General features: G+C 44.5%; 2 protein-coding genes across 2 annotated transcripts in view; one reads left to right on the top strand and one right to left on the bottom strand.

Annotated features, from left to right (window-relative positions):
• Positions 1-23,327: 23,327 nt before the first annotated feature.
• cacnb2b (calcium channel, voltage-dependent, beta 2b) lies at positions 23,328-100,484 on the bottom strand. Its single transcript, XM_082973016.1, has 11 exons — positions 100,467-100,484; positions 94,139-94,201; positions 93,063-93,185; positions 92,615-92,803; positions 65,847-65,927; positions 52,763-52,821; positions 52,539-52,648; positions 51,084-51,092; positions 47,419-47,570; positions 36,213-36,308; positions 23,328-23,564 (listed from the first exon to the last, which is right to left on the bottom strand). Exons 1-11 carry the CDS (start codon positions 100,482-100,484, stop codon positions 23,328-23,330), a joined length of 1,137 nt encoding a protein of 378 aa, XP_082829142.1.
• A 27,989-nt stretch (positions 100,485-128,473) lies between these two features.
• emilin2a (elastin microfibril interfacer 2a) overlaps positions 128,474-144,179 on the top strand; it is a 72,560-nt gene continuing 56,854 nt past the window's right edge. Inside the window, exons 1-2 of the mRNA XM_045714353.2 lie at positions 128,474-128,801; positions 129,819-129,944. Of these exons, the coding sequence (XP_045570309.2) occupies positions 128,647-128,801; positions 129,819-129,944 (281 nt within the window). The 5' untranslated portion in view covers positions 128,474-128,646. The remainder of the gene's footprint in view (positions 128,802-129,818; positions 129,945-144,179) is intronic.

The raw sequence follows: 144,179 nt of genomic DNA on the forward strand, positions 1-144,179 counted from the left end.
GTCCCAGACATGCTGGAACCCTGACCTATTCACCTGACGTGCTACCTGTCCCAGACCTGCTGTTTTCAACTCTCTAGAGACAGCAGGAGCGATAGAGATACTCTCAATGATCGGCTATGAAAAGCCAACTGACATTTACTCCTGAGGTGCTGACTTGTTGCACCCTCTATAACCACTGCGATTATTATTATTTGACCCTGCTGCTCATTTATGAACATTTGAACATCTAGGCCATGTTCTGTTATAATCTCCACCCGGCACAGCCAGAAGAGGACTGGCCACCCCTCATAGCCTGGTTCCTCTCTAGGTTTCTTCCTAGGTTCCTGCCTTTCTAGGGAGTTTTTCCTAGCCACCGTGCTTCTACACCTGCATTGCTTGTTGTTTGGGGTTTTAGGCTGGGTTTTTGTACAGCACTTTGAGATATCAGCTGATGTAAGAAGGGCTATATAAATACATTTGATATGATTTGCTTTGAAAGTTGATAAACTCGTTTTGCTCTCTGAGCGCACACTTGATGCTCTGACTGATGATTTATTTACCTCTGGATAACATGAAAACAGCCTAACCAGCTCTGCTGGCAACAACTTCATTACGCTTTTTTGCAGATGTTTACTGACACCGGCCATATTCAATGGGTATATTCAATGGGTAAACAATGAACCTAGCTAGGTAAACAACGTGTAAGATCACACACGTCACATAACGAGCCAGCCAGCTAGTTAAGGGAAACTGACCTGACCTCAACCCCCTTGAGGCATAATCCAAAGATCTCCACCCGCTTCCCCTAACACATTCCACAGCCATCTGTCTCCTACAGATACCATTAACTTCTGATGTAAAAACCAGTCTCTTTCACTCTTTTATATCAAATCAAATCAAATTTATTTGTCCCATACACATTAGCAGGTGTTAATGCAAGTGTAGCGAAATGCTTGTGCTTCTAGTTTTCGACCGTGCAGTAATATCTAACAAGTAATATAACCTAACAATTCCACAACAACTACCTTATTATACACACAAGTGTAAAGGAATGAATAAGAATATGTACATAAAAATATATCAATGAGTGATGGCCGAACGGCATAGGCAAGATGTAATAGATGGTATGGAGTACAGTATATACATATGAGATGAGTATTGTATGAAAACATATAAAGTAGCATTGTTTAAAGTGGCTAGTGATACATCTAATTACATCAAGATGGCAAGATGCAGTAGATGGTATAGCATACAGTATATACATATGAGATGAATAATGTAGGTTATGTAAACATTATCTAATATAAATAATATAAAGTGGCAAGTGATAAATTGATTACATCAATTTTCCCATTATTAAAGTGGCTTGAGTTGAGTCAGTATGTTGGCAGCAGCCACTCAATGTTAGTGATGGCTAACACACCTCTCTATCGCTCCTGCTGTCTCTAGAGAGTTGAAAACAGCAGTCTGATGGCCTTGAGATAGAAGCTGTTTTTCAGTCTCTCGGTCCCAGCTTTGATGCACCTGTACTGACCTCGCCTTCTGGATGATAGCAGGGTGAACAGGCAGTGGCTCGGGAGGTTGCTGTCCTTGATTATCTTGAACTTATAAATCCATTTGAAGATAGAATTCTCCCCCTTCCCTCCATCTAGGAAGTCTATTGTCCATCTACCTGCTAGAACAGCGGGAACGTTTCCCTAGTCAGAGCCATTATAAATGCAATGCCCCTTAGTGTTGCTAGGTGCTACCCAGTGTGGCGGGGGTCAACCCCCTCTCCCTCCTCCCTTCCCCATGGGCTAGGTCTGTCTTCTGTGCGCGGAGCCCATCCCGTGCCCCCTGCTCTCGTGCCTTGAACCTCGCTCGCTTTCAGTGGATACAGCTGGAGAACTGAAATCCCATTGTGCTATCTCAGTGGATACAGCTGGAGAACTGAAATCCCATTGTGCTATCTCAGTGGATACAGCTGGAGAACTGAAATCCCATTGTGCTATCTCAGTGGATACAGCTGGAGAACTGAAATCCCATTGTGCTATCTCAGTGGATACAGCTGGAGAACTGAAATCCCATTGTGCTATCTCAGTAGATACAGCTGCAGAACTGAAATCCCATTGTGCTATCTCAGTGGATACAGCTGGAGAACTGAAATCCCATTGTGCTATCTCAGTGGATACAGCTGGAGAACTGAAATCCCATTGTGCTATCTCAGTGGATACAGAACTGAAATCCCATTGTGCTATCTCAGTGGATACAGCTGGAGAACTGCCAGCCACTCGGGAGCCATGACCAATATGACCAATATATATTGTCCTGCTAATAACAGCGTTAATAATATATCTGTGGGATTATCCAACAGGCTTTTATATCATTCTAAATTAATAATAATAATCGCTTTGTTTTAAATAATAACAATACTTTGGAGATTTCGTTTTTCAAATAATGTAAAATGAGCGAGGAAAAAAGCCAGTCTTGAACATGGGGTGAGACATTGTTACTAATTTGTAAATAAAGGCAGTTTGTTATTTAGAATGATTTATTTCTGTTTTTAGAAGGAGAGAAACCAAACACCAACATTCATCTCATGGGTCTCCCAGTCGAGGCCAGCACAGGTATTGAACCAGCATCTGTAGCAACACTGCAGTGTCTTAGACAGTTGAGCCACTCAGGCGCTGTACAACGCGACCGGTCGGGAGTGGGCTACAGTACTACAGGAAGAGCAAAACTATCCTAACAAAATAAAATAATAAAAACCTTAGTGTAACAACAGGTTTAGTAAGTAATACTGAAGTGCTGCACATTTATCAGTTTCTATTTAGGGTTATGTTGCCCATTCATTGTCAGTTAGAGACACAGTAGGACCCAAAAGCATAATCAGGTCTCTAACTCCCCCTTGTGGTGGTCTGGAGCAATGAAGTGGTGACGCAGGGTACCGTACTAAACCACAAATTAACTCCAAGTCCGGCAGCATAATTGCAACATTTTTAGTGGAGCAACCACTGTATGCTCACTTACACCAACAGATGTACACACAGACATGTTGTTGAGCTGTGTATTTACTGTCACTTTGTGCATCTCTCTTTCAGATCTGCCATGTACTCCACCACTACCTGACAGCCTTACCCAGAAGACACTGGGCCTATCAAGACTGACACAGCAGAGATGGATGGCTGACAAGGAGAAATAAAACATGCACACACACACATTATCCACAATGTAAATACATTGAAATGACTTGTTTATTTAATGTTTGCTCTGTTTTATTTTAGGATTGTAGATATCTACTCCTTCATATCCATTCTCAATATCAACATAATTACCCTAAATATCTATCAAATCAAAGTGTGATTGATAATATTGTAGAAGAATATTGCTTAATGTGTACAGTTTGAGGAAATTCTATGCTTTTTTCTGAGTTGAAAAACATGCCTCCCTCACACACACACACACACACACACACACACACACGCACATTAGACACAATGTAAATACATTGTTTATTTTATGTATGCTCCATTTTATTTGAGGATTGTGCGCATTAAAGTACCTTCACAGTTAAAGCAACAGTTTGGTTTATTGGATATTTCTCTGATTAAAATGAATGGTTAGCAGTTGGCAGACCTGCAAACCTCTGGGAGTGTGTGCTGGTTTTGTCATCTGGAGCTGAAAGAGGGCCCGATCAGCCCTCACATATGTACAGGGTTCCCAGGAGTTGCAGGAAAAGATGTTTGTCTTGCAAAAGTATTTTTTATGTGCCAAGGCCATTCCCTGGCTACCCATCCACATCACTCAGGCCAAACTGATGTTTGTTCACCACAATAAATGAACACTACCGTTCAAAAGTTTGGAGTCACTTAGAAATGTCCTTGTTTTGAAAGAAAAGCACATTTTTTTGTCCATTGAAATAACATCAAATTGATCAGAAATACAGCGTAGACATTGTTAATGTCGTAAATGACTATTGTAGCTGGAAACAGCTGATTTTTAATGGAATATCTACATAGGCGTACAGAGGCCCATTATCAGCAACCATCACTCCTGTGTTCCAACGGCACGTTGTGTTAGCTAATCCAAGTTTATCATTTTAAAAGGCTAATTGATCATTAGAAAACCCTTTTGCAATTATGTTAGCACAGCTGAAAACTGTTGTCCTGATTAAAGAAGCAATAAAACTGGCCTTCTTTAGACTAGTTTAATACATACAGTTGAAGTCGGAAGTTTACATAAACTAGTTTTAATGACTCCAACCTAAGTGTTTCAACCACTCCACAAATTTCTTGTTAACAAACTATAGTTTTGGCAAGTCGGTTAGGACATCTACTTTGTGCATGACACAAGTAATTTTTCCAACAATTGTTTACAGACATATTATTTCACTTATAATTCACTTTATCACAATTCCAGTGGGTCAGAAGTTTACATACACTAAGTTGACTGTGCCTTTAAACAGCTTGGAAATTCCAGAAAATTATGTCATGGCTTTAGAAGCTTCTGATAGGCTAATTGACATCATTTGAGTCAATTGGAGGTGTAGCTGTATTTCAAGGCCTACCTTCAAACTCAATGCCTCTTTGCTTGACATTATGGAAAAAAATCAAAAGAAATCAGCCAAGACCTCAGAAAAAAATGTGTAGACCTCCACAAGTCTGGTTCATCCTTGGGTCAATTTCCAAACACCTGAAGGTACCACGTTCATCTGTACAAACAATAGTACGCAAGTATAAACACCATGGGACCATGCAGCCATCATACCGCTCAGGAAGGAGACGTGTTCTGTCTCCTAGAGATGAACGTTCTTTGGTGCGAAAAGTGCAAGTCAATCCCAGAACAGCAGCAAAGGACCTTGTGAAGATGCTGGAGGAAACAGGTACAAAATTATCTATATCCACAGTAAAACTAGTCCTATATCGACATAACCTGAAAGGCCGCTCAGCAAGGAAGAAGCCAACACTGCCATAAAAAAAGCCAGACTACAGTTTGCAACTGCACATGGGGACAAAGACTGTACTTTTTCGAGAAATGTCCTCTGGTCTGATGAAACAAAAATAGAACTGTTTGGCCATAATGACCATCGTTATGTTTGGAGGGAAAAGGGGAGGCTTGCAAGCCGAAGAACACCATCCCAACCGTGAAGCACGGGGGTGGCAGCATCATGTTGTGGGGGTGCTTTGCTGCAGGAGGGACTGGTACACTTCTCAAAAAATATGGCATCATGAGAGAGGAAAATTACGTGGATATATTGAAGCAACATCTCAAGACATCTGTCAGGAAGTTAAAGCTTGGTTGCAAGTATGTCTTCCAAATGGACAATGATCCCAAGCATACTTCCAAAGTTGTGGCAAAATGGCTTCAGGACAACAAAGTCAAGGTATTGGAGTGGCCATCACAAAGCCCTGACCTCAATCTTATAGAACATTTGTGGGCGGAACTGAAAAAGCGTGTGCGAGCAAGGAGGCCTACAAACCTGACTCAGTTACACCAGCTCTGTCTAAGGAATGGGCCAGAATTCACCCAACTTATTGTGGGAAGCTAGTGGAAGGCTACCCGAAACGTTTGACCCAAGTTAAAAAATTTAAAGGCAATGCTACCATATAGTAATTGAGTGTTTGTAAACTTCTGACCCACTGGGAATGTGATGAAATAAATCATTCTCTCTACTATTATTCTGGCATTTCACATTCTTAAAATAAAGTGGTGATCCTAACTGACCTAAGACAGGGAATTTTTACTAGGATTACATGTCAGGAATTGTGAAAAACTGAGTTTAAATGTATTTGGCTAAGGAGTACGTAAACTTCCAACTTCAACTGTATGTGTGGGTGCCTCTCTCTCCCCCCCTCTCTCTTTCTCCCTCTTCCCCCTCTCTTTCCCTCTCTTACTCTCTCTCTCTCCCTGTGTGTATGTGTCTCTGTATATATGTGTGTGACCTTATATTCCTAAGTCTTGTCTTCTTTTCACAATGTATTGTGATTTCAACTCTCTTACCCTTTGTATGTTTATCTGTGTCCAATAATGTTTCTAGTCCTTGTGCTATTACAGTGTTGGGCTTTTGTCTTGTTGTGTCACTATTATGTTATTGTCATGTGTACCTACCCCTAACTCTAACTCTTCATCACTTTAAGTCCATCCCACTCAACCCCTCACCTTTACCTGAACCCCTCACCCCAAAACCAGTTTCCTGCCACACGGCATAGCAACACAACGGACCAATCAGAATGGCCCGCACCACCTGGGCTACGCCCACCTAGCACTAGGGGAGCAGTACACCTCTCCACTCTTCTCATAACTTCACAGAGGCACAACAGACAACACATCTCTCCACAAATTCAACGAGGACTGTGACGGGGGCAAAGAGCACCACACTACACCTTCTCACATACAGACACACATTTTTACAGTCAGGAACGGTTAAACCCCCAGTAACGACTTTTTGCACTTTTTTGCATTTTTCTTTTCTATCTCCCTGCTACCTGATGAAACCGAGTTAAGGCAGAAATGCGTCGTGGACCCTCTTAGTTCCGTTGTGCAGCTGTAAGGAAGGCAGGATCCGCAATGGACTTCAGGAGGGCCTCTTTTTGGCTACTTTTTTCTTAATTAGAAATGTATTATCTCCTTAATTTGAGTTTTACATAGCTCCACACACAACGGCGAAGGACGAGACGCGGCGGAGCTGGGCCCCCAGCACCTCAACACTCCACGCTGAACAGGTTCCACGAGGGATAACACACAAGATCAACAGCACTACCACTCCATCACATCAATTCAACCGACTCTACACTTCACTCAACAAGCTGTACGACAAGGGGCGGACGTAACGGCAGGACCCCATCGTCATTAGCCACCGTGGGAGCAACAAACGCACATGCTGAGGCGGCAACCCTCCTGTGTCTCAACACCATATCGACCAACACCCTCCCACCTACCCACTCACCAATCTACCAATGAACCCCACCACGTGGACACCCCCAACACCTCAAGAAATCCACTCTACAACCCACCAACAAACCCTACGACCGTTAGGACCTAAACACTCCTCCAACCTTCGGTCCCTTGACACCTGCCAACGGGCCGACTGCGTGCTGAGCCTCCCTAGCAAATCAGGCCCATCCAAATCTTAGCACTAAAGGTTGCAAACTATGTTAAAGAGGTGGCCTTCCAAATATGCCTATGGGACTGGATGGAGGGTCTTCCCCTCTCCAAATCTACCCTTCAACCACATCTTTAAGGCCTTCACGCGACCCTCACCCCCGCTGCTCCGAGGGGCCCAGAGTTGAAGTGCACCTTGGATTCATGCATGGGATAAGACGCTCTATCAAAGAGATGCTGCCCTACGCAAATCCGTACCACCAGACACTCTCACCGAAGAGTATGCAGGGCTTGACTAGCGGCCAATGACACGCATTCGCTCCCGGCAGAGCTACCCTGTAAGCCACTGGCATGCGATTCAGTACCTTGACAGAGTGAGTCGGGAAGTTCAGCCAGGCGAACCGCCAGCACCGGCTGGTGCTGCTTGATGTCTCCGATGGAGTGTTGGTGAAATGGACTCAGCGCCTCGAAACCTGGTTGGGGCCTCGGAACCTGGAAGGGAGACCAGGTGCAGTGTGACGGGGAAGAGGAGCCGTCAGATATACAAAAAAAAAACTGCTTCGTCGGACACTCTGCGGACACCCGGCCCCGTCTCACTCATACTGATCCTACAAGACTTGAACAACATAGCGACAATAACTCACTGGCTAAGAATGACACCCTATGGGGACCCACAATCCTGGAAGGGAGTGGCCTCACTAGTTCTTGCCATCTGAACCACTGAGTACGAAGGACTGACACTTGGGGTGGATGCATGACAACCGTAGAGGAGGTTATACTTCCTGGGTTTTTGTCTGCTCAAACTCTCAAGGCCAACTGACTGACATGCTTGGGATGGACACATGGCAACCGACTGGGAAGCTGGGTTCCTGGAAGGGAGCAGCCCTCTATGGATTTTGCCTGGCCCTAAACCAAGTATGTATCTACAAGGACAATGGACGGAGCTCAAAGAGTGAATGTATGACAACCGTAGAGAAGGTTCACCTTCTGGGTTTTTGTCTGCTCAAACCACCTGAACTCAATGACGGATCATATCGGTATGGACACATGGCAAGCAACTGAGACACTAGACCCGCACAGGGTACGCAACTCAACCATGTTGCCTGATCCTACACCAAGCACGCCGCGACAGCACCAGCTAGATGTGAATACATGGCAATCGCTTTATAGTAAGGATCCTGGAAGGGAATTACTCTTAAACGAATTGACGAACGAAAACATCCAGGACCTAACGACAGACGAACACGGGGTGGACACTTGGCTAATCAGCAGGAGAAGATGGTTCCGAGGGCGAATTTCTCTCTGATGGCCTTTTTTTCACCACCGTCGACACTTAGACACATAGGAGGACTTCCCTAACCTATCCTAACCCTAACCCCACCCTTATCCTAACCTCAACTTTACCCCAACCCTAACCTTATCCCTAACCCCAACCTTAACCCTAACCTTAACCCTAACCTTAACCCCAACCTTAACCCCAATCCTAACCTTAACTCCAACCTTAACCTTAACCCCAACCTTAACCTTAACCCCAACCTTAACCTTAACCCTAACCTTAACCTTAACCCCAACCTTAACCCTAACCTTAACCCCAACCTTAACCCTAACCTTAACCCCAACCTTAACCTTAACCCCAACCTTAACCTTAACCCCAACCTTAACCTTAACCCCAACCTTAACCTTAACCCCAACCTTAACCCCAACCTTATCCCTAACCCCAACCTTATCCCTAACCTTAACACTCTCTGCAGAACTCTGGACCAGGCACTGACTCCTGACCTGGGCGAACAGCCCACACCTATTCTTAACCCTTTCCTGATTCTGGGTCCGTGTCCCTATACCCCCATCCTATCCCTGTCCTCCACCCTCAGACCTTTCCCAGACCCCCTGTTCCTATTCCCCCAACAGACACAGAACCCCAGATTATACCCATCATCAGCACCTTCTCTGACGTAAACAGACTCCTTCAATCCAGACTCAAAGCCGCTTTCACCCAAACACAACGTACATTGCCCCCACTCCAGGAATTTAGACCCATATCAGCTTTCCGCAGAAACCCCAACCTAAGGGATCTCTTCATTTTTGCACAATTTTCCAATAAACCCACTCCTAATCTACCCATTGAACAACAGTATTATAGACAACTTTCACACATTCAAAATCCACATGCACAAACCTCCAGTCCTATCTCACAACTCATGACCATTCAAAGCACCAATATTGTCTACGCCATAACATGCACACTATGCCATAACATTTATATAGGAGAAACCGGTCACACAGTTTTGACAACCCTCAAACAGCACCTCTACACAATTGGAAAAAACATATTACAAACACACCTGGTCCAACATTTTCAAACCCACCCGGTCCAACCTTTTCAAACCCACCCAACCACCTCCCTCCGTATTACCGGTCTGGAGATGAAATCCACCTGGACCACAGGCCAGAGGAAAGCGGCCGAATCCAGGTGGATTTCCAAACTTAATACTTTGGCTCCACTTGGAATGAATATCAAGGAATCAAGGAATGTATTCAAGCTACATTGAATGACATGTTGATGCATGTAATATCCATCATAAAACAATATATAGACATATACTATATAGGCAATGTATCTATAGACCCATTTTTTGTTTACAAACAGACGTCATGTTCAAGTGATGTGTGGCATCCCTGTACCAAAAAGCTCTGTAGCAGGACAGATGACGCTAGACGGGACCTTGACAATATTAACAGTGAGTGAGAGATGACCATGAAATCATGCAAAACTGACTGCTATAGCTATGTTGAACACAGCTATTATTCTTCTGGCTTTATCAAGCTCTAATTGGGATGTTTTACCTTGCCTCGCTGGCTTACTAGCTAGGTAGGCTAATGAATCCTCTGATGACATCTGCGATGTTGTAGATGATTACCATCTGATTACTTGTTTGTTAACTTGACGAGATGCATTTGAAATTGCATGTGATTGTATCCACTGCTAGGTTAACAAAGATTCTTCTGAGTCCAACTGTGCACACAACTTTTCATGACTGTAATAGAGTACATGTCAACAAAACTAAAACAAGTCATAATGGATCCAGTAGTCAACACTATGAACCAAGTGAGAACATTACACAGTAGTTAAATCTATGAACCAAGTGAGAACATGACGCAGTAGTCAAAGCTATGAATCATGTCAGAACATTACACAGTAGTCAAAGCTCTAGAACTGATCCAGTAGTCAAAGCTCTAAAACTGATCCAGTAGTCAAAGCTCTAGAACTGATCCAGTAGTCAAAGCTTGAGAATTGATCCAGTAGTCAAAGCTCTAGAACTGATCCAGTAGTCAAAGCTCTAGAACTGATCCAGTAGTCAAAGCTCTAGAACTGATCCAGTAGTCAAAGTTCTAGAACTGATCCAGTAGTCAAAGCTCTAGAACTGATCCAGTAGTCAAAGCTCTAGAACTGATCCAGTAGTCAAAAGCTAATTACCAAGTCAGAATGCTACAACTCTTCATAATAAAAGTATGAAGTTGAGGAAGACTATATTTTAAATATTTTAATGTTATGTTCTGTGCCTTTTCAGAATGGAGGGCGTATAAAATAGCATTGTCCCTTTATAGTTAAAGAGATAATCATATCAATTAAATTGTGAACAAGATCAGTTCTAAATGAACAGTTTCAGTAGGGTTAAGGTTTAGGGCTGGGGCGGGCAAACTATGGCCCTCGCTCCGGCAGAAAATTATTATTTTGGATTAGAAAACCCCTCCAGGGCCTCCCGAGTGGTGCAGAGATCTAAGGCACTGCATCACAGTGTCACTACAGCCTGGGGTTTATCGCGCTCTAGCATCTCTCTGTGGCGGGCCGGGCACCTGCAGGCTGACTTCGGTCATCAGTTGAACAGTGTTTCCTCCGACACATTGGTGCAGCTGGCTTCCAGGTTAAGCAAGCAGGTGTTAAGAAGCGAGGTTTGGAGGACGCATGACTCGGACTTCACCTCTCCCGAGCACGTTGGGGAGTTGCAGCGATGAGACTAGATCGTAATCACGAAAAAGGGAGCTATAAATTACGAACATATATAAAAACAATCCAGAACACTTGAATGTCGAAAACTAGATTGAAACTATGTAGAAATTATAATGGACCTATATATTTTCAAATAACTGCACTTTTTCTGGCCCACAAATTGATTTTGATGAACAAATTGGTAAAAAAAAAATCTGTGCTGCCCTCCGTTGAATTTCTAAATCCTGATGTGGCCCTCGAGCCAAAAGGTTTGCCCACCCCTGGTTTAGGGTTAGGCAGATGATTAGGTTTTCGGTAATACCAGAGTGATATTGTGTACTGAGAGGTTTCTGTCTTGCTGTTAGTGCATAGCAACAGGAGCAGCATAGTCATTTTGGGGTTGGTGTGGTGATGGTGTTGTGGTCTCTGTGGTGGTTTGGGTGGGTGGGGGCGGTTGGTGTGGTGATGGTGTTGTGGTTTGGGTGGGGGGGGTTGGTGTGGTGATGGTGTTGTGGTTTGGGTGGGGGGGGTGGGGGTGGTGATGGTGGTGTGGTCTCTGTGAGACATTGTCTTGGTCTGTAGTGCTCCTCCTCCCGCTCCTCTTCAACTGGCAGTGATCTTTGTCCAGGATGGGGATATTCTCTTTCCACTGGGGCTGGGTGTGGGGCTCTGTCCTGCAGTTGTGGTGGTAGTTAGGGTGTTTAGGAGGGGGGTTTGTAGGGTGGTGGTGGGTATGTGATGGTCTGAGAGGTGTTTCTTTCTCCTCTCTGCTCTGCGGGCTGGGGGTGCTCGTCAGCCTGGTTGTCATGGGAACCCTTCCTCTTCATCGCAGATGGTTTATTAATTCTCTCTCCATCCTGGGATTAAAAAACATAATAACAATCATACTCATCGTCATCATTATCATCATCATACACGGACAAATGAAAATCATTGTAATGGGCAGTAATTTTTGATATGTGTATATTATAAACGCATTACATACGACTTGTAAGAAGACTACGCACTTAGCCTGTTAAAATGTTTATCTAACTCAATTAAGATAATTAGCAATATGCATGGTTGAGTTACAGTAATAGAACACTATAGTTACAGTAATAGAACACTATAGTTACAGCAATATAACACTATAGTTACAGCAATATAACACTATAGTTACAGTAATATAACACTATAGTTACAGCAATATAACACTATAGTTACAGTAATAGAACACAATAGTTACAGCAATATAACACTATAGTTACAGCAATATAACACTATAGTTACAGCAATATAACACTATAGTTACAGTAATATAACACTATAGTTACAGTAATATAACACTATAGTTACAGTAATAGAACACTATAGTTACAGTAATAGAACACTATAGTTGAGTTACAGTAATAGAACACTAAGGTTGGAGTCATTAAAACTTGTTTTTCAACCACTCCACAAATTCATTGTGAACAAACTATAATTTTGGCAAGTCGGTTAGAACATCTACTTTGTGCATGACACAAGTAATTTTTTCAACAATTGTTTACAGACAGATTATTTCACTTATATTTCACTGTATCACAATTCCAGTGGGTCAGAAGTTTACATACACTAAGTTGACTGTGCCTTTAAACAGCTTGGAAAATTCCAGTGTAACGCCCTGGCCATAGAGAGGGTTTTTTGTTCTCTATTTTTGGTTAGGCCAGGGTGTGACATGGGTGGGCGTTCTAGGTTTCTTTTTCTATGTTGGTGGTTTTCTTTGTTTCGGCCGTGTATGGCTCTCAATCAGGAACAGGTGTAGGTCGTTGTTGCTGATTGAGAGCCATACATAGGCAGCCTGTTTTTCCTTTGGGGTTTGTGGTTGAATAATTTCTGTTTAGTGTTTGCACCTGACAGTACTGTTTGGCTGTCGGTTTCTTGTTTTTTGTCTAACGTGTTCCTTCTTGAATAAATTCATTTAAGATGAACACATCCTCCGCTGCACCAGCGGAGGAAGGAGCAGCACCAAGAGAGGAGCATTATGAACTCCTGGACTTGGGAGGAAATTTTGGACGGGGCAGGACCATGGGCTCAAGCTGGGGAGTATCGCCGCCTGCAGTGGGAGATCGAGGCAGCGAGAGCGGAGAGGCGATGGTATGAGGCAAGAGAGTGCAACAGGCACGAGAGGCAGCCCCAAAAGGGGCATATGGAGAGTGTGGCAGAGCCAGGATGGAATTCTGGGCCAACTCCCCGTGCTTACCGGAAGCAGCGTGGTACTGGTCAGGCACCGTGTTATGCTGTGAAGCGCACGGTGTCTCCAGTGCGCGGTCATAGTCCGGTGCGCTATAGGCCAGCCCCCCGCAAGTGCCATGCGAATGTGGGCATCGAGCCAGGGCGGATTGTCTCCACTGCGCCGTTTCGGTCCAGGCTATCCTGCGCCGGCTCTGCGCACTTTGTCTCCGGGGCGCTGGGAGGGCTCAGTTCGTCCTATGCCTGCGCCCGCCCGTGCCGGGCAAGAGTGGGCATTCAGCCTGGAGTAGGGGTGGCAAGCCTACGCACCAGAACTCCAGTGCTCCCCCACAGCCCGGTCTATCCTGTGCATCCTCCTTGGACCAGGTCTCCAGTGGGTCTCCCCATCCTGGTCTATCCTGTGCCTCCTCCTCGGGCCAGGCCTCCAGTGGGTCTCCCCAGCCTGGTGAATCCTGGGCCAGAGCCGCCAGAGCCGCCAGAGCCGCCAGAGCCGCCCGCCAGCCGGGCGCAGCCTGGGTCACCCGCCAGCCGGGCGCAGCCTGGGTCGCCTGCCAGCCGGGCGCAGCCAGGGTCGCCCACCAGCGGGGCGCAGCCAGGGTCGCCCACCAGCCGGGCGGGCGACCCTATATAGATGTCATCTATAAAATAGCCTCAAACACTCTACTCAGGAAACTGGATGCAGTCTATCACAGTGCCATCCATTTTGTCACCAAAGCACCATACTCTACCCACCATTGTGACCTGTATGCTCTCGTTGGCTGGCCCTCGCTTCATACTCGTCGCCAAACCCACTGGCTACAGGTTATCTACAAGTCTCTGCTAGGTAAAGCCCCGCCTTATCTCAGCTTACTGGTCACCATAGCAGCACCCACTAGTAGCATGCGCTCCAGCAGGTATATCTCACTGGTCACCCCCAAAGCCAATTCCTTCTTTGGTCGTCTTTCTTTCCAGTTCTCTGCTGCCAATGACTGGAACGAACTGCAAAAATTTCTGAAGCTGGAGACTCATATCTCCCTCACTAGCTTTAAGCACCAGCTGTCAGAGCAGCTCACAGATCACTGCACCTGTACATAGCCCATCTTTAAACAGCCCATCTATCTACCTACCTCATCCCCATACTGTATTTATTTATTTATCTTGCTCGTTTGCACCCCAGTATTCCTACTTACACATTCATCTTCTGCACATCTACCATTCCAGTGTTTAATTGCTATATTGTAATTACTTCACCACCATGGCCTATTTATTGCCTTAACTTACTTATCTTACCTCATTTGCACACACTGTATGTAGACTTTTTGTTTTCTTTTGTTCTACTGTATTATTGACTATGTTTTGTTTATTCCATGTGTAACTCTGTGTTGTTGTATGTGTCAAACTGCTTTGCTTTATCTTAGTCAGGTCGCAGTTGTAAATGGGAACTTGTTCTCAACTAGCCTACCTGGTTAAATAAAGGTGAAAAAAAAAAAATATATATATATATATATAAAAAATACCTCTGCTGACCTGCCTACAGTTCCATTTTGTGGTTGTGCAGGAAGCCCTTACTGATTTCATACGGTCAAAACTAAATAAATGTTGTTTTCAAGTTCTCGGAAGATTGTGACAATTTTTACTAACGACATGCCACTGGCTTTGAGTAAAGCCAGAGTGTCTATGTGTACGGATGACTCAACACTATACATGTCAGCTACTACAGCGACTGAAAAGACTGCAACACTTAACAAAGAGCTGTAGTTAGTTTCAGAGTGGGTGGCAAGAATAAGTTAGCCCTAAACATTTCTAAAACTAAAAGCATTGTATTTGGTACAAATCATTCACTAAACCCTAAACCTCAACTAAATCTTGTAATAAATAATGTGGAAATTGAGTAAGTTGAGATGACTAAACTGCTTGGAGTAACCTTGGATTGGAAACTGTCATGGTCAAAACATATTGATGCAGTAGTAGCTAAGATGGGGAAAAGTCTGTCCATAATAAAGCGATGCTCTGCCTTCTTAACAACACTATCAACAAGGCAGGTCCTAGTTTTGTCGCACCTTGACTACTGTTCCGTCGTATGGTCAGGTGCCGCAAAAAAGGACTTAGGAAAATTGCATTTGGCTCAGAACAGGGCAGCACGGCTGACCCTTGGATGTACACAGAGAGCTAATATTAAAAATATGCATGTCAATCTCTCCTGGCTCAAAGTGGAGGAAAACTTGACTTCATCACTACTTGAATTTCTGAGAGGTATTGGACATGTTGAATGCACCGAGCTGTCTATCTAAACTACTGGCACACAGCTCAGACACCCATGCATACCTCACAAAACATGCCACAAGAGGTCGCTTCACAGTCCCCAAGTCCAGAACAGACTATGGGAGGAGCACAGTACTACATAGAGTGAAGACTACATGTAACTCTATTCCACATCAAGTCACTGATGCAGCAGTAGAATCAGATTTAAAAACAGATAAAAAAACACCTTATGGAACAGCGGGGACTGTGAAGCAACTCAATCATAGGCACAGACACATAGTCATGGCCAAAAGTTTTGAGAATGACACAAATATTAATTTTCACAAAGTCTGCTGCCTCAGTTTGTATGATGGCAATTTGCATATACTCCAGAATGTTATGAAGAGTGATCAGATGAATTGCAATTAATTGCAAAGCCCGTCTTTGCCATGCAAATGAACTGAATCCCCCCCAAAAAATTCCACTGCATTTCAGCCCTGCCACAAAAGGACCAGCTGACATCATGTCAGTGATGCTCTCGTTATGACAGGTGTGAGTGTTGACGAGGACAAGGCTGGAGATCACTCTCTCATGCTGATTGAGTTCGAATAACAGACTGGAAGCTTCAAAAGGAGGGATGGTGCTTGGAATCATTGTTCTTCCTCTGTCAACTATGGTTAACTGCAAGGAAACACGTGCCATCATCATTGCTTTGCACAAAAAGGGCTTCACAGGCAAGGATATTGTTGCCAGTAAGATTGCACCTAAATCAACCATTTATCGGATCATCAAGAACTTCAAGGAGAGCGGTTCAATTGTTGTGAAGAAGGCTTCAGAGTGCCCAAGAAAGTCCAGCAAGTGCCAGGACCGTCTCCTAAAGCTGATTCAGCTGCGGGATCGGGGCACCACCAGAACAGAGCTTGCTCAGGAATGGCAGCAGGCAGGTGTGAGTGCATCTGCACACACAGTGATGCGAAGACTTTTGGAGGATGGCCTGGTGTCAAGAAGGGCAGCAAAGAAGCCACTTCTCTCCAGGAAAAACATCAGGGACAGACTGATATTCTGCAAAAGGTACAGGGATTGGACTGCTGAGGACTTGGGTAAAGTCATTTTCTCTGATGAATCCCCTTTCCGATTGTTTGGGGCATCCGGAAAAAAGCTTGTCCGGAGAAGACAAGGTGAGCGCTACCATCAGTCCTGTGTCATTGTCACATCCTGACCATAGTAAGATGTTATTTTCTATGGTAGAGTAGTTCAGGGCGTGACAGGGGGTGTTTTGTGGTTTTCTATGTTTTGTATATCTATGTTTAGGTTCTAGTTTTTCTATTTCTATGTTTTTTGGGGGGATGATCTCCAATTAGAGGCAGCTGGTCCTCGTTGTCTCTAATTGGAGATCATACTTAAGTAGGGTTTTTTTCCACCTGTGTTTGTGGGTAGTTGTCTTCTGTTTAGTTTTCTGTACCTGACAGAACTGTGCGCTTTCGTTTTCTCTTTGTTAATTTTTCTTCAGTGTTCTGACTTGTAATAAATATTCATCATGAGCAATCAACACGCTACGCTTTGGTCCCCTCTCTACGACAGCCGTTACAGTCATGCCAACAGTGAAGCATCCTGAGACCATTCATGTGTGGGGTTGCTTCTCAGCCAATGGAGTTGGCTCACTCATCATTTTTCCTAAGAACACAGCCATGAATAAAGAATGGTACCAACACATCCTCCGAGAGCAACTTCTCCCAACCATCCAGGAACAGTTTGGTGACGAACAATGCCTTTTCCAGCATGATGGAGCACCTTGCCATAAGGCATAAGTGATAACTAAATGGCTCGGGGAACAAAACATAGATATTTTGGGTCCATGGCCAGGAAACTCCCCAGACCTTAATCCCATTGAGAACTTGTGGTCAATCCTCAAGAGGCGGGTGGACAAACAAAAACCCACAAATTCTGACAAACTCCAAGCATTGATTATGCAAGAATGGGCTTCCATCTGTCAGGATGTGGCCCAGAAGATAATTGGCAGCATGCCAGGGCGGATTGCATTACTTTTGGCCACACATAGATAACATACTCACTATACACACACATACACATGGATTTAGTACTGTAGGTATGTGGTAGTGGTGGAGTAGGGGCCTGAGGGCAGACAATGTGTTGTGAAATCTGTGAATGTATTTCAATGTTTTTAAAATTGTATAAACTGCCTTAATTTTGCTGGATCCCAGGAAGAGTAACTGCTGCCTAGGCAGGAACTAATGGGGATCCATAATAAATACAAATACAATTACACATTACATCTTCACTCATCGTCTGCTCCTGCTCCTCCACTCCGGGCGTACGACGTCGCCAGAGTACTAACCACCGGTCCTGGGATTAATCAGTACGCACACCTGTAAATCATTATGACCCACACCTGGACTCCATTACCTTAATCATTTCCTCCCCTTTATATGTCACTCGCCCAGGTTCACTCACCAGTTGGTATTGTTCTTGTGTATCGGCGTTCTGCCTTATGTTAGTGACGTGTTCGTGGTTTTATTGTTTTATTAAAATGTTGCACCTGCTTCTGACTCACCACCCCATCATTACAGTTACATTACATACATTCATTATCATTACCAACTTAAAATATGGAAGCAGCAGGACAACCGGACGATCAATGAACAAGGTGACCTTCTTCGTCAACACTATGATCAGCTGGCTCAACTGGGGATGACCATTGAAGAGGTTCTCCGCAGTCTACAACGTCTCAACAGTGGAGGATATTATAGAGCCAGTCTACCCAACGAGTCAGCACACCAGCCCATTCAGCAACCCGCTCAGGTCAGCGATGCCCATCTATCCCTCCTGGAGAGATATAACTGGACAACATCCAAATGCCGTGGCTTCCTCTTTCAGTGCTCCCTCTATTTCACACATCAGATGGGAGCTCCCACCACCAAGAGGTCTAAGGTGGCCACGGTGATTTCTCTGCTGACTGTGCTGGCATTGGAATGGGCTACAGCCGCCTGGGAGAGAGGAGAGGAGGAGTCTTATTAGGGGTTCATGGCTCTTTTTTAAATGTATTTTTGATCATCCCGCGGATGGCAGAGAGGGAGGTGAGTGTCTGCAGCTCCAGCAGGGGAATCAGACCTTTCGGACAGTAGCAGCTTCCAGTGGATGGAATGAGCCGGCGATCAGCACGTTATTAAGAAGAGGTCTGCGTGAGGAGGTCCAGATGGAACTGGCCTGCCGAGATGACAACCTCACCCTGGATGCACTCATTGCGATGGCCATCCGTCTGGATAACCTCCTCCGGTAGCGTAGGCATCTACATCGCTTCTCTCCCTCCTTTGGCGAGTGTTCGGGATCAGAGCCTGAAGCCATGGAGGTAGGGGTCACACGCCTTCCCACGGCGAAACGTTGCAGATGGATGCAGCTGGGGCTCTGTCTGTACTGTGGCCAAGGAGGGCACAACGCCAGCTGTGTCCGTTACTTCAGAATCCGGGATCCACTAGAGCAGAGGGACGGTCACGTGATGTTACATCTCCTGTACCAGGAGTGAGTATTCCATCTACTGCTCTTCCTGTTAGACTGTTTTTAGTAACCATCACTCTGGCTGACTGTCCCTCATGCCCTGTCTACAGCTTTAGTGGATTCCAGCGCCGTGGGGAACTTTATGAATCAGACCCTTGTCTCCTCTCTCAATAGTACCACCTACCCACTCTCCTCTCCTTTTCCGGTTCAAGGTCTCGACTGTCGGCCTCTAAGATCCGGAACCATCACACACCTCATCCAACCACTCACCCTCACCGTAGAGCCCAATCACCAGGAAAACATCCCCTTCATCACCAGTGCACCAGTTCACAAGATCATCCTGGGCCTACCTTGGCTTCAGCTCCATAACCCTATCATCTCATGGTTGAGGATGAGAATCATTGACTGGTCACTTGAATGCCGGAAGACCTGTTTTCCTGTCCATTGTGGTTCCACGTCGGTTTAGAGTCCTGTGGTTGCCCAACATCCCGGAGGAATATCAGGATCTAAGGGAGGTATTCTCCAAGACCCGCACTACCTGTCTCCCTCCTCATCGCCCCTGGGACTGTGCCATTGACCTGTCTTCTGGTGCTACACCTCCATGCAGACACATCTACCCTCTGTCAGTGGCAGAGGACTACATTCAAGTGGCGCTCCAACAGGGTTTCATCTGCAGGTCCACGTCCCCTGCGTCGGCTGGTTTCTTCTTCGTGGCCAAGAAGGAGGGAGGTTTACACCCTTGTATCGATTACTGTGGACTCAATGACATCCCCACGAAGTATCGGTACCATCGAGCAGCTCCGCGGGGCCCGGTTCTTCACCAAACTGGACCTGCGTGCCTACAATTTAATTTGCATACGGGAGGGCGATGAGTGGAAGACGCCGTTTATCACGATGTCTGGTCACGACGAGTACTTGGTTATTCCCTTTGGTTTAGCCAATGCTCCGTTAGTGTTCATGGCATTTGTCAACGAGGTGTTCAGGGACATGCTCGGATGTCAAGTGATTGTGTACATCGATGACATCCTGATCTTCTCGACCAACCTGGAGGATCACATCGCTCACGTTTGAGTACTCCTGGAATACCTCTTGGATAACCACCTGTTCATCAAGACGGAGAAGTGCCAATTCCATCAGAGGGCTGTCTCCTTCTTGGGCTACCAAATCAGCCCACAGGGAGTGAGGATGGAGGACAAGAAGGTAGATACGGTAAGGTCATGGCCAGTCCCAACCACCATCAAAGGGGTTACAATGGTTTTTGGGGTTTGCCAACTTTTACCGCCTCTTCATCAGGAACTTCAGTGCCGTCGCCACCCCTCTCACCTCCCTCCTCAAGGGTGGGCCTCGTAGGTTGGTTTCATCTCCTCAAGGGGCGTTTCACCTCTGCCCCCCTGATAAAACACCCAGATCCCACGCTACCTTTTGCGGTTGAGGTAGGTGCATTGGAGGTGGGTGTGGGTGCAGTTTTGTCACAAAGACAGGGGGACCCACTAAAATTGTATCCTTGTGCTCTCTTCTCCAAGAAACTGTCGCCAGCAATGAGGAATTACGACGGAGTCGAGGAGTCACTGTCAGGACCGGCAGGGTGAGTGGGCATGTTTCCTTCCTTGGGCAGAGTACGCCCAGAACTCTCTCTACATCACTCCTCCACTGGGTTGACCCCCTTCCAGTGTGTTGGGTTTCCAGTCGGCCCTGGCCCTGTGAACCCCGGCCCAGACCGCGACTCCTGCAGTAGATGAGTGGTTCCGGCGCGCAGAGGAGGTGTGGAACAATGCGCACTTGACTCCAGCGTGCCGTCCATCAGAAGGAGCAGGCAGACCGTCACCGCAGTGAGACCCCTGTGTTCCATCCTGGGATTGCGTATGGCTCTCTACCAGGAACCTCCCACTCAGCCTGCCCTGCAAGAAACTGAGCCCCCGGTTTGTGGGGCCATTCAAGGTTTTCCGGAGGGTCAATGAGGTGACATACAGGTTACAATTACCCTGTCACTACCATATCTCACCCTCTTCATGTCTCCCTTCTCAGGCCGGTGGTTCCTTGTCCCCTAGCTGATGCTGTCCCCCACAACACACCTCCACCCCCCCTGGACATCGAGGGGGGCCCGGCGTATGCTGTCAGATCCCTACTGGACTCCCGACGTCATGGGGGCCGGGTCCAGTATCTGGTGGACTGAGAGGGGTGTTGGGTTCTGGTGCAGTACATTCTGGACTCCAACATCATCCGTGATTTCCACCTTCGCCGCCCGGACCGACATTACCTTATTTACATAACTATTCAGACCCTTTGCTATGAGACTTGAAATTGAGCTCGGGTACATCCTGTTTCCATTGATCATCCTTGATGTTTCTACAACTTGATTGGAGTCCACCTGTGGTAAATTCAATTGATTGGACATGATTTGGGAAGACACACACCTGTCTATATAAGGTCCCACAGTTGACAGTGCATGTCAGAGCAAAAATCAAGCCATGAGGTCGAAGGAATTGTCCATAGAGCTCTGAGGCAGGATTGTGTCAAGGTACAGACCTGGGGAAGGGTACCAAAAATGTTCTGCAGCATTGAAGATCCCCAAGAACTCAGTGGCATCCATTGTTAAATGGAAGAAGTTTGGAACCACCAAGACTCTTCCTAGAGCTGACTGCCCGGCCAAACTGAGCAATCTGGGGAGAAGGGCTTTGGTCAGGGAGGTGATCAAGAACCCGGTGGTTACTTTGACAGAGCTCCAGAGTTCCTTTGTGGAGATGGGAGAACCTTCCAGAAGGAAAACCATCTCTACAACTCTCCACCAATCAGGCCTTTATGGTAGAGTGCCAGATGGAAGCCTCTCCTCAGTAAAAGCCACATGACAACCCACTTGGAGTTTGCCAAAAGGCACCTAAAGGACTCTCGGACCTTAAGAAACAAGATTCTCTGGCCTATTGAAACCAAGCACCACCTCTACGGTCTAGCAGGGTAGTGGCAGCATCATGCTGTGTGGATGTTTTTCAGTGGCATCGACTGGGAGACTAGTCAGGATGGAGGGAAAGATGAACGGAGCAAAGTACAGAGAGATCTATGATGAAAACCTGCTCCAAAGCGCTCAGGACGGTTCACCTTCAAACGGGACAACGACCCTAAGCACACAGCCAAGATAACGCAGGAGCTCTGGCCCAGCCAGAGCCCGGACTCGAACCTGATCTAAAATCTCTGGAGACACCATAAAAAAAAACTGTGCAGCGATGCTCCCCATCCAACCTAACAGAGCTTGAGAGCATCTGCAGAGAAGAATGGGAGAAACTCCCCAAATACAGGTGTGCCAAGCTTGTAGCATCATACCCAAGCAGACTCGAGGCTGTAATCACTGCCAAAGGTGCTGAGTAAAGGTTCTGAATACTTATGTATAGATGTCATCTATAAAATAGGTTCTGAATACTTATGTAAATGTGACCTTTTATTTTTTTATTTTGAATACATTTGTTTTTGCTTTGTCATTATGGGGTATTGTGTGTAGATTGATGAGGGAAAAAACGATTTAATACATTTTAGAATAAGGCTGTAACATAACAAAATGTGGAAGAAGTCAAGGGGTCTGAATACATTCCAAATGCACTGTATATATGGTGTATATTGTATATGGTGTGTAAATGGTGTGTATATGGTGTACATATGGTGTGTAAATGGTGTGTATATAATGTATACTTTATATGGTGTGTCTATGGTGTATACTGTATTTGGTGTACATATGGTGTATATATGGGGTATATATGGTGTTTATATGTGTGTCTATGGTGTAGACGGTAGATGGTGTCTACGTGGTGACTCACCAGAAAAAGATGTCTCACTTCTGGTATTTCCCACAGGATATTAGTAAAGAAGGAGAAGAAATGACACATGATGAAAATGAAAACAGGAGTTTGAGTACAGCTATGGTGACGTTCTAACTTCTATGACATTATAACTATGGTGACATTATAACTATGGTGACATTATTACTATGGTGCAATTATTACTATGGTGCCATTATTACTATGGTGACATTATTACTATGGTGACATTATTACTATGGTAACATAACTATGGTGACATTATTACTATGGTGCCATTATTACGATGGAACATAACTATGGTGACATTATAATTATGGTGACATTACCATGTTGACATTACTATGTTGACATTATTACGATGGTGACATTATAACTATGGTGCCATTATTACTATGGTGACATTATTACTATGGTGACATAACTATGGTGACATTATAACTACGGTGACATTGCTATGTTGACATTATAACGATGTCGACATTATAACGATGTCGACATTATAATTATGTTCTTCTTACTATGGTGGCGTTCTAACGTGAAGTTGGGTTGTGGTTAGATTTAGGGTTGAGGTTGGTTATGGTTAGATTTAGGGTTACCTTAGGAGCAGGGCTGGTAGCCAGAGTGTTCTCTGCCAGCTTCTCCAGTAAGGGGTTAACAGGTTCTGTTTCTGGGGGGTGGGTGGCCCTCCAGTAGGCCTCTAGGTAGTCAGCTATGTGCTCACAGGCATCACTCAGCTGGTTCTCATCCAATATTACGTCATACATCTCCTGCAGGCCAGACAGGGTGTTAGTGTCATTCAAACTGAATCCATGTCACTGCTGCTGCTTTACCAGTCCCCTTGGATACCAGTTACTTCAAATAACACTATCTGATAATCAAATCAAGCACATCTCTGATTAGGAGCATGATTTAGGCAGGATGGAAAGAAAGAACGTAATCTCAGATAACAAGGACAGATTCAGCATGGAGAGGCATAGACCAGGGTGATACAGACCGATACAGGGGGATACAGACGGATACTGACTGCTAGTATGATACAGGGTGATACAGACTGGTACAGACTGGTACAGGGTGATACAAGGTGATACAGACTGCTACAGACTGCTAGTATGATACAGGGTGATACAGACTGATACAGGGTGATACAGACTGCTACAGACTGATACAGACTGCTACAGACTGCTACAGACCGATACTGACTGCTAGTATGATACAGGGTGATACAGGCTGGTTCAGGGTGATACAGACTGATACAGACTGATACTGACTGCTAGTATGATGCAGGGTGATACAGACTGATACAGACTGATACAGACTGCTAGTATGATACAGGGTGATACAGACTGATACAGACTGATACTGACTGCTAGTATGATACAAGGTGATACAGGGTGATACAGACTGGTACAGGGTGATACAGACTGATACTGACTGCTAGTATGATACAGGGTGATACAGACTGATACTGACTGCTAGTATGATACAGGGTGATACAGACTGATACTGACTGCTAGTATGGTACAGGGTGATACAGACTGACACAGGGTGATACAGACTGATACAGGGTGATACATATTAATATAGACTGACAGACTTATGCAGACTGATACATACTTATACAGACTGATAGAGACTGATAAAGACTGATACATACTGATACAGGGTGATAGAGACTGATACAGGGGGATAAAGGGTGATACAGACCGATATAGGGTGATACAGGGTGATGCAGACTGATACAGACTTATACAGACTGATGGGCCAATACAGGGTGATACAGACTTATACAGACTGATAGACCAATACAGGGTGATACAGACTTATACAGGGTGATACACACTGCTACAGATGGATACAGGGTGCTACAGGCTGATACGAACTGGTACAGATTGATGTAGGTTGATACAGACTGATACAGTATAACTGATTCTAGAACAGAAACATTCCAAAAAGCGGGTTTCAAAAGCTACTGGCATGACACACCTGTAACTGTAACTCTGTTGCAATCACTTTTATAGATAACTTTGACACCTTCTGGAAACAGAAGATGCTCGACAGGAATGATGGAGTCCATCCAAATCATCTTGGCTCCTGGACTCAGTTAATCCCTACAATTGTGTCGCCGAGTTGTCATAATGCTGCAGATAATGTACATTATCACAGGGGTGTTGGCAGACACAATGTAAGTAACTTAATTTATGTCCCTCTAACTGCCCTGAATGCCTCTGTTGATCCTGCAGCTACTTTATGCAGTAATCATGGGCCTGTGAACCAGTTATACTCATAGCATTGAGGCGGTGTGCCCTAGTAGGATGTCAGCTCAAACACAACAAACATGAGCATGTCTACTTCTGCTAAGCTTCCAAGTAAAGAAATTAAAACAAGCAAGCATCCCAGAAAAGTGCTAAAAATAGCCCACATGAACATATGTATCCTAAGAAACATGGTTCATCAAATCAATAACATGCTAGTAACAGATGACATTCATATTCTGACAACCTCTGAAACTCACTTAGATAATACCTTTAATAATACCTCTCCGTGGCCGACATGAGCAAGACATTTAAGTGTGTTAACCCTCGCAAGGATGCCGGCCCAGACGGCATCCCAAGCCGCATCCTCAGAGCATGTGCCGACCAGCTGGCTGGTGTGCTGTCCTCACATGCTTCAAGATGGCCGCCATTGTCCCTGTAACTGAACTAAATGACTATCGCCCCGTAGCACTCACTTCTGTCGTCATGAAGTGCTTTGAGAGACTAGTCAAGGATCATATCACATATCGTCAAGCTCGAGGCTCTGGGTCGGAACCCTGCCCTGTGCAATTGGACTTCCTGACGGGCCGCCCCCAGGTGATGAAAGTAGGAAACAACACCTCCACTTCACTGATTCTCAACACTGGGGCCCCACAAGGGTGCGTGCTCAACCCCTTCCTGCACTCCCTGTTCACCTATGACTGCATGGCAAAGCACGCATCCAACTCAATCATCAAGTTCGCAGATGACACAACAGTAGTAAGCTTGAATACCAACAACAATGAGATAGCCTACAGGGAGGAGGTGAGGGCTCTGTGAGTGTGGTATCAGGAAAATAACCTCTCACTCAACATCAACAAAGCAATGGAGATGATCGTGGACTTCAGGAAACAGCAGAGGGAGCACCCCCCCGATCCAAATCGACAGGACTCCGTGGAGGAGGTGGAAAGTTTTAAGTTCCTCGGCGTACACATCACAGACAAACTGAAATGGTCCACCAACACAGACAGTATGGTGAAGAAGGCGCTCTAGCTATCTACTCCGATTTCAGAGCGGCCCGCTAGCTGTCTAGAGCATACCGGACTGTTAGCTGAAGTTGTCCATCAGTCAATTTTCTTGGGCTACTATACCTATTTTGCCAATTGGCCTGGACACTTTTACTACACAGACCCCTGCTGATCCATCATGACTGGTCTGCCGACGTAACCGCATGAGGGGGCTACAACAACAGACTTCTTCCGTCGCGACGTCCCTCTAAGGCTCTTCTGCTAGCCTGCTAGCCCCAGCCCGCTAGCTGTCTGAATTACCATGTCTCCAGCCCATCCAGCTACTCATTGGACCCTATGATTACTCGGCTACGCATGCCTCTCCCTAATGTCAATATGCCTTGTCCATTGCTGTTTTGGTTAGTGATAATTGTCTTATTTCACTGTAGAGCCTCCAGCCCTGCTCAATATGCCTCAGCTAACCCTCTTGTCCCACCTCCCACACATGCGGTGACCTCACCTGGTTTAATTGATGTCTCTAGAGACAAAACCTCTCTTATTGTCACTCTTATCATCACTCAATACCTAGGTTTACCTCAACTGTATTGACATCCTACCATACCTTTGTCTGTACATTATGCATTGAATCTATTCTACCGCGCCGAGAAACCTGCTCCTTTTACTCTCTGTTCCGAACGTACTAGACGACCAGTTCTTATAGCCCTTAGCCGTACCCTTATCCTACTCCTCCGGTGATGTAGAGGTTAATCCAGGCCCTGCAGTGCCTTGCTCCACTCCCATTCCCCAGGCCCTCTCATTTGTTAACTTCTGTAACCGTAAAAGCCTTGGTTTCATGCATGTTTACATTTTAGTCATTTAGCAGACGCTCTTATCCAGAGCGACTTACAGTAGTGAGTGCATACATTTCATAATTTAATTTTTTTTTCCCCCCATACTGGTCCCCCGTGGGAATCAAACCCAAAACCCTGGCGTTGCAAACACCATGTGCTACCAACTGAGCCACATGGAACTGATGTTAGCATGTTAACATTAGAAGCCTCCCCCCTAAGTTTGTTTTATTCACTGCTTTAGTACACTCTGCTAACCTGGATGTCCTAGCTATGTCTGAATCCTGGTTTAGGAAGACCACCAAAAACCCTGACATTTCCATCCTTAACTATAACATTTTCCGACAAGATAGAACTGTCAAAGGGGGCAGAGTTGCAATCTACTGCAGAGATAGCTTACAGAGTTCTGTCTTACTATCCAGGTCTGTGCCCAAACAATTTGAGCTTCTACTTTTAAAAATCCACCTTTCCATAAACAAGTCTCTCACCGTTGCTGCTTGCTATAGACCACCTTCTGCCCCAGCTGTGCGCTGGACACCATATGTGAATTGATTGCCCCCCATCTATCTTCAGAGCTCGTGCTGTTAGGTGACCTAAACTGGGACATGCTTAACACCTCGGCCATCCTACAATCTAAGCTTGATGCCCTCAATCTCACACAAATTATCAATGAACCTACCAGGTACAACCCCAAATCCGTAAACACAGGCACCCTCATAGATATCATCCTAACCAACCTGCCCTCCAAATACACCTTTGCTGTCTTCAACCAGGATCTCAGAGATCACTGCCTGATTACTTGCGTCCATAATGGGTCTGCGGTCAAACGACCACCCCTCATCACTGTCAAACGCTCCCTAAAACACTTCAGCGAGCAGGCCGTCAGTAGAAGATGTCTGGTTATTCTTTAAAAGTGCTTTCCTCACAATCTTAAATAAGCATGCCGCATTCAAAAAATGTAGAACCAGGAACAGATATAGCCCGTGGTTCACTCCAGACCTGACTGGCCTTGACCAGCACATAAACATCCTGTGGTGTACAGCATTACCATCAAAGAGCCCCCGCGATATGCAACCTTTCAGGGAAGCTAGGAACCAATATACACAGGCAGTTAGGAAAGCAAAGGCTAGCTTTTTCAAACAGAAATGTACATCCTGTAGCACAAACTCCAAAAAGTTCTGGGACACTGTAAAGTCCATGGAGAATAAAAGCACCTCCTCCCAGCTGCCCACTGCACTGAGGATAGGAAACACTGTCACCACCGATAAATCCACAATAATTGAGAATTTCAATAAGCATTTTTCTACGGCTGGCCATACTTTCCACCTGGCCACCACTAACCTGGTCAACAGACCTGCACCCGCCACAGCAACCCAAGCCTCCCCCATTTCTCCTCCACCAAAATCCAGATAGCTGATGTTCTGAAAGATCTGCAAAATCTGGACCCCGACATATCAGCAGGGCTTGACAATCTGGACCCTCTCTTTCTAAAATGATCAGCCGAAATTGTTGCAACCCCTATTATTAGCCTGTTCAACCTCTCTTTCGTATCGTCTGAGATCCCCAAAGATTGGAAAGCTGCCAAAGGGGGAAACACTCTAGACCCAATGCTACAGACCTATATCTATCCTGCCCTGCCTTTCTCCGAGGTAATAGCAGTGGGGCAATAGCGGCGGGACAGTGCATCCGTCTTGACATTCTTGGATCCTGGCCGATATGAGAGGGAGAAGTGAACCGTGTGAACAGCAGGGCCCATCTAGCTTGCCTGGAGTTGAGGCGTTTGGCGGTGCGGAGATACTCCAGGTTTTTGCGGTCGGTCCACACAATGAACGGATGTTCTGCCCCTTCCATCCAGTGCCTCCATTCCGCCAAATTCATCTTCACTGCGAGAAGCTCACAATTCCCAACATCATAGTTTTTCTCCTTGGCATTGAGGCAGTGGGAGAAGAAGGCACAGGGATGAAGCTTCAGGTCCAGGGAAGAACGCTGGGACAGGGCCGCCCCCACTCCTACATCAGAAGCATCAGCCTCCACCACAAACTGACGGGAAGGGTCAGGATGAACCAAGATGGGAGCTGTGGTGAAGCTATGTTTGAGGTCCCGGAACGCCCAGTCAGCAAACAGCTGAGTTACTGAGGGGCTGTGAGGTTACCACCATGGTAGGCTACCTCCCAGACAACCCTCGGAATTGCTCCAGCAAAATGTCCAATGGTCATGGCGTTCAGCCAACGTTTGGACCCCTTCCATAAGTCTAAAAAGCTTGTGTCTACCTTGTGTCTACCTATGGTGGCTCCTTGGGAGGAGATGGCATTGCGCAGCTGGCCCGGGTCTGATGGGTCAGTCATAGTACGAACTGGCTATCACGTTTCAGGTAAGACCCAGATGCAGACAACGTCGAAGTAACAACATTAACCTGTTGGGGCTAGGGGGCAGTATTTGCACGGCCGGATAAAACACGTACCCGATTTAAACTGGTTACTACCATTGCCCAGAAACGAGAATATGCATATAATTAGTAGATTAATTAGTAGATTTGGATAGAAAAACTCTAAAGTTTCTAAAACTGTTTGAATGGTGTCTGTGAGTATAACAGAACTCATATGGCAGGCCAAAACCTGAGAAGATTCCATACAGGAAGTGCCCTGTCTGACAATTTATTGTCCTTCTGTAGCCTCTCTATCGAAAATACAGCATCTGTGCTGTAACGTGACATTTTCTAAGGCTTCCATTGGCTCTCAGAAGGTGCCAGCAAGTGGAATGAGAGGTCTGCAGTCTCTGGGCTAAGTACAGCAGCTCTGTTTGTTACCGGCCTGCCTGGGGACAGTGACACTGGAGATGCGCGGTCACGAGAAGTCTCCATGTTTTTCTTTCAGCCTTTGAATGAATACAACGTCGCCCGGTTGGAGTATTATCTCTATTTTATGAGAAATATTGCATAAAAATAGATTTTAAACAGCATTTTTGTCACTAAATGCGCTCGTGCGTCACCCTTCGGATTGTGACCTGAACGCACGAACAAAACGGAGCTATTTCAATATATTCAATATATATTCAATATATATATTTCAATATAACTTGATTATTTGGAACCAAAACAACATTTGTTGTTGAAGTAGAAGTCCTGGGAGTGCATTCTGACGAAGAACAGCAAAGGTAATCCAATTTTTCTTACAGTAAATCTGAGTTTGGTGAGGGCCAAACTTGGTGGGTGTCAAAATTAGCTAGCCGTGATGGCCGGGCTATGTACTCAGAATATTGCAAAATGTGCTTTCGCCGAAAAGCTATTTTAAAATCTGACACCGCGATTGCATAAAGGAGTTCTGTATCTATATTTCTTAAAATAACTAAGTATTTTGTGAGTAATTTAGTAAATTCACCGGAAGATTTCGTTGGGTATGCTAGTTCTGAACATCACATGCTAATGTAAAAAGCTGGTTTTTGATATAAATATGAACTTGGTTGAACAAAACATGCATGTATTGTATAACCTGTTATGGCTAGGGGGCAGTATTTTCACGGCTGGATAAAAAACGTACCCGATTTAATCTGGTTACTACTCCTGCCCAGTAACTAGAATATGCATATCATTATTGGCTTTGGATAGAAAACACTCCAAAGTTTCTTAAACTGTTTGAATGGTGTCTGTGAGTATAACAGAACTCAAATGGCAGGTCAAAACCTGAGAGATTCCTTTACAGGAAGTGGCCTGTCTGACCATTTCTTGAACTTCTTTGCCATCTCTATCTTTTACAAAGGATCTCTGCTCTAACGTGACACTTCCTACGTCTTCCATGGGCGCTCAGAGCCCGGGAAAAACCTGAATGTCGTCATCCCAGCCCCAGGCTGAAACACATTATCGCCTTTCTCAAGTGGCCGATCAAGGGACTGTGGGCTTAGGCGCGTGCCCTGGCTGCCCCCGTCTTTGTGATTTTTCCTCTGTTTGCCGAAAAGGAGATTCCCGGTCGGAATATTATCGCTTTTTTACGAGATAAATTGCATAAAAATTGATTTTAAACAGCGGTTGACATGCTTCGAAGTACGGTAATGGAATATTTAGAATTTTTTTGTCACGAATTGCGTCATGCGCTCGACCCTTCTTTACCATTTGGATAGTGTCTGGGACGCACGAACAAAACGGCACTATTCGGATATAACGATGGATTATTTTGGACCAAACCAACATTTGTTATTGAAGTAGCAGTCCTTGGAGTGCATTCTGACGAAGACAACAAAAGGTAATCAAACTTTTATAATAGTAAATCTGATATTGGTGAGTGCTAAACTTGCCGGGTGTCTAAATAGCTAGCCCGTGATGGCTGGGCTATGTACTTAGAATATTGCAAAATGTGCTTTCACCAAAAAGCTATTTTAAAATCGGACATATCGAGTGCATAGAGGAGTTCTGTATCTATAATTCTTAAAATAATTGTTATGCTTTTTGTAAACGTTTATCGTGAGTAATTTAGTAAATTGTTAGCAAATTCGCTGGAAGTTTGCGGGGGGTATGCTAGTTCTGAACGTCACATGCTAATGTAAAAAGCTGTTTTTTGATATAAATATGAACTTGATTGAACAAAACATGCATGTATTGTATAACAATGTCCTAGGTGTGTCATCTGATGAAGATCATCAAAGGTTAGTGCTGCATTTAGCTGTCTTCTGGGTTTTTGTGACATTATATGCTAGCTTGAAAAATGGGTGTCTGATTATTTCTGGCTTGGTACTCTGCTGACATAATCTAATGTTTTGCTTTCGCTGTAAAGCCTTTTTGAAATCGGACAGTGTGGTTAGATAAAGGAGAGTCTTGTCTTTAAAATGCTGTGAAATAGTCATATGTTTGAAAAATTTATGTTTTTGTATTTTTGAGGAATTTGTAATTTGCGCCACGCCTATCATTGGATATTGGAGCAGGTGTTCTGCTAGCGGAACGCCTAGATGTAAGAGGATAACATAATGTCCTAGGAGTGTCATCTGATGAAGATCATCAAAGGTTAGTGCTGCATTTAGCTGTGGTTTTGGTTTTTGTGACATATATGCTTGCTTTGAAAATGGCTGTGTGATTATTTTTGGCAGGGTACTCTCCTGACATAATCTAATGTTTTGCTTTCGCTGTAAAGCCTTTTTGAAATCGGACAATGTGGTTAGATTAACGAGAGTCTTGTCTTTAAAATGGTGTAAAATAGTCATATGTTTGAGAAATTGAAGTTATAGCATTCCACTGGCCCTTGCCCAGGGAGGTTAATAGAGAACGGTGTGTTCTTCAGTTCCTTACCCTGTTGTAACAACGTAATCTTCATTTTGTAATGAGTTAGCACTGCTCCGATCGGACGGGGCCTTCCCTCCCCTCTGCCACCGAAAAAATGGTGAGCCCTTTGAGAAACTGTTCATCCGTCATCTTGAGATTACGTTTCATTTACTTTTTCCTCCGTTGAATGATAGTTTTCCTTTATTCCCATTCTAAAAATATTATTCTTCATACGTCTGCACTTTAGATCAAGTAATTCAGCTTTCATTATGACAACTCAGCGACACAATGGTAGGGTTTATCTGAGCTGGGCTTGGATCATTGATAAGTCATTGTCTCAACACAGCCTTGAAGTGCATGGACAGAGTCCAGGAGCTAATATTACTCGGATGGACTCCATCAATTCCTGTAGATCATCTTCTGTTTACAAAAGACTTCAAAGTTATCTATAAAAGTATTTCCAACAAAGCTACAGTAATCTTTTAGCCAGGTGTGTAATGCCAGCAGCCTGCTGGATCTTTCAAACCCGCAGCCAAATGATGGTCCCGGACCTGAAATAATTTTCCCCTTTTTGGAATCTTTCAGTTCTAGAATCAGTTCTTTAATATCCAATTTCAGAAGTTATGAGCTATCCCTCCTAATGTTGTTTGAACCCACGTGGACTACAACAGCATCACAGAATGGTTGGGAGCAGCCTTGTAATGTCCTGCACTCGTGCTCCAGGATAGCACTGAGTTTTTCCACCAAGAACCAGGATGTTTCTTATCATAAAACTGCCGATGACGACAGCCGGTGCAACTGCTGAGGAGGTTTGGCTGTTCTTTTGCAATCCCCTCAAGGACCAAAGGGTGGTGGGGCCCGATGGACCAGAGCCAGCTGCAGTATCCATTGTGGATGATGAACAGGCGGGAGTCTCAGACAGCCTCACGGTCTGATGAGGGTTTGAGCCCTGAGGATAGGAACCCGAATTAGAAGCCACCAGAGAGGAAGACAGAACAGAGGAACTTCCAGATCCAATCTTGAATCAAAAGCCTCCAGAGCCTGTGGATCCAGTGCAGCAAAGTTGTTTCTAGTCTCTGTCCAATCCAGGCTTAACATCTCCAAGGAGATCACTTTTGCCAGAGGACACTGTTTTTGATTTCCATGGCAAGTGACACAGCTCCATGGCTGGTTTATAGGATTAAGAGCAGGAACTTCCACCAAGTCATCCAGGAGCCTTTACATTTTATTTGAATTTGTTTTACTTATCCAGAGAAACTTACAATAGCAAGTGAATACATTTTCATACGTTTCTTTATCATACTGGTCCCCTGTGGGAATCAAACCCACAACTCTGGTATTGCAAGCACCATGCTCTACCAACTGAGCCACACGGGACAAGGATGCCACCAGCATCCCACCAACTCCATTCTCCAGGCAAGGGGGAGACCCCTTCTGGCAGGGATCCCTGCAGAGTACTGGCCAGTCAGCTGTGGAAAGCCGACATGGCGGTGACACTTCTACCAGGCCAGAGCGGCGTCTGGCTACTGGGTTGGAAGAGAAAGAAAAAGTAGGTGGGCAAGGATTCCCCAATAGCTTTTGTAGGATTCCCCAGTAGCTTGTGTAGGATTCCCCAGTAGCTTGTGTAGGATTCCCCAGTAGGTTGTGTAGGATTCCCCAGTAGGTTGTGTAGGATTCCCCAGTAGGTTGTGTAGGATTCCCCAGTAGGTTGTGTAGGATTCCCCAGTAGCTTGGGTGGGATTCCCCAGTAGGTTGGGTGGGATTCCCCAGTAGCTTGCGTAGGGTTCCCCAGTAGGTTGTGTAGGGTTCCCCAGTAGGTTGTGTAGGGTTCCCCAGTAGGTTGTGTAGGATTCCCCAGTAGCTTGGGTGGGATTCCCCAGTAGGTTGGGTGGGATTCCCCAGTGGCTTGCGTAGGGTTCCCCAGTGGGTTGTGTAGGATTCCCCAGTGGGTTGTGTAGGATTCCCCAGTGGGTTGTGTAGGATTCCCCAGTAGCTTGTGTAGGATTCCCCAGTAGCTTGTGGAGGATTCCCCAGTAGCTTGTGGAGGATTCCCCAGTAGCTTGCGTGGGATTCCCCAGTGGGTTGTGTAGGATTCCCCAGTAGCTTGTGTAGGATTCCCCAGTAGCTTGTGTAGGATTCCCCAGTAGCTTGTGTAGGATTCCCCAGTAGCTTGTGTAGGATTGCTACATGTTTGCTAAGAGTAGCCACTTTGCCCCTGTAGTCCTCTGCAAGCAAACAGTTGCTACATTGAAAGTCTGGGCGGTCTACATTATCCCGGAATAAAGCAACAATGTGTATGGCATTGTGTGGGCGAGCGGTTTGCTGATGTCAACGTTGTGAACAGAGTGCCCCATGGTGGCAGTGGGGTTATGGTATGGGCAGGTATAAGCTACGAATAATGAACACAATTGCATTTTTATCGATGTCAATTTGAATGCACAGAGATGCCGTGATGAGATCCTGAGGCCCATTGTCCTGCCATTCATCATCCCCCGCCATCACCTCATGTTTCAGCATGAACGGCGCCATGTCGCAAGGATCTGTACACAATTCCTGGAAGCTGAAAATATCCCAGTTCTTCCATGGCCTGCATACAGCCTGATAAACTCTATGCAAAGGAGATGTGTTGTGCTGCATGAGGCAAATAGTGGTCACACCAGAAACTGACTGGTTTTCTGATCCACGCCCCTACCTTTTTTTAAGGTACAGTATCTGTGACCCACAAATTTCTATTTGTATTCCCAGTCATATGAAATCCATAGATTAGGGCCTAATTAATTTATTTCAATTGACTGATTTCATTATATGAACTGTAACTCAGTAAAATCTTAGAAATTGTTGCATGTTGCATTTATATTTTTGTTCAGTATATATAAAGAGTAAAAAGAAATTGGTCCCAACACTGACCCCTGTAGTCCACATTGTGTAATATCCAGGACATTACACTTAACACCTTTAGAAATCACATCCTGTCTGACAGATCCTTCTCAAACCACTTGCAAGAAGCCTGATCCAGGTCTATTTCAGTCAACCTTTGAATGACAAAGTAATGGTTAAAAGTGTGTCCAGGTTAAAAACCAGACTGCATTGCTTGCTGTTTGGGGTTTTACATTTACATTTTACATTTTAGTCATTTAGCAGACGCTCTTATCCAGAGCGACTTACAGTAGTGAATGCATACATTTCATACTTTTTTTTTTTTCATACTGGCTGGGTTTCTGTATAGCACTTTGTGACATCTGCTGATTTAAAAAGGGCTTTATAAATACATTTGATTTGATTACATTTTGACAACTGGTGCACATTTAAAATGGAATGAGAAGTTAAAAAGTTCTTAGCTGAGAGTTGGCCATGATACATACAGGATCAAAAACCAAATAGCAGATACCATCTGTTATCCCGGTAGAATCAACATACACTCAGGCTGGTTATCAGACTGTCATGGTCATATAGAAAATTCACAAAAAGAACACTGGGCTGGTTAGGGTAAGGTTTGGGTTAGGGTTAAGGTGACTCGCTGTGGGGCACTGGGCTGGTTAGGGTGAGGGTAAGGTTTGGGATAGGGTTAAGGTGACTCACTGTGGGGCACTGGGCTGATTAGGGTGAGGGTAAGGTTTGGGATAGGGTTAAGGTGATTCACTGTGGGGCACTGGGCTGATTAGGGTGAGGGTAAGGTTTGGGATAGGGTTAAGGTGACTCACTGTGGGGCACTGGGCTGATTAGGGTGAGGGTAAGGTTTGGGATAGGGTTAAGGTGATTCACTGTGGGGCACTGGGCTGATTAGGGTGAGGGTAAGGTTTGGGATAGGGTTAAGGTGACTCACTGTGGGGCACTGGGCTGATTAGGGTGAGGGTAAGGTTTGGGATAGGGTTAAGGTGATTCACTGTGGGGCACTGGGCTGATTAGGGTGAGGGTAAGGTTTGGGATAGGGTTATTGTTATTACGGTTAGGTTATGCCTATGGGTATTATGGTTAGGGTTAAGGTTACTCTCAACATGGGATACTGGGACAGTTAGGGGAGGATAAGCTTTGGGTTAGGGTTATTATGGTAGGGTTATGGTTGTTATGATTAGGTTACTCTCACCGTTGGGCACTGGGCCAGCTTGTCTGCAGCCACCATCTGTACGTTGAGATGCTTGGTCTGAGACTTGCCCCTGGTCTTGATCAGCCTTGATAACACCTGGACAACAGAAGACAAGAGGTAGAGAGGAAGAGCAGAAAAGACGGAGGGTGAAAATAACATATACAACCTATCTTTAATGTTTATAAACTTTATTAAGCCAGCTGTATAGAACCTTTACTAACCCAGCTGTATTTGTATTTCTATTCATTATGGATCCCCACACTTCCTGGGGTCCAGCAAAATTAAGGCAGTTTATACAATTTTACAACATTACAATACATTCAGACTGAGTGCCCTCAGGCCCCTACTCCACCACTACCACAGTTGTTCAAACTAACAGCTCAGTGCATTCAAAATGTCCATACCTCTCATAAATACAAGCAGTGATGAAGTCAATCTCTCCTCCACTTTGAGCCAAGAGAGATTGACATGCATATTATTAATATTAGTTCTCTGTGTACATCCAAGGGCCAGCCATGCTGCCCTGTTCTGAGACAATTGCAACTTTCCTAAGTCCTTTTTTGTGGCACCTGACCACACGACTGAACAGTAGTCCAGGTGCGACAAAACTAAGGCCTGTAGGACCTGCCTTGTTGACAGTGCTGTCAAGAAGGTAGAGCAGTGCCTTATCATAGACATACTGTACTTCTCCCCATCTTAGCTACTGTCAATATGTTTTGACCATGACAGTTTACAATCCAGGGTAACTCCAAGCATTTTAGTCACCTCAACTTGCTCAATTTCCACATAATGAACCTGTAGCCATATTTCTTCAACAGAATTTGACATGAGATCCTCTCTAATCTTTACAGGAATGTGGTTCTGAATATAAACAGCAACACCTCCACCATTGGCATTTGTATCTTTTCTATAAATGTTCTAATCTTGTATTGCTACCACTGAATCGTCAAAGGTATTATCTAAGTGAGTTTCAGAGATGCAGTTTGAAGTTGGAAGTTTACATACACCTTAGCCAAATACATTTAAACTCAGTTTTTCACAATTCCTGACATTTAATCCTAGTAAAAATTCTCTGTCTTAGGTCAGTTGTTTTAAGAATGTGAAATGTCAGAATAATAGTAGAGAGAATAATTTAATTTCAGCTTTTATTTCTTTCATCACATTCCCAGTGGGTCATTAGTTTACATACACTCAATTAGTATTTGGTAGCATTGCCTTTAAAATGTTTAACTTGAATCAAACATTTCGGGAGCCTTCCACAAGCTTCCTACAATAAGTTGGGTGAATTTTGTCCCATTCCTCCTGACAGAGCTGGTGTAACTGAGTCAGGTTTTTAGGCCTCCTTGCTTGCACACACTTTTTCAGTTCTGCCAACAAATGTTCTATGGGATTGAGGTCAGGGCTTTGTGACAGCCACTCCAATACCTTAACTTTGTTGTCCTTATGTCACAACTGTCGTCATGGAGAGAAGACCAAGGCGCAGCGGGAATGTGGATACTCATAGTTTTAATTAAAAAAAAGAGTAAAGCATCCACCGGACAAAAAACAATACACACGACAGGAACAGCCTTGCAGGCACACAAAACGCAATGCAAGAACAACTACCCACAACCCCAAAGAAAAACACACACTACTATATAGGACTCCCAATCAAAGGCAACTCAACACACCTGCCTTCAATTGGGAGTCCAATCACCAACACAACACTTAACACACAAAAACCCTACCACGTCCTGACCAAAACAAATACAATTGCTCCCTCTGCTGGTCAGGACGTGACACCTTAAGCCATTTTGCCACAACTTTGGAAGTATGCTTGGGGTCATTGTCCATTTGGAAGACCCATTTGCGACCAAGCTTAAAACCTCTTGGGGCTAGGGGGCAGTATTGAGAATTTTGAAAAAAATATGTGCCGATTTTTAACTGCCTCCTACACCAACTCAGAAGCTAGAATAAGCATATTATTGTTCAGTTTTGGATAGAAAACACTCTGAATTTTCTAAAACTGTTTGAATGGTGTCTGTAAGTATAACAGAACTCATATGGCAGTCAAAACCCTGAGACAAATTCTGACAGGAAGTGGATACCTGATTTGTTGAATTACCTTTAAGCATATGCCATTGAAACACACAGGGGCTTATTAATGTTTGATCACTTCCTATGGCTTCCACTAGATGTCACCAGTCTTTAGAAAGTGTTTTGAGTCTCATACTGTGAGAACTGAACGAACAAGAGCCTTGGAACAGTGGTGGCCGATTAGACTCTGGCACGCGAGTTCATGTTGGGTACTCTCGTTCCAAAACGTTTTAAAAGAGAATGCAAACGTCCGCCTTGAATATTATTCATGTTCTGGTTAAAAAAGGCACTAATAATTTATGCTACACAACGTTTGAACGAACGTAAATATTTTTTTTCCCCTCATTCATGACGAGAAGTCCGGCTGGCATAGATCATGTGCTAACAACACAGAGCTTTTTGGACATAAATTATGAGATTTTTCAAACAAAACTACATTTGTTATGGACCTGGGATTCCTGGAAGTGACATCTGATGAAGAGAATCAAAGGTAATGGATTATTTACATAGTATTTTCGATTTTAGATCTCTCCAACATGGCGGTTAGTCTGTATCGCAAAGCGTATTTTTCTGGGCGCAGTGCTCAGATTATTGCAAAGTGTGATTTCCCAGTAAGGTTATTTTTAAATCTGGCAATCCGGTTGCGTTCAAGAGATGTAAATCTATAATTCTTTGAATGACAATATAATATTTTACCAATGTTTTCGAATAGTAATTATTTAATTTGTTGTGCTGCTTGACTGGCGGTTATTGGAGGGAAACGATTTCCTCAACATCAACGCCATAGTAAAATGCTGTTTTTGGATATAAATATGAACTTGATAGAACAAAAAATGCATGCATTGTCTAACATAATGTCCTAGGAGTGTCATCTGATGGAGATTGTCAAAGGTTAGTGCATCATTTTAGCTGGTTTTCTGCTTTTGGTGACGCCTGTCTTTGAATTGATAAAACATTACACACAGCTATTGTCAATGTACTCTCCTAACATAATCTAACTTTATGCTTTTGCCGTAAAGACTTTTTGAAATCGGACAACGTGGTTAGATTAAGGAGATGGTTATCTTTCAAAGGGTGTAAGATAGTTGTATGTTTGAGAATTTTGAATTATGACATTTAATTGTTTTCAAATTTGGCGCTCTTGATATTTCACCTTTTGTTGATTGGGTTTGTTTTGTTGACGCTTGCGTCCCACATAGCCCATAGAGGTTAAACTTGCTGACTGATGTCTTGAGATGCTGCTTCAATATATCCACAATTTTCCATCGTCATGATACCATCTATTTTGTGAAGTGCACCAGTCCCTACTGCAGAAAAGCACCCCCACAACATGATGCTGCCACCCCCGTGCTTCCCGGTTGGGATGGTGTCTTCGGCTTGCAAGCCTCCCCCTTTTTTCTCCAAATATAACGATGGTCATTATGGCCAAACAGTTCTATTTTTGTTTCATCAGACCAGAGGACATTTCTCCAAAGGTACGATCTTTGTCCCCATGTGCAGTTTCAAACCGTAGTCTGGCTTTTTTATGGCGTTTTGGAGAAGTGGCTTCTTCCTTGCTGTGCGGCCTTTCAGATTGTCGATATAAGACTCATTTTACAGTGGATATAGATACTTTTGTACCTGTTCCTCCAGCATCTTCACAAGGTCCTTTGCAGTTGTTCTGGGATTGATTTGCACTTTTTGCACCAAAGTACATTCATCTCTAGGAAACAGAACGCGTCTCCTTCCTGAGCGGTATGACAGCTGCGTGGTCCCATGATGTTAATACTTGCGTACTATTGTTTTTACAGATTAACGTGGTACCTTCAGGCATTTTGGAAATTGCTCCCAAGGATGAACTAGACTTTTGGAGGTCTACAATTTTTTTTCTGAGGTCTTGGATGATTTCTTTTGATTTTCCTATGTCGTCAAGCAAAGAGGCATTGAGTTTGAAGGTAGGCCTTGAAATTCATCCACAGGTACACCTCCAATTGACTCAAATGATTTCAATTAGCCAATTATAAGCTTCTAAAGCTGTGATATAATTTTCTGGAATTTTCCAAGCTGTTTAAAGGCACAGTCAACTTAGTGTATGTAAACTTCTGACCCACTGGAATTGTGATACAGTGAATTATAAGTGAAATAATCTGTAAACAGTTGTTGGAAAAATTACTTGTGTCATGCACAAAGTAGATATCCTAACCGACTTGCCAAAACTATAGTTTGTTAACAAGAAATGTGTGGAGTGGTTGAAAAATGAGTTTTAATGACTCCAACCTAAGTGTATGTAAACTTCCGACTTCAACTGTATGTCAGAATATGAATGTCATCTGTTTCTTGCAAATTATTGATTTCATGAACCTTGTTTCTCAAGCTACATGGGATATTTTGAGCACGTTTCTTCTGGGATGATTACTTGCTTTCATTGCTTTACTGGGAAGCTTAGCAGCAGTAGATCTGCTCATGTTATTTATGTTAGTGCATGTGAGCTGCTCACAGTGGACTTCCTCCTAGGGCACACTGGCTCAGTGCTAACAGTATAACTCTGGTTCATAGGCACGTGATTACTGCATACAATAGCTGTAGGATCAGTAGAGGCATTCAAGGCAGTTAAAAGGACATCCATTAGGTTACTTATATTGTGTCTACTGACGCCCCTGCTGTAATGGACAGTTGCTGAATCATTATGACAACTCTGAGTCACAATGGTAGGGATTAGATTAGCTGGCCTTGAGTCATCAAATCTAATTTTATTGGTCACATACACATGGTTAGCAGATGTTAATGTGAGTGTGGCAAAATGCTTGTGCTTCTAGTTCCGACAGTGCAGAAATATCCAACAAGTAATCTAACAAATTAATTTCAGTTTGTCCGTGATGTGTACGCCAAGGAACTTAAAACTTTCCACCTTCTCCACTACTGTCCCGTGGATGGGGGATGCTCCCTCTGCTGTTTCCTGAAGTCCACGGAGGCGTGCATGGCCACTTAGTCATGGGTGAACAGGAAGTACAGGAGAGGGCTGAGAATGCACCCTTGTGGGGCCACAGTGTTGAGGATCAGTGGGGTGGAGATGTTGTTTCCTACCCTCACCACCTGGGGGCGGCCCGTCAGAAAGTCCAGGACCCAGTTGCACAGGGCGGGGTCGAGACCCAGGGTCTCGTGCTTAATGACGAGTTTGGAGGGTACTGTGGTGTTAAAGGTTGAGCTTACATTTACATTTACATTTAAGTCATTTAGCAGACGCTCTTATCCAGAGCGACTTACAAATTGGTGCATTCACCTTATAATATCCAGTGGAACAACCACTTTACAATAGTGCATCTAAATCTTTTAAGGGGGGGGTTAGAAGGATTACTTTATCCTATCCCAGGTATTCCTTGAAGAGGTGGGGTTTCAGGTGTCTCCGGAAGGTGGTGATTGACTCCGCTGTCCTGGCGTCGTGAGGGAGCTTGTTCCACCATTGGGGTGCCAGAGCAGCGAACAGTTTTGACTGGGCTGAGCGGGAACTGTGCTTCCTCAGAGGTAGGGAGGCGAGCAGGCCAGAGGTGGATGAACGGAGTGCCCTTGTTTGGGTGTAGGGCCTGATCAGAGCCTGAAGGTACGGAGGTGCCGTTCCCCTCACAGCTCCGTAGGCAAGCACCATGGTCTTGTAGCGGATGTGAGCTTCGACTGGAAGCCAGTGGAGAGAGCGGAGGAGCGGGGTGACGTGAGAGAACTTGGGAAGGTTGAACACCAGACGGGCTGCGGCGTTCTGGATGAGTTGTAGGGGTTTAATGGCACAGGCAGGGAGCCCAGCCAACAGCGAGTTGCAATAATCCAGACGGGAGATGACAAGTGCCTGGATTAGGACCTGCGCCGCTTCCTGTGTGAGGCAGGGTCGTACTCTGCGAATGTTGTAGAGCATGAACCTACAGGATCGGGTCACCGCCTTGATGTTGGTGGAGAACGACAGGGTGTTGTCCAGGGTCACGCCAAGGCTCTTAGCACTCTGGGAGGAGGACACAAGGGAGTTGTCCACCGTGATGGCGAGATCATGGAACGGGCAGTCCTTCCCCGGGAGGAAGAGCAGCTCCGTCTTGCCGAGGTTCAGCTTGAGGTGGTTATCCGTCATCCACACTGATATGTCTGCCAGACATGCAGAGATGCGATTCGCCACCTGGTTGTCAGAAGGGGGAAAGGAGAAGATTAATTGTGTGTCATCTGCATAGCAATGATATGAGAGACCATGTGAGGATATGACAGAGCCAAGTGACTTGGTGTATAGCGAGAATAGGAGTGGGCCAAGAACAGAGCCCTGGGGGACACCAGTGGTGAGAGCACGTGGTGCGGAGACAGATTCTCGCCACGCCACCTGGTAGGAGCGACCTGTCAGGTAGGACGCAATCCAAGCATGGGCGGCGCCGGAGATGCCCAGCTCGGAGAGGGTGGAGAGGAGGATCTGATGGTTCACGGTATCAAAGGCAGCAGATAGGTCTAGAAGGATGAGAGCAGAGGAGAGAGAGTTAGCTTTAGCAGTGCGGAGAGCCTCCGTGACACAGAGAAGAGCAGTCTCAGTTGAATGCCCAGTCTTGAAACCTGACTGATTAGGATCAAGAAGGTCATTCTGAGAGAGATAGCAAGAGAGCTGGCCAAGGACGGCACGTTCAAGAGTTTTGGAGAGAAAGGAAAGAAGGGATACTGGTCTGTAGTTGTTGACATCGGAGGGATCAAGTGTAGGTTTTTTCAGAAGGGGTGCAACTCTCGCTCTCTTGAAGACGGAAGGGACGTAGCCAACGGTCAAGGATGAGTTGATGAGCGAGGTGAGGTAGGGGAGAAGGTCTCCGGAAATGGTCTGGAGAAGAGAGGAGGGGATAGGGTCAAGGTGTAGTCGATGAACAGCGTTCTTACATAGGTATTCCTCTTGTCCAGATTGGATAGGGCAGTGTGCAGTGTGATGGTGATTGCGTTGTCTGTGAAGAAATTGAAGTGGGTCTAGGGTATCAGGTAGGGTGGAGGTGATATGATCCTTGACTAGTCTCTCAAAGCAGTTCATGATGACAGAAGTAAGTGCTATGGGGCGATAGTCATTTAGTTCAGTTGCCTTAGCTTTCTTGGGAACAGGAACAATGGTGGCTATCTTGAAGCAAGGATTGATTGAATATGTCCATAAACACACCAGCCAGCTGGTCTGCGCATGCTCTGAGGATGCGGCTAGGGATGCCGTCTGGGCCGGCAGCCTTGAAGGGGGTTAACACATTTAAATGTTTTACTCACATTGGCCACGGTGAAGGAGAGCCCACAGGCTTTGGTAGCGGGCCCTGTCAGTGGAACTGTATTGTCCTCAAAGCGAGCAAAGAAGTTGTTTACTTTGTCTGGGAGCAAGACGTCAATGTCCGCGACAGGGCTGGTTTTCTTTTTGTAATCCGTGATTGACTGTAGACCCTGCCACATACGTCTTGTGTTTGAGCCGTTGAATTGCGACTTTACTTTGTCTCTGTACTGACGCTTAGCTTGTTTGATTGCCTTGCAGAGGGAATAGCTACACTGTTTGTATTCAGTCATGTTTCCAGTCGCCTTGCCATGATTAAAAGCGGGGATTTGCGCTTTCAGTTTTGCGCAAATGCTGCCATCTATCCACGGTTTCTGGCTAGGGAAGGTTTTAATAGTCAGTGGGTACAACATCACTGATGCACTTGCTAATAAACTTGCTCACCGAGTCAACGTATACGTCAAGGTTATTGTCTGAGTCTATGCGGAACATATCCCAGTCCACGTGATCTAAACAATCTTGAAGCGTGGAATCCGATTGGTCAGACTAGCATTGAATAGACCCGAGCACGGGCGTTTCCTGTTTTAGTTTCTGTCTATAGGCTGGGAGCAACAAAATGGTGTCACGTGTGCTCCCTCTCCAGCCTCTAGGTCACCAGGCTGCTCGTTAGGGCGCACACCTGTCACCAGCATTACGCGCAAAATGACACCTGGACTCCATCACCTCCTTGATTACCTGCCCTTTATACGTCACTCCCTTTGGTTTCATCCCCATTCGTCATTGTTGCTGTTTCATTTCGGTGCGCTGTTTGTGTTTCTTGTTTTGTTAATTTATTTATTAAATGAATTCACTCCCTGAACTTGCTTCCCGACGCTCAGCGCACATTGTTATAAATGGAGTCATGGTCTCAACGCAGCCTTATAATGCTGTGAAAGGATCCAGGATCCTACATGATTTGGGTGGATCCCACCCTCCTTATAAAACACGTTTTGTTCCCAAAAGGTATCGAAATTGTCAACAAAAGTTACACCCATTGAGCTGCAATAATCACATAGCCAGTTGTGAAGTGAAAGAATCCTGCTAAAGCACTCAATGCCACGATTCAGAGATGTTAGAGGGCCAGATGTGATGGGTCTTTTGTTAGTGTTTAGTAGAGAGTCAATCAACTCTTTAAAATCCAGTTTCAACTGTTCAGAACTGCCCTCATAATGTCATTAAAACCCACATGGACTTTGATAGAATTGATTTCCATGTCCTGGCGTAATACATTCGGGAGCAGCTTAGTAATGTAATTTACTCGAGCTCCGGGATAAGACATTGTTTTTTCACCAGGAACGGTCACATTTCTTACCATGGAGCTGCCCAGAATCACGGCTGGCGAGAAGGACAAGGAAATCCGGCAACTCCGACGCTTCTCAGGATTCGGAGAACCCTTTATGGACAGGCGTAAGGCAGGATAACTTGAACCGGTTGCTCCCGACGCCTGTGGCAGGCCTCCGACAGATGGAGAAGCCCCACTTGATCCAGAGCAGGAACGGAAGGTTGTCGACATCAACTTCGTAGTTGTAGGCACTGCGATCGCAGATACAGGCACCCCCAGCGACAAAGGTGCAGGAAGATCAGGCTCCAGGACGGCAAAACTATTCGCTGTTTGTACAGCTCTCCGGGCCTCTCGTTGGGAGTGTAGATTGCTTTGCGGGAAGTCTCTTTGGCTTCCAAGGCTCGTGACATGCGACCATTGTTGATTGTCTTGCTCCTCTTGCTGAGCTCCTTCTACTCCGCTATCAGATGGGGGAGCTCCGGGCAACACCGGCCAGTCAGATAACAACAAACAACAAGGCGGAGATGCATCCAACAAGCGAACGCCGTCCAGCCACCAGCGTAGAAAATGTAAACATTCCACTCTGAGTTTTCCCCAGTTTCTTACGTAGGCTGGCAATCTGCGTTATCAATGAAACCACCTCAAGCCTATAATCCTCGGCAAGTAAACAATTGCCGCAATGGAACTCCGAGTGATCCGGTTTGTCCCGCAGTAGATAAAGCTCCTACAGCGCTGGAACCATTCATTTACCTCTCCAGACAAAGAGGGCTCCATTACAAAACTCATCTGGTACCAACTTTGTTAGCTTGATGGCTAACAGCTTAGCGTCTCAGTCAAGCAGGCTTCAACCTGCCTGTTAAGCGGGATTCCAGGAGAAGAACTGCGTCGTCGAATCCATGCAAAAACAAGTTCTGTATTCGTATTTAATGAATATCGGTTTTGTTTCAATCAAACCGAGTGTTTACCAGCATACAATGTTCAGCTGCGCATTCTGATGACGTGGATTGAATCGTTGCAGTGTTCTAGCGTTGGGGCTGTGTGTGATGCTGTATGGAGTTTGTGTAGAACCTTTACTCTTTAGAAACTTTACTAACCCAGCTGTGTGGAACCTTTACTAACCCAGCTGTGTGGAACCTTTACTAACCCAGCTGTGTGGAACCTTTACTAACCCAGCTGTGTGGAACCTTTACTCACCCAGCTGTGTGGAACCTTTACTCACCCAGCTGTGTGGAACCTTTACTCACCCAGCTGTGTGGAACCTTTACTCACCCAGCTGTGTGGAACCTTTACTCACCCAGCTGTGTGGAACCTTTACTCACCCAGCTGTGTGGAACCTTTACTCACCCAGCTGTGTGGAACCTTTACTCACCCAGCTGTGTGGAACCTTTACTAACCCAACTGTATGGAACATTTACTAACCCAGCTGTACTGCAAATGCACTAACCCAGCCGCATCAATCTTTTTACTAAACTAGCTGTGTAGAACGTTTACTAACCAAGATGTCAGGAACCTTTACTAAACCAGCTGTATTGAAAATGTATAAACCCAGTGGTATAGAATATTTTACTGACCCACCTGTGTAGAACCTTTGCTAACCCAGCTATATAGAACCTTTAATAACGCAGCTGTATAGAACCTTTACTAACCCAACTGTGAGGAACCTTTAGTGACCCAGCTGTGAGGAACCTTTAATGACCCAGCTGTGAGGAACCTTTAGTGACCCAGCTGTGAGGAACCTTTAGTGACCCAGCTGTGAGGAACCTTTAGTGACCCAGCTGTGAGGAACCTTTAGTGACCCAGCTGTGAGGAACCTTTAGTGACCCAGCTGTGAGGAACCTTTAGTGACCCAGCTGTGAGGAACCTTTACTGACCCAGCTGTGAGGAACCTTTACTAACCCAGCTGTGAGGAACCTTTAATATTCCGACTGTGAGGAATCTTTACTAACCCAGCTGTGAGAAATCTTTACTAACCCAGCTGTGAGGAACCTTTACTAACCCAGCTGTGAGGAACCTTTACTAACCCAGCTGTGAGGAAACTTTACTAACCCAGCTGTGAGGAACCTTTACTAACCCAGCTGTGAGGAACCTTTACTAACCCAGCTGTGAGGAACCTTTAGTAACCCAGCTGTGAGGAACCTTTAGTAACCCAGCTGTGAGGAACCTTTACTAACCCAGCTGTGAGGAACCTTTACTAACCCAGCTGTAAGGAACCTTTACTAACCCAGCTGTGAGGAACCTTTACTAACAAAGCTGTATAACAAATGTACTAACACAGCTTTATAGAACCTTTTACTAACCCAGATGTGAAGTACATTTACTAACCTAGCTGCGAGGAGCCTTTACTAACTCAGCTATAAAGAACCTTTACTAACCCAGCTGTATAGAACCTTTAATTTCCCAGCTGTATAAAACCTTTACTAACCCAGCTTTGAGGAACCTTACCTTGGGGTAGGAGACCTTAATGTAGACCAGGATGGGAGCCAGGGATGTTTCAGATAGCTGGATTGGGTGGTTCACTGTGTCTGCATCCAGCTAACCCAGCTGTATAGAACCTTTACTAACCCAGCTGTGTGGAACCTTACCTTGGGGGAGGAGACCTTGATGTAGACCAGGATGGGAGCCAGAGATGTTTTAGACAGCTGTATTGGGTGGTTCACTGTGTCTGCATCCAGCACCACCAGTTGTAGGCTCCGGGCTAGCTCAAAGATCCGCTCCACCTCCCCTTGGATTTGGGCTGCAGAGACATGGAGCATGGTGGACACTAATACCTCCAACAATTAACCCTCTAAACAAACCCTAACCCTTCTAAACAAGCCCTGACATATCTACAGTGAGGGAAAAAAGTATTTGATCTCCTGCTGATTTAGTACATTTGCCCACTGACAAAGAAATGATCAGTCTATAATTTTAATGGTAGGTTTATTTGAACAGTGAGAGACAGAAAAACAAAACAAAAAATCCAGAAAAACGCATGTAAAAAATGTTATAAATTGATTTGCATTTTAATGAGGGAAATAAGTATTTGACCCCTCTGCAAAACATGACTTAGTACTTGGTGGCAAAACCCTTGTTGGCAATCACAGAGGTCAGATGTTTCTAGTAGTTGGCCACCTGGTTTCCTCTTTGCAGATCTTCTCCAAGTCATTAAGGTTTCGAGGCTGACGTTTGGCAACTCGAACCTTCAGCTCCCTCCACAGATTTTCTATGGGATTAAGGTCTGGAGACTGGCTAGGCCACTCCAGGACCTTAAGGTGCTTCTTCTTGAGCCACTCCTTTGTTGCCTTGGCCGTGTGTTTTGGGTCATTGTCATGCTGGAATACCCATCCACGACCCATTTTCAATGCCCTGGCTGAGGGAAGGAGGTTCTCACCCAAGATTTGATGATACATGGCCCCGTCCATCGTCCCTTTGATGCGGTGAAGTTGTCCTGTCCCCTTAGCAGAAAAACACCCCCAAAGCATAATGTTTCCACCTCCATGTTTGAATGTGGAGATGATATTCTTGGGGTCATAAGCAGCATTCCTCCTCCTCCAAACACGGCGAGTTGAGTTGATGCCAAAGAGCTCCATTTTGGTCTCATCTGACTACAACACTTTCACCCAGTTGTCCTCTGAATCATTCAGATGTTCATTGGCAAACTTCAGACGGGCATGTATATGTACTTTCTTGAGCAGGGGGACCTTGCGGGCGCTGCAGGATTTCAGTCCTTCACTACGTAGTGCGTTACTAATTGTTTTTTTGGTGACTATGGTCCCAGCTGCCTTGAGATCATTGACAAGATCCTCCCGTGTAGTTCTGTGCTGATTCCTCACCGTTCTCATGATCATTGCAACTCCACGAGGTGAGATCTTGCATGGAGCCCCAGGCCGAGGGAGATTGACAGTTCTTCCATTTGTGAATAATCGCACCAACTGTTGTCACCTTCTCACCAAGCTGCTTGGCGATGGTCTTGTAGCCCATTCCAGCCTTGTGTAGGTCTACAATCTTGTCCCTGACATCCTTGGAGAGCTCTTTGGTCTTGGCCATGGTGGAGAGTTTGGAATCTGATTGATTTATTGCTTCTGTGGACAGGTGTCTTTTATACAGGTAACAAGCTGAGATTAGGAGCACTCCCTTTAAGAGTGTCCTCCTAATCTCAGCTCGTTACCTGTATAAAAGACACCTGGGAGCCAGAAATCTTTCTGATTGAGAGGGGGTCAAATACTTATTTCCCTCATTAAAATGCAAATCAATTTATAACATTTTTGACATGCGTTTTTCTGGATTTTTTGTTTTGTTTTTCTGTCTCTCACTGTTCAAATAAAACTACCATTAAAATTATAGACTGATAATTTCTTTGTCAGTGGGCAAACGTACAAAATCAGCAAGGGATCAAATAATTTTTTCCCTCACGGTAAATGTTACAAGATAATTGATCACATCTACTGTGTCTTTTTATACAGCACAGTCTAGAGCAGAGGTTTTCAAAGTGTGAGACACTTCCCTTGGGTGTGCCATAGAGTTTCAAGGAATGTGTGAAAGGAAAGACAAGTCAAACTGTATTCAGTTCTCCAATAATGAATTAATATAAAGCCTGTTTATAGTTACAATCACGGGGGAAACACATATTTAACCTTTTAACTAGGCAAGTCAGTTAAGAACAAATTCTTATTTACTATGCGGCCACCCCGGCCAAACCTGGCACGACGCTGGGCCAATTGTGCACCGCCCTATGGGACTCCCAAACACGGCCGGATGTGATACAGCCTGGAATCAAATCAGGGACTGTAGTGATGCCTCTTGCACTGCCTTAGACCACTGCGCCACTCGGGAACCCAAAGCTGTTTCTATGGCTACATTTAAAAAGGGGCTTTCCAGAGCTAACACGTTTATTTCTTAACTCCTAAAATTGCAAGAGTTGCATCATTTAAAAAAGGCAACTAAAAACGGAGTTTCTAGCATGGTTAGGGCAATAATGCAACAGAGGTCTTAAAGTGGCACTGGCTTCTTAAAAGGGCACTGGCTTCTTAAAGTGGCACTGGCTTCTAAAAAGGGCAATGGCTTCTTAAAGTGGCACTGGCTTCTAAAAAGGGCAATGGCTTCTGAAAGTGGCACTGGCTTCTAAAAAGGGCACTGGCTTCTTAAAAGGGCACTGGCTTCTTAAAAGTGGCACTGGCTTCTTAAAAGTGGCACTGGCTTCTTAAAAGTGGCACTGGCTTCTAAAGTGGCACTGGCTTCTTAAAAGGGCACTGGCTTCTTAAAAGGGCACTGGCTTCTAAAAGGGCACTGGCTTCTTAAAAGTGGCAATGGCTTCTTAAAGGGCACTGGCTCTAAAAGGGCACTGGCTTCTAAAAGGGAAATGGCTTTTTAAAAGGGACGGCAGGTAGCCTCGTGGTTAGAGCATCAGACTTGTAACCAGAAGGTTTTAAGGTCAAATCCCCGAGGTGACAAAGTACAAATCTGTCGGTCTGCCACTGAACATGGCATTTAACCCACTGTTCCTAGGCCATCATTGAAAATAAGAATTTGTTCTTAACTGACTTGCCTAGTAAAATAAAGAAAAATGGCTTCTTAAAAGGGCAATGACATGTATAATTAAAACAAGAAAGTAACTTTATTCGACTGAATAATGATTATCTGGATATTCTGAAAGCACTTTTATTGATGAAATATTTTTGGTAAGTCAGTTGCATGTTAATTAAGGTGTGCAGAGCATGATTTTAGCCCAAATGTGGGAACAGGAGATTAATAATGCCTACAATCAGAACTGACTGTCCAAAAATAAAAAGTTGTTTTCTAACAATTTCAGTGCAACTATTTATTTGACAAAAGAATGGAAGAAATGTATCTTAAAAATATGACATACATCCTCTGCAGGCTTTGAAAACGCCTGGTACAGAGGTAAAGTAGTGGTAGGGTTTCTATACAGCACAGTCTACAGGTAAACTAGTGGTAGGGTTTCTATACAGCACAGTCTACAGGTAGACTAGAGGTAGGGTTTCTATACAGCACAGTCTACAGGTAAACTAGTGGTAGGGTTTCTATACAGCACAGTCTACAGGTAGACTAGTGGTAGGGTTTCTATACAGCACAGTCTACAGGTAAACTAGTGGTAGGGTTTCTATACAGCACAGTCTACAGGTAGACTAGTGGTAAGGTTTATATACAGCACAGTCTGCAGGTAGACTAGTGGTAGGGTTTATACACAGCACAGTCTACAGGACAGCACAGTCTATGTATTATATTATATTAGTAGTATTGTACATACCAGCAGTATCTGGAAACAGACAGCAAGGAGAGGGACAGGGTGTAGAGAACCAAGTAAATTACTTTCCCACTACTGTACATTTAGGGTTAGTCAATATACTGTAGACCCTGTCCTGATTGGGTGTGTAACATAACATAATACTTTACTGAGAAACGGAAACCGCAAGATCACAGTACACTTGAAAAACCAACAAACACTAAGTTTCGAACTCACTCAGGAAACAAACGAACATAGAATATAATTCAAGCTTCTGCAAAGGACAACAGAAAACGTCTTTTAACAGGGAAATCATGATGAGTAAATTGGACACACTGAGTGTCATTAATGTCTCTAGGACGGTCTCTGCTGCCCTCTGGTGACAGGTGGACCGGGATATGATACATATGATACATTACCTCATTATAAACCCTATTCTGATGTTTACATTTACATTTACATTTACGTCATTTAGCAGACGCTCTTATCCAGAGTGACTTACAAATTGGTGCATTCACCTGATGTGGTATGATACATTACCTCAATATAAACCCTGTTCTGATGTGGTATGATACATTGCCTCATTATAAACCCTGTTCTGATGTGGTATGATACATTACCTCAATATAAACCCTGTTCTGATGTGGTATGATACATTACCTCATTATAAACCCTGTTCTGATTGGTTATGGGCATTACCCCAATATAAACCTGGTTTGATTGGGTATGGGCATTACCCCGATATAAACCTGGTTTGATTGGGTATGGGCATTACCCCGATATAAACCTGTTCTGATTGGATATGGGCATTACCCCGATAAACCTGGTTTGATTGGGTATGGGCATTACCCCGATATAAACCTGTTCTGATTGGGTATGGGCATTACCCCAACATAAACCTGTTCTGATTGGATACGGGCATTACCCCAACATAAACCTGTTCTGATTGGATATGGGCATTACCCCAACATAAACCTGTTCTGATTGGATATGGACATTACCCCGATATAAACCTTATTTGATTGGATATGGGCATTACCCCAACATAAACCTGTTCTGATTGGGTGTAATATTTATTTTTTAATCCTGGCCGATAATATTGTATTGTATCTATAATATTGTATTGTAAAATATGGTTGCTATAATATTGTATTGTAAAGTATGGTAGCTGTAAGTGTTCTGATTATTTTGAGACCCAACCCCAAATCTACAATAATCTTCTGTGCATGCAACTGATCAATAGCCAGTCAGCATAGTACATTATTAGCGAACATTATGACCCACAGGGCACTAGACAAACAAAAGGGAAATTAACTGTTATATTTTCTGGTGAGGTTAGCGACTGTTAGTTCCTGTGGTAAGGTGTGTTAGGCCATACTTTAACCTAGGTTAGTTACCATGACACCGTTAGGATTAAGGGGTTGGGGTTAGAGGATTAGAGGGTTAAGGCTGGGGTTAGATAGTTAACCGATACCTTACCTAGGTTAGAGCGTGTGTTTGAGCGGTCCATCAGGGCTTTCTTGTTGGGGTTGTTGAGTATGGATCGCTTCGCTAGAGCGATGTCTGCTGTCACACGAGTTATAGTAATTCTGAGAAATACAGAGCAAGCGTGATATTTTATTTGAAGTTAAAATGTTTGGATAAACATGATGTATATTGTATTTATTGTCAAATCCACAGTTGATACAACCTGTAGGACTCACCTCCCTTCAAATCTGTGTTTTAAAAAGTCGAAGAGTGCTTTCTGCATCATGTCTGTTACCTAGGATCACACAGAAACACCATTAATCACATGTACATTGTTACATTAGATTCTCCTCCATCACATGTATGTTACCTTAGATTCTCCTCCATCACAAGTTTACATACACCTTAGCCAAATACATTTAAACTCAGTTTTTCACTATTCTTGACGTTTAATCCTAGTAAAAATTCCCTGTCTTAGGTTATAATAATAGTAGAGAGATCTATTTATTTCAGCTTTTATTTCTTTCATCACATTCCCAGTGGATCAGACGTTTACATACACTCAGTATTTGGTAGCATTGCCTTTAAATTGTTTTACTTGGGTCAAATATTTTGGGTAGCCTTCCACAAGCTTCCTACAATAAGTTGGGTGAATTTTGTCCCATTCCTCCTGACAGAGCTGGTGTAACTGAGTCAGGTTTGTAGGCCTCCTTGCTCGCACACGTTTATTTCAGTTCTGCCCACAAATGTTCTATGGGATTGAGGTCAGGGCTTTGTGATGGCCACTCCAATACCTTGACTTTGTTGTCCTGAAGTCATTTTGCCACAACTTTGGAGGTATGCTTGGGGTCATTGTCCATTTGGAAGACCCATTTGCGATCAAGCTTTAACTTCCTGACTGATGTCTTGAGATGTTGCTTCAATATATCCACATAATTTTCCATTGTCATGATACCATCTATTTCGTGAAGTGCACCAGTCCCTCCTGCAGCAAAGCACCCCCACAACATGATGCTGCCACCCCCGTGCTTCACGGTTGGATGGTGTTCTTCGGCTTGCAATTGTCCCCCTTTTTCCTCCAAACATAACGATGGTCATTATGGCCAAAGAGTAGATGGCAACACTTGCACAAAACTGAAAGCATGAACCACTGCATTTAACCACGGCAAGGTGACTGGGAATATGGTTGAATACAAGCAGTGTAGTTCTTTCCTCCGTGAGGAAATCAAACAGGCAAACGTCAGTACAGAGACAAAGTGGAGTCGCAATTAAATGGCTCAGACACGAGACGTATGCGGCAGGGCCTACAGACAATCACGGATGGCCTTGAGATAGAAGCTGTTTTTCAGGCTGTTAGAGTCGACAGCATCCAGTCGAAGCCATTGGAGTTGGTTAAAGGGGTGCCCACAAGGTTCTATACTTGGTCCATTACTGTTCACTCTCTACATAAACAAAATCGGTGATGAGATAAGTGTAAAATTCATGTATATGCTGATGACACTGTCATGTACTCTATCGCTTCAACGGCTGACCAAGCATTACCAACATTGGAGAAATATTTTAAGAAATTACAAGGTCTTTTATACAGCTGAAACTTGCTTTAAATGCAAAGAAAACACATTTTATGATTTTTAATAGGGTCGAAAATACACTTGCACTTACGGGTTTAGATGAATTAATCAGGTCTCTGCATATAAGAGATCCAAGATGGCGTAGCAGTGGGGATGTCTGTTTTGATTGTCTTGTCCCGTCCCTTGTACAAATCGTTTTTCTTCGTATATATTTGTATTATTTTCATTTTTTATTATTTTATTTCTTTAAATCTCATTTTCCATCTACGGACTGAACTTACTCTCCTGCAACCCGCCCCACCCAATGGGGTATGGATCTGCTATTTTTACACTTTTGAACCGGGACCCCCTTCTGCAGCTAGCTACTAGCTAGTAGTTAGCCTGGAGCTAGCCTCAAACTAGGCCCATCTCCAGGCTAGCTGAAAAGATTCCATCAAGCAATCCCTGGGCTTTAATTACCTCTTTTGCCAATTGGCCTGGACCCTTTGCTGCCGACACGGAGCCTCGCCGATTCATCACGACTGGTCTACCGACGTAATTGTCCGAGGGGGTTTCTTTCCCATACCACCCTGCATCCCACTGCTGGCTTGCTTCTGAAGCTAAGCAAGGTTGGTCCTGGTCAGTCCCTTGATGGGAGACCAGATGCTGCTGGAAGTGGTGTTGGAGGGCCAGTAGGAGACACTCTTTCCTCTGGTCTAAAAAATATCCCAATGCCCCAGGGCAGTGCCCTGTGTAGGGTGCCGTCTTTCGGATGGGACGTTAAACGGGTGTCCTGACTCTCTGTGGTCACTAAAGATCCCATTGCACTTATCGTAAGAGTAGGGGTGTTAACCCCGGTGTCCTGGCTAAATTCCCAATCTGGCCCTCATACAATCACGGCCACCTAATCATCCCCAGCTTACAATTGGCTCATTCATCCCCCTCTCCCCTGAAACTATTCCCTAGGTCGTTGCTGTAAATAGGAATATGTTCTCAGTCAACTTATCTGGTAAAATAAAGGTAAAATAAATAAGCCTGGTGCTAGCCTTGAGCTAGGCCCTTCTCCCGGGTAGCCAAAGAATTCCATCAGATTATTCCTGGGCTTCAATAACTCTTCTGCCAATTGACCCTTTGCTGCCCTGCCGATCCATCACGACTATGTAACCGTCCGAGGGGGCTACAACAGACTCTTGTTGCGACGTCCCCCGGCCTGCTAGCTGTCTGAACCGCCGTGCCTCCAGCTCGCCTAGCTACTCACTGGACCCTATGATTTGTCGGCTACTCATGCCTCTCCCTAATGTCTATATGCCTTGTCTAATGCTGTTTAGGTTAGTAATTTTTGCCTTATTTCACTGTAGAGCCTCCAGCCCTGCTCATTATGCCTTAGCTAGCTCTTATGTTCCACCCCCCAAACATGCGGTGACCTCACCTGGCTTAAATGGTGCCTCTAGAGAGAAAACCTCTCTCATCGTCACTCAATGCCTAGGCTTACCTCAACTGTACTCACATCCTACCATACCCTTGTCTGTACATTATGCCTTGAATCTATTCTTCCACGCACAGAAACCTGCTCCTTTTACTCTATGTTCCGAACGCACTAGATGACAAGTTCTTATAGCCTTTAGCCGTAGTCTTATCCTACTCCGCCTTTGTTCCTCTGGTGACGTAGAGGTTAACCAAGGCCCTGCAGCCCCCAGCATCACTCCCATTCCCCAGGCGCTCTCATGTGTTGACTTCTGTAACCGTAAAAGCATTGGTTTCATGCATGTTAACATTAGAAGCCTCCTCCCTCTGTTTTATTCACTGCTTTAGCACACTCCGCCAACCCGGATGTCCTAGCCGTGTCGGAATCCTGGCTTAGGAAGACCACCAATACCCCTGTAAATTCCATCCCCAACTATAACATTTTCCGACAAGATAGAACTGCCAAACAGGGCGGAGTTACAATCTACTGCAGAGATAGCCTGCAGAGTTCTGTCCTACTATCCAGGTCTGTGTCCAAACAATTCAAGCTTCTACTTTTAAAAATCCATCTTTCCATAAACAAGTCTCTCACCGTTGCCGCTTGTTATAGACCCCCCTCAGCCCCCAGTTGAGCCCTGGACACCATATGTGAATTGATCGCGCCCCATCTATCTTCAGAGTTTGTACTGTTAGGTGACCTAAACTGGGACATGCTTAACACCCCGGCCGTCCTACAATCTAAGCTAGATGCCCTCAATCTCACACAAATCATCAAGGAACCTACCAGGTACAACCTGAAATCCGTAACCATACGCACCCTCTTAGATATCATCCTGAACAACCTGCCCTCTAAATACACCTCTGCTGTCTTCAACCAGGATCTCAGCGATCACTGCCTCATTGCCAGCTTGTGCACTGGGTCCACGGTCAAACGAACACCCCTCATCACTATCAAACACTCCCTATAACACTTCAGCGAGCAGGCCTTTCTAATAAACCTGGCCCGGGTATCCTGGAAGGATATTGACCTCATTCTGTCAGTAGAGGATGCCTGGTTGACTGTCCTAGACCAGCACAAAAACATCCTGTGGCGTACTGCATTAGCATCGAATAGCTCCCGCGATATGCAACTTTTCAGGGAAGTTAGGAACCAATATACACAGACCGTTAGGAAAGCAAAGGCTAGCTTTTTCTAACAGAAATTGCATCCTGTAGCACTAATTCCAAAAAGTTTTGGGACACAGTAAAGTCCATGGAGAATAAGAGCACCTCCTCCCAGCTGCCCACTGCACTGAGGAAAGGAAACACTATCACCACCGATAAATCTACGATAATCTCAATAAGCATTTTTCCACAGCTGGCCACCCAAATCCAGACAGCTGATGTTCTGAAAGACCTGCAAAATCTGGATCCCTACAAATCAGCTGGGCTGGACAATCTGGACCCTCTCTTTCTAAAATAATTCACCAAAATTGTTGCAACCCCTATTACTAGCCTAATCAACCTCTCTTTCGTATCGTCTGAGATCCCTAAAGATTGGAAAGCTGCTGCAGTCATCCCCCTTTTCAAAGGCGGTGTCACAAAATTCGTCGTGGTGTTGCAGGGAAGACCAAAATGCAGCGGGTATATGGATACTCATTCTTTTAATTCACAAAAAGAGTAAAGCATCCACTGAAAAAACCAAACAATAAATGCCACTCACAACTAACAACAGTGTGGCAGGCTCAACAAGCACAAAACAATCTCCCACAAGAGACAAACACACCCTACTATATGGGACTCTCAATCAAAGGCAAATAGACAACACCTGCCTTCAATTGAGAGTCCCAACCCCAATTAACCAAACATAGACATACAACGAGCTAGATCAACATAGAAATACATAAACAAGGAACAGTGCCCAAAAACCCCGGAATACATAAATCAAATCCCCTATAACAAACACACCACCCCGAACCACATAAACCAAATACCCTCTGCCACGTCCTGACCAAACTACAATGACAATTAACCCTTATACTGGCCAGGACGTGACAGGCGGAGTCACTCTAGACCCAAACTGTTAAAGACCATCCTGCCCTGCCTTTCTAAAATCTTCGATAGCCAAGTTAATAAACAGATCACCGACCATTTCGAATCCCACCGTACCTTCTCCACTATGCAATCTGGTTTCCGAGCGGGTCATGGGTGCACCTCAGCCACGCTCAAGGCCCTAAACAATATCATAACTGCCATCGATAAGAGACAACACTGTGCAGCCGTCTTCATCAACCTGGCCAAGGCTTTCGACGCTGTCAATGACTGCATTCTTATTGGCATACTCAATAGTCTTGGCTTCTCAAATGACTGCCTCACCTGGTTCACCAACTACTTCTCAAATAGAGTTCAGTGTGTCAAATCGGAGGGCCTGTTGTCCGGCCCTCTGGCAGTCTCTATGGGGGTGCCACAGGGTTCAATACTCTTTTCTCTGTATATATCAATGATGTCGCTGTAGCTGCTGGTGATTCTCTGATCCATCTCTACGCAGATGACACCATTCTGTATACATCTGGCCCTTCTTTGGACACTGTGCTAACAAACCTCCAGACGAGCTTCAACGCCATACAACACTCCTTCCGTGGCCTCCAACTTCTTTTAAATGCTAGTAAAACTAAATGCATGCTCTTCAACCGATTGCTGCCGATTGCACCCGCCCGCCCGACTAGCATCACTTACTCTGGACGGTTCTGACTTAGAATATGTGGACAACTACAAATACCTAAGTGTCTGGTTAGACTGTAAACTCTCCTTCCAGACTCATTAAACATCTCCAATCCAAAATTAAATCTATAATCGGCTTCCTATTTCGCAAAACAAAGCATCCTTCAGTCATGCCACCAAACATACCCTCGTAAAACTGACTATCCTTCCGATCCTTGACTTCGGCGATGTCATTTACAAAATAGCTCCCAACACTCTACTCAGCAAACTGGATGTAGTCTATCACAGTGCCATCCGTTTTGTCAGCAAAGCCCCATATACTACCCACCACGGCGACCTGTATGCTCTCGTTGGCTGTCCCTCACTACATATCCGTTGTCAAACCCATTGGCTCCAGGTCATCTATAAGTCTTTGCCTGGTAAAGCCCCGCCTTATCTCAGCTCACTGGTCACAATAGCAACATCCACCCGTAGCACGCACTCCAGCGGGTACATTGCACTGGTCATCCCCAAAGCCAACACTTCCTTTGCCTGCCTTTCCTTCCAGTTCTCTGCTGCCAATGACTGGAACGAATTGCAAAAATCTCTGAAGCTGGAGTCTTATATCTCCCTCACTAACTTTAAGCATCAGGTCTGAGCAGCTTACCGATCACTGTACCTGTGCACAGCCAATCTGTAAACAGCACACCCGACTACCTCATCCCCATATTATAACTTACCCTCTTGCTCTTTTTCACCCCAGTATGTCTACTTGCACATCATCATGTGCAAGTAGAGATACTGGGGAGCAGGTAGCCTAGTGGTTAGAGCGTTGGACTAGTAACCGCAAGGTTGCCCGAGCTGACAATGTAAAAATCTGTAGTTCTGACCCTGAACAAGGCAGTTAACCTACTGTTCCTAGGCTGTCATTGAAAATAAGAATTTGTTATTAACTAGTTAAATAAAGTTTAAAATAACAATCATCTATCACTCCAGTATTAATGCTAAATTGTAATTATTTTGCCTCTAGGGCCTATTTATTGCCTACCTCCCTACTCTTCTACATTTGCACACACTGTATATACATTTTTATTTTGTGTTATTGACTGTACGTTTGTTTATGTGTAACTCTGTGTTGTTGTTTTTGTCGAACTGCTTTGCTTTATCTTGGCCAGGTCGCAGTTGTAAATGAGAACTTGTTCTCAACTGGCCTACCTGGTTAAATAAAGGTGAAATAAAAAATAAATATAAATACTTAGGGATATGGTTGGATGATAAATTGTCTTTTAAAATGCATATTGATGAACTTTCTAAACGGCTAAAAATCAAGCTAGGCTTCCTCTATAGAAACAGGATATGTTTGTCCTCTACAAATAGAAGACAAATTGTGAAAGCTACTTTTATGTCTGTTATAGATTATGGGGATATTATTTACATGCATGCTATGGCATCAACACTTAAATCGCTGGATGCTACTTATCATTGCGCACTTAGGTTTATTACGGGTGCTAGCTACAGAACTCACCACTGTGTTTTATATCAAAATGTGGGTTGGACTTCGCTGTCCGTGAGACGAGAACAACATGCTCTCGTGTTTGTCTATAAAGCACTTCTGAATAAACTACCTTCTTATTTATCATCACTCATCAACATTATAATTATAATTCCTAAAACCAGGTCTCAAGCATGGATTACACTTGAGGCCCATGCGATTTCCACAGAGTTGGTTATGGATGCCTTTTCCTGTTACTCTCCTTGCTTATGGAATAGCCGGCAGACTAAACTTAAACTTAAGACTCTTGTCCCCCTTGCCCATTTTAAACATTTATTGGAGCATTTTTATTTTTGTATTGCTTGTAACTGCTTCGGGTAATGCAAGTTCTTGTGCTGTTAGGGGAATAACTTATGTGTCAATGTAACAATCTGCTGCTGTATTTTTTGTTATCTGTGATCGTTTTGTTTGTCTTGTGTAGTTACTTTATCATTGTACCTAGTGCTTGGCCACGCAGTCACGGGTGAACAGGGAGTACAGGAGGGGGCTGAACACGCACCCTTGTTGGGCCCCTGTGTTGAGGATCAGCGGAGTGGAGGTGATGTTTCCTACCTTCAACACCTGGGGGGCGGCCCGTCAGGAAGTCCAGGACCCAGTTGCACAGGGCGGGGTTCAGACCCAGGGCCCCAAGCTTAATGATGAGGTTGGAGGGTACTATGGTGTTGAATGCTGAGTTATAGTCGATAAACAGCATTCTTATATACTGTAGTTATTCCTCTTGTCCAGATGGGATAGGGCAGCGTGCAGAGTGATGGCGATTGAATCGTCTGTGGATCTATTGGGGTGGTAAGCGAATTGAAGTGGGTCTAGGGTGGCAGGTAAGGTAGGTAAGTAAGATATGATCATTGACTAGTTTCTCAAAGGGTGGCAGGTAAGGTAGGCAGGTCTAGGGTCTAGGGTGGCAGGTAAGGTAGGCAGGTAAGATATGATCATTGACTAGTTTCTCAAAGCACTTCATGATGACAGAGGAGAGTACTACGGGGTGATAGTCATTAAGTTCAGTTATCTTTGCTTTCTTGGGTACAGGAACAATGGTGGCCATCTTGAAGCATGTGGGGACAGCAGACTAGGATAGGGAGAAATTGAATATGCCCGTAAACACACCAGCCAGCTGGTCTGCACCTGCTCTGAGGACGCGGCTAGGGATGCCGTCTGGGCTGGCAGCCTTGTGAGGGTTAACACTTTTAAATGTTTTACTCGGCCACGGAGAAGGAGAGCCCACAATCCTTGGTAGCAGGCCGCGTCGGTGGCACTGTGTTATCTTCAAAGCATGTGAAGAATGTGTTTAGCCTGTCCAGAAGCAAGATGTCGGTCTCGGTGACTGGATTTCCTTTTGTAGTCTGTGATTGTCTGTAGTCCCTGCCACATACATCTTGTGTCTGAGCCATTGAATTCACGGCTCAGTCACTTTATCTCTATACTGATGTTTAGCTTGTTTGGTTGCCTTGCGGAGTGAATAACTACACTGTTTATATTCTGCCATATTACCAGTCGCCTTGTGTAACGCCCTGGCCATAGAGAGGGGTTTTTTGTTCTTTATTTTGGTTAGGCCAGGGTGTTACATTGGGTGGGCGTTCTATGTTCCTTTCTCTATGTTTTTGTATTTCTTTGTTTTGGGCTGTGTGTGGCTCCCAATCAGGCACAGCTGAAGCTCGTTGTTGCTGATTGGGAGTCACACATAAGGAGCATGTTTTTCCTTTGGGTTTTGTGGGTAATTGTTTCTGTTTTGAGTATTTTCCTAACAGGACTGTTTGCTGTCGGTTTTGTTAATTTTTGTAGTGTTCTCTTGTTTTTTGAATTAAAATTCTAATGATGAACACATCCTCTGCTGCACCTTGGTCTAATTCTGACGACGGCCGTTACACCTTGCCATGGTTCTTAGGGCTAGGCGTCCTGCTAAAGGGACATCTTCCGGTGATTCAAATAAATAATCATAAAAATTATGGATATTAAACACTTAGGTACATATAAGTGTCTTATAATCTAACTGAACTGTCCGATTTAGAGTAGCTTTAACCTGTTAGGGCTAGGGGGCAGTATTGACACGGCTGGATAAAAAACATACCCGATTTAATCTGGTTACCACTCCTACCCAGTAACTAGAATATGCATATACTTATTACATATGGATAGAAAACACCCTAAATTTTCTAAAACTGTTTGAATGGTGTCTGTGAGTATAACAGAACTCAAATGGCAGGTCAAAACCTGAGAAATTCCTTTACAGGAAGTGGCCTGTCTGACCATTTCTTGAACTTCTTTTCCATCTCTATCATTTACTAAGGATCTCTGCTCTAACGTGACACTTCCCACGTCGTCCATAGGCGCTCAGAGCCCGGGAAAAAACAGAATGTCGTCATTCCAGCCCCAGGCTGAAACACATTATCGCCTTTCTCAAGTGGCCGATCAAGGGACTCTGGGCTTATGCGCGTGACCCCGACCGCCCCCGCCTTTGGGATTTTTTCCTCTGTTTGCCGAAAAGGAGATTCCCTGTCGGAATATTATCGCTTTTCTACGAGAAAAATGGCGTAAAAATTGATTTTAAACAGCGGTTGACATGCTTCGAAGTACGGTAATGGAATATTTAGAATTTTATTGTCACGAATTGCGCCATGCGCGCGACACTTCTTTACTATTTTGGATAGTGTCTGGAACGCACGAACAAAACGCCGCTATTCGGATATAACGATGGATTATTTTGGACCAAACCAACATTTGTTATTGAAGTAGCAGTCCTGGGTGTGCATTCTGACGAAGACAACAAAAGGTAATCAAACTTTTATAATAGTAAATATGATTATGGTGAGTGCTAAACTTGCCGGGTGTCTAAATAGCGAGCCCGTGATGCCTGGGCTATGTACTTAGAATATTGCAAAATGTGCTTTCACCAAAAAGCTATTTTAAAATCGGACATATCGAGTGCATAGAGGAGGTCTGTATCTATAATTCTTAAAATAATTGTTATGCTTTTTGTGAACGTTTATCGTGAGTAATTTAGTAAAATGTTAGCGAATTCCCCGGAAGTTTGCGGGGGGTATGCTAGTTCTGAACGTCACATGCTAATGTAAAAAGCTGGTTTTTGATATAAATATGAACTTGATTGAACAAAACATGCATGTATTGTATAACATAATGTCCTAGGGTTGTCATCTGATGAAGATCATCAAAGGTGAGTGCTGCATTTAGCTGTCTTCTGGGTTTTGGTGACATTATATGCTGGCTTGAAAAATGGGTGTCTGATTATTTCTGGCTTGGTACTCTGCTGACATAATCTAATGTTTTGCTTTCGTTGTAAAGCCTTTTTGAAATCGGACAGTGTGGTTAGATTAACGAGAGTCTTGTCTTTAAATAGCTGTAAAATAGTCATATGTTTGAGAAATTGAAGTAATAGGATTTTTAATGTTTTGAAAATCGCGCCACAGGCTGCAAGTGGCTGTTACGTAGGTGGGACGAATTCGTCCCGCCTAGCCTAGAGAGGATAACAGCGAAAACATGCCATGCAATTGTTTGAGGACGGCGCCCCAGATCAAAATATTCTTCCACTGGCACAGGTTTCATAAATTCACAAATAGCGATTAAATATTCACTTACTTTTAAAAAATCTTCCTTTGATTTGTCATCCAAAGGCTCCCAGCTGTAACATGTAGTGTCGTTTCGTTTGATAAAATCCTTCTTTATATCCCAAAAAGTCTGTTTAGTTGGCGCCATCGATTTGAGTAATCAACTCGTTCAACATGCAGAGAAAGGAATCCAAAAATCTACCCCTAAACTTTGTTTCAGCAAGTCAAAATACTTTTCTATTTACTCCCCAGATACCCTAAAATGTAATAATATTTCTTACGGAAAGAAGTATGTTCAATAGGAGACCGATTTTAGCAGGAGCATCCTGTCTTCATGGTGCGCGCAATCACGGATTTTCAAGACTGTGTCCCTGTACTAAAACTGTTATTTCTTATTTGTTTTGGAAGTTACAAGCCTGAAACTTTGGACATAGATGGCTGACACCCTGTGGAAGCCATAGGAAGCCATCCAGGAAGCTAATTTTCAACATGACCTTTTACTTTACTTTCTAAGGGGATGGTCTCTGAAAAAAAAAAAGTTTCCGGTAAGTTTTTCTTTGAATTTTCTCCTACCATAACTATTGTGTTATATTCTCCTACATTATTTTAACATTTCCACAAACTTCAAATTGTTCTTTCCAATAGTACCAATTATATGCATATCCTGGCTTCAGGGCCTGAGCAACAGGCAGTTTACTTAGGGCACGTCATTCAGGCGGAAATTGAGAAATAAGGAGCCCTAAGAAGTTTTAAATATGCGGAGGTTCGCGCTTTCAGTTTCGCGCGAATGCTACCATCTAGCCATGGTTTCTGGTTAGTGTAGGTTTTAATAGTCACAGTGGGTACTACATCTCCTACACACTTCCTTATTAGCTCAGTCACCATATCCATGTATGTGTCTAGATTATTTTCGCAAGCTACCCGGAACATATCCCAGTCTACGTGATCAAAACAATCCTGAAGCATGGATTCCGATTGGTCAGACCAGCGTTGAATAGTACGAAGCACGGGAAACTTCCTGTTTGAATGTCTGCCTATAGGACGGGAGGAGCAAGATGGAGTCGTGGTCAGATTTGCCGAACAGAGGGCGGAGGAGGACCTTGTAAGCATTCCAGAATTTTGAATAGCAATGGTCGAGAGTCTTAGTAGCGTGAGTAGGACAGCCGATATGTTGATAGAATTTCGGCAGCCTAGTCCTCAGTCTTGCTTTGTTAAAATCCCCAGCTACAATAAATGCAGCCTCAGGATATGTGGTTTCCAGTTTGCATAAAGTCCAGTGAAGTTCTTTGAGGGCCGTCGAGGTTTCGGCTTGAGGTAGGATGTAAATGACCGTGGCGATGACGGAGGATAATTTTCTTGGGAGATAATATGGTGATATGTATGTGAGGTATTCTAGGTCAGGTGAAGAACTTGATCTCCTGTATGTTCCTAGAATTACACCATGAGTCATTAATCATAAAACACACACCTCTGCCCTTCTGCTTCCTGGAGAGATATTTATTCCTGTCTGTGTGATGTAATGAGAATCCTGCTGGTTTTACCAACTCCGACAGAATATCCCGAGAGAGCTATGTTTTCGTGAAACAAAGTATGTTACAGGCCCCAATGTCTCTCTGGAAAGAAATCCTTGCTTTAAGCTCATCAACTCTCTTATCCAAAGACTGACCATTTGTGAGTAATATACTCGGAAGCTGTGGGTGGTGTTCGCACCTCATAAGTCGAACCAACAGGCCGCCTCGAGAGCCTCTCCTCCGATGGTGATGTTTTGGGTCGGCCTCTGGAATAAGTTCAATTACTCTGGGGAGAGTGAACAAAGGCTCTGCTCCAGGGAAGTCGTATTCCTGGTCGTAATACTGGTAGCTCTGGTGAGTTATCATTGCTCTAATATCCAGTAGTTCTACCCGGCTGTATGTATTAACACACAACCTTTCCTGAGCTGATCATGTAAAAAATTGTATATAAAAAAAACAAAATACGCAATACCCTGCCTGCATGTACATATCTACCTCAAATACCTTATTATTATCTATCCTGATGTCTAGACACTTTACCCTGCCTGCGTGTACATATCTACTTCAAATACCTTATTATTATCTATCCTGATGCCTAGTCACTTTACCTGCCTGCATGTACATATCTACCTCAAATACCTTATTATTATCTATCCTGATGCCTAGTCACTTTACCCAGCCTTCATGTACATATCTACCTCAAATACCTTATTATTATCTATCCTGATGCCTAGTCACTTTACCCTGCCTTCATGTACATACCAACCTCGGGTACCTCATACCTCTGCACATTGATCCCTGTATATAGCTCCACTCTTGTGTATTTTATTGCTCATGTTATTTTCTATTTTATATATTATTATTTGTTTTTAACTCTGCATTGTAGGGAAAGGTTCAGAAGCAAGCATTTCAATGTAAAGTCTACACCAGTTGAAACAAACATTTTTATCGTGCAAGGATCTTTGTCAGGTTATTTCTCGGTAGTGTGTGTAGGGGCCACTTACCTCTAAGCCCTTCAGTGAGGGCCCCATCAGCACCACAGGCCGCATGGTAGGAACCACGTCATAGGCTGCCACCTGCTCCCCCTACAGTAATCACAACACATTAAACAGGAAGTAACCAATCAGATACAGGAAGAGGAAACCAATGCAGCTGCAGAATTGGCCCAATGCATCACAGAGATGAAAACTTATGAGTTTAAAACATAGTATTTTAATGAAGTACAACATTTGTTTTGCACAATGTTATATGCTGGCAATGTTTGTAATTGAGAATGTTGTCAAGCACAGTATATATTAAAACAATTAACTATGTTTTATGTAGACATTGTTCTGAAGCCGAAAAATAAAGGTAATTCAGGAGCACCACAATGCCTACTTCACCCAATGCTCTACCAAGGGTTTCCAGCACACATCTTTTACCTACTACAGTAGCTAATGTAAGTCAATCTATTGTGCTACAAACAATGTGTAAGATGGTTACTTAGGTTTTCAAACCTTCTCAAACAGCCTAATTCATACTCTTATAGGAGGAGCTCCCACAAGAATGAATTTGTACAAAAACAAGTAGTGATGCAGTCAATCTCTCCTTTAATTTGAGCCAGAAGAGATTGACATGCATGAGACAGCCTGTAGGGAGGAGGTAAGAGACCTGGAAGTGTGGTGCCAGGACAACAACCTCTACCTCAATTTGATCAAGACAAAGGAGATAATTGTGGACTACAGGAAAAGGAGGGCCGAGCATGCCCCCATTCTCATCAACAGGACTGTAGTGGAGCAGGTTGAGAGCTTCAAGTGCCTTGGTGTCCACATCACCAACAAACTAACATGGTCCAAACACACCAGGACAGTCGTGAAGAGGGCACAATAATGCCTATTCCCCCTCAGGAGACTGAAAAGATTGGGCATGGGTCCCCAGATCGTCAAAAAGTCCTACAGCTGCACCATCGAGAGCATCCTGACTGGTTGCATCACCGCCTGGTATGGCAACTGCTTGGCCCCTGACCGCAAGGCGCTACAGAGGGTAATGCGTATGGCCCAGTACATCACTGCGGCCAAGCTTACTGACTATTCAGAACCTCTATACCAGGCAGTGTCAGAGGAAGACCCTAAAGATTGTCAAAGGCTCCAGCCACCCTAGAAATAGACTGTTCTCCCATTCCTCTCAAACATTTTAGAAAAATCTGTTGCGCAGCAACTCACTGCCTTCCTGAAGACAAACAATGTGTACGAAATGCTTCAGTCTGATTTTAGACCCCATCATAATACTGAGACTGCACTTGTGAAGGTGGTAAATTACCTTTTAATGACGTCAGACCGAGGCTCAGCAACTGTCCTCATGCTCCTAGACCTTAGTGCTGCTTTTGATAGCATCAATCACCACATTCTTTTGGAGAGATTGGAAACCCAAATTGGTCTACACGGACAAGTTCTGGCCTGGTTTAGATCTTATCTGTCGGAAAGATATCAGTTTGTCAATTGTAAATTTCAGTGTTCTTCAAGGTTCCGTTTTAGGACCACTATTGTTTTCACTATATATTTTACCTCTTGGGGATGTCATTCGAAAACATAATGTTAACTTTCACTGCTATGCGGATGACACACAGCTGTACATTTCAATGAAACATGGTGAAGCCCCAAAATTGCCCTCGCTTGAAGCCTGTGTTTCAGACATAAGGAAGCGGACTGCTGCAAACTTTCTACTTTTAAACTCGGACAAAACAGAGATGCTTGTTCTAGGTCCCAAGAAACAAAGAGATCTTCTGTTGAATCTGACAATTATTCTTGATGGTTGTACAGTCGTCTCAAATAAAATTGTGAAGGACCTCGGTGTTACTCTGGACCCTGATCTCTCTTTTGACGAACATATCAAGATTGTTTCAAGGACAGCTTTTTTCCATCTGCGTAACATTGCAAAGAACAGAAATGTTCTGTCCAAAATTGATGCAGAAAAATGTATCCATGCTTTTGTTACTTCGAGGTTAGACTACTGCAATGCTCTACTTTCCGGCTACCCGGATAAAGCACTAAATCAACTTCAGTTAGTGCTAAATACGGCTGCTAGAATCCTGACTAGAACAAAAAATGTTGATCATATTACTCCAGTGCTAGCATCCCTACACTGGCTTTCTGTTAAGGCAAGGGCTGATTTCAAGGTTTTACTGCTAACCTATAAAGCATTACATGGGCTTGCTCCTACCTATCTTTCCGATTTGGTCCTGCCGTACATACCTACACGTATGCTACAGTCACAAGACACAGGCCTCCTAATTGTCCCTAGAATTTCTAAGCAAACAGCTGGAGACAGGGCTTTCTCCTATAGAGCACCATTTTTATGGAATAGTCTGCTTACCCATGTGAGAGACGCAGACTCGGTCTCAACCTTTAAGTCTTTACTGAAGACTCATCTCTTCAGTAGGTCCTATGATTGAGTGTAGTCTGGCCCAGGAGTGTGAAGGTGAACGGAAAGGCTGGAGCAACGAACCGCCCTTGCTGTCTCTGCCTGGCCGGTTCCCCCTCTCTCCACTGGGATTCTCTGGCTCTAACCCTATTACAGGGGCCGAGTCACTGGCTTACTGGTGCTCTTCCATGCCGTCCCTAGGAGGGGTGCGTCACTTGAGTGGGTTGAGTCACTGACGTGGTCTTCCTGTCTGGGTTGGCGCAACCCCTTGGGTTGTGCCGTGGCGGAGGTCTTTGTGGGCTATACTCGGCCTTGTCTCAGGATGGTAAGTTGGTGGTTGAAGATATCCCTCTAGTGGTGTGGTGGCTGTGCTTTGGCAAAGTGGGTGGGGTTATGTTCTGCCTGTTTGGGCCTGTCCGGGGGTATCATCGGATGGGGCCACAGTGTCTCCTGACCCCTCCTGTCTCAGCCTCCAGTATTTATGCTGCAGTAGTTTATGTGTCGGGGGGCTAGGGTCAGTCTGTTATATCTGGAGTATTTCTCCAGTGTCCTGTGTGAATTTAAGTATGCTCTCTCTAATTCTCTCTTTCTCTCTTTCTTTCTCTCTCTCGGGGGACCTGAGCCCTAGGACCATGCCTCAGGACTACCTGGCATGATGACTCCTTGCTGTCCCCAGTCCACCTGGCCGTGCTGCTGCTCCAGTTTCAACTGTTCTGCCTGCGGCTATGGAACCCTGACCAGTTCACCGGATGTGCTACCTGTCCCAGACCTGCTGTTTTCAACTCTCTAGAGACAGCAGGAGCGGTAGAGATACTCTCAAGTGATTGGCTATGAAAAGCCAACTGACATTTTACTCCTGAGGTGCTGACCTGTTGCACCCACGACAACTACTGTGATTATTGTTATTTGAACATGCTGGTCATTTATGAACATTTGAACATCTTGGCCATGTTCTGTTATAATCTCCACCCGGCACAGCCAGAAGAGGACTGGCCACCCCTCATAGCCTGGTTATTTTTTGCCTGGTTATTTTTTTTAAACGCCTTCCTCACCATCTTAGGAACAGATATAGCCCTTGGATCTCTCCAGACCTGACTGCCCTTAACCAACACAAAAATATCCTGTGGCGTTCTGCATTAGCATCGAACAGCCCCCGTGATATGCAACTTTTCAGGGAAGTTAGAAACCGATACACACAGGCAGTTAGAAAAGCCAAGGCTAGCTTTTTCAAGCATAAATTTGCTTCCTGCAACACAAACTCTAAAAAGTTCTGGGACATTGTAAAGTCCATGGAGAATAAAAACACCTCCTCCCAGCTGCCCACTGCACTGAGGCTAGGAAACTCTGTCAACACCGATAAGCTCACTATAATTGAGAATTTCAATAAGCATTTTTCTACGGCTGGCCATGCTTTCCACCTGGCTACCCCTACTGCATTCAACAGCACTGCACACCCCACAGCTACTCGCCCAAGCCTTCCCCATTTCTCCTTCTCCCAAATCCATTCAGCTGATGTTCTGAAAGAGCTGCAATATCTGGACCCCTACAAATCAGCCGGGCTAGACAATCTGGACCCTTTCTTTTTAAAATTATCTGCCGAAATTATTGCAACCCCTATTACTAGCCTGTTCAACCTCTCCTTCGTTTCATCTGAGATTCCCATAGATTGGAAAGCAGCTGCTGTCATCCCCCTCTTCAAAGGAGGGGACACTCTTGACCCAAATTGCTACAGACCTATATCCATCCTACCCTGCCTCTCTAAAGTCTTCGAAAGCCAAGTCAACAAACAGATTACCGACCATTTCGAATCCCACCGCACCTTCTCCGCTATGCAATCTGGTTTCAGAGCTGGTCATGGGTGCACCTCAGCCACGCTCAAGGTCCTAAACGACAACGTAACCGCCATCGATAAGAAACAATACTGTGCTGCCGTATTCATTGACCTGGCCAAAGCTTTTGACTCTGTTAATAACCTCTTACATCTAGACGTTCCGCTAGCGGATCACCTGCTCCAATAGCCAATGATGGGCGTGGCGCGAATTTCAAATTCCTCAAAAATACAAAAACTTCAATTTTTCAAACATATGACTATTTTACACCATTTTAAAGACAAGACTCTCTTTTCTCTGTATACATCAATGATGTCGCTCTTGCTGCTGGTGAGTCTCTTTGGACACTGTGTTAACAACCCTCCAGACGAGCTTCAATGCCATACAACTCTCCTTCCGTGGCCTCCAACTGCTCCTAAATACAAGTAAAACTAAATGCATGCTCTTCAACCAATCGCTGCCTGCACCTGCCCGCCTGTCCAGCATCACTTCTCTGGACGGTTCTGACTTAGAATATGTGGACAACTACAAATACCTAGGTGTCTGGTTAGACTGTAAACTCTCCTTCCAGACTCACATCAAACATCTCCAATCCAAAGTTAAATCTAGAATTGGCTTCCTATTTCGCAACAAAGCATCCTTCAGTCATGCTGCCAAACATACCCTCGTAAAACTGACCATCCTACCAATCCTCGACTTCGGCGATGTCACTTACAAAATAGCCTCCAATACCCTACTCAACAAGCTGGGTGCAGTCTATCACAGTGCCATCCGTTTTGTCACCAAAGCCCCATATATTACCCACCACTGCGACCTGTACGCTCTCGTTGGCTGGCCTTCGCTTCATAATCGTCACCAAACCCACTGGCTCCAGGTCATCTACGAGACCCTGCTAGGTAAAGTCCCCCCTTATCTCAGCTCGCTGGTCACCATAGCAGCACCCACCTGTAGCATGCGCTCCAGCAGATATATCTCTCTGGTCACCCCCAAAGCCAATTCCTCCTTTGGCCGTCTCTCCTTCCAGTTCTCTGCTGCCAATGACTGGAATGACCTACAAAAATCTCTGAAACTGGAAACACTTATCTCCCTCACTAGCTTTAATTACCAGCTGTCAGAGCAGCTCACAGATCACTGCACCTGTACATAGCTCATCTATAATTTAGCCCAAGCAACTACCTCTTCCCCTACTGTATTTATTTATTTTATTTATTTTGCTCCTTTGTACCCCATTATTTATATTTCTACTTTGCACTTTCCTCTACTGCAAATCTACCATTCCAATGTTTTACTTGCTATATTGTATTTACTCTGCCACCGTGGCCTTTTTTGCCTTTACCTCCCCCTTATCTCACCTCATTTGCTCACATTGTATATAGTCTTATTTTTCTACTATATTATTGATTGTATGTTGTTTTACTCCATGTGTAACTCTGTGTTGTTGTATGTTGTCGAAATGCTTTCCTTTATCTTGGCCAGGTCGCAATTGTAAATGAGAACTTGTTCTCAACTTGCCTACCTGGTTAAATAAAGGACTTGTTCTCAACTAGCCCAGCTGGTTCAACAAAGGTGAAATAAATAAAAATAAAATAAATACAAATAGCCTGGTTCCTCTCTAGGTTTCTTCCTAGGTTCTGGCCTTTCTAGGGAGTTTTTCCTAGCCACCCCTCATAGCCTGGTTCCTCTCTAGGTTTCTTCCTAGGTTTTGACCTTTCTAGGGAGTTTTTCCTAGCCACCGTGCTTCTACACCTGCATTGCTTGCTGTTTGGGGTTTTAGGCTGGGTTTCTGTAGAGCACTTTGAGATATCAGCTGATGTAAGAAGGGATATATAAATACATTTGATTTGATTTGATTCTCTCTGCTACCACACGGCAAGCTGTACCAGAGCGCCAAGTCTAGCTCCAAAAGTCTTCTTAACAGCTTTTACCCCTGTCATGACTTCGCCCAGTTGGGTGACACATCAGCCAACTCTCTTTTCCCTGATTGGCAGGCTGGCTTCCACCACCTTTTGTTTGTTAGTCTGTTTTCACCATACAACACTGTCTCTCTTCCCTGACTGGCAGGCTGACTTCCTCCACCTTTTGGTTGTTGGTCTGTTTCCACCAGACAACACTGTCTCTCTTCCCTGACTGGCAGGCTGGCTTCCTCCACCTTTTGGTTGTTGGTCTGTTTCCACCAGACAACACTGTCTCTCTTCCCTGACTGGCAGGCTGGCTTCCTCCACCTTTTGGTTGTTGGTCTGTTTCCACCAGACAACACTCTCTCTCTTCCCTGACTGGCAGGCTGGCTTCCTCCACCTATTGGTTGTTGGTCTGTTTCCACCAGACAACACTGTCTCTCTTCTCTGATTGGCAGGCTGGCTTCCTCCACCTTTTGGTTGTTGGTCTGTTTCCACCAGACAAGACTGTCTCTCTTCCCTGATTGGCAGGCTGACTTCCTCCACCTTTTGGTTGTTGGTCTGTTTCCACCAGACTACACTGTCTCTCTTCCCTGATTGGCAGGCTGACTTCCTCCACCTTTTGGTTGTTGGTCTGTTTCCACCAGACTACACTCTCTCCACTCATCTACACACTGCACTGCATACACTACTGATCATATAGACGTCCACAGCTTATTAAGTTACATCTTTGTATTTATTATTATTTTGTTAATACATGTATTCCTTATTACATTTACGTCATGTGTTGACTCCCTTTGTTGTTACGATCTACGAGCCAGGTCCTAACACATGTCACAACTTCACAGCAGAGGCATTTAAATGTTTATTTTTTTTTATTTTTATCAAAATGCATTTTTTGGCAGAAATGCCTTCTGGAACGTCTGAACTTTCATGTGCCTTAATAACAAAGTTGTATGGCATCTGTAAATACCAATACATTTGTTAAATTATGAGCCTAGTTGGTTGAGCCACGGAAAAATACAGGAACCTTCCCGCTAGCCATGATTGGCTGAGATAATGAATGGGCTGGACATGCCGAGAGATGAGTTCGGATTGGTCTGCCATGTATTACCTTCTGTCTATAACATGTGCTGCTCTGACTCTGAATCAGACAATGAGGAAATCCATGATTTACATTTGACATTTTAGTCATTTAGCAGACGCTCTTCTCTTTAAATGACTAAAATGTAAATGACTATGATGGGGAAGAAACGGCAAACATGGAAGAAGTTTACAGAGTTTTAAAATCCATGGAACTCCTGGTGGAAGCAGAGTATGATAAGGATATTAATACAATTCTGAAGTTTGATTGCAAATGGAGAGGGAGTTGAAACGAGAACACAGTAGGCTGTTGTATAAAACACCTGTCTGCAGCTGACATCTTCAAACTAAGGGCAACCATGACAGAGAGAGAGAGAGAGATCTGATAATTATTATGGCCTTGCACATGGTCAGTGTGAACCAGAGGGACTTGACACAACAACGGGCCAAGCATGCTGTACAAACAAAACGGAAACAACACAGGACGTCTAATTTAATGAAATGGGTTGCAGTCTGCTGTGATTATCCATGTATACGGGTAAGAGTCTAGTGACAGTTTCAGATATTATACATTTCTAGTTTTGTCAAAGTTGTTTTTATTGCAAGTTAAAGCTAACGTTAGCTGGCTGGCTTGCGAGCTAACATTACGTGTATGATCTGTGTAGTAATATTATCCCAGAAAGCCATTGCATTGCTAGTTATAGCCTAATGTCAGCTAGCTAACGAACATTGAACCTGGTTGTTTAGCATTATCTAGCTATAACAATCAGTTTGTATTTGTCACGTCCTGACCCTAGTAAGATGTCATTTTCTATAGTAGAGTAGGTCAGGGCGTGACAGGGGGGTGTTTTGGGTTTATCTATTGTTTCTACTTCTATGTTTTAGTTTTAGTTTTTCTATTTCTATGTTGGGATTGTTTGGGTTGATCTCTAATTGGAGGCAGCTGATCCTCGTTGCCTCTGATTGGAGATCATATTTAAGTATGGGTTTTTCTTCCTGGGTTTTGTGGGTAGTTGTTTTCTGTTTAGTGTATTTCACCGAACTGTTTTTGGTCTTTTTGTTTTATTCAAGTATATTCATTAAAAGTAATTATGAGCACTATACACGCTGTGCCTTGGTCCCCTTTAGACGACCCACGTTACAGTACTGCTAGTATTCTATGGGTTGGAATTATGGTTAATTGTTTAGCTAGCTACATATCTAAACAAAAGACTCCACCTCGCCAGATGATTACATGACCCATCAAGTTAGCCAGGTTTGTCTGACGGTGATTACGGCTATCTATTGTATAATAATGATAATAATGACAAAATATTTCTATCTGGAATTTGTTTTCAGCATCAGTAGAACACGCTTGACTCTCCTCCACCAGTCATACAAGGAGAATGGTCTAATGCCTCCCATCAAAAAGACCTGTAGAACACACCTGTAGAACACACCTGTAGAACACACCTGTAGAACACACCTGTAGAACACACCTGTCTCTCCTCCACCAGTCATACAAGGAGAATGGTCTAATGCCTCCCATCAAAAAGACCTGTAGAACACACCTGTAGAACACACCTGTAGAACACACCTGTCTCTCCTCCACCAGTCATACAAGGAGAATGGTCTAATGCCTCCCATCAAAAAGGAAGCCGGCCCAAGCAAGCACAGGTTACACCTGAAGCATGAGGACTTGCAGCGAGTGGTGAACTTCATCAACAACTATGCAGAGGATAATGCAAAAAGCTGCTGCCATGTAATGTTAAAAAAGCAGTGGTGTGGCGTCTCTACATGCAATCGATGACAACACTTGGTATGTAAAGCATAAACAACACATACGTAGATAATTAAACTTACCTCCAACATGATTGGCACTACTTTTAGTGATCTCACATAATTTCTGTATTTTCCAGAGGTACGTGAAGTTGGGGTGTTTCCTTCAGGAATCTGTGGAAGAAATTGCTGCCCCTCATCTCAAGCACTAAGCCCAGGACAGACCTGTGCTGGCAGTGCCAGAGGAACAACTATCAGGTCTTCAGATCTTGTAGTGGTCTGGGTGTAGCTGGTGCGGAGGAGTCAGGCGCAGGACAGCGGAGATGAGTAACACAAGTAACTTTACTCAAATATTCCAATAACATGTCTTAATACCGAGCCCACAATAACGGACCGAACATACATAAAACAATCACGCACAAAAACCATGAGGAAAACAGAGGGTTAAATAATGAACATGTAATTGGGGAATTGAAACCAGGCGTGTAAAACAAAGACAAAACAAATGGAAAATGAAAAGTGGATCGGCGATGGCTAGAAGGCCGGTGACGTCGACCGCCGAACGCCGCCCGAACAAGGAGAGGGACCGACTTCGGCAGAAGTAGTGACAGATCTGTCAGAAGCTGTTAAGTCAGCCAAGCTGAAGAAGCAGTACCTGCATCTCCTGCTGGTTCAGAGTGAGGGTTAGGTGTAGTATTGTGGCGATCTGTCTACCAGAAGATGGTTGTTGACTGCAAGACCACCTGTCAAGACCTGCAGTTTTCTCTGGGGGGGAACTACTGAACCAGCAAGGACAGACATCAGGATGCATTACAGCTTTGATTTTGCTCAACATTTCCTCCTTTATACAGAGTGAACACTTTGTCTGAGATTTCTGGTGTTGTGAAGGACAGCACAATGACAGGGGTAATATCCTACAGCCGGTTGGACTGGAGGATGGTACGGTGCTGGTGGAAAGCTACGGCTAGCAACACCTCCTGACTCCATACTTCAGGCCGCTGCCACAGATCAAGCAGTACCAGCACTTCAGGTGAATATCATTTTCATGCATTGTATGAGGTTATTCTTGTTTTCTGAACTTAGGAGGTCAATTGATGTTATGCAAGGTTGTAATGTCTTCTCAATGTATTTGTCTATTTTCCTGTTTTACAGCTTTGATGCTCTGGAGCCTGATGTTGTCTCCAAGCAGCGTTCGGACTCAGTCAGGACCAGGTTTCAGCTGCTGCACAATGCTGACATCCTTCCTCCCATAGATGGTCTGCCTGTACAAGCACCACCTGGACTGGACACAACTAGACAAACTGATCTTTTTGAGAAGATCAGGGAGTTTTGAGACAACTGTAGTTTATAACATTCCATTTTGTAGCTCTGAGTCTCTACTTTTTTGCAATTAAAAAAAATATATATAATTTGCTACATAAGACCGAATCAAGGCGGTGAGTCACATTTATCTTTCTAAATTAAATCAACCTCTTCCCCCTCATTCAGTTAGGCCTATTTTAAATTCAATTGTGTAATTAGGTGCCCAATTATTGCCCATTTGTCATTCATTCAGTGGGGAGAAGCATTAGCGCCTGGCTGGGTACCAACTGTCACGGTTGTCGTAGGATGAAGACCAAAATGCAGCGGGAACGTGAATGCTCATTTTAATAAGTCAAAACAAAACACGAAAATTATGAACAGACAACAAAACAGTCTTGTCAGGGGCGCATGCGTGCACACACACACACACACACACACACACACACACACACACACACACACACACACACACACACACACACACACACACACACACACACAAATACCCTCTGCCACGTCCTGACCAAACTATAATAACAAAATAGACCCCTATACTGGTCAGGACCCCTATACTGGTCTCCCCACCTATAGAGCTGCGCCACTGCAATGGCCGTGCAATGCATGACAGAGTCGTTAGTTTGGCACTGTTGATCAGCACACATTTGGATAGAAATGTCAAGATAGGAGGGGAATTTAGTATGCATGTAAGCATTAGCACACTGCACTCAGCGCTGTTTACGTCAGCAGTTGGAGTCTGAATGTGAAATGTGCATCCAGTGTGTGGTTCTCGGTAAGGGACTGACAGCTCATGACGAGAAGCAGGGAGTGTGTTATGTACTTCCAAACAAGGTGATTTTCACATTGAGCTTTAACCAAAGCCAACCATTATTACGCTGACAGGCATGAAAATAACACTAACATACAAACACACTTACCGACTTCTTTTGAGCTTGTGCAACTGCGGAAAGAAAGAAGACAGAAATGAAAACATGCATTCCATCATGCTCATGCTATACTACACCTAACAGCCACAATACTACACCCTCCCCTAACAGCCACAATACTACACCCTCCCCTAACAGCCACAATACTACACCCTCCCCTAACAGCCACAATACTACACCCTCCCCTAACAGCCACAATACTACACCTAACGCTAACAGCCACAATACTACACCCTCCCCTAACAGCCACAATACTACACCCTCCCCTAACAGCCACAATACTACACCCTCCCCTAACAGCCACAATACTACACCCTCCCCTAACAGCCACAATACTACACCTAACCCTAACAGCCACAATACTACACCTAACCTAACCATTAGAAACAATAATACACATTTCAATGAAATATACTTCCAGTAACAATTCACGTTTCAATTAATAAAAGCAGAAGAAATACAATAATGCAGCCATCAATGAATTAAAACACTAAAAGTAAATAAAACCTCACCAGTTGAAGGAGGAGTGTACTTTTTATTCGCGTCTTGAGAAACTGCTGCTTTACTGAAAGAAGAAAAGTGAGGAACTCATCTTAGTCATCGTAGTCATTTCTATTACAGCAGCAGCAGCAGTATTTTAAGTAATACTAGTAGGAGTAATAGTAGTAATAATGGTAGTAGTAAAGGTAGTAGTAGTGGTATATGAAATAGTAGTAATAATGGTAGTAGTAAAGTTGGTAGTAGTGGCATATGTAACAGTAGTAATAAGATCAGGAGTAATAGTAGCAATAATGATAGAAGTAATAGAAGTAGTAGTAGTAGTAGTAGTATAAATAATGGTAGTGGTGGTAGTAGTAATAATGGTGGTAGTAATAGTAGTAATACTGGTAGTAGTAATAGTAGTAATGATGGTAGTAGTAATAGCAGTAATGCTGGTAGTAGTAATAGTACTACAAATTGTAGTAGTAATAGTACTAATACTGGTGGTAGTAGTAGTAGTAGAAATAATGGTAGTAGTAATAATAATGGTAGTAGGAATAGTAGTATTAATGGTAGTAGTCATAGTAGTAATACTGGTAGAAGTAGTAGTAGTAATAATTTTAGGAGTAATAGTAGTACTAGTAGTAATAGTGGTAGTGGTGATAGTAGTAATAGGAGTAGTAGTAACAGTAGTAGTAGAGATATTAGTAGTGATGGTAGTAGTAATAATAGTAACAGTAGTAGTAGTAGTAATAGCAGTAGTAGTAGTAGTAGTAGTAATAATAGTAACAGTAGTAGTAGTAGTAGTAGTAGTAGTAGTAGTAGTAATAATAGGAGTAGTAGTAACAGTAGTAGTAGAGATATTAGTAGTGATGGTAGTAGTAATAATAGTAACAGTAGTAGTAGTAGTAGTAGTAATAACAGTAGTAGTAGTAGTAGTAGTAATAACAGTAGTAGTAGTAGTAGTAGTAGTAACAGTAGTAGTAGAGATATTAGTAGTGATGGTAGTAGTAATAATAGTAACAGTAGCAATAGTAATAATAGTAGTGATGGTAGAAGTAGCAGTAATAGTAGAAGAAGTAGTAGTAGTAATAGCAGTAGTAGTAATAGCAGTAGTAGTAGTAATATCAGTAGTAGTGGTAGTTGTGGTGGTAGAAGTAGTAGTAGTAGTGGTGGTAGTAGTAGTAGTAGTAGTAGTAGTAATAGCAGTAGTAGTAGTAATAGCAGTAGTAGTAGTAATAGTAGTAGTAGTAGTAGTAGTAGTAGTAGTAGTAGTAGTAGTAGTAGTAACAGCAGTAGTAGTAATAGCAGTAGTAGTAGTAATAGCAGTAGTAGTAGTAATAGTAGTAGTAGTAGTAGTAGTAGTAGTAGTAATAGTAGTAGTAGTAGTAACAGCAGTAGTAGTAATAGCAGTAGTAGTAGTAATAGCAGTAGTAGTAGTAATAGTAGTAGTAGTAGTAGTAGTAGTAGTAGTAGTAGTAGTAGTAGTAGTAGTAATAGCAGTAGTAGTAGTAATAGCAGTAGTAGTAGTAATAGTAGTAGTAGTAGTAGTAGTAGTAGTAGTAGTAGTAGTAGTAGTAGTAGTAGTAGTAGTAGTAGTAGTAATAGCAGTAGTAGTAGTAATAGTAGTAGTAGTAGTAGTAGTAGTAGTAGTAGTAGTAGTAATAGCAGTAGTAGTAGTAGTAGTAGTAGTAGTAGTAGTAGTAGTAGTAGTAATAACAGTAGTAGTTGTAATAGCATTAATAATAGTAGTAGTGATTGCAGTAGTGATAGTAGTAGTAGTAGTAATAACAGTAGTAGTAGTAATAGCATTACTAATAGTAGTAGTGATTGCAGTAGTGATAGTAGTAGTAGTAGTAATAACAGTAGTAGTAGTAATAGCATTACTAATAGTAGTAGTGATTGTAGTTGTGATAGTAGTAGTAGTAATAATAATAGTAACAGTAGTAGTAGTAGCAGCGCAGTAGTAGAGGAGATGTGTGTCCATCATCACACAATAGACATCATCAAACCATGCAACAGAAAAGTGCACCATATACACTTGGTTTGTTGTTTTTATGAAATAGTTTTCATTAAATAGTTTTTAATCATAGCTAAAGTATTGCTACGGTTTCCTCGACGCAGTCAGCCGTCATGGCTGGGACCGCAAGTTTGTGTCCCGAATTCCTGTTAAGTAGCAGTTAGCTGCTAGCCATCATGAAAACGGAACAGGCTAATGCTAGCAGTGCTAGCCAACCTGTGTTTTTATCCACAGCTGGGCATAAATGCTTCTGGTGTGAAATGATTTCCACAGAGTCACAAGTTGAAGATAAGGGCTGCCCTATATGCACCACATCAAGCAGATAAGGGAAAAGATCCTCCAGCTGTTAGCTCGGCTGCTTTCTAAGTATACCAATCTTGCTGTAACCCAGGCAAACTGAATCTCAGTTTTAAATGCCTCCTATAGCAAAGCTGTCTGAGCAGGGCAGTGTTGATCTGTACCAATCCAACAGACAGATGTTCAGCTCCGTGGTCCACGGGAGACTGGACACTCACAAGGCGTAGGAGATCGGGGCAGTCTGGCCACCTTTCATCTATCCAATCCAGCTATCAAACAGCTTTGTCACGCTTGAGACGAACCTACCAGCCCCGGGAGTCAGCACAGATCCTGGGTGTTTACCAACAGCCAACGCTCGCCCAGTGGCACCCACTTAAACATGTCTGTCTTCAGACTGTAGTACCGCTGTTATTGAAGCCTCCCCCCGGACTACAGTCTTTTATCAATGGCAGTTATGATATTGTTTAGTACCTTGAGCGTGGTTGAGGTGCACCCATGAACAGCTCGGAAACCAGATTGCATAGTAGAGAAGGTACGGTGGGATACAAAATGGTCAGAGATCTATTTGGTAATTTGGCTTTAGAAGACTTTGGAAAGGCAGGGTAGGATGGATATAGGTATGTAACAGTTTGAGTCTAGAGTGTCTCCCCTTTGAAGAGGGGGATGACTGCGGCAGCTTTCCAATCTTTAGGGATCTCAGACAATACGAAAGAGAGGTTGAACAGGATAGTAATAGGGGTTGCAACAATTTCGGCGGAATTTTAGAAAGATTGGGTCCAGATTATCTAGCCCAGCTGATTTGTACGGGTCCAGACTGTCAAACGCTCCCTTAAACACTTCAGTGAGCAGGCCTTTCTAATCGACCTGGCCCGGGTATCCTGGAAGGATATTGGCCTCATTCCGTCAGTAGAGGATGCCTGGTTGTTCTTTAAAAGTAATTTCCTCACCATCTTAAATAAGCATGCCCCATTCAAAAAATGTTGAACCATGAACAGATATAGTCCTTGGTTCACTCCAGACCTGACTGCCCTTGACCAGCACACAAACATCCTGTGGCGTACTGCATTGGCATCAAATAGTCCCTGCGATATGCAACTTTTCAGGGAAGTCCGGAACCAATATACACAGTCAGTTAGGAAAGCAAAGGCAAGTTTTTTCAAACATAACTTTGCATCCTGTAGCACTAACTCCAAAAAGTTATGGGACACTGTAAAGTCCATGGAGAATAAGAGCACCTCCTCCCAGCTGCCCACTGCACTGAGGCTAGGAAACACTGTCACCACCGATAAATCCACGATTATCGAGAATTTCAATCAGCATTTCTCTACAGCTGGCCATGCTTTCCTCGTGGCTACCCCAACCCCAGCCAACTGCTCGTCACCCCCCGCAGCTACTTGCCCAAGCCTCCCCAGCTTCTCCTTCACCCAAATACAGATAGCAGATGTTCTGAAAGAGCTGCAAAACCTGGACCCCTACAAATCAGCTGGGCTAGACAATCTGGACCCTCTCTTTCTAAAATTATCCGCCGCCATTGTTGCAACCCCTATTACTAATCTGTTCAACCTCTCTTTTGTATCGTCCGAGATTCCTAAACATTGGAAAGCTGCCTCGGTCATCCCCCTCTTCAAAGAGGGTGACACTCTAGACCCAAACTGTTACAGACCTATATCTATCCTGCCCTGCCTTTCCAAAGTCTTCGAAAGCCAAGTTAACAAACAGATCACTGACCATTTCGAATCCCACGGTACCTTCTCCGCTATGCAAAATCGGGTTTCTGAGCTAGTCACGGGTGCACCTCAGCCACGCTCAAGGTACTAAACGATATCATAACCGCCATCGATAAAAGACAGTACTGTGCAGCTGTCTTCATCGACCTGGCCAAGGCTTTCGACTCTGTCAATCATCGTATTATTATCGGCAGACTCAACAGCCTTGGTTTCTCAAATGACTGCCTCGCCTGGTTCACCAACTACTTCTCAGATAGAGTTCAGTGTGTCAAATTTGAGGGCCTGTTGTCCGGACCTCTGGCAGTCTCTATGGGGATACCACAGGGTATTATTCTCGGGCCGACCCTTTTCTCTGTATATATCAATGATGTCGCTCTTGCTGCGGGTGATTCCCTGATCCACCTCTACGCAGGTGACACCATTCTGTATACATCTGGCCCTTCTTTTGACACTGTGTTAACAAACCTCCAGATGAGCTTCAATGCCATACAACACTCCTTCCTTGGCCTCCAACTGCTCTTAAATGCTAGTAAAACTAAATACATGCTCTTCAACCGATCGCTGACCGCACCTGCCCGCCCGTCCAGCATCACTACTCTGGACGGTTCTAACTTAAAATATGTGGACAACTACAAATACCTAGGTGTCTTGTTAGACTATAAACTCTCCTTCCAGACTCACATTAAGCATCTCCAATCCAAAATTAAATCTAGAATCTGCTTCCTATTTCGCAACAAAACCTCCTTCACTCCGTCACGCTCGTGTTGAGAGACGGACCAAGGCGCAGTGTGATTGGAGTCCCACATCTTTATTTAGTGAAACTTAAAACAAACCAAGAAACAAACAATGACCGTGCAGTACTGAGGTGCAACATGCACTCCCTCAAAAACAATATCCCACAAAGCAGGTGGGAAAAGGGAACCCTTAAGTATGATCCCCAATTAGAGACAACAAACATCAGCTGCCTCTAATTGGGAACCATACCAAGAGCACCAACATAGAAATATATTACCTACAACACCCCTTAGTCACACCCTGACCTACTACACCATAGAGAACCAATGGCTCTCTATGGTCAGGGCGTGACACACTCATGCTGACAAACATACCCTCGTAAAACTGACTATCCTACCGATCCTTGACTTCGGCGATGTCATTTACAAAATAGCCTCCAACACTCTACTCAGCAAACTGGATGCAGTCTATCACAGTGCCATACGTTTTGTCACCAAAGCCCCATATACCACCCACCACTGCGACCTGTATGCTCTCTTCGGCTGGCCCTTTGCTACATATTCGTCGCCAGACCCACTGGCTCCAGGTCATCTAGAAGTCTTTGCTAGGTAAAGCACCGCCTTATCTCAGCTCACCGGTCAGCATTACAACACCCACCGGTAGCACGCACTTCAGCAGGTACCCTCTGCTGTTTCCTGAAGTCCACTTTCATCTCTTTTATTTTGTTGACATTGAGTGAGAGGTTGTTTTCCTGACACCACACTTTGAGTGCCCTCACCTCCTCCCTGTTGGCTGGCTCATTGTTGTTGGTAATCAAGCCCACTACTGTTGTGTCGTCTGCAAACTTGATGATTGAGTTGGGGGCGTGCATGGCCACACAGTCGTGGGTGAACAGGGAGTAAAGGAAGGGGCTGAGCACGCACTCTTGTGGGGCCCCAGTGTTGAGGATCAGCGAAGTGGAGATGTTGTTTCCTACCTTCACCACCTGGGGGTGGCCCCTCAGAAAGTTCAGGACCCAATTGCACAGGGCGAGGTTGAGACCCAGGGCCTCCAGCTTGATGTTGAGTTTGGAGGGTACTATGGTGTTGAATGCTGAGCTGTAGTCAATGGACAGCATTCTTACATAGGTATTCCTCTTGTCCAGATGGGATAGGGCAGTGTGGAGTGTGATTGCATTGTCTGTGGACTTGTTGGGGCGGTATGCAAACTGAAGTGGGTCTAGAGTGGCCGGTAATGTGGAGGTGATATGATCCTTGACTAGTCTCTCAAAGCACTTCATGATGACAGAAGTGAGTGCTACGGGGCGGTAGTCATTTAGTTCAGTTATCTTTGCCTTCTTGGGTACAGGAACAATGGTGGCCATCTTGAAGCATGTGGAGATAGCAGACTGGGATAGGGAGTGATTGAATATGTCCATAAACACACCAGCCAGCTGGTCTGCGCATGCTCTGCAGATGTGGCTAGGGATACCATCTGGGCCAGCAGCCTTGCGAGGGTTAACACATTTAAATGTTTTACTCACGTTGGCCCCGGAGAAGGAGGGGGGGGGCGCAGTCCTCATTAGCGGGCCGCAACAGTGGCACTGTCTTATCCTCAAAGCGGGCAAAGAAGGTGTTTAGTTTGTCTAGAAGCGTAATGTCTGTGTCCGTTACATGGCTGGTTTTCATTTTGTAGTCCGTGATTTCCTGTAGTCCCTGCCACATACGTCTCGTGTCTGAGGCATTAAATTGCGACTCCACTTTGTCCCTGTACCGGCATTTTGCTTGTTTGATTGCCTTGTGGAGGGAATAACTACACTGTTTATATTCAGCCATATTCCCAGACCTCGTTCCATGGTTAAATGCGGCATTCGCACTTTCAGTTTTGCACGAATGCCACCATCCATCCACGGTTTCTGGTTAGGGTAGGTTTTAATAGTCACAGTGGGTACAACATCTCCTATACACTTCTTTATAAACTCACTCACAGAGTCAGCGTATAGATCGACGTTGTTCTTCGAGGCTGACTGGAACATATCCCAGTCCACATGATCAAAACAATCTTGAAGCATAGATTCCGATTGGTCAGACCTGTGTTGAATGGTTCTAGTCACTGGTACATCCTGTTTGAGTTTCTACCTATAAGACGGTAGGAGCAAGATGGCATCGTGGTCGGATATCCCGAAGGGAGGGCGGGGGAGGCCTTTGTATGCATCGCAGAAGTTAGAGTCGCAGTGATCGAGTGTATTACCCCCGCGCGTACTGCAATCAATATGCTGATAGAATTTAGGCAGCCTTGTTCTCAAATTTGCTTTGTTAAAGTCCCCAGCTACAATAAATGCAGCCTCAGGATATATGGTTTCCAGTTTACATAGAGTCCAGTGAAGTTCCTTGAGGGCCGTCTAGGTGTCTCTTTGAGGGGAAATGTACACAGCTGTGACGATAACTGACGAGAATTCTCTTGGCAGGTAATATGGCCAGCATTTGATAGCAAGGAATTCTAGGTCAGGTGACAGAAGGACTTGAGTTCCTGTATGTTGTTATGATTACACCATGAGTCATTAATCATGAAGCATACACCCCTGCCCTTCCTCTTCCCAGAGAGGTGTTTATCTCTGTCGGCGCGATGCATGGAGAAGCTCGGAGGCTGAACCGATTCTGACAACATATCCCGAGAGAGCCATGTTTCCATGAAACAGAGAATGTTACAATTTCTAAAGTCTCTCTGGAAGGTAACCCTTGCTCGAATAGTAATAGTAGTCATAGTAGTAAAAGTAGAAGTAGTAGTGACAGTAGTAGTAGTAGCAGTGGGAGTAGTAGTAGTAGGTGTTGTAGTAGTAGCAGTAGTCGTAGTAGTAGTAGTAGTAGTAGTAGTAGTAGTAGTATCAGTAGTAGTAGTAGCAGCAACATATTTAGATGTGGAAGTAGTAGCAGCAGTAGCAGTAGTAGCAGCAGGTAAGGATGTAGTAGTACCTGTAGCAACAGCAGTAGTAGCAGTAGTGCTAGTAGTAGTAATAGTAGATGCAGCAGTAATAGTAGTAGATGTAGTAGTAGATGTATTAGCAGTAATAATAGTAGATGCAGTACTAGTAGTAGTAGTAGATGTAGCAGAACTAGTATTAGTAGTAGATGCAGCAGTAGTAGTAGTAGTAGTAGTAGATTTAGCAGCAGTAGTAGTAGATGTTGCAGCAGCAGTAGTAGAAGATGTGGCAGTAGTAGTGGTAGTAGTAGTAATACAAACAGTAGTGGTAGTTAAGATGGCATTGGAGAAGAGTATCTTTTGTTCGTTAATTTGCATTATTTGTAACTTATTTTTTAACTTATTTTGTACATAATGTTGCCACTACTCTTATGACCGAAAATAACTTCTGGACATCAGGACTGCGATTACTCACCACGGACTGGCAGAATCCTTTTTTTCCTTTAACGATCCTGACGAGCCGGACGTGAATGATATACTCAGATCCCCGTGATTTTCGTGAAGAAAAGGCGGAGAAAAAGGGGCCAAATGGCGGGCTGCCTTCTGAGAATTTGTAGGCGATCGAATAAACCACCACTTCCTTCCATTCATTCTGTTAGCAAACGAAAATAAAATAGACGACCTACACGGAAGATTAAACTACCAACGGTAAGCTGTAGACCACACTATCTAAAACTATCAACGGGACATTCAAAACTGTAACATCTTATACTTCACGGAATCGTGGCTGAACGACGACTATATCAACATACAGCTGGCTGGTTATACGATGTACTGGCAGGATAGAACAGCGGTGTCAGGTAAGACAAGGGGCGGCGGGCTATATGTATTTTTGTAAATAACAGCTGGTGCACGATATCTAAGGAAGATTCTAGCTATTGCTCGCCTGAGGTAGAGTTTCTTATGATAAGCTGTAAACCACACCTTCTACCAAGAGAGTTTTCATCTGTATTTTTCATAGCTGTTTACATACCACCACAGACTGAAGCTGGCACTAAGACCGCATTGAATGAGTTGTATTCCGCCATAAGCAAACAAAAAAACGCTCACCCAGAGGCGGCGCTCCTAGGAGCCGGGGACATTAATGCAGGAAACTTAAATTTGTTTTACCTCATTTCTATCAGCACCACCTGTGGCTCAGTTGGTAGAGCATGGTGTGTGCAACGCCAGGGTTGTGGGTTCGATTCCCACGGGGGCCAGTATAAAATGTATGCATTCACTACTGTAAGTTGCTCTGGATAAGAGCATCTGCTAAATGACTAAAATATAAGTGTTAAATGTGCAACCAGAAGGAAAAAACCCCGGACCACATTTACTCCAGACACAGAGACGCGTACAAAGGTCTCCCTCGCCCTCCATTTGGCAAATCTGACCATAATTCTATCCTCTATCCTCCTGATTCCTGCTTACGAGCAAAAATTAAAACAGGAAGCACCAGTGACTCGATCAGATGAAGCAGATGCTAAGCTACAGGACTGTTTTGCTAGCACAGACTGGAATATGTTCTGGGATTCCTCTGATGGCATTGAGGAGTACACCACATCAGTCATTGGTTTCATCAATAAGTGCATCGATGATGTCGTCCCCACAGTGACCATACGTACATACCACAACCAGAAGCCATGGATTACAGGCAACATCCGCACTGAGCTAACGGCTAGAGCTGCCGCTTTCAAGGAGTGGGAGTCTAACCTGGAAGCTTATAAGAAATCCCGCTATGCCCTCCGACGAACCATCGAACAGGCAAAGTGTCAATATAGGACCAAGACCGAATCGTACTTCACCGGCTCCGATGCTTGTTGGATGTGGCAGGGCTTGAAAACCATTACAGACTACAAAGGGAAGCACACCCGAGAGCTGACCAGTGACACGAGCCTACCAGACAAGCTAAACTACTTCTATGCTCGCTTCAAGGCAAATAACACTGAAACATGCATGAAAGCACCAGCTGTTCCAGAAGACTGTATTGCGAGCATGCGCTGACCAACTGGCAAGTGTCTTCACTGACATTTTCAATCTCTCCCTGTCCGAGTCTGTAATACCAACAATTTTTAAGCAGATCACCATAGTCCATGTACCCAATAACACTAAGGTAACCTGCCTAAATGACGACCGACCCGTAGCACTCAGGTCTGTAGCCATGAAGTGCTTTGAAAGGCTGGTCATGGCTCACATCAATACCATTATCCCAGAAACCCTAGACCCACTCCAATTTGCATACCGCCCCAACAGATCCACAGATGATGCAATCTCTATTGCACTCCACACTGCCCTTTCCCACCTGGACAAAAGGAACACCTATGTGAGAATGCTATTCATTGACTACAGCTCAGCGTTCAACACCATAGTGCCCTCAAAGCTCATCACTAAGCTAAGGACCCTGGGACTAAACACCTCCCTTTGCAACTGGATCCTGGACTTCCTGACGGACCGTCCCCAGGTGGTGAGGGTAGGTAGCAACACATCTGCCACGCTGATCCTCAACACAGGAGCCCCTCAGGGGTGCGTGCTCAGTCCTCTCCTGTACTCCCTGTTCACTCATGACTGCATGGCCAGTCACGACTCCAACACCATCATTACGTTTGCCTATGACACAACAGTGGTAGACCTGATCACTGACAATGATCAGGCCTACCACATCTCCTTTGTCATCAAGACAATGATTGTGGACTACAGGAAAAAGAGGGCCGAGCACGCCCCCATTCTCACACACGGCGCTGTAGTGGAGTAGGTTGATAGATTCAAGTTCCTTGGTGTCCACATCACCAACAAACTAACATGGTCCAAGCACATAAAGACAGTCGTGAAGAGGCCACAACAAAACCTATTCCCCCTCAGGAGACTGAACAGGTTTGGCATGGGTCCTCAGATCCTCTACAATAGACTGACGAGTTTCAGAAGAAAGTATTTTGTTTCTGGCCATTTTCAGCCTGTAATCGAACCCACAAATGCTGATGCTCCAGATACTCAACTAGTCTAAAGACGGCCAGTTTTACTGCTTCTTTAATCAGAACAACAGTTTTCAGCTGTGCTAACATAATTGCAAAAGGGTTTTCTAATGATCAATTAGCCTTTTAAAATGATACATGTTTGCCCTACAGCCATTTCTGTCGAATCAAAAGAATTTGTAAAAAACAATCCGATTTTGACAGAAATATGGCTGAGACGCAAAGAAAATTCAAGGAGAGGGGGTACAAAAATGGTCAGATTAATATTGCCATTGAGAAAATTCAAAACAAAACGAGACATGACCTTTTTCAAGATCAGTCTCGCAAAAATGAGCATTCTTGCATTCTAACCGCTATTCAAAGTGCTCTGAACAAATTAAGGGAATCGTTCACAAGCATTGGCACAGTATCAGTAATGTGTTTTAAAACCTTCTCTTGGTCGTATTCTCGCGGGGCAGAAACCTCAGAGATCAATTGGTAAACTCTAATTTACCACCCCAAGATATCCCTGCACAACGTCTATTTGCGCCCCCTACTGGATGGAAACTACAAGTTTAATGGCTGTGCTCAATGCAATGGCACTTATAAATGTAGATCTTTCAAACACCCCCAAACAGGGAAACAGATCCCAATCAAAGGTGTTATCACGTGCTCCACTAAGGCAGTTATTTATCTTATAACTTGTCCTAGCATTAAAAATTATGTGGGTAAAACAAAGCGCAAATTAAAAGTATGTATCTCGGAGCATTGTAGCACCATTAGAGCACCAAAAACTCGACTTACAAAGTTGGGGCCCAACTTTTGGAAGAAAACCACTCGATATCGTCTCTACGTTATATTCGCATCGAACACGTCACCCTCCCTAGGAGAGGGGAACCTCGTCTCTGCGTTATATCAGCATCGAACACGTCACCCTCCCTAGGAGAGGAGAACCTCATCTCTACGTTATATTGGCATCGAACACGTCACCCTCCCTAGGAGAGAGGAACCTCGTCTCTACGTTATATCAGCATCGAACATGTCACCCTCCCTAGGAAAGGGGGTGACCTTGATAATTTATTGTTAAAACGAGAGGCTGCCTGGATTTATAATTTAAAGAGCCTTGCACCCTTCGGTCTCAACGTAGACTGATCTGAAGCCATTCTTGTGATTATTGTGATTTTGCTATTGTAAATGTTTGTAGGCTTCTGTAGCCAAATTGTATCTAAGATCGTACGCTATCGATTTATGTTTTTTGTATGCTATTTTAAGACATGAGAATTAACCAATGATATCGGGGCACACACGGCCATGATTAAAGACACCTGTGTGTATCTTTTGACATTATATAAATGAGGGGCCAGTACAAAAAACAAATAAATGCATGAAATGAAATGTATGCATTCACTACTGTAAGTCGCTCTGGATAAGAGCGTCTGCTAAATGACTAAAATGTAATGTAAATGTGTTTTTCATTATACCCTGATGAGGGTTAGGGTTAGGGTTAGGGTTGGACATATATATTTTGTCACGTCCTGGCCAGTATAAGGGTTAATTGTTATTGTAGTTTGGTCAGGACGTGGCAGAGGGTATTTGTTTTATGTGGTCCGGGGTGGTGTTTTGGAAAAAGGGTGTTTGATTTAGTATTTCCGGGTTTTTGGTTTATGGTCTATGTTTATGTATTTCTATGTGTAGTCTAGTAAGTGTGTTTCTATGTAGAGTTAATTGGGGTGGACTTCCAATTGAAGGCAGCTGTGTGGTGTTGCCTTTGATTGGAAGTCCTATATTAGTTGGGTGTGTTTGTCTGTGTGTTTGTGGGAGATTGTTCTGTGTTTAGCCTTGTGCCTTGCCAGACTGTCTGTATATCGTCCGTTCACTTGTTTTGTTATTTTGGTGTTCATTTTGGAAAGTTAATAAACGTCAAGATGAGCGTACACATACCTGCTGCGTTTTTGTCCTCCATTACCGACGAAAACAGTGACATATTTTTGCATCTGAGCTCCTAGAGTGTGCGGCTCTCCTTTATTTTCAAGTGTTCCACTCCGCTAGCCAGCACCTCGCTAAATAGGTGTGCGTTTCTTTCGCCTCTAGATTAAACTTTAATTAGCTAACACAACGAGCCATTGGAACACAGGAGTGATGGTTGCTTCTAATGGGTCTCTGTACACCTATGTAGATATTCCATAAAAAATCGGCCGTTTCCAGCTACAATAGTCATTGACAACATTAACAATGTCTACACTGTATTTCTGTTCAATTTGATGTTATTTTAATGGACAAAAAATGTGCTTTTCTTTCAAAAACAAGGACATTTCTAAATGACCTCAAACTTTTGAACGGTAGTGTACATATTACCTCGACAAACCGGTGCCCGCGCACATGGACTCTGTACCGGTAACCCCTGTATATAGCCTCATTACTAACCGGTGCACCCACACATTGACTCTGTACCGGTACCCCCTGTATATAGCCTCATTACTAACCAGTGCTCCCACACATTGACTCTGTACCGGTACCCCCTCTGTATATAGTCTCACTATTGCTATTTTGCTCTTTAATTACTTGTTACTTTTATTTCTTATTCTTATCCCATAAAAATGTAACTGCATTGTTGGTTAGGGGCTCGTAAGTTGTATTCAGCATTTCACAATAAGGTCTACACCTGTTGTATTTCGGAGCATGTGACTAATATGATTTGATTTGAGTATCAACAGTAGGAGTGTATTAGTGGTGACATTAGTAGTAATACTAGTAGTTATAGTAGTAATAGCAGAAGTAGTAGTGACAGTAGTAGTAGTAGTAGTAGTAGTAGTAGTGGCAGCCACAGCAGTAGTAGTAGTAGCAGCATTAGTAGTAGCAGAAGCAGCAATGACATTAGCAGCAATAGTATTAGTAGCAATAGTAGCAGTATATGTAGTAGTAGTAGCAGCAGCAGTAGTAGTAGAAGCAGTAGTAGAAGCATTATTAGTATGAGTAGTAGCAGCAGCAGTGTTAGTAGTGGTGGTAATAGTAGTAGTAGTAGTAGTAGTATAAGTAGTAGATGCAGTAGTAGCTGTAGTAGTAGTAGTAGTAGTAGTAGTAGTAGTAGATGTACTAACAGTAGCAGTATTAGATGTAGTAGTCGCTCTAGCAGTAGTAGTAGTAGCAGCAGTATTAGTAGGAGCAGTAGTAGCAGCAGTAGTAGCAGCAGCAGCAGTAGTAGTAGTAGTTGTAGTAGTAGTTGCAGTACTAGATGTAGCAAAAGCAGTAGTAGTAGTAGTAGATGTAGCAGCAATAGTATCAGTAGTAGTAGATGTAGAAGCAGTAGTAGTTGTAGTAATATAAGTCATAGTAGTAGCAGTTGTAGTAGATGTAGTAGTAGTAGTAGTAGCAGTAGTAGTAGTAGTAGATGTAGCAGCAGTAGTAGTAGATGTAGTAGGAGTAGTAGTAGTGGTAGTAGTAGAAGATGTAGCAGCAGAAGTTGTAGTAGTTGTAGTAGCAGCAGTAGTAGATGTAGTAGTAGTAGCAGTAGTAGTAGATGTAGCAGAAATAGTAGTAGTAGTAGCAGCAGTAGTAGTAGCATAAGTAGTAGTAGTAGTAGTAGTAGTAGTAGCAGTAGTAGTAGTAGTAGTAGCAGTAGATGTAGCAGCAGTAGTAGTGGTAGTAGATGCAGTAGTAGATGTAGCATTAGTAGTACTAGTAGTAATAGCAGCAGTAGTAGTACATGTAGTAGTAGCAGTAGTAGTATGTGTAGCAGCAGTATTATTAGTATTAATAGCATTAGTAGTTGTAGCAGCAGTAGTAGATGTAGTAGTGGTAGTGGTAGTGGTAGTGGTGGTAGTAGTAGTAGTAGTAGCATCAGAAGTAGATGTAGCATTAGTAGTAATAGTTGCAGCAGTAGTAGCAGTAGTAGTAGCAACAGTAGTAGTAGCAGTAGTAGCAGCAGTAATATTAGCAGCAGCAGTAATAGTAGATGTATCAGTAGTAGCAATAGTAGATGTAGCATCAGTAGTATATGTAGTATTAGTTGTACTAGTAGTAATAGCAGCAGTAGTAGTAGTAGTAGTAGTAGTAGTTGTGGCAGCAGTAGTAATATTAGTAGTTGTAATAGTAGTAGCAGTAGTCGCAGCAGTAGTAGTTGCAGCAGTTGTAGCAGCATACATATTATTAGCAGCATTAGTATTAGTAGTAGTTGTAGCAGTAGTAGTAGTACTAGTAGTAATAGCAGCAGTAGTAGCAGTAGTAGCAGCGGTAGTAGAAGCATCAGTAGTAGTAATTGTATCCGCAGTAGTAGTAGCAGTATCAATCAATCAATCAATCAAACGTATTTATAAAGCCCTTTTTTTATCAGCTGATATCTCAAAGTGCTATACAGTAACCAAGCCTAAAACCCTAAACAGCAAGCAATGCAGGTGTAGAAGCACAGTACCAGTAGCTACCAGCAGGGTTAGGGTGTCAAGGGTCAGGATCAGGATTATGGCTGTGTACCTGGCCAGAGCTTTGGCAGCTTTCCTGGCCTGGACGTCTCTCCTGATCAGGATGGTCTCCAGGTTGGTTGGACTGGGTATGAACCCCACCACTCCATCTTCTTTCACCGGACGCCCAAGCCACCAGTCACTATTAAACTTCTGTTCAGACAAGGCAGGCAGGGAACTGGATTTATTATTATTATTAATAATAATAATACATGGGACTTATTTAGCGCTTTTCAAAGGACCCAAATGTGCTTTACAAAAAAACAGGAATCAAAACATAACATCAGACTAAACAAGACATGAATAAAGAGAGGAGTGTGATGCATCCCCATAACCATCATCATTATTATCATCATCATCACTATCATAGAGTTAGGGGTTAAAGGTTAGGGGTTAAGGGTTACACTCTAACCTCTTTGACGTGTAGAAAGTCTCTGGCCTCGAAGGTGACAGCCTGGCCTGGTACTGGGATGTTGTCGTCGTCTGCCGGTATGTAATAGAAGTTACACCGCACAGCAAACGCCACAGGCTTGTACTGGTTAAACAGAGAAGACAACAGACGTACTGGTAACAGCGAAGACAACAGACGTACTGGTAACAGCGAAGACAACAGACTTGTACTGGTAACAGCGAAGACAACAGACTTGCACCGGTAACACATAGAAGACAATAGACTCGTCCTAGTAACAGAGAAGACAACAGAATTGCACTGGCAACACAGGGAAGACAACAGACTTGTCCTGGTAACGGAGAAGACAACAGACTTGTCCTGGTAACGGAGAAGACAACAGACTTGCACTGGTAACATAGAGAAGAGAGAACATGGGGAGGCAGCCTGGTCTCTGAGTAGACGTAACATAATCAAACGTAAATCAGGTATATTCAAATTAGTATGATATGTTACGTTTGATATGGTTACATAACATATACCTTTATTAATAAAAAAGGGAAAGAATGGTGGTTGGTCAGGGTGGATGGGTGGGCGAATAAGGTGAACATCTAGCTACCCAAAGATTGCTTATTTGAGTTTCATCATGGAAACCTTTAGCATTTTAGCTAATTTAGCTAATAACTGTTCAACTAGTTACACATTTTTAGCTACTTTCCAAGTACTTAGCATGTTAGCTAACCCTTCCCCTAACACTGACCTTAAACCTTTTAGCTAACCCTTCCCCTAACCTTAACCCTTTAACCTAACTCCTAAACTTAAACTTAATTCCTGGCCAAGCTAATGTTGGCCAGCTAGATAACATTAGACTAAACAAATTGTAATTCAAAACATAGCATACATTTTGCAAATACGTAACATACTGTAGGTTTTGCAATTCGCAACATATCCTACGAATGGATAATGGACATCCACAAATTAATACCTAGAATACCAGATTTAATGTCTCAGATTTACGTACAGAATAATATGAAATGCTCTGAGACCAAGTAAGGAAGGAGATAGAAACAAGGGATCGAGGTAGTTAGATTGGGGCCTACCTTGGCCTTCTCCAACTGGACCTGGGCATTCCTCTCCTCATGACCATCTAAGTCCCTTAGGGTCTGGAGAGAGAAAGGGAGTCAGAGTTAGACTTGGGATGCTTTAGTTTGTAATGATGAGTTGATGTAGAATTAGACTTGGACCTCTTTAGTTTCTGTTTATTATGTGACGTAGAATTAGACTTGGGCTGCTGTAGTTTGTATTGATGATGTGATGTAGAATTGGACTTGGGCAGCTTTAGTTTGTATTGATGATGTGATGTAGAATTGGACTTGGGCAGCTTTAGTTTGTATTGATGATGTGATGTAGAATTGGACTTGGGCAGCTTTAGTTTGTAATGGTGATGTAGAATTACACTTGGGCCTCTTTAGTTTGGAATGATGATGTAATTTTGACTTGGTCTGCTTTAGTTTGTAATGATGGTGTGATTTATATTGTGGATAAAGAGTTTCCTGTCTAACAGAACTCAGAGGGTGTTCTTTAATGGAAGCCTTTCCAACATAATCCAGGAAGAATCAGGAATTCCCCAGGGAAGCTGTCTAGGCCCATTACTTTTTTTAAACTTTAATAATGACATGCCTCTGGCTTTGAGTAAAGTTTCTATGTATGCGAATGAATCAACTCTATACATGTCAGCTACTACAGCAACTGAAATGACTGCAACATTTACCAAAGAGTTGCAGTTAGTATACCTAAAACTAAAAGCATTGTATTTGGGACAAATCATTCACTAAACCCTAAACCTCAACTAAATACTGTAATAAATAATGTGGAAATTGAGCAAGTTGAGGTGACTAAACTGCTTGGAGTAACCCTGGATTGTAAACTGTCATGGTCAAAATATATTGATACAACAGTAGCTAAGATGGGGAGAAGTCTGTCCATAATAAAGCGCTACTCTGCTTTCTTAACAGCACTGTCAACAAGGCAGGTCCTACAGGCCCTAGTTTTGTAGCACCTGGACTACTGTTCAGTTGTGTGGTCAGGTGCCACAAAAAAGGACTTAGGAAAGTTGCAATTGTCTCAGAACAGGGCAGCACGGCTGGCCCTTGGATGTACACAGAGAGCTAATATTAATAATATGCATGTCAATCTCTCCTGGCTGAAAGTAGAGGAGAGATTGACTTCATCACTACTTGTTTTTATGAGAGGTATTGACATGTTGAATGCACCGAGCTGTCTGTTTGAACTGCTGGCGCACAGCTCGGACACCCATGACTACCCCACAAGACATGCCACCAGAGGTCTCTTCCCAGTCCCCAAGTCCAGAACAGACTATGGGAGGCGCACAGTACTACATAGAGCCATGACTACATGGAACTCAATTCCACATCAAGTAACTGATGCAAGCAGTAAAATTAGATTTAAAAAACAGATACAAATACATCTTATCGAACAGCAGGGACTGTGAAGTAAAACAATCATAAGTGCAGACACATGCATGCCCACACGATAACATGCGCACTATACACACATGTACACATGGAATTTGCACCTTAGATATGTGGTAGTGGTAGAGTATTTGCCTGAGGACACACAATGTGTCGTGTATTTTGTGAATGTATTGTTATGTTTTTAAAATTGTATGTACTGCCTTAATTTTGCTGGACCCCAGGAAGAGTAATGGGGATCCATAATAAATTAAAATACAAATGTAGAATTCAACTTGGGACGCTTTAGTGTGTAATGATGATTTAGAATTAGACTTGGGCTGCTTTAGTTTGGAATGATAATATAATGTGGTATTAGACTTGGGCTGCTTTAGTTTGTAATCAGGATGTAGTATTAGACTTGGACCTCTTTAGTTTATAATGATAATATAATGTAGAATTAGACTTGACCACTTTATTTTATAATGATGACGTGATTTAAAGTTAGACTAGGGCCTCTTCAGTTTGTAATCAGGATGTAGAATTAGATTTGGGCCGCTTTAAATTGTAATGGAGTTAAAGTTAGGCTGTTTTACTGTACAGAGTTTCTGTGATGTCACTGGGTTATTGCCTGGATTCAATATGATCTCGCTTGTGGACAATGCAAGTTTTAAAGGCAATGTTACCTCTTGTGGACAATGCTGTTTTTAAAGGCAATGTTACCACTTGTTGTCAGTGCAGCTTTTAAAGGCATTGCTACCTCTTGTAGACACTGCAGGTTTTTAGAGGCAATGCTACCTCTTGTAGACAATGCAGGTTTTAAAGGCAATGTTACCACTTGTTGTCAGTGCAGGTTTTAAAGGCAATGTTACCACTTGTTGTCAGTGCAGGTTTTAAAGGCAATGTTACCTCTTGTAGACAATGCAGGTTTTAAAGGCAATGTTACCTCTTGTAGACAATGCAGGTTTTAAAGGCAATGTTACCACTTGTTGTCAGTGCAGGTTTTAAAGGCAATGTTAGCTCGTTCGCATTCAAGGTAAACTCTGCAGATTATGACTTAATTGGAAATACATTTTAATTGTCAAACGCTGTATAACGCAATCTAATGCAGTCCTGATTGAATCCCAGCCTATGTGTTGAGGCAGTGGGCAGGTTTTCTATCTTCCATTTAGAATACATAGTTGTCAATCTGTTCAAATTCACTTTTTCATCATAGCTCAATGTTAATCCGACCGTTACAATTGTTCTCATCATTGTTGCCTCTCTCGCTCCACTGTTATAACTGTTCTTCACTTCCCTGTCTTTCCTTTCTTCTGCTAGAATGTTCTAGATACCTTGCTCCATTTCTGCTAGAAAAGAGGAGTCATCTCTGTCTAAAGCCCAGTCAACCCTAACCGCTAAGAGGATTGCCCTATTCAGGTTAATAGAATCAGCCTGTAGCCTGCAATAGAACACAGTAGTCTGTATACAACACATTAGACTGGCCGGTAGACTGCAATACAACACAGTAGACTGTAGACTGCAATACAACACAGTAGACTGTAGACTGCAATACAACAAAGTAGACTGTAGACTGCAATACAACAAAGTAGACGGTAGACTGCAATACAACAAAGTAGACTGTAGACTGCAATACAACACAGTAAACTGTAGACTGCAATACAACAAATTAAACTGTAGACTGTAATACAACACTGGAACAGCCCTGTAGAATGTACATTATTGGCAGAGCTGGCATTTGTCACATAAGAAATTTGAGATGCAGTTCGATAATGCCAACACATCTGCAATTGTCTCCATTTCTCTACCAACATCAGAAACTCTTTCATCCCTCTGGCCGACACTTGTTGGTATCCACTCAGTCCTCCTCCCAGTAACCCTAACCCTGTGTTTCAGATAGGCCCAGTCCTCCTCCCAGTAACCCTAACCCCTAACCCTGTGTTTCAGATAGACCCAGTCCTCCTCCCAGTAACCCTAACCCTGTGTTTCAGATAGACCAGTCCTCCTCCCAGTAACCCTAACCCTGTGTTTCAGATAGACCCAGTCCTCCTCCAAGTAACCCTAACCCTGTGTTTCAGATAGACCAGTCCTCCTCCCAGTAACCCTAACCCCTAACCCTGTTTTTCAGGTAGACCCAGTCCTCCTCCCAGTAACCCTAACCCCTAACCCTGTGTTCCAGATAGACCCAGTCCTCCTCCCAGTAACCCTAACCCTGTGTTTCAGATAGACCAGTCCTCCTCCCAGTAACCCTAACCCTGTGTTTCAGATAGACCCAGTCCTCCTCCAAGTAACCCTAACCCTGTGTTTCAGATAGACCAGTCCTCCTCCCAGTAACCCTAACCCCTAACCCTGTTTTTCAGGTAGACCCAGTCCTCCTCCCAGTAACCCTAACCCCTAACCCTGTGTTCCAGATAGACCCAGTCCTCCTCCCAGTAACCCTAACCCTGTGTTTCAGATAGACCAGTCCTCCTCCCAGTAACCCTAACCCTGTGTTTCAGATAGACCAGTCCTCCTCCCAGTAACCCTAACTCCTAACCCTGTGATTCAGATAGACCCAGTCATCCTCCCAGTAACCCTAACCCCTAACCCTGTGTTTCAGATAGACCCAGTCCTCCTCCCAGTAACCCTAACCCTGTGTTTCAGATAGACCAGTCCTCCTCCCAGTAACCCTAACCCCTAACCCTGTGTTTCAGATAGACCCAGTCCTCCTCCCAGTAACCCTAACCATGTGTTTCAGATAGACCAGTCCTCCTCCCAGTAACCCTAACCCCTAACCCTGTGTTTCAGATAGACCCAGTCCTCCTCCCAGTAACCCTAACCATGTGTTTCAGATAGACCAGTCCTCCTCCCAGTAAACCTAACCCTGTGTTTCAGATAGACCCAGTCCTCCTCCCAGTAACCCTAACCCTGTGTTTCAGATAGACCAGTCCTCCTCCCAGTAACCCTAACCCCTAACCCTGTGTTTCAGATAGACCCAGTCCTCCTCCCAGTAACCCTAACCCTGTGTTTCAGATAGACCAGTCCTCCTCCCAGTAACCCTAACCCCTAACCCTGTGTTTCAGATAGACCCAGTCCTCCCCCCAGTAACCCTAACCCCTAACCCTGTGTTTCAGATGGACCCAGTCCTCCTCCCAGTAACCCTAACCCCTAACCCTGTGTTTCAGATAGATCAGTCCTCCTCCCAGTAACCCTAACCCTGTGTTTCAAATAGACTCAGTCCTCCTCCCAGTAACCCTAACCCCTAACCCTGTGTTTCAGATAGACCAGTCCTCCTCCAAGTAACCCTAACCCCTAACCCTGTGTTTCAGATAGACCCAGTCCTCCTCCCAGTAACCCTAACCATGTGTTTCAGATAGACCAGTCCTCCTCCCAGTAACCCTAACCCCTAACCCTGTGTTTCAGATAGACCCAGTCCTCCCAGTAACCCTAACCATGTGTTTCAGATAGACCAGTCCTCCTCCCAGTAACCCTAACCCCTAACCCTGTGTTTCAGATAGACCAGTCCTCCTCCCAGTAACCCTAACCCTGTGTTTCAGATAGACCAGTCCTCCTCCCAGTAACCCTAACCCCTAACCCTGTGTTTCAGATAGACCCAGTCCTCCCCCCAGTAACCCTAACCCCTAACCCTGTGTTTCAGATGGACCCAGTCCTCCTCCCAGTAACCCTAACCCCTAACCCTGTGTTTCAGATAGATCAGTCCTCCTCCCAGTAACCCTAACCCTGTGTTTCAAATAGACTCAGTCCTCCTCCCAGTAACCCTAACCCCTAACCCTGTGTTTCAGATAGACCAGTCCTCCTCCAAGTAACCCTAACCCCTAACCCTGTGTTTCAGATAGACCCAGTCCTCCTCCCAGTAACCCTAACCATGTGTTTCAGATAGACCAGTCCTCCTCCCAGTAACCCTAACCCCTAACCCTGTGTTTCAGATAGACCCAGTCCTCCCAGTAACCCTAACCATGTGTTTCAGATAGACCAGTCCTCCTCCCAGTAACCCTAACCCCTAACCCTGTGTTTCAGATAGACCAGTCCTCCTCCCAGTAACCCTAACCCTGTGTTTCAGATAGACCAGTCCTCCTCCCAGTAACCCTAACCATGTGTTTCAGATAGACCAGTCCTCCTCCCAGTAACCCTAACCCCTAACCCTGTGTTTCAGATAGACCAGTCCTCCTCCCAGTAACCCTAACCCCTAACCCTGTGTTTCAGATAGACCAGTCCTCCTCCCAGTAACCCTAACCATGTGTTTCAGATAGACCAGTCCTCCTCTCAGTAACCCTAACCCCTAACCCTGTGTTTCAGATAGACCCAGTCCTCCTCCCAGTAACCCTAACCCCTACCCCTGTGTTCCAGATAGACCAGTCCTCCTCCCAGTAACCCTAACCATGTGTTTCAGATAGACCAGTCCTCCTCCCAGTAACCCTAACCCCTAACCCTGTGTTTCAGATAGACCCAGTCCTCCTCCCAGTAACCCTAACCCCTAACCCTGTGTTCCAGATAGACCAGTCCTCCTCCCAGTAACCCTAACCATGTGTTTAAGATAGACCCAGTCCTCCTCCCAGTAACCCTAACCATGTGTTTCAGATAGACCAGTCCTCCTCCCAGTAACCCTAACACTGTGTTTCAGATAGACCAGTCCTCCTCCCAGTAACGCTAACCCCTAACCCTGTGTTTCAGATAGACCCAGTCCTCCTCCCAGTAACCCCTAACCCTGTGTTTCAGATAGACCAGTCCTCCTCCCAGTAACCCTAACCCCTAACCCTGTGTTTCAGATAGACCAGTCCTCCTCCCAGTAACCCTAACCCTGTGTTTCAGATAGACCCAGTCCCCCTGTATGTTTCAGAGCAGCCATGCAGAAAGGACTCACACAGAAATGAAGGGATTAACAGTCAACACAACAGATGGTACATTATCCTATTCTTCCCTGTACACACACAAACACACAAACCGCTAAACACTTTACCTTTTTCTTTGGTGGCATGTTAGTCTGTTGTAGGTGAGATATCCGTTGGTTTCCCTGACAGCTTTAGTCCAAACAAGGACCCATATATCACAAAACAAACTCCTTCTTTACAAACTACTGTTGCGCAATGTATCCAAAGAGGCTGTTTGATAGACGCATAACATTCGTAGCAGATTCCTGAGAGAAGAGCCCTTTGTATAACCAAGGGCAGAATCCAAACCCCTGGTGAAGTGCAGCATGGCTGAGGATTCAGAGCTGAGTGGTGTGAATGACTTCAATAAGCCTCTTTATCAGCTAGCCTGTATTAACAGACAGTGTAGTCACCCCTCCAGAGCCTTGGTGGAATTAAAGGCTTAGTCCTCAGAGAGACATCTGTTGCTTCCTCTGTACAGCATACTGTTCTACGGAGCTGGGGTATAGGACTGGGGTATAGGACTGGGGTATAGGACTGGAGTATAGGACTGGGGCTGGGGTATAGGACTGGGGTATAGGGCTGGGGCTAGGGTATAGGACTGGGGTATAGGACAGGAGCTGGGGTATAGGACTGGGGTATAGGACTGGAGTATAGGGCTGGGGTAAAGGACTGGAGCTGGGGTATAGGACTGGGGTATAGGACTGGAGCTGGGGTATAGGACTGGGGTATAGGACTGGAGCTGGGGTATAGGACTGGGGTATAGGACTGGAGTATAGGGCTGGGGTAAAGGACTGGAGCTGGGGTATAGGACTGGAGCTGGGGTATAAGACTGGGGTATAGGACTGGAGCTGGGGTATAGGACTGGGGTATAGGACTGGGGTATAGGACTGGAGCTGGGGTATAGGACTGGGGTATAGGGCTGGGGTATAGGACTGGGGTATAGGACTGGGATATAGGGCTGGGGCTGGGGTATAGGACTGGGATATAGGGCTGGGGCTGGGGTATAGGACTGGGATATATGGCTGAGGCTGGGGTATAGGACTGGAGCTGGGGTATAGGACTGGGATATAGGACTGGGGTATAGGACTGGGATATAGGGCTGGGGCTGGGGTATAGGACTGGGGTATAGGGCTGGGGTATAGGACTGGGATATAGGGCTGGGGCTGGGGTAAAGGACTGGAGCTGGGGTATAGGACTGGGGTATAGGGCTGGGGTATAGGACTGGGATATAGGGCTGGGGCTGGGGTATAGGACTGGAGCTAGGGTATAGGACTGGGATATAGGACTGGGGTATAGGACTGGGGTATAGGACTGGAGTATAGGACTGGGGTATAGGACTGGGGTATAGGACTGGGGTATAGGGCTGGGGTATAGGACTGGGATATAGGGCTGGGGCTGGGGTATAGGACTGGAGCTAGGGTATAGGACTGGGATATAGGACTGGGGTATAGGACTGGAGTATAGGGCTGGGGTATAGGACTGGGATATATGGCTGAGGCTGGGGTAAAGGACTGGAGCTGGGGTATAGGACTGGGGTATAGGACTGGGGTATAGGACTGGGGTAAAGGACTGGAGCTGGGGTATAGGACTGGGGTATAGGACTGGGGTATAGGACTGGGTATAGAGCTGGGGTATAGGACTGGGATATAGGACTGGGGTATAGGACTGGGTATAGAGCTGGGGTATAGGACTGGGATATAGGACTGGGGTATAGGACTGGGGTATAGGACTGGGGTATAGGACTGGGGTATAGGACTGGGATATAGGACTGGGTATAGGACTGGGTATAGAGCTGTGGTATAGGACTGGAGCTGGGGTATAGGACTGGGGCTGGGGTATAGGGCTGGAGTTGGGGTATAGGGCTGAGGTATAGGACTGTGGCTTTTATATAAGACTGGGGCTGGGGAATAGGGCTGGGGTAAAGGACTGGAGCTGGGGAATAGGGCTGCAGCTGGGGTATAGGGCTGGGGTATAGGACTAGAGCTGGGGTATAGGGCTGCAGCTGGGGTATAGGGCTGGGGTATAGGACTAGAGCTGGGGTATAGGGCTGCAGCTGGGGTATAGGGCTGGGGTATAGGACTAGAGCTGGGGTATAGGGCTGCAGCTGGGGTATAGGACTGGGGTATAGGACTAGAGCTGAGGTATAGGGCTGCAGCTGGGGTATAGGACTGGGGTATAGGACTAGAGCTGAGGTATAGGGCTGCAGCTGGGGTATAGGGCTGGGGTATAGGACTAGAGCTGGGGTATAGGGCTGCAGCTGGGGTATAGGGCTGGGGTATAGGACTAGAGCTGGGGTATAGGGCTGCAGCTGGGGTATAGGGCTGGGGTATAGGACTAGAGCTGGGGTATAGGGCTGCAGCTGGGGTATAGGGCTAGGATATAAGACTGTGACTACGTTATAAGGCTGGAGCTGGGGTACATGGCGACGTTATAAAAACTGGAGCTGGGGTATTGGACTGGGGCTGTTATATAAGACTGGGGCTGGGGTATAGGACTGGGATATAGGACTGGGGCTGGTGTATAGGACTGGGGTATAGGACTGGGATAGAGGACTGGAGTTGATGTATAGGACTGGAGTTGGGGTATAGGGCTGGGATAGAGGACTGGGGCTGGGGTATAGGACTATGGTGTGGGGTATAGGGCTGAGGTATAGGACTGTGGATTTTATATAAGGCTGGGGCTGGGGTATTGGGCTGGGGTAAAGGACTGAAGCCGGGGTATGGGGCTGGGGTATAGGACTGGGGTATAGGACTGGGGCTGGGGTATAGGACTGGAGCTGGGATAGAGGACTGGAGTTGGTGTATAGGACTGGGGTATAGGACTGGGGCTGGGGTATAGGACTGGGGTATAGGACTGGGGCTGGGGTATAGGACTGGAGTTGGGGTATAGGGCTGGGATAGAGGACTGGAGCTGGGGTATAGGACTGGAGCTGGGGTATAGAACTGGAGTTGGGGTATAGGGTTGGAGTTGGAGTATAGGGCTGGAGTTGGGGTATAGGGCTGGGATCGAGGACTGGAGCTGGGTTATAGGACTGGAGCTGGGATAGAGGACTGGAGTTGGTGTATAGGACTATGGTGTGGGGTATAGGACTGAGGTATAGGACTGTGGCTTTAATATAAGGCTGGGGCTGGGGTATAGGACTGGGGCTGGGGTATAGGACTGGGGCTGGGGTATAGGACTGGGGCAGGGATAGAGGCCTGGGGCTGGGGTATAGGACTGGGGCTGGGGTATAGGGCTGGGATAGAGGACTGGGGCTGGGGTATAGGACTGGGGCTGGGGTATAGGGCTGGGATAGAGGTCTGGGGCTGGGGTAACGTAAACGAACTCACTTTTGTACATCGCGCTGGTCCGTACAATTGACCTTATTTTACTGCCCAAAAAACGTAATACTTCCAGATCAACTGTAATATCCATACCATTGTAAAGCACAATTTCTCCCCTTTCCAACAAAATCAATGACCAGACCTTCATGATTCCCATCTCTGCATGATTCAAGAAGGCAATGAGCTCCACCGGGTCTTTTTAAAAATGGCGGGCGGGGAAGCGAAATCTACTGCATGATTGTGAGAAGGAGAGATGTCGTGTGGGGAAACGGCTTTTTCCCTCGATCTGTCCAACTTATCACCTTATCGCCTCTAAAATGTAAATAAAACACTATAAAGAGTTTATATAATGTGTCATTACATACCTATTTGAAGGTTTGTGTCAAATTTGAATCGGGTTTTTAGGGCAGTGCTAAAGTGATCTTATGAAGTAAACAGTGGCTTTTTAGTCATGCTAGCTTGCAGTGATGACGCAAAAATTGACTAGGTATCCCCCTTACCCCGTTCCTGTCCCTGTCCCTTTCTTGTTTTTAAACGGTGAGAGAAGTGCTACCCCTGGTGGTTGTAAGACAGAATTAGTTGCTTTATGCTGTACGTTAGGCCATGACACATCACGATGTAACGTTCAGCGTCGGAGGGGTCAAGTTTTTCAACTTTTCTCCAATACTATAGAGCCATTACCATGACAATCAACGCTTGAATAGAAACGCAGTTCACACCCCAGATGTTGATGTCAACACAGTCGCTACAGTCCCATTAGTTTTCTTTGCAGCCTCGTTTGAATTCGCGGTTTTGCACATTTGTACGGAATGGGGTTAGCGTATGTTATAGGACTATGGTATAGGAGCTGGGGTATAGGGCTGGTGTGTGGGGTGTAGGGCTGGGGTATTGGGCTGGGCTGGAGCTAGGGTATAGGGCTGGAGCTGGGGATTAGGACTGGAGCTGGGGATTAGGACTGGAGCTGGAGTACAGGGTTGGGGTATAGGGCTGGAGCTGGGGTATAGGACTAGACCTGGGTTAGGACTGGAGCTGGGGATTAGGACTGGAGCTGGAGTATAGGGCTGGAGCTGGGGTATAGAACTAGAGCTGGGTTAGGACTGGAATTGGGGTATTGGGATGGAGCTGGAGTATAGGGCTGGAGCTGGGGTATAGGGCTGGAGCTGGGGTATAGGGCTGGGGTATTGGGCTGGAGCTGAGGTATAGGGCTGGAGCTGGGGTATAGGGCTGGGGTATAGGACTGGGGTATAGGGCTGGAGCTGGGGTATAGGACTGGAGCTGGGGTTTAGGGCTGGAGCTGGGGTATAGGGCTGGGGTATAGGACTGGGGTATAGGGCTGGAGCTGGGTTAGGCCTGGAGCTGGAGTATAGGGCTGGAGCTGGGGTTTAGGACTGGGGTATAGGACTGGAGCTGGGGTTTAGGGCTGGAGCTGGGGTATAGGGCTGGGGTATTGGGCTGGAGCTGAGGTATAGGGCTGGAGCTGGGGTATAGGGCTGGGGTATAGGACTGGGGTATAGGGCTGGAGCTGGGGTATAGGACTGGAGCTGGGGTTTAGGGCTGGAGCTGGGGTATAGGACTGGAGCTGGGGTATAGGACTGGGGTATAGGACTGGAGCTGGGGTATAGGACTGGGGTATAGGACTGGAGCTGGGGTATAGGACTGGGGTGTAGGACTGGAGTATAGGACTGGAGCTGGGGTATAGGACTGGGGTATAGGACTGGGATATAGGGCTGGGGCTGGGGTATAGGACTGAAGCTGGGGTATAGGACTGGGGTATAGGACTGGGGCTGGGGTATAGGACTGGGATATAGGACTGGGGTATAGGGCTGGGGTATAGGACTGGGATATAGGGCTGGGGCTGGGGTATAGGACTGGAGCTAGGGTATAGGACTGGTATATAGGGCTGGGGCTGGGGTATAGGACTGGGGTATAGGACTGGGGTATAGGGCTGGGGCTGGGGTAAAGGACTGGAGCTGGGGTATAGGACTGGGTATAGGACTGGGGTATAGGACTGGGTATAGGACTGGGTATAGGGCTGGGTATAGAGCTGGGGTATAGGACTGGGGCTGGGGTATAGGACTGGGGCTTTTATATAAGACTGGAGCTGGGGTATAGGACTGGAGTATAGGGCTGGGATAGAGGACTGGGGCTGGGGTATAGGGCTGGAGTTGGGGTATATGGCTGAGGTATAGGACTGTGGCTTTTATATAAGACTGGGGCTGGGGAATAGGGCTGGGGTAAAGGACTGGAGCTGGGGTATAGGGCTGCAGCTGGGGTATAGGGCTGGGGTATAGGACTAGAGCTGGGGTATAGGGCTGCAGCTGGGGTATAGGGCTGGGGTATAGGACTAGAGCTGGGGTATAGGGCTGCAGCTGGGGTATAGGACTGGGGTATAGGACTAGAGCTGAGGTATAGGGCTGCAGCTGGGGTATAGGGCTGGGGTATAGGACTAGAGGTGAGGTATAGGGCTGCAACTGGGGTATAGGGCTGGGGTATAGGACTAGAGCTGGGGTATAGGGCTGCAGCTGGGGTATAGGGCTGGGGTATAGGACTAGAGCTGGGGTATAGGGCTGCAGCTGGGGTATAGGGCTAGGATATAAGACTGTGACTACGTTATAAGGCTGGAGCTGGGATACATGGCTACGTTATAAAAACTGGAGCTGGGGTATTGGACTGGGGCTGTTATATAAGACTGGGGCTGGGGTATAGGACTGGGATATAGGACTGGGGCTGGAGTATAGGACTGGGGTATAGGACTGGGATAGAGCACTGGAGTTGATGTATAGGACTGGAGTTGGGGTATAGGGCTGGGATAGAGGACTGGGGCTGGGGTATAGGACTATGGTGTGGGGTATAGGGCTGGAGCTGTGATATAGGACTGGAGCTGTGATAGAGGACTGGAGATGGTGTATAGGACTGGGGTATAGGACTGGGGCTGGGGTATAGGACTGGGGTATAGGACTGGGGCTGGGGTATAGGACTGGAGTTGGGGTATAGGGCTGGGATAGAGGACTGGAGCTGGGGTATAGGACTGGAGCTGGGGTATAGGACTGGAGTTGGGGTATAGGGCTGGAGTTGGAGTATGTTGCTGGAGTTGGGGTATAGGGCTGGGATAGAGGACTGGAGCTGGGGTATAGGACTGGAGCTGGGATAGAGGACTGGAGTTGGTGTATAGGACTATGGTGTGGGGTATAGGACTGAGGTATAGGACTGTGGCTTTAATATAAGGCTGGGGCTGGGGTATAGGACTGGGGCTGGGGTATAGGACCTGGGCTGGGGTATAGGACTGGGGCTGGGATAGAGGCCTGGGGCTGGGGTATAGGACTGGGGCTGGGGTATAGGGCTGGGATAGAGGACTGGGGCTGGGGTATAGGACTGGGGCTGGGGTATAGGGCTGGGATAGAGGTCTGGGGCTGGGGTAACGTAAACGAACTCACTTTTGTACATCGCGCTGGTCCGTACAATTGACCTTATTTTACTGCCCAAAAAACGTAATACTTCCAGATCAACTGTAATATCCATACCATTGTAAAGCACAATTTCTCCCCTTTCCAACAAAATCAATGACCAGACCTTCATGATTCCCATCTCTGCATGATTCAAGAAGGCAATGAGCTCCACCGGGTCTTTTTAAAAATGGCGGGCGGGGAAGCGAAATCTACTGCATGATTGTGAGAAGGAGAGATGTCGTGTGGGGAAACGGCTTTTTCCCTCGATCTGTCCAACTTATCACCTTATCGCCTCTAAAATGTAAATAAAACACTATAAAGAGTTTATATAATGTGTCATTACATACCTATTTGAAGGTTTGTGTCAAATTTGAATCGGGTTTTTAGGGCGGTGCTAAAGTGATCTTCCGAAGTAAACAGTGGCTTTTTAGTCATGCTAGCTTGCAGTGATGACGCAAAAATTGACTAGGTATCCCCCTTACCCCGTTCCTGTCCCTGTCCCTGTCCCTTTCTTGTTTTTAAACGGTGAGAGAAGTGCTACCCCTGGTGGTTGTAAGACAGAATTGGTTGCTTTATGCTGTACGTTAGGCCATGACACATCACGATGTAACGTTCAGCGTCGGAGGGGTCAAGTTTTTCAACTTTTCTCCAATACTATAGAGCCATTACCATGACAATCAACGCTTGAATAGAAACGCAGTTCACACCCCAGATGTTGATGTCAACACAGTCGCTACAGTCCCATTAGTTTTCTTTGCAGCCTCGTTTGAATTCGCGGTTTTGCACATTTGTACGGAATGGGGTTAGCGTATGTTATAGGACTATGGTATAGGAGCTGGGGTATAGGGCTGGTGTGTGGGGTGTAGGGCTGGGGTATTGGGCTGGAGCTGGGGTATAGGACTAGACCTGGGTTAGGACTGGAGCTGGGGATTAGGACTGGAGCTGGAGTATAGGGCTGGAGCTGGGGTATAGAACTAGAGCTGGGTTAGGACTGGAATTGGGGTATTGGGATGGAGCTGGAGTATAGGGCTGGAGCTGGGGTATAGGGCTGGAGCTGGGGTATAGGGCTGGGGTATTGGGCTGGAGCTGAGGTATAGGGCTGGAGCTGGGGTATAGGGCTGGGGTATAGGACTGGGGTATAGGGCTGGAGCTGGGGTATAGGACTGGAGCTGGGGTTTATGGCTGGAGCTGGGGTATAGGGCTGGGGTATAGGACTGGGGTATAGGGCTGGAGCTGGGTTAGGCCTGGAGCTGGAGTATAGGGCTGGAGCTGGGGTTTAGGACTGGGGTATAGGACTGGAGCTGGGGTTTAGGGCTGGAGCTGGGGTATAGGGCTGGGGTATAGGGCTGGAGCTGGGGTATAGGACTGGAGCTGGGGTTTAGGGCTGGAGCTGGGGTATAGGACTGGAGCTGGGGTATAGGACTGGGGTATAGGGCTGGAGCTAGGGTTTAGGGCTGGAGCTGGGGTTTAGGGCTGGAGCTGGAGTATAGGGCTGGGGTATAGGACTGGAGCTGGAGTATAGGGCTGGAGCTGGGGTATAGGGCTGGAGCTGGGGTTTAGGGCTGGAGCTGGGGTTTAGGGCTGGAGCTGGGGTATACGGCTGGAGCTGGGGTATAGGGCTGGAGCTGGGGTTTAGGGCTGGAGCTGGGGTATAGGGCTGGGGTATAGGGCTGGAGCTGGGGTATAGGGCTGGAGCTGGGGTTTAGGGCTGGAGCTGGGGTTCAGGGCTTGGGCATAGGGCTGGGGAATAGAGCTGGGGTATAGGACTGGGGCTGATGCATAGGGCTGGGGCATATGGCTGGGGTATGGGGCTGGGGCATAGGGCTGGGGCATAGGGCTGGGGCATAGGACTGGTGCTGGGGTATAGGGTTGGGGTATTGGACTGAAGCTGGGCTATATGGCTGGTGTGTGGGGTGTAGGTTTGGGGTATTGGGCTGGGGTAGAGAGCTGGGTAAAAGGACTGAAGCTGGGTGACAGGGCTTTGCTTTAGGATTTGGGCTGGGGTATAGGACCGGAGCTGGGTATAGGCCTGGAGCTGGGATGACTAGAGAGATGACTAGAAACGATTCGGTTGACCGTTTTATGTGTGGATTAATTGGCGGAGTAGTGTGTGAACCTTGTGCATTTCAGGTAAAATAACAACTCAATGTTTATATCCCAGGACAAATTAGCTAGCAACAGCAAGCTAGCTAAATAGGACAAATTAGTTAGAAAGTGCAAGCTAGCTAGCTAAATTGCCATAAATGTTTAATGCTTTTCGACCTGTCCCCAAATTAATATAATTGGTTCAGAGTTTGTTTTGATATTTTAACCTGCGTGTTGTGATCGCGTTTGGTGTAGCGGGACAAAATAAATGTATGCACGATGGCGCACGCGCGCAGCCGTTTTGGGTTCCGTGTAAGGTCTTCGAAAGCCAAGTTAACAAACAGATCACTGACCATTTCGAATCCCACCAAACCTTCTCCACTATGCAATCTGGTTTCCGAGCTGGTCATGGGTACACCTCAGCCATGCTCAAGGTCCTAAACGACATCATAACCGATATCGATAAAAGACAATACTGTGCAGCCGTATTCATCAACCTGGCCAAGGCTTTCGACTCTGTCAATCACCACATTCTTATTGGCAGACTCAACAGCCTTGGTTTCTCAAATGACTCCCTCACCTGGTTCACCAACTATTTCTCAGACAGAGTTCAGTGTGTCAAATCAGAGGGCCTGTTGTCTGGACCTCTGGCAGTCTCTATGGGGGTGCCACAGGGTACAATTCTCGGGCCGACTCTTTTCTCTGTATACATCAATGATGTCGCTATTCCTGCTGGTGATTCTCTGTTCCACCTCTACGCAGACGACACCATTCTGTATACTTCTGGCCCTTCTTTGGACACTGTGTTAACAAACCTCCAGACGAGCTTCAATGCCATAAAACACTCCTTCCTTGGCCTCCAACTGCTCTTAAATGCAAGTAAAACTAAATGCATGCTCTTCAACTGATCGCTGCCCGCACCTGCCCGTCCGTCTAGCATCACTACTCTGGACGGTTCTGACTTAGAATATGTGGACGACTACAAATACCTAGGTGTCTGGTTAGACTGTAAACTCTCCTTCCAGACTCACATTAAGCATCTCCAATCCAAAATTAAATCTAGAATCAGCTTCCTATTTCGCAATAAAGCATCCTTCACTCATGCTGCCAAACCTACCCTCGTAAAACTAACTATCCTACCGATCCTTGACTTCAGCGATGTCATTTACAAAATAGCCTCCAACACTCTACTCAGCAAATTGGATGCAGTCTATCACAGTGCCATCCGTTTTGTCACCAAAGCCCCATATACTACCCACCACTGTGACCTGTATGCTCTTGTTGGCTGGCCCTCGCTACATATTCGTCGCCAAACCCACTGGCTCCAGGTCATCTATAAGTCTCTGCTAGGTAAAGCTCCGCCTTATCTCAGCTCACTGGTCACCATAGCAGCACCCACCCGTAGCACGCACTCCAGCAAGTATATTTCACTGGTCACCCCCAAAGCCAATTCCTCTTTTAGCCGTTTTTCCTTCCAGTTCTCTGTTGCCAATGACTGGAACGAACGGCAAAAGTCACTGAAGCTGGAGACTCATATCTCCCTCACTAACTTTAAGCGTCAGCTGTCAGAGCAGCTTACAGATCATTACACTTGTACATAGCCCACCTGTTAATAGCCCACCCAACTACCTCATCCCCATATTGCTATTTTTTTGCTCCTTTGCTCTTTCAGAGCCCTAAGAAACAAATTCACAGGATTGATCAGGAAGTCCAAATCAGATTACTATTTAAATACAGTCACAGAGAACCTAAACAACCCTACCAAGTTCTGGAAGCTAATCAAATCAGATTACTATTTAAATACAGTCCCAGAGAACCTAAACAACCATACCAAGTTCTGGAAGCTAATCAAATCAGATGACTATTTAAATGCAGTCACAGAGAACCTAAACAACCCTACCAAGTTCTGGAAGCTAATCAACTCAGATGACTATTTAAATGCAGTCACAGAGAATCTAAAGAACCCTACCAAGTTCTGGAAGCTAATCAAATCAGATTTCTATTTAAATACAGTCACAGAGAACCTAAACAACCCTACCAAGTTCTGGAAGCTAATCAAATCAGATGACTATTTAAATACAGTCACAGAGAACCTAAACAATCCTACCAAGTTCTGGAAGCTAATCAAATCAGATGACTATTTAGATGCAGTCACAGAGAACCTAAACAACCCTACCAGGTTCTGGAAGCTAATCAAATCAGTGTCAGGTTCTAATGTATCTTCTGACCTTCCTGACCATTTAATGATGGATTCTAATGAAGTGAAGGATAGAGCCCATATTGTAGGGGTTTTTAACAAGCACTTCATATCTGCTGGTTCAGTTTTGATAATGGTGGGGCCCAGGCCTCTAATGTAAGCTCTGTTACAGTCAACTATGATATAGGCCCTCATGTGAACTATTTTAACTTTGAGCCTGTTTAGCATACTGAGGTCTATAAAGCACTAAAGGCTATAGACACTAAAAAGTCTGCAAGACCAGACAACCTGGACCAGATAGCAGCTGGTATTATTACTGAACCTGTGGCTCACATTTTCAAATTGAGTCTCTTGACCAATTCCATATCCAGCATTTGGAATTCATCTTATGTCCTTCCACTGCTAAAGGGTGGAGATCCCTCAGATACTAATAACTATTGTCCTATCTCTAAACTCCCTATCCTGGCCAAAGTCTATGAATCCCTAGTGAACTCACAGTTAAAAAACTTCTTAACCTGTCTGGGCTAGGGGGCAGTATTTTCACGGCTGGATGAAAAACGTACCCGATTTAAACAGGTTACTACTCTGGCCCAGAAACTAGAATATGCATATTATTAGTAGATTTGGATAGAAAACACTCTGAAGTTTCTAAAACTGTTTGAATGGTGTCTGTGAGTATAACAGAACTCATATGGCAGGCAAAAACCTGAGAAAAAGTCAACCAGGAAGTGGAGGATCTGAGAATTGTAGTTCTTCTTTCTAGTCCCTTTCGAAACTACAGTGTCTGTGGGGTTACGTTGCACTTGCTAAGGCTTCCATTGGCTGTCAAAAGCCTTCAGAAAGTTGTTTCAGCCTTCTCCTGTTACTGGGCAGATAATAGGAGTTCAGTTACTGAGTGGACTGCCTGTGGACAAAGGGATTGGTGATGCGAGCGCACGTTCCTTCTTTTTCTCCTTGAATGAATACACTATTGTCCAGTTGGAATATTATTGCAATTTTACGTAAAAAATACCATAAAGATTGATTTTAAACAGCTTTTGACATGCTTCTAAGTATGGTAATGGAACATTTCGACTTTTCGTCTCTGGTACCGCGCTCGCGCGTTATGCCTTTGGATAGTGCTCTGAACGCACGAACAAAGCGGAGGTATTTGGACATAAATATGTATTATTTCAAACAAAAACAACATTTCTGGTGGAAGTAGCTGTCCTGGGAGTGCATTCTGATGAAGATCAGCAATGGTAAGAGAATATTTCTAATCCTAATTCTGAGTTTAGGTTGCCCCGAACTTGGCGGGTGTCTGTATAGCTCTCTGTGATGGCTGAGCTATGTACTCAGAATATTGAAAAATGTGCTTTCTCCGTAAAACTATTTTAAAATCTGACAAAGTGGTTGCATCCAGGAGTAGTCTATCTATAATTCATTAAATAATTGTTATATATTTTGTCAACGTTTATGATGAGTATTTTTGTAAATTGATGTGCACATTCACCGGCAGTTTTGGTGGGAATAAATTTTCTGAACATCACGCGCCAATGTTTTTAAGGTATTTGAATATCGCGCCACGGGATTAGACTGGCTGTTGCGTAGGTGGGACGATTTGGTGCCACCTACCCTAGAGAGGTTAAAGTCCCCAGGACATTCACAGTATTAGGCAAGACTGCCTTCCTTCTCTTCTTGTGCACCAGAGGCATGGAATAGTCTGCAATCCATGCTTCATCCATATATGTTAGTGCCACTGAATGAATTTAAAATATTGATGGGAGACTCTATTACAGAGCATTGTAAATGCTTTTTTTTAGGCTGGATCATGTTGTTGTATTGTATTGTTGTATGTTTTAATTATGTAATGTACTGATTGTTGCTGCCTTCTTGTCCATGTCTCCCTTGAAAAAGAGATTCTGGGTATCAATGGGCTTTTCCTGGTTAAATAAAGGTTAAATAAAAAATATAGGACTGGGGGGACAAAATGGCGCCGTAGAGAGAACACTGTGTTTCAGCTCCGATGGCATTTGTAAATTTACATTTTTACATTAATCTCCTAGCTTTAAAAAGTGGTAGAATTTGCTAAATAAGTTATCCTACAATGAGTCTTGACAGCTATTTCTCAAAAATTACGGACAACATGCCCAACAGAATTACTAAGAACTCGACCAAAACCACCATCCCTGTAGATGTGCAGGAGGAGCTAGCTAACGTTAGCGAAGCTAACATCATTGCGGATCCGGGCACAATGGACCTGGTGATTCAAAGGATGACGGATAACATTACTAAAGTGATTAATGTCAAGATAGGAACGGTCTTGGAAGCAATAGCAGGCCATACAGCCGAACTACAGAAGGTTGTGAAGGGTGTGGATGAGGCGGAAGGAAGAATTGCTACTGTGGAAACTTCAGCTACATCAATGGACACTAAGATAAAAGCACTTGAGAAACAGGTGCGCGAAATGGTGGAGCACATTGACGACTTGGATAATCGAAGACGCAGATACAATATCCGTGTTGTGGGATTCGCGGAAAATTCTGAACGGACACGTTCAGTAAAATCTTTTGAGGAATGGATCCCTGGCTACCTACAAATGGACACTAAGGCTGGTCGTGTGAAGCTGGACAGAGCCCATCCCTCTCAAGCACCGATACCCGGTCCCAATCAGCGCCCACGACCAGTGGTTATAAAGCACCGATACCTGGTCCCAACCAGCGCCCACGACCAGTGGTTATAAAGCACCGATACCCGGTCCCAATCAGCGCCCACGACCAGTGGTTATAAAGTTCCTCAAGCACCGATACCTGGTCCCAACCAGCGCCCACGACCAGTGGTTATAAAGCACCGATACCTGGTCCCAACCAGCGCCCACGACCAGTGGTTATAAAGCACCGATACCTGGTCCCAACCAGCACCCACGACCAGTGGTTATAAAGCAGCGATACCTGGTCCCAACCAGCGCCCACGACCAGTGGTTATAAAGCACCGATACCTGGTCCCAACCCACGACCAGTGGTTATAAAGCACCGATACCTGGTCCCAACCAGCACCCACGACCAGTGGTTATAAAGCACCGATACCTGGTCCCAACCAGCGCCCACGACCAGTGGTTATAAAGCACCGATACCTGGTCCCAACCAGCGCCCACGGCCAGTGGTTATAAAGCACCGATACCTGGTCCCAACCAGCGCCCACGACCAGTGGTTATAAAGCACCGATACCTGGTCCCAACCAGCGCCCACGACCAGTGGTTATAAAGCACCGATACCTGGTCCCAACCAGCGCCCAGTGGTTATAAAGCACCGATACCTGGTCCCAACCCACGACCAGTGGTTATAAAGCACCGATACCTGGTCCCAACCAGCACCCACGACCAGTGGTTATAAAGCACCGATACCTGGTCCCAACCAGCGCCCACGGCCAGTGGTTATAAAGCACCGATACCTGGTCCCAACCAGCGCCCACGACCAGTGGTTATAAAGCACCGATACCTGGTCCCAACCAGCGCCCACGACCAGTGGTTATAAAGCACCGATACCTGGTCCCAACCAGCGCCCACGACCAGTGGTTATAAAGCACCGATACCTGGTCCCAACCAGCGCCCACGACCAGTGGTTATAAAGCACCGATACCTGGTCCCAACCAGCGCCCACGACCAGTGGTTATAAAGCACCGATACCTGGTCCCAACCAGCGCCCACGACCAGTGGTTATAAAGCACCGATACCTGGTCCCAACCAGCGCCCACGACCAGTGGTTATAAAGCACCGATACCTGGTCCCAACCAGCGCCCACGACCAGTGGTTATAATGCACCGATACCTGGTCCCAACCAGCACCCACGACCAGTGGTTATAAAGCACCGATACCTGGTCCCAACCAGCGCCCACGACCAGTGGTTATAAAGCACCGATACCTGGTCCCAACCAGCGCCCACGACCAGTGGTTATAAAGCACCGATACCTGGTCCCAACCAGCGCCCACGACCAGTGGTTATAAAGCACCGATACCTGGTCCCAACCAGCGCCCACGACCAGTGGTTATAAAGCACCGATACCTGGTCCCAACCAGCACCCACGACCAGTGGTTATAAAGCACCGATACCTGGTCCCAACCAGCGCCCACGACCAGTGGTTATAAAGCACCGATACCTGGTCCCAACCAGCGCCCACGGCCAGTGGTTATAAAGTTCCACAACTTCACCGACAAGCAGCGTGTCATGGATGTGACCAGAAACATCGGTTCTGACAGTAGTCAACGTAAAGGTCCAAAGGTCTCATTCTTCAATGATTATTCCACAGCGGTTGTACGAAGACGCAAAGCGTTTGATGAGGTGAAAGCTTGACTCTAGAGAATGAAGATGGACTACGCACTGCTGTACCCGGCCACATTGAAGATTATGGTCAACGGATCGCCTAAAAAACTCTACACCCCTGAAGAGGCTGCTGTGTTTATTGACTCTCTCGGGTAAATAACTTTAAGCTGCACCTCCACAGCATTGGATAACTTTTAATTTGAATCTGATCATGAAGCAGTGGGGTGAGTTCTCACGTGCTCCTGTTCAGTAATATTCATAGCTTTATTATTTTTCTTGCTAAAGTAACTGCCACTATAGCTCAGACTGAGATATGTGTGAATCTATATGGGTGCTCAGGCTTGGTTTTAGGTGTAGGAATCTCAATCTTCTTCTATTGATTTTCCTTTCCATATATTTAAAGGATGAGGTTAAGAGTGGCAATGCGGACTTAAGAGTCTACATTGGAGAGTTGAAATCCCCTGCATGTTAGCTAGTGGGAAAACCCTCTTTTGGATCTTTACATGTTTAATTTTGGGTTTAGTATAGTTCGAGTTCAGGGTTCATATCGTTTGTTTATGCTCGGTGAGATAGAAGAGAGTTCAACACATGGGAAAGGTACCAACCCATTTCTAAAGTAGGATTCAGTCTGGATATTGAATGGTCAAAGTGCAATGGCAGGTAACTGACTGCGTGTATGTACATAGAACTTTAGAGGGAGCCATAACCCCATTAAAAGGAAGAAGGTACTGTCTTTTTGAAAAAAGTAAATATTGATATTGCCCTGTTGCAAGAAACTAATCTGGATGATAAGGAGCATCTGAAATTGCAACAAGGGGGGTTTGGTCAAGTGTTTTTCTCATCATTTACATCCAGAAGTAGAGGTGTAGCAATTCTTGTGAAAAAGAACCTACCACTTAAGGTGTTGAAGTGTGTGAAAGATAAATTGGTTGTTTTGTTAAAATGAATGGGACTTTACAAGGGCAGTACATTTCCATAATAAATATTTACTGCCCCCCTGCCCACCCCCCTGATTTCCTCACTAAGTTATTTCTAGACTTTTCAGAATTAAACTCACAGACACTGCAGTGGTTGGAGGAGATTTTAATTGTTTGTTGAACCCCCTCATTGATAAGCTTCCCAGCGGTATAGCTTCACTCTCTCCTCAAGCTAAGTCACTTAAAGCTATTTGTGAAGATCTGGGGTATGGTAATGTCTGGAGAACTTTTCATCCCTCCAACAGAGTTCACTTTTTTCTCTGCACCTCATGGATGTCAGACTAGAATAGATTACTTTTTTATGCCCAGGACGTCTTTGCAGTCTGTTTTATCCACTAGGATAGGAAGCATAGTCATATCTGATCATGCGGAGGTGATCTTGGACATAAAACTCAACGGGGCATTTAATCTGTCAAGACATTGGAGGTTGAATACAACCATTCTTAAAGACCATACATTCACATCATATTTTATTACAAAGCTTAAAGCATTTTTCTCTATTAACTCTCAATCAACAGATAACCCCTCGCTCCTTTGGGAAACCTGTGAAGCGTACGCCAGGTGTCTGATTATGTCATACACAGCCACTAAGAGGCGGAAAAAGCGTGAAAAGCAAAAAACGTTAGAGGGTGAATTAGGAACTAAAGAGAAGGACTACATTAAAACGCATACTCCTGCCCTATTAAAGGAAATATCTGTCCTTAGATCAACGTTGGACTCTCTCCTATCACAGGACGCTGAAAAGAAAATTTTATTTTTCAGGCAAAAGCTATATGAACATGGCTATAAGCCAGGAAAGTACTTGGCGTACCTAGCTAAAAAGAGAGCTGACTCACAGTCAATTGCTACTATTACTGATCCTGATGGCAATCATTTATATGAAAATAAATTGATAAAATGACGCACCCAAGTTAATGGAGAACTTCTTATCTAAGATTGAGCTCCCTACTATCTCCGAAGAACAGAGGTCTCTCCTTAATGCCCCTATTACCGAGGAAGAGATAATGTTCACAATTAAGAATCTGCAAAATGGTAGGGCCCCAGGACCAGACGGGTTTTGTAGTGAGTTCTATAAAGAGTTCCATGGCCTGATTCTTGAGCCATTCCGTGATATGTTTAACCACTCATTTTCAAACGACCAGCTCCCTCAAATGCTGAGAGAAGCCAACATATCACTTATTCTCAAAAAAGGGAAAATGTCCAGAGTCTTTTCCCTCGAACAGACCCATTTCCGTTCTGAATGTGGATAGAAAACTGCTTTCTAAAATTCTAGCCACAAGATTAGAGGACTCAATGCCACTAATTGTGAAAGGAGACCAAACTGGCTTCATTAAAGGGCCGTAAGTCATGCAACAATGTCAGGCGGCTTCTTAATGTAATTCAAGCCTACCAACGAAGTGCTATGGATGGTCTTGTGCTCTCCCTAGATGCTGAGAAAGCATTTGATCGTGTGGAGTGGTCTTACCTATTCTTTGATCTAAATAAATTTGGTCTAGGGGACAACTTTATAAAATGGGTGAAAATGTTATATGATGATCCTCAGGCTGCTGTCCTTACTAATGGGCTAAGGTCAAATAGCTTCTCTATACACAGAGGTACCAGACAGGGCTGTCCTTTGTCCCCCCTCCAATTTGCACTCGTTATGGAACCACTGGCCGAGGCCATCAGGGTAACGCCTGCTATACAGGGGCTGCTCATTGGTGATGTTCACCATAAAATAAGCTTGTATGCTGATGATGTCCTGATATTCATCTCTAGTCCCGAGACTTCAATTACATCTCTTATTAATATTATTGAATTATTCAGCAAATTCTCAGGCTACAAGATTAACTTAACTAAATCAGAGGCTATGCCACTTGGTAACCTTCACTCTGTACCTAATACTTCTCCCCCTCTTCCCTTTCAAATGGTCTCCCTCAGGTTTTACGTATCTGGGTATATTTGTAACTCCTAAATTCCAGCAAATGTACAAAGCCAATTTTGTTCCCTTGTTTGATACAATAAGACAGGATCTGGAGCGCTGGAACTCTCTTCCGATTTCATGGTTGGGTAGAATATCCCTCTTGAAGATTAACATTTTACCTAGACTACTTTACCCAATCCAAATGATCCCAGTATCACTCTCCAATAAGGTAATAAAGGATGTAAATAGATGGTTAAGTTCCTTTATATGGAGTAAACGCAAGCCAAGACTTAAGATGGCAATATTGCAGCTGCCAAGTTCTATGGGCGGCTTGGATCTGCCCAATATCAGGTTCTATAAATGGTGTGCCCATCTATGTTATATTTCTGACTGGATCACAAATGATGACTCCTCTATTTGGTTAGACATTGAGACTTCTCTTTCAAAATACCCTTTACAGGATGTTTTATTTTTCACAAGTTTCAAGTCTGTAAAAGATCACTGCAATAACCCCATTACACTTAACACACTCAAAGTATGGAGGTCAGTTCAACGTTTTTTGGGAAGGTCCAAACTAACCTCTGCTCTTACCCCAATTCTTAACAACCCAGATTTTGGTCCAGGATTGCTGGATGATGGCTTTAACTTTTGGCTTAATAAGGGCATACGCAGACTAAATTATTTATTTGCTGATAAGATTTATAGTCATTTGAGCAGATGGTTGAGAAATATCGACTCCCAAAGCAGGACTTTTTCCAATTCCTACAAGTAAGACATTATATTCTGAAGAGCACCACCTTAATTGGCAACCCTGATATGTCTGTCATTGAAAGAATGCTTTTTTTCCCACAAAGGAAAATGTCTGTAAGTCTGTTTTATGATGCTTTAAGGTCCTTTTCTGCTGTCGACACACAGAAGGTGAAACAAGTGTGGGAGAAAGAATTGTCTGTCGCAATTTACGAGGAGATGTGGGAGGACATTTGGAGATAAAAACAATATCTATATGTAATCGTACTAGAGCAATTCAATTAAGAATAATACACAGATTGCATATATCCCTAAATCGCAGACATGCTTTTAGCCCCTCTTCCTCCTCTCCTCAGTGTCTCAAATGTAAAACTGATTCAGGCACCGTAACACATTGTTTATGGTCATGTACCAAAATACAAAGATACTGGTTTGGTGTTCTGCAAAGAAATTGAAAAGATTCTAGGGGTCGATCTAGAATTGGACCCAGTTTCTTTACTGTTAGGTCTCCCTAGTAGGCATGTTACTTTGGTGGGTAAGAGGAGGCTTTACAACATCCTTACCTTCGCAGCGTAGGAAAAACATCCTCTTACAGTGGATTAGTGATAAGGTTCCTTCTATTAAAGATTGGCATAAGATACTATTTGAATGGGTGCCACTGAAATATCTGACATGTACATTGCATTCTAAAACAGATCAGTTCTACAAAGTATGGGAACCTTATCTAAATGATCTAGAACCTGAGGTATCAGCTATTATGCTGCAAGGATTGTCTTAGAATGGTGGTGATCTATGTATTTCAGAATTACACTGGATGTTCCATGTGTGGAACCCAACTTCTTGGTTTAAACTGAGCTTTTTTTTCGCCTAGTTTGTTTAAAATGTATGTATTGAGAGACGCAATGATGGGGATGGGGTGAGCGAAGCGCCAAGCGAGGAGAGGAAGATGGTGTGTGTGTAGTGTGTGTGTGTGTGTGTGTGTGTGTGTGTATGTATGTATGTATGTATGTATATATATATTTAAATATGCAGGTATGTGTAAGTTGCTGTTTTTTTGCTTTGTCTTTGTTGTTGTATCTCTTAATATGGGTGAAAATTGTGAAATTCCAATAAAAATACTGTTAGAAAAATAATATAGGACTGGAGCTGTGGTTTAGCTGGGGTATAGGTTTGGGGCTGGAGTAACGGACTGGGCTTCGACCTGCTATGCCCTCAGACGAACCATCAAACAGGCAAAACGTAAATACAGGACTAAGATTGAATCCTACTACACTGGCTCCATCACTTGTCGGATGTGGAAAGGCTTTCAAACTATTACGGACTACAAAGGAAAGACCAGCCTCCAGCTGCCCAGTGACACAAACCTACCAGACGAGCTAAATTACTTCTACGCGTGCTTCGAGGCAAGCAACACCGAAGCATGCATGAGAGCACCAGCAGTTCCGGACGACTGTGTGATCACGCTCGCCGTAGTCGATGTGAGTAAGACCTTTAAAAAGGTCAACATTCACAAGGCTGTAGGGCCAGACGGATTACCAGGACGTGTACTCCGAGCATGCACTGACCAACTGGCAAATGTCTTCACTGACATTTTCAACCTGTCCCTGGCCGAGTCAAGCAGACCACCATAGTCCCTGTGCCCAAGAATACCAAGGTAACATGTCTAAATGACTACCATCCTGTAGCACTCATGTTTGTAGCCATGAAGTACTTTGAAAGACTGGTCATGGCTCACATCAACACCATTATTGCAGAAACCCTAGAACCAATTCAGCTTGCATACCACCCCAACAGATCCACAGATGACACAATCTCTATTGCACTCAACACTACCGTTTCCAACCTGGACAAAAAAATACCTACGTGAAAGGCTGTTCAATTGACTACAACTCAGCGTTCAACACCATAGTGCCCTTAAAGCTCATCACTAAGCTAAGGACCCTGGGACTACACACCTCCCTCTGCAACTGGATCCTGGACTTCCTGACCGGCCACCCCCAGGTGGTAAGGGTATTCAACAACAAATTTGCCATGCTGATCCTCAACACTGGGGCCCCTCAGGGGTGCATGCTTAGTCCCATCCTGTACTCCCTGTTCACCCATGACTGCGTGGCCAAGCATGACTCCAACACCATCAATAAGTTTGCAGACGACACAACAGTGGTAGGCCTGATCACCGACAACGGCGAGACACCCTATAGGGAGGAGGTCAGAGACCTGGCAGTGTGGTGCTAGGACAACAACCTCTCCCTCAACGTGATCAAGTCAAAGGAGATCATCGTGGACTGCAGGAAAAGAAGGGCCGAGCACCCCCCCCCCCCCTTCTCATCGACGGGGCTGCAGAGAAGCAGGTTGAAAGCTTCAAATTCCTTGGTGTCCACATCACTAACAAACTATCATGGTCCAAACACACCAAGACAGTCGTGAAGAGGGCACGACAATGCCTATTCCCCTCAGGAGACTGAAAACATTTGGAATGGGTCCTCAGATCCTGAAAAAGTCCTACAGCTGCACCATCGGCCTCCGACCGTAAGGCGCTACAAATGGCAGTGCATTTGGCCCAGTACATCACTGGGGCCAAGCTTCCTGTCATCCAGGACCTCTATATCAGGCGGTGTCAGGGGAAGTCCCTAAAAATTGTTGAAGACTCCAGCCACCCTAGTCATAGACTGTTCTCTCTGCTACTGCACGGCAAGCTGTACCGGAGCACCAAGTCTAGGTCCAAAAGGCTTCTTAACAGCTTCTACCCCCAAGCCATAAGGCTTCTGAACAGCTAATCAAATGGCTAACTGGTCTATTTGCACCCCCTACACTGCTGCTACTCGCTGTAACCAGTACCCCCTGTAAATAGCCTCTCTATTGTCATTTTATTGTTGCTCTTCTATTTTTTACTTTAGTTTATTTAGTAAATATATCTCTTAACCTGTTGGGGCTCGGGGGCAGTATTGAGACATTTTGAAAAAAATATGTGCCCATTTTTAACTGCCTCCTACACCAACTCAGAAGCTAGGATATGCATATTATTAACACATTCGGATAGAAAACACTCTGAATTTTCTAAAACAGTTTGAATGGTGTCTGTAAGTATAACAAAACTCATATTGCAGGCAAAAACCTGTGAAAAATAGATCCAAAAAAATGTGAATTTTGTGACTGTACTATTTAGTGTCATTGTTTTATAGATACCATAGTGAGAAAGGATTCATTTCGCAACACCTACGGCTTCCACTAGATGTCAACGATCTTTATAAAGTTGTTTGAAGCATAATTAGTGCATAATTCAAGCTGGTTTCTGCTTTTGGTGACGCCTGACCTTGAATTGAAAATGGATGTTTGTACTTTTGTGGCTATGTACTGTCCTAACATAATCTAACTTTATGCTTTTGCCGTAAAGCCTCTTTGAAAATCGAACAATGTGGTTAGATTAAGGAGATGTTTATCATTTAAATTGTGTAAAATAGTTGATTGTTTGAGAAATTGAAATTATTAGATTTTTGATGTTTTGAATTTCCAGCCTTGTTAGCAATCCCGGCTCGGGGTTCATTGCTAACCTGTAGCCCCAACAGGTTAAGTCTTATTTTTCTTAAAACTGCATTGTTGGTTAAGGGCTTATAAATAAGCATTTCACGGTAAGGTCTACACCTGTTGTATTCGGTGCGTGTGACAAATAAAAATTGATTTGGGTATAGGACTTGGCCTGGAAATCTGGAGCTTGGGTATAGGTCTGGAGCTGAGGTATAGGACTGGGGTATTGGACTAGTATAATACTGTATATTATTTTGTTCTTTCTCTACTGGCATTTACACTTTTTTTCTTTCTTTTTTATATTGACACTTTCTATTTTTAATATTGCACCATTTCACTTCGCTAGATGTGGCTGGGGGGTGATTACAGCCATCTATATTATTACACCAACATGTCTAGATAATAGACCCATCCACTTAGCTAGATGTGATTACAGCCATCTATAGTATTACACCAACATGTCTAGATAATAGACCCATCCACTTAGCTAGATGTGATTACAGCCATCTATAGTATTACATCAACATGTCTAGATAATAGACCCATCCACTTAGCTAGATGGGGGGTGATTACAGCCATCTATAGTATTACACCAACATGTCTAGATAATAGACCCATCCACTTAGCTAGATGTGATTACAGCCATCTATAGTATTACACCAACATGACTAGATAATAGACCCATCCACTTAGCTAGATGGGGGGGTGATTACAGCCATGTATAGTATTACACCAACATGTCTAGATAATAGACCCATCCACTTAGCTAGATGTGATTACAGCCATCTATAGTATTACATCAACATGTCTAGATTATAGACCCATCCACTTAGCTAGATGGGGGGTGATTACAGCCATCTATAGTATTACACCAACATGTCTAGATAATAGACCCATCCACTTAGCTAGATGTGATTACAGCCATCTATAGTATTACACCAACATGTCTAGATAATAGACCCATCCACTTAGCTAGATGTGATTACAGCCATCTATAGTATTACATCAACATGTCTAGATAATAGACCCATCCACTTAGCTAGATGTGATTACAGCCATCTATAGTATTACATCAACATGTCTAGATAATAGACCCATCCACTTAGCTAGATGTGATTACAGCCATCTATAGTATTACACCAACATGTCTAGATAATAGACCCATCCACTTAGCTAGATGTGATTACAGCCATCTATAGTATTACACCAACATGTCTAGATTATAGACCCATCCACTTAGCTAGATGGGGGGTGATTACAGCCATCTATAGTATTACACCAACATGTCTAGATAATAGACCCATCCACTTAGCTAGATGTGATTACAGCCATCTATAGTATTACACCAACATGTCTAGATAATAGACCCATCCACTTAGCTAGATGTGATTACAGCCATCTATAGTATTACATCAACATGTCTAGATAATAGACCCATCCACTTAGCTAGATGTGATTACAGCCATCTATAGTATTACACCAACATGTCTAGATAATAGACCCATCCACTTAGCTAGATGTGATTACAGCCATCTATAGTATTACACCAACATGTCTAGATAATAGACCCATCCACTTAGCTAGATGGGGGGTGATTACAGCCATCTATAGTATTACACCAACATGTCTAGATAATATAGACCCATCCACTTAGCTAGATGGGGGGTGATTACAGCCATCTATAGTATTACACCAACATGTCTAGATAATAGAGACCCATCCACTTAGCTAGATGTGGCTGGGGGTGGTTATAGCATTTGTTTCACATGACCCATCAATTTAGACATTTCTGTGTAAGCATCATCTAATAATTATAAAATATTTATACAATATTTTTTTCTGGAAACTTTTTGATATTGCTACTATGCAGCTATGCAAAATAACCATTTCACTGTACCGTTTACACCTTCTGTATCCTATGACAAACAAACTTAGATTTTATTTGATATTGTGTGTGTTTGTCAGAGACAGTAATGTGAAGAACAACATGACCTGCACCAAAGTCAGATTAAGATAAAGGCCAAGGACTAGATTAAGTGTATTTTTACCTGGAGTTAGCTGGTCACCTGTTAGCTGGTCACCTTTTGGTTAGCTGGTCACCTTTTGGTTAGCTGGTCACCTTTTAAGGCTAGGGGGCAGTATCCTGAATTTTCCGGATGACTGACGTGCCCAAAGTAAACTCCCTGTTACTCAGGCCCAGAAGCTAGGATATGCAATGGTAGCATTGGATAGAAAACACTCTGAAGTTTCTAAAACTGTTAAAATAATGTCTGTGAGTATAACAGAACTGATATGGCAGGCGAAAACCCAAGGAAAATCCATCCAGAATTTCTTTTTGAGGTCACAGGCCTTTTCAATGCAATGCTATGGGATATACTAAACAATTGCTCCCAGATTGCAGTTCCTATGGCTTCCACTAGATGTCAACAGTCTTTAGACAGGGTTTCAGGCTTGTTTCTTGAAAAACTAACAAGTAGTTGTAGTTTATCCAAAGTGTTCTCATCAGGCAGGACAGGTAGACTTTTGGCGCGCAAGAACGAGGGCGCCCTCCTTGTTATTTTCCTTTTCTATTGAACACCATTCTTTCCATTTGAAATATTATTGTTTATTTACATATTAGAGTACCTGAGGATTGATTACAAACATTGTTTGACTTGTTTGGAAGAAGTTTACCGGTAGCTTTTTGGATTCCTTTGTATGCATGTTGAAGGAGTGGATTACTGAAATCAATGGCACCAACTAAACTGACTTTTTGGATATAAAGAAGGACTTTATCAAACATTAATTGTGTAGCTGGGACCCTTGGGATTGCAAACAGAGGAAGATCTTCAAAGGTAAGTGATTTATTTTATCGCTATTTGTGATTTTTGTGAAGCCGGTGCTGGTTGAAAAAGTATTTTGATGTCGGGCGCTGTCCTCAGATAATGGCACGGTATGCTTTCGCCATTTTGAAATTTGACAATGCAGTTGGATTAACAAGAAGTTAAGCTTTTAAAATATGTAAGACACTTGTATGTTCATGAATGTTTAATATTACAATTTTGTCATTTGAATTTGGGGCGTTCCAGCTTCACCGGATGTTGTCGATTTTGATCCCGCTAGCGAGATCCGAGCCCTAAGAGGGAAGATTCAAAACAACAACAACAAACAGCAGGGATCTAGACAGACACAAGCCTCCGCGGTCCCAGCCACAATGGCCCACAGCGTCACAGGTTGCATTCAAGCCCTCACGAAAACCCTGCTAGCTTGATAGGCAGCTAGCTAGCAGCTAGGCTAGCTACTAAGCCAAACAGCTCCTCAGACCCGGCCTTGGTCAGCAGAATCACTGGACAGATAGTAGCGGTCCCAGCAACTGATGCCAATCACGTCACGGGATCCAAACTCAAAAGGTAGCTGGCTAGTAACCAAACTATTTCAATAGACTTTCAAAACTTTCCAAAACAACAAACCGAGCTCTCCCTCGTTCCGCGTTTAACAGGAAGTGATGATAGGAAGTGAAATAATGTACTTTTTACTCCATGACATCCAAAAGTAGTCTTTACATTTTGAATGGTTAGCAGGACAGGAAAATGGTCCAATTCACACAGTTGTGAAGAGAACATCCCTGGTCATCCCTACTGCCTCTGATCTGGCGGACCCACTAAACACAAATGCTTCATTTGCAAATTATGTCTGAGAGTTGGAGTTTGCCCTTGGCTATCCATAAATAAATACAAATGTAAAAAATGGTACCATCTGGTTTGCTTAATATAAGGAATTTTAAATGATTTATACTTTTACTTTTGATACTTAAGTATATTTTAGCAATTGCATGTACTTTTGATAGTTAAATATATTTAAAACAAAATACTTTTAGACTTTTACTCAAGTAGTATTTTAGTGGGTGACTTTCCCTTTTACTTGAGTCATTTTCTATTAAGGTATCTTTACTTTTACTCAAGTATAATAATTGGGTACTTTTCCCACCACTGCCTGCCTGCCTGCCTGCCTGCCTGCCTGCGTGCCTGCCAGCCTGCCTGCGTGCCTGCGAGCCCGTATGTGTGCTGCCTCCAGGGCTGCAACAATGTTAAAACCTCTTAAGGATAGGACCCTTTTTTTTAAAATTTTCACCTAAAATGACATACCCAAATCTAACTGCCTGTAGCTCAGGCCCTAAAATGACATACCCAAATCTAACTGCCTGTAGCTCAGGCCCTAAAATGACATACCCAAATCTAACTGCCTGTAGCTCAGGCCCTAAAATGACATACCCAAATCTAACTGCCTGTAGCTCAGGCCCTAAAATGACATACCCAAATCTAACTGCCTGTAGCTCAGGCCCTAAAATGACATACCCAAATCTAACTGCCTGTAGCTCAGGCCCTAAAATGACATACCCAAATCTAACTGCCTGTAGCTCAGGCCCTAAAATGACATACCCAAATCTAACTGCCTGTAGCTCAGGCCCTAAAATGACATACCCAAATCTAACTGCCTGTAGCTCAGGACCTGAAGCAAGGATAAGCATATTCTTGATACCATTTGAAAGGAAACACTTTGAAGTTTGTGAAAATGTGAAATTAATGTAGAAGAATATAACACATTAGATATGGAAAAATGTTTTACTAAGAAATAAACATAATGTATTATGTATTATTCCAGCCCAGGCCCAATTTAGATATTGCCCACTAGATGTCAGCAGTGTACGTGCAAAGTTTTAGATTGATTCATTGAACCATCGAATCTGTTCAAAATGCTGTATCAAGTCTGCCCAAATGTGCCTAATTGGTTTATTAATACATTTTCAAGTTCATAATTGTACACTCTCCTCAAACAATAGCATTGCATTATTTCACTGTAATAGCTACTGTAAATTGGACAGTGCAGTGCAATATAGTAACCTGGCCTTAAATATTCCTGGCCATTCATTGGCTAATTCAACATCATGATAGCAGTCTAGAGAACTCATATAGCTGATGTTTGATTCACTATTCAGCAGCATAGGGAATGCATGGCGAAAAGGACATCCCAGGAAATGTATTTGACTCACTCTTATCATTTTGACTAATAGTCTATGACTAAAATTAGAGGGGATATTACTAAATCGTAGTTAGTAGGTTAAATAAATATAAGATATAAAATCAGGCACGTAATTGGTCTTCAATGTGACAGAACCGATAGCAGATGTTTTTAACCTTTATTTAACCTTTATTTAACTAGCCAAGTCAGTTAAGAACAAATTCTTATTTACAATGATGGCCTACCAAAAGGCAAACACACATCAGGACAAGAGAGACACCACAACACTGCATAAAGAGAGACCTTAAGACAACAACACATGACAACAACATGGTAGCAACACAACATGGTAGAATCATTATTGGAAACAGACAACAGCAAGAAGGTAGATGCTATAAACGTTTGTAACAGTCTGCCTGCAGGGCACAGTACGCGCTGTTCCAGCGTGTGTGTGTGTGTGTGTGTGTACACAGTACAAGCTGCGGATAATTCGGGGCGTGTTTGTTTCTCATGGGGTGGAGAGGGGGGATCTGGGGTCGAAGGAAGGAAGGGAGGTTGGGAGGGGAAAAGGAGTGAACCCTAGTCTAACAGCTACGTCATTCCAGTGGAGTCAACAGCGACCCGCAAAGAGATCTCCAAAATTTAGTCCCGTTCTGCTCAGTTACCGGGCGGCCGCACATAGGATACCAACTTTTTTTTAAAAAATCCATATATCTGAACTTTTCTTGTCCATGTTCCGTAGTAGTTAATTTAATCTGTTGTCTACGATGAAGTGGGGAGCAGCTGATTTCGGGGTGACATGGACATTGTTTTCTCTGTTCTTCAACTTTTCTGTCACCAACGGACAGAATCCGCCGAACTACAACCTTTTCCAAGGAGCTGCGTACCAGGGCGCAAGACACCGACAGTCACAGAGGAATAGGTCAATTATTATTTGTATCTATTGTTTATCTGTTTTATTGATTTCCATTTGCCTCAAACGAGTTGTGTTCTGTGTCGCTGCGATCGTTATTTTATTTTCGCAGGACTTTTTCTCTTAAATTAGTGCAGGAAATGGAGAGATTAAATGTGATTACATTGAATGAATTCAATATACGTTTACATTTTGAATTATTTTACTGCAGTTATTTATCACTAAGTTGTTGCATTGAGTTGTTTCTGAGTTCTGTTATGGAGAATAATGGACCACTGAGAGTGTCTAGTCTTGTCTGTTTGCTGCAGCATTATAACCTGTGTTCTGATGCAGCCTGTCTGTGTCTCCACACTTTGAAAACATCTACAGTCCTATTGATCTGATTGGTTATATAGACACGTGACCATTTACGGTTCACTCCAGATGCAGCCTGTCTGTATCAACCATCTGCTCTAATCCATAATGATAAAATCACATGTCAATCAGTAGATATTCTAATTGGAGGTGTAACGTGATAGGCTGGTTATCTGCACCAGTCACCCTGTAAAGTGATAGGCTGGTTATCTGCACCAGTCACCCTGTAAAGTGATAGGCTGGTTATCTGCCCCAGTCACCCTGTAACGTGATAGGCTGGTTATCTGCACCAGTCACCCTGTAACGTGATAGGCTGGTTATCTGCCCCAGTCACCCTGTAACGTGATAGGCTGGTTATCTGCACCAGTCACCCTGTAACGTGATAGGCTGGTTATCTGCACCAGTCCCCTGTAACGTGATAGGCTGGTTATCTGCCCCAGTCACCCTGTAACGTGATAGGCTGGTTATCTGCACCAGTCAGCTACAGCTAAACGATCCACACAGATGCTGACTTTTATTTCTCTGTCTTTTTTCTCAACTGTTTCTATCAGACAATAGACTATTTGTATCTTATTTCTCAAGCCTGGAAGGGTTGGAATTGTTGCCTGATGGTTGGTTACCAATGACATGTTTTGCTTACACATCTCTCTCTCGCTCTCCTCCCCCCTCTAGGAACTGGTGTGCATATGTGGTCCATAAGAACGTGAGCTGTACCGTCCAGGGGAATGTGGAGAGCTTTGTGGAGCCTGAGGTGGCACCGTGCCCAAACCACGACCCAGACTGTGAGCAACAAGTGATGTAAGTTTCCTTGGAGAGAGGGATGGGTGGAGGACAGAGAGAGGGATGACAGAGAGGTATGGGAGAGAAAAAAAACAAAAAATAAATGCATGAAATTAAATGTATGAAATGTATGCATTCACTACTGTAAGTCGCTCTGGATAAGAGCGTCTGCTAAATGACTAAAATGTAAATGTAAATGTAGGGATGGGTGGGTGGAGGATGGAGGGAGAGAGAGATGGAGGACAGAGCGAGAGAGGGATGGGTGGAGGAGGGAGCGAGAGGGATGGGTACAGGATGGAGAGAAAGGGATATAATAGAATATTATTCCCTCCCTTCTCTTATTTTCTCATCTGAGAGGGCTGGGGATGTTACAGCAATGTGATGGAAACTAGGTGGAGTTGCTCCTTACTACTCAGTCACCTCAGGTCCACTGGAGGCGTGAGAAGGGTAAGGGAAAGGGAGGACAGAAGGGAGAAAACAGCAATGTATGAGGTAGCCAGTGAATAGCAATGATTAATCCACTCTGATTAGCTCATTTATTCCAGTAATGAGACTGACGGGATGACTGATCAACCACAGAATGAATGACAACACTGGCTCTGACAACATCAAATGAAAGTTGTTGTTTTTATCATTAGAGCGTCACTGGAAACATTTCATAGCTGGACAGCCCAGGTTCCACTCATGGGGCTCCACACCATTAGATTTACCATAGCTGGACAGCCCAGGTTCCACTCATGGGGCTCCACACCATTAGATTTACCATAGCTGGGTAGCCTAGGTTCCACTCATGGGGCTCCACACCATTAGATTTACCATAGCTGGGTAGCCTAGGTTCCACTCATGGGGCTCCACACCATTAGATTTACCATAGCTGGGTAGCCTAGGTTCCACTCATGGGGCTCCACACCATTAGATTTACCATAGCTGGGTAGCCTAGGTTCCACTCATGGGGCTCCACACCATTAGATTTACCATAGCTGGGTAGCCTAGGTTCCACTCATGGGGCTCCACACCATTAGATTTACCATAGCTGGGTAGCCTAGGTTCCACTCATGGGGCTCCACACCATTAGATTTACCATAGCTGGACATCCCAGGTTCCACTCATGGGGCTCCACACCATTAGATTTACCATAGCTGGGTAGCCTAGGTTCCACTCATGGGGCTCCACACCATTAGATTTACCATAGCTGGGTAGCCTAGGTTCCACTCATGGGGCTCCACACCATTAGATTTACCATAGCTGGACAGCCCAGGTTCCACTCATGGGGCTCCACACCATTAGATTTACCATAGCTGGGTAGCCTAGGTTCCACTCATGGGGCTCCACACCATTAGATTTACCATAGCTGGGTAGCCTAGGTTCCACTCATGGGGCTCCACACCATTAGATTTACCATAGCTGGGTAGCCTAGGTTCCACTCATGGGGCTCCACACCATTAGATTTACCATAGCTGGGTAGCCTAGGTTCCACTCATGGGGTTCCACACCATTAGATTTACCATAGCTGGGTAGCCCAGGTTCCACTCATGGGGCTCCACACCATTAGATTTACCATAGCTGGGTAGCCTAGGTTCCACTCATGGGGCTCCACACCATTAGATTTACCATAGCTGGACAGCCCAGGTTCCACTCATGGGGCTCCACACCATTAGATTTACCATAGCTGGACAGCCCAGGTTCCACTCATGGGGCTCCACACCATTAGATTTACCATAGCTGGGTAGCCTAGGTTCCACTCATGGGGTTCCACACCATTAGATTTACCATAGCTGGGTAGCCTAGGTTCCACTCATGGGGCTCCACACCATTAGATTTACCATAGCTGGGTAGCCTAGGTTCCACTCATGGGGCTCCACACCATTAGATTTACCATAGCTGGGTAGCCTAGGTTCCACTCATGGGGCTCCACACCATTAGATTTACCATAGCTGGGTAGCCTAGGTTCCACTCATGGGGCTCCACACCATTAGATTTACCATAGCTGGGTAGCCTAGGTTCCACTCATGGGGCTCCACACCATTAGATTTACCATAGCTGGGTAGCCTAGGTTCCACTCATGGGGTTCCACACCATTAGATTTACCATAGCTGGGTAGCCTAGGTTCCACTCATGGGGCTCCACACCATTAGATTTACCATAGCTGGGTAGCCCAGGTTCCACTCATGGGGCTCCACACCATTAGATTTACCATAGCTGGACAGCCCAGGTTCCACTCATGGGGCTCCACACCATTAGATTTACCATAGCTGGGTAGCCTAGGTTCCACTCATGGGGCTCCACACCATTAGATTTACCATAGCTGGGTAGCCTAGGTTCCACTCATGGGGCTCCACACCATTAGATTTACCATAGCTGGGTAGCCCAGGTTCCACTCATGGGGCTCCTCTGATGGGGTTTCACTCAATTCACTCACCTGGGCTATTATATCCCTCCTGGCTTAGGAAGACCACCAAAAATTCTGAAATTTCCATCCCCAACTACAACATTTTCCACCAAGATAGAACTGCCAAAGGGGGTTGAGTTGCAATCTACTGCAGAGATAGCCGACAGAGTTCTGTCATGCTATCCAGGTCTGTGCCCAAACAATTTGAGCTTCTACTTTTAAAAATCCACCTTTCCAGAAATAAGTCTCTCACTGCTGCCGCTTGTTATAGACCTCCCTCAGCACCCAGCTGTGCCCTGGACACCATATGTGAATTAATTGCCCCCGATTTATCTTCAGAGTTTGTACTGTTAGGTGACCTAAACTGGAATATGCTTAACACCCCGGCAGTCCTACAATCTAAGCTAGATGGCCTCAATCTCACACAAATCTGACCCTACCAGGTACAACCCTAAATCCGTAAACATTGGCACCCTCATAGATATTATCCTAACCAACCTGCCCTCTAAATACACCTCTGCTGTTTTCAATCAAGATCTCAGCGATCACTGCCTCATTGCCTGCATCCGCTATAGGTCCGCGGTCAAACGACCACCCCTCACCACTGTCAAACGCTCCCTAAAACACTTCTGCGAGCAGGCCTTTCTAATTGACCTGGCCCGGGTATCCTGGAAGGATATTGACCTCATCCTGTCAGTAGAGGATGCCTGGTTATTCTTTAAAAGTGCTGTCCTCACCATCTTAAATAAACATGCCCCATTCAAAAAATGTTGAACCATGAACAGATATAGCCCTTGGTTCACTCCAGACCTGACTGCCCTTGACCAGCACAAAAACATCCTGTGGCGTTCTGCATTAGCATCGAATAGCCCCCGTGATATGCAACTTTTCAGGGAAGTTAGGAACAAATATTCACAGACAGTTTGGAAAGCCAAGGCTAGCTTTTTCAAACAGAAATTTGCATCCTGTAGCACAAACTCCAAAAAGTTTTGTGACCCTGTAAAGTCCATGGAGAATAAGAGCACCTCCTCCCAGCTTCCCACTGCACTGAGGCTAGGAAACACTGTCACCACCGATAAATCCACTATAATTGAGAATTTCAATAAGCATTTTTCTACGGCTGGCCATGCTTTCCACCTGGCTACCCCAACCCCGGTCAACAGCCCTGCAATCCCCACAGCAACTTGCCCAAACCTCCCCCATTTCTCCTTCACCCAAATCCAGATAGCTGATGTTCTGAAAGAGCTGCAAAATCTGGACCCTTACAAATCAGCTGGGCTAGACAATCTGGACCCTCTCTTTGTAAAATTATCCACCGCAATTGTTGCAACCCCTATTACCAGTCTGTTCAACCTCTCTTTCGTATCGTCTGAGATCCCTAAAGATTTACATTGTAAATGAGAACTTGTTCTCAACTGACCTACCTGGTTAAATAAAGGTGAAATAAAAAAAGCCCAGCTTCCACTGATGGAATTTCACTCAGTTATATTTACCATAGCTGGACATCCCAGGTTCCACTGATGGGGTTCCACTCAGTTATATTTACCATAGCTGGACATCCCAGGTTCCACTGATGGGGTTCCACTCAGTTATATTTACCATAGCTGGACATCCCAGGTTCCACTGATGGGGTTCCACTCAGTTATATTTACCATAGCTGGACATCCCAGGTTCCACTGATGGGGTTCCACTCAGTTATATTTACCATAGCTGGACATCCCAGGTTCCACTGATGGGGTTCCACTCAGTTATATTTACCATAGCTGGACATCCCAGGTTCCACTGATGGGGTTCCACTCAGTTATATTTACCATAGCTGGACATCCCAGGTTCCACTGATGGGGTTCCACTCAGTTATATTTACCATAGCTGGACATCCCAGGTTCCACTGATGGGGTTCCACTCAGTTATATTTACCATAGCTGGACATCCCAGGTTCCACTGATGGGGTTCCACTCAGTTATATTTACCATAGCTGGACATCCCAGGTTCCACTGATGGGGTTCCACTCAGTTATATTTACCATAGCTGGACATCCCAGGTTCCACTGATGGGGTTCCACTCAGTTATATTTACCATAGCTGGACATCCCAGGTTCCACTGATGGGGTTCCACTCAGTTATATTTACCATAGCTGGACATCCCAGGTTCCACTGATGGGGTTCCACTCAGTTATATTTACCATAGCTGGACATCCCAGGTTCCACTGATGGGGTTCCACTCAGTTATATTTACCATAGCTGGACATCCCAGGTTCCACTGATGGGGTTCCACTCAGTTATATTTACCATAGCTGGACATCCCAGGTTCCACTGATGGGGTTCCACTCAGTTATATTTACCATAGCTGGACATCCCAGGTTCCACTGATGGGGTTCCACTCAGTTATATTTACCATAGCTGGACATCCCAGGTTCCACTGATGGGGTTCCACTCAGTTATATTTACCATAGCTGGACATCCCAGGTTCCACTGATGGGGTTCCACTCAGTTATATTTACCATAGCTGGACATCCCAGGTTCCACTGATGGGGTTCCACTCAGTTATATTTACCATAGCTGGACATCCCAGGTTCCACTGATGGGGTTCCACTCAGTTATATTTACCATAGCTGGACATCCCAGGTTCCACTGATGGGGTTCCACTCAGTTATATTTACCATAGCTGGACATCCCAGGTTCCACTGATGGGGTTCCACTCAGTTATATTTACCATAGCTGGACATCCCAGGTTCCACTGATGGGGTTCCACTCAGTTATATTTACCATAGCTGGACATCCCAGGTTCCACTGATGGGGTTCCACTCAGTTATATTTACCATAGCTGGACATCCCAGGTTCCACTGATGGGGTTCCACTCAGTTATATTTACCATAGCTGGACATCCCAGGTTCCACTGATGGGGTTCCACTCAGTTATATTTACCATAGCTGGACATCCCAGGTTCCACTGATGGGGTTCCACTCAGTTATATTTACCATAGCTGGACATCCCAGGTTCCACTGATGGGGTTCCACTCAGTTATATTTACCATAGCTGGACATCCCAGGTTCCACTGATGGGGTTCCACTCAGTTATATTTACCATAGCTGGACATCCCAGGTTCCACTGATGGGGTTCCACTCAGTTATATTTACCATAGCTGGACATCCCAGGTTCCACTGATGGGGTTCCACTCAGTTATATTTACCATAGCTGGACATCCCAGGTTCCACTGATGGGGTTCCACTCAGTTATATTTACCATAGCTGGACATCCCAGGTTCCACTGATGGGGTTCCACTCAGTTATATTTACCATAGCTGGACATCCCAGGTTCCACTGATGGGGTTCCACTCAGTTATATTTACCATAGCTGGACATCCCAGGTTCCACTGATGGGGTTCCACTCAGTTATATTTACCATAGCTGGACATCCCAGGTTCCACTGATGGGGTTCCACTCAGTTATATTTACCATAGCTGGACATCCCAGGTTCCACTGATGGGGTTCCACTCAGTTATATTTACCATAGCTGGACATCCCAGGTTCCACTGATGGGGTTCCACTCAGTTATATTTACCATAGCTGGACATCCCAGGTTCCACTGATGGGGTTCCACTCAGTTATATTTACCATAGCTGGACATCCCAGGTTCCACTGATGGGGTTCCACTCAGTTATATTTACCATAGCTGGACATCCCAGGTTCCACTGATGGGGTTCCACTCAGTTATATTTACCATAGCTGGACATCCCAGGTTCCACTGATGGGGTTCCACTCAGTTATATTTACCATAGCTGGACATCCCAGGTTCCACTGATGGGGTTCCACTCAGTTATATTTACCATAGCTGGACATCCCAGGTTCCACTGATGGGGTTCCACTCAGTTATATTTACCATAGCTGGACATCCCAGGTTCCACTGATGGGGTTATACATCACATTTCAGTCATGAAATGCAACGCAATGTGCTTTACAGGAAAAAAAACAATTAAAAACAATGTAAAATAAAAGCAGAAATATTTACTACACAACAAAAGATTAAAAAAACTAAAATAATGACACAAACAGAATGACTAAAAAGCACCCAGAGGAAAATAAAAGCTAAAAATATGTTTTAAGATTTCTTTTAAATATGTCCTCAGTTTTGGCCTCCTTCAGGACCTGAGGGACCTACTGGGGACATAACTTAAAAGCCTGTCTGACATGTATTGGGCTGCACAATCGTGGATTGATTTAAAAACCAATACAAGAATCTTAAAATGAGTTCTAAAACTGACAGGCAGCCAGTGCAGAGACGTTAAAACCGATGTAGTGATCTCGGTCTTTACCCACGCTGCAGCATTCTGTATGTTTTGCAGATGACCAATAGCTTTCTTAGGTAGACCAGAGAGCATTACAGTAGTCAAGCCTGCTTGTAATAAAAGCATGGATGAGTGTCTCTGTATCAGCCTGAGAGAGAGAAACGGCCACACCTTGGAAATGTTCCTCAGATGTTAAAAAGCTATTGTGGTCACATTCCTAATGTGTGATTCGAAATGTAGTTCAGAATCTAAAATAACACCTAGGTTTTTTTCCTGGTGTTTTATCGTTATTAGCCGTGAATTAAAATGTTCGGCCAGATTCTCTCTCTGTGCTTTGGCTCCAACAATAAGTACCTCGGTCTTGCCATAACACTGTGACATTCATGTTTACAGCGACGTCATGGTTTTTATTGTAAGTTGGAACTTGTGGCAGCACTGTTTTGCAACATACACTTTAGACACATAGTTGGAGTGAAGTTAAATAAGGCGATTTGACGTTTTACCCCCTTGAGTACACCTCTGTCTTGTGAAATCTGTTCTCAAACGGTCATGACTTCATGGAATAAAATGAGAGAGAGAGCGAGTGAGAGGGAGGCACGGAGAGGGAAGGAGGGAGAGGGAGGGAGACACTTAGAGGGAGGGAGGGAGACACGGAGAGGGAGGGAGGGAGGGAGGGAGAGACGGAGGGAGGGAGAGAGAATGAGAGAGAGAGAGTCACAAAGGGACTGGTAAACTATTAGAGAGACAGAGGGAGGGAGAGAGAACGGGAGAGACGGAGGAAGAGAGAGAGAGAACGGGAGAGACGGAGGGAGAGAGAGAGAGAACGGGAGAGACGGAGGGAGGGAGAGAGAACGGGAGAGACGGAGGGAGAGAGAGAGAACGGGAGAGACGGAGGGAGAGAGAGAGAGAACGGGAGAGACGGAGGGAGGGAGAGAGAACGGGAGAGATGGAGGGAGAGAGAGTGAGAAAGAGAAAGACAAAGGGACTGGTAAACTATTAGAGTTCATGCCTTTGCTTTCTTTTTCTAACCCTAACTCCTTTCTCTGCGTGACAGAAAATGATCTGGAAATCCCAGAATCTCCTGGGAGGCAGGTCAGAGAAACCTGAACCCAAGTTTCCGTGAGATAGATAGGGAGGAGGCCTGGCGTTGGGTTATGGTTAGACAGCTCTGTTCCACTACTGGACTTTACTTGTTGAGTCTATCTCTTTATCTGTTGCTGTCTCTTTATCTGTTGCTATCCACCTATCTGTTGCTATCCACCTATCTGTTGCTCTCTTTCTAACCAGGTATCTGCATTGTGTCCCACCACCCACCAACCCCTCTTTTATGCTGCTGCTACTCTCTGTTCATCATAGATGCATAGTCACTTTAACCATATCTACATGTACATACTACCTCAATCAGCCTGGCTAACTGGTGTCTGTATATAGCCTCTCTACTGTATATATCCTCACTACTGTATATAGCCTCGCTACTGTATATAGCCTCTCTACTGTATATAGCCTCTCTACTGTATATAGCCCTCTACTGTATATAGCCTCTCTCTCTACTGTATATAGCCCCTCTACTGTATATAACCTCTCTACTGTATATACCCTCTACTGTATATAGCCTCACTACTGTATATAGCCCCTCTACTGTATATAGCCTCACTACTGTATATAGCCTCTACTGTATATAGCCTCACTACTGTATATAGCCTCACTACTGTATATAGCCTCTCTACTGTATATACTCTCTCTACTGTATATAGCCCCTCTACTGTATATAGCCTCTCTACTGTATATAACCTCTCTACTGTATATAGCCTCACTACTGTATATAGCCCCTCTACTGTATATAGCCTCTACTGTATATAGCCTCACTACTGTATATAGCCTCACTACTGTATATAGCCTTTCTACTGTATATAGCCTCTCTACTGTATATAGCCTCTCTACTGTATATAGCCTCTCTACTGTATATAGCCTCACTACTGTATATAGCCTCTCTACTGTATATAGCCTCTCTACTGTATATAGCCTCTCTACTGTATATAGCCCCTCTACTGTATATAGCCCCACTACTGTATATAGCCTCTACTGTATATAGCCTCTACTGTATATAGCCTCACTACTGTATATAGCCTCTACTGTATATAGCCTCTACTGTATATAGCCTCTCTACTGTATATAGCTTCTCTACTGTATATAGCCTCTCTACTGTATATAGCCTCTCTACTGTATATAGCCTCGCTACTGTATATAGCCTCTCTACTGTATATAGCCTCTACTGTATATAGCCTCTACTGTATATAGCCTCGCTACTGTATATAGCCTCTCTACTGTATATAGCCTCGCTACTGTATATAGCCTCTCTACTGTATATAGCCTCTCTACTGTATATAGCCTCTCTACTGTATATAGCCTCTCTACTGTATATAGCCTCGCTACTGTATATAGCCTCACTTCTGTATATAGCCTCTCTACTGTATATAGCCTCACTACTGTATATAGCCTCTACTGTATATAGCCTCTACTGTATATAGCCTCACTATTGTATATAGCCTCTCTACTGTATATAGCCTCACTACTGTATATAGCCTCTACTGTATATAGCCTCGCTACTGTATATAGCCTCACTACTGTATATAGCCTCACTACTGTATATAGCCTCTCTACTGTATATAGCCTCTCTACTGTATATAGCCTCACTACTGTATATAGCCTCGCTACTGTATATAGCCTATCTACTGTATATAGCCTCTCTACTGTATATAGCCTCTCTACTGTATGTAGCCTCTCTACTGTATATAGCCTCTACTGTATATAGCCTCTACTGTATATAGCCTCACTACTGTATATAGCCTCACTACTGTATATAGCCTCTCTACTGTATATAGCCCCTCTACTGTATATAGCCTCACTACTGTATATAGCCTCTCTACTCTATATAGCCTCACTACTGTATATAGCCTCTCTACTGTATATAGCCTCTCTACTGTATATAGCCTCTCTACTGTATATAACCTCTCTACTGTATATACCCTCTACTGTATATAGCCTCACTACTGTATATATCCCCTCTACTGTATATAGCCTCTACTGTATATAGCCTCACTACTGTATATAGCCTCACTACTGTATATAGCCTCACTACTGTATATAGCCCCTCTACTGTATATAGCCTCACTACTGTATATAGCCTCTCTACTGTATATAGCCTCACTACTGTATATAGCCTCTACTGTATATAGCCTCTCTACTGTATATAGCCTCACTACTGTATATAGCCTCTCTACTGTATATAGCCTCACTACTGTATATAGCCTCTACTGTATATAGCCTCGCTACTGTATATAGCCTCTCTACTGTATATAGCCTCTCTACTGTATATAGCCTCACTACTGTATATAGCCTCACTACTGTATATAGCCTCTCTACTGTATATAGCCTCTCTACTGTATGTAGCCTCTCTACTGTATATAGCCTCTACTGTATATAGCCTCTCTACTGTATATAGCCTCTCTACTGTATATAGCCTCTCTACTGTATATAGCCTCTCTACTGTATATAGCCTCTCTACTGTATATAGCCTCCTACTGTATATAGCCTCTCTACTGTATATAGCCTCCTACTGTATATAGCCTCCTACTGTATATAGCCTCACTACTGTATATAGCCTCTCTACTGTATATAGCCTCTCTACTGTATATAGCCTCTCTACTGTATATAGCCTCTCTACTGTATATAGCCTCGCTACTGTATATAGCCTCTCTACTGTATATAGCCTCACTACTGTATATAGCCTCTCTACTGTATATAGCCTCACTACTGTATGTAGCCTCTCTACTGTATATAGCCTCTCTACTGTATATAGCCTCTCTACTGTATATAGCCTCTCTACTGTATATAGCCTCTCTACTGTATATAGCCTCACTACTGTATATAGCCCCTCTACTGTATATAGCCTCCTACTGTATATAGCCTCACTACTGTATATAGCCTCACTACTGTATATAGCCTCTCTACTGTATATAGCCTCACTACTGTATATAGCCTCTCTACTGTATATAGCCTCACTACTGTATATAGCCTCTCTACTGTATATAGCCTCTCTACTGTATATAGCCTCCTACTGTATATAGCCTCACTACTGTATATAGCCTCACTACTGTATATAGCCTCTCTACTGTATATAGCCTCACTACTGTATATAGCCTCTACTGTATATAGCCTCACTACTGTATATAGCCTCTACTGTATATAGCCTCTCTACTGTATATAGCCTCACTACTGTATATAGCCTCTCTACTGTATATAGCCTCACTACTGTATATAGCCTCTACTGTATATAGCCTCACTACTGTATATAGCCCCTCTACTGTATATAGCCTCACTACTGTATATAGCCTCTACTGTATATAGCCTCTCTACTGTATATAGCCTCTCTACTGTATGTAGCCTCTCTACTGTATATAGCCTCTACTGTATATAGCCTCTCTACTGTATATAGCCTCACTACTGTATATAGCCTCTCTACTGTATGTAGCCTCTCTACTGTATATAGCCTCCTACTGTATATAGCCTCTCTACTGTATATAGCCTCTCTACTGTATATAGCCTCTCTACTGTATATAGCCTCTCTACTGTATATAGCCTCTCTACTGTATATAGCCTCTCTACTGTATATAGCCTCTCTACTGTATATAGCCTCTCTACTGTATATAGCCTCTCTACTGTATATAGCCTCTCTACTGTATATAGCCTCTCTACTGTATATAGCCTCGCTACTGATATTTTTCACTGTCTTTTTACTGTTGTTTTTATTTCTTTACCTACCTATTGTTCACCTAATACCTTTTTATTATTGTTTTTTTTATATATATTTTTTGAAATTGCACTGTTGGTTAGAGCCTGTAAGTAAACATTTCACTTTGAGGTCTACTACACCTGTTGTATTCAGCATTTCACTGTAAGGTCTACTACACCTGTTGTATTCAGCATTTCACTGTGAGGTCTACTACACCTGTTGTATTCAGCATTTCACTGTGAGGTCTACTACACCTGTTGTATTCAGCATTTCACTGTAAGGTCTACTACACCTGTTGTATTCAGCATTTCACTGTAAGGTCTACTACACCTGTTGTATTCAGCATTTCACTGTAAGGTCTACTACACCTGTTGTATTCAGCATTTCACTGTGAGGTCTACTACACCTGTTGTATTCAGCATTTCACTGTAAGGTCTACTACACCTGTTGTATTCAGCATTTCACTGTGAGGTCTACTACACCTGTTGTATTCAGCATTTCACTGTGAGGTCTACACCTGTTGTATTCAGCATTTCACTGTGAGGTCTACTACACCTGTTGTATTCAGCATTTCACTGTGAGGTCTACTACACCTGTTGTATTCAGCATTTCACTGTGAGGTCTACTACACCTGTTGTATTCAGCATTTCACTGTGAGGTCAACTACACCTGTTGTATTCAGCATTTCACTGTGAGGTCTACTACACCTGTTGTATTCAGCATTTCACTGTAAGGTCTACTACACCTGTTGTATTCAGCATTTCACTGTAAGGTTGAATACCTGTTGTATTCGGCGCATGTGACAAATAAACTTTGATTTGATTTGTCACTGCAACCTTAAAGGTCAAAGGTGTATGTAATACAGTCGTGGCCAAAAGTTTTGAGAATGACACAAATATTAATTTTCACAATGTCTGCTGCCTCAGTTTGTATGATGGCAATTTGCATATACTCCAGAATGTTATGAAGAGTGATCAGATGAATTGCAATTAATTGCAAAGTCCCTCTTTGCCATCCAAATGAACTGAATCCCCCCAAAACATTTCCACTGCATTTCAGCCCTGCCACTAAAGGACCAGCTGACATCATGTCAGTGATTCTCTCGTTAACACAGGTGTATCGGCGTTGAAAAATCATAATCGGTCGATCTCTAGTCCTCAGAGCATGCGCACACCAGCTGGCTGGTGTGTTTATGGACATATTTAATCGCTCCCTATCCCAGTCTGTTGTCCCCATATGCTTCAAGATGGCTACCATTGTTGCTGTACCCAAGAAGGCAAAGATAACGGAACTAAATGACTGCCGCCCCGTAGCACTCACTTCTGTCATCATGAAGTGCTTTGAGAGACTAGTCAAGGATCATATCACCTCCACCCTAGACCCACTTCAGTTTGCTTCAAATTGTCAGCCTCTAATGACTTCTTGGTGTCAATAGCTAATAAGCCAACAATAACTTTTGTTTCTGTGAGTTGCCAAAAAGAAAAACCCTGACTACCATTTTCCCATGTCACGTGATGTTGACTGATCATCCATCGAGGCAACTACAGGCTGTATGGGGGAAGAACAGACACCTGGAGGCTGTATGGGGGAAGAACAGACACCTGGAGGCTGTATGGGGGAAGAACAGACACCTGGAGGCTGTATGGGGGAAGAACAGACACCTGGAGGCTGTATGGGGGAAGAACAGACACCTGGAGGCTGTATGGGGGAAGAACAGACACCTGGAGGCTGTATGGGGGAAGAACAGGCACCTGGAGGCTGTATGGGGGAAGAACAGACACCTTGAGGCTGTATGGGGGAAGAACAGACACCTGGAGGCTGTATGGGGGAAGAACAGACACCTGGAGGCTGTATGGGGGAAGGACAGACACCTGGAGGCTGTATGGGGGAAGAACAGGCACCTGGAGGCTGTATGGGGGAAGAACAGACACCTGGAGGCTGTATGGGGGAAGAACAGACACCTGGAGGCTGTATGGGGGAAGGACAGACACCTGGAGGCTGTATGGGGGAAGGACAGACACCTGGAGGCTGTATGGGGGAAGGACAGACACCTGGAGGCTGTATGGGGGAAGGACAGACACCTGGAGGCTGTATGGGGGAAGAACAGACACCTGGAGGCTGTATGGGGGAAGAACAGACACCTGGAGGCTGTATGGGGGAAGAACAGACACCTGGAGGCTGTATGGGGGAAGAACAGACACCTGGAGGCTGTATGGGGGAAGAACAGACACCTGGAGGCTGTATGGGGGAAGGACAGACACCTGGAGGCTGTATGGGGGAAGAACAGACACCTGGAGGCTGTATGGGGGAAGAACAGACACCTGGAGGCTGTATGGGGGAAGGACAGACACCTGGAGGCTGTATGGGGGAAGAACAGACACCTGGAGGCTGTATGGGGGAAGGACAGACACCTGGAGGCTGTATGGGGGAAGAACAGACACCTGGAGGCTGTATGGGGGAAGGACAGACACCTGGAGGCTGTATGGGGGAAGAACAGACACCTGGAGGCTGTATGGGGGAAGAACAGACACCTGGAGGCTGTATGGGGGAAGAACAGACACCTGGAGGCTGTATGGGGGAAGAACAGACACCTGGAGGCTGTATGGGGGAAGAACAGACACCTGGAGGCTGTATGGGGGAAGAACAGACACCTGGAGGCTGTATGGGGGAAGAACAGACACCTGGAGGCTGTATGGGGGAAGAACAGACACCTGGAGGCTGTATGGGGGAAGAACAGACACCTGGAGGCTGTATGGGGGAAGAACAGACACCTGGAGGCTGTATGGGG

The sequence above is a fragment of the Salmo salar genome, chromosome 03, assembly GCF_965601325.2.
Source record: "Salmo salar chromosome 03, fSalSal1, whole genome shotgun sequence".
Taxonomy (NCBI): Eukaryota; Metazoa; Chordata; class Actinopteri; order Salmoniformes; family Salmonidae; genus Salmo; species Salmo salar.

What these genes read in the sequence shown, in the direction of transcription:
- cacnb2b (XM_082973016.1), bottom strand. An exon ending in TCAAGGTCTCCTCCCCCAAG is followed by an intron (nt 36,309 to 47,418) that starts GTAAGGTTCCAC and finishes TCTGTTGTCCAG; the next exon opens with GTGTTATCAAGGCTGATCAA. An exon ending in AGCTGGCCCAGTGCCCAACG is followed by an intron (nt 23,565 to 36,212) that starts GTGAGAGTAACC and finishes TCTGGCCTGCAG; the next exon opens with GAGATGTATGACGTAATATT.